The sequence below is a fragment of the Mustela erminea genome, chromosome 10 (genome assembly GCF_009829155.1).
Source record: "Mustela erminea isolate mMusErm1 chromosome 10, mMusErm1.Pri, whole genome shotgun sequence".
NCBI lineage: Eukaryota > Metazoa > Chordata > Mammalia > Carnivora > Mustelidae > Mustela > Mustela erminea.
Window position 1 is genome coordinate 35,229,653 of NC_045623.1, and position 121,896 is coordinate 35,351,548.

The 121,896-nt window shown below is 38.7% G+C and overlaps 2 long non-coding RNA genes across 8 annotated transcripts; one reads left to right on the top strand and one right to left on the bottom strand.

Annotated features, from left to right (window-relative positions):
* Positions 1–54,247: 54,247 nt before the first annotated feature.
* Positions 54,248–120,436, top strand: LOC116567833. Of its 6 annotated transcripts, none has more exons than XR_004276371.1 (6): positions 54,248–54,848; positions 54,928–55,090; positions 75,180–75,395; positions 88,678–88,713; positions 99,559–99,739; positions 118,097–118,624. It is a non-coding gene; the product is annotated as an uncharacterized LOC116567833 (long non-coding RNA). The 6 variants fall into 6 exon arrangements; XR_004276372.1 differs by having other exon boundaries at positions 118,133–118,624; XR_004276370.1 differs by lacking the exon at positions 118,097–118,624 and adding an exon at positions 120,217–120,436 and having other exon boundaries at positions 54,249–54,848.
* On the bottom strand, positions 105,315–120,448 carry LOC116567834. Of its 2 annotated transcripts, XR_004276375.1 has the most exons (4): positions 120,356–120,448; positions 120,038–120,263; positions 106,723–106,788; positions 105,315–106,216 (listed from the first exon to the last, which is right to left on the bottom strand). It is a non-coding gene; the product is annotated as an uncharacterized LOC116567834 (long non-coding RNA). The 2 variants fall into 2 exon arrangements; XR_004276376.1 differs by lacking the exon at positions 106,723–106,788.
* Between the last annotated feature and the right edge of the window lie 1,448 nt (positions 120,449–121,896).

Here is a 121,896-nt window from a genome sequence, read left to right on the forward strand (position 1 = left end):
CTTTGGTTTTACATTTTTACGGAAGAATAAAGGTAAGAAAATGTAGCAATGATGTTGATTTCATACAACGAGAAAAAACGTGTATAAAGTAATGAAATAGCTGTTTAAATAAAGAGCTACAAAAACATAAAGTATAGGTATTTATATGTTCTATATGACCTTCTAATTTTAACTTTAGTTTTGTAAAGATAACTAGAAAGGTTAAATTTTTGAATTGTGGATTGACCCATTAGGGGTAGCTATGTGAGTTTTGATTTTCAAGACTCTCCTTAAATACCATAGTGTAAAAAAAGATTTTCTTGTTAAAGGATGTATATCAAGGAAAGATTGCCACTCTAACTACAGCTGTTCCAAGTCAGATTCCCTGGGAAGAAAATTCTTGAGATTAGCATGCAGAAAGTTTACTTAAGCCAAGCATTCTTGGATTAACACCTGTAGGGGAGTGAAGAATGCAGGATGGGGAAGAGGGAAAATGAAAGCTCTGATGTCAAAACTAGACCTCAGCTGACCCTATAGGAATTCTGGATCTGAAATGGCTGTGAGCCAAGGGGACTGAGCTTTTATACCTTCTTTGACCAGTCGATAAATACAAGCTGAAGTCCCTTTCTTGTGCACTCAGGTCCATTTGCCTTGCAGAAGTTCTAAAGATAGCTCTTTCAGGGTTTTGGTGGGCCTCTTTTCATGAGTGGAACCCTTTAAGAGGGAGGTTAATGGAATGAACCAGAACTCCCACTGTTGCAGCTGGATAGAGGATAGAGCCCATCTCATGGTGGACAGTCCTGACAGTGTGATAACTATGGTCCTACAGTCTGCTTTCCATTTCTACCAAGGCCCTGTAGCACACTAAGAGCTGTGGTGGTTTTTTTTTTTTTTTTTTTTAAGATTTTATTTATTTATTTGACAGAGATCACAATTAGGCAGAGAGGCAGACAGAGAGAGGGAGAAGCAGGGTCCCTGCTGAGCAGAGAGCAGAGAGCCTGATGTGGGGCTCGATCCCAGAACCCTGAGATCATGACCTGAGCTAAAGGCAGAGGCTTAACCCACTGAGACACCCAGGTGCCCCAGAGCTGTGTTTTTTGTTTGTTTGTTTGTTTGTTTTTTGAAAGGTGTCTAATTATCTACTTCTAGTGGTGTGGCTTTGCTTCAGAATCCCAAGATTCTTCATGGTGACCCTCATATTGGAGTTTGTTGTAAATTCTGTATAGTGTCTCCCCCTGCCCCTCCACCAGATACTTGTAAACCCACAAGGTTTGCTGTGTCCTCTGGCCCAAGTGTTAAGACTTCTTGTATCATGACCTGGACCTGCTGTACACCCTTTGGCAGCTCTGGGATATACTCAAAGCTGACAATCTTTCACGTTTCCTGGTATATGGATCAGAACAATAGTGCAAGTATGGAATATGCTTTTTCCAGGCCTTCAAAAATGCCTTCCAGACATTTTGCTTTCTTCTTTGTGGTAGGAGGTAGGAGATGCAATTATTTCTTCTTTATCGTGAGAGAATGTCCTGGCATGCTTCCAGACTACTGGGCCTCCAACATTTTACTGATATTGCAGATCTCTTAATCTCTGTAGGGTTTATCTTTACCTACCTGAGGGTTATGTTTATTACTAAACTTCCAACTTACTGCTGATTACTAAAGCTTCCAACTTACTGCTGATTCTCAATATTCCAGCCCAATTTAGTTATCACTGAAAAGACAGGCCAAATGTGATGTTCTGTGGCCTGCCCAGATGATCCAGGTCCCTTCAGATCACTGTATGACATAGGGTGAGAGAGTTAGCATAACCCTGGGGCAAGACTGTAATTGTTCACTGTTGTGAGAACTGCCTCTCATAGAGATGGAAAAGAATGCATAAGCCAGGTCAATGGCCACATGCCAAGTAACCGAGGTTGTGCTAACCTGGTCTAGCAAAGATACATACATACATACATACATACATACATACATACATGAGACTGCTTGGTTGAGTTTGTGGTGGTCTATTGGTAAGCCTCCAGGATGATCTGATTTTGCAGGAACCAGACTTGCAAATTAAATAGAGATATTGTAAGGACCACCCCCATTAAGTCCTATAGGTCTTTAAACATGGTACCAACTTCTGCCAGTTTCCTCAGGATGTAATATTGTTTTTGGTTTACTATTTTGGCTGATCAGGAAAACAACTTGGGGTTGTACCAACCACCACGGAAGTTTCTTTCAATTAGAGGACTTATTGATGGGTCTGTGACCCAGTAGACCTTCTGTGAATTGGACTTTCTTTTCTTTTTTTAAATTATCTACTCTTCAGACACCCCTACTTTAACAGGTGGCTGTGAATGATGTCTTGGGTCCTTGGTATAAATGTCAACCTGGAGCCTGGCTCCAAAAATCTTCAAAATATTTGATAATACCCCCTACCTGGATCAGGTTCAGAAACTGAGCAAAGGATTGGGACTTTTTATGTGCTATCAACCTCCTGATCACCTGTCTCTGATTTTCTTTTTTTGTTGTTGTTGTTTTGACTGTACAGATTGAGTAGTGCCTTTCTTGGTTGCCCATCTGTCTTGCCCCTAGCAATATTTTGTTCTAATAATTATGTCTATTTTGGGTCTGTGGGTCATCAAACCCTCCAGGCTGCTATTCCAATCTTGCTGCTGTGTCCACCTTACTTTTGATGAGTATCTTTGACCACCTGGCCTCTATTGTTTTGGTGTCTTATCATCCCAGCTGCTATCAGGGGATCTGGATTTATAATTGAATCTCTTACTATCAGCCCTGGTCAACCAAGGACAGCCACTACTGCACTCAGCATCAAGCTGTCTGTCACCATTACTCTTAGCAACGGGGTCAGTGAGTGCATTGGGAGTGGTGTGGGGAAGACTGTGGCATCTCCATTGCACAACATGGTCTTCACTACAACAGCCTTTCATCTTCCATGTGGTGCCCTTCTCAACCCTTTACCTCTTACAGTCTGAGAGCAAACATGAAGCAAAGCAGCTGACTAAAATTTGTTATCCTGCTGACTTCCTTTTGAAAATGATCCTGAGAGGTTAAAAAATACCAATCTTATAGTGTAAATACCTTGAGTCCTTAAGGACAATTGGGCCTGCCAGGTGTTTTTTTTTTTTTCCAAGATTTTATTTGTTTTTTTGAGAGAGCGAGACTGAGTGAGCGAGTGAGAGAGATCAAGCAGGGCAGAGGGGCAAGGCAGAGGGAGAAGCAGACTTTCCGCTGAGCAGGGGCCTGACACAGGGCTCAGTTGCAGGTTCCTGGGATTATGACCTGAACCGAGGGCAGATGCTTAACTGACTGTGCCACTGAGGGTGCCCCATTGCCCAGTGATTTTATATGCTTGGCAAATATGAGGCACCACAGAATGGTTCACTGTGTAAGTAGATGAACAAATGATTAAGTGCCTGCTGTTTACCTGTGGTCTATCACACCTTTAACCACAATGATTGATGAAGAGCTGAAATTCAATTCAGAAATCATAGAGTTATTTGAGAAATCATAGAGTTATCATAGAGTTATTTGATTTTCAATGCTTCCCCAAGTTAGAATGGAAACATGGAAAGAGAACTGAATTTGGACTCAGTAGGCCTGGATACATGCCCAAGACTGTGTTACTTAGACTGTGTTACTCAGAAGCTGTGAGAACAGGGGCAACTGACTTGTTGTGTTCCATGGGTTTTGGTCCCTTTATCTATATATTCGGTATAATAATCTTGTCTTCCTCACAGTTTTCTTATGAGAGTTAAGCTGAAATATTAGTAGCTAAAACATTGACAGCTATAAAACATCATGCAAACATGGGGTATTTTTTACTACTACTACTACTACTACTACTACTACTATTACCATTACCAGTATTAGTAGTTCCTTTGTCAGTCATCAAAAGAAGCAAGAATGTGTCAGGGAACACTAAAATAGATAAAACTGGAAGAAGAAAATGAGCAGGAAATTTGCACAAGTAAGGACAAACTGTGAATCATAAAATATCAGCATGCAAATGTGTATTCCTGGCAGATGGTTTTGGGGCCATATGTTATGTCTTAGACTCTGTACTAGTAATAAACTAAAAGAATGACCAAATTCCTGATTAGTTGGTTAAACGCATAGTTGTAATATTTATCTCTGTGTTAAACTGAAATCCTTCACAGCATTTAAAAAAAAAATAGCTTCTTTATTATTTGCATCTTTGGTTTCTCTCAAGCGTCATATAATGAGGCCTATTGTCAAAAGGGTGTTTATTTGGTGTTGATTTTTATCATTCTCATTTAGTTGTTGAGAGCTGAGGTTCCCATGCCTGTGTTATGGTACATTATTTCTTTAAACCACACGATTAAGGTTATGGATTTGGGTATCTCTGCATGTAAAATGCCTTCCTTGGGGAGGAACTATTTTATATCCTCACACAAAGACCTTATGGCCATGAAATAGAAAGTAACAATAAAAATCATTGTTCCAAAAATACTTTTTTGACCCTGCTGTATAGATGGCTGCCGAATGGTCAGTATTCTAAATGTTTTCTTGTTATCTTGTGGGTGTTCAAATCCAACTCATTTAAAATGTTAGTTGTGTGATAGAGTTGTAAAGAAAACCTTCCATTGTGTGTATACACACACACACACACACACTATATATATATGTATATATTTCTGTATATACATATACATGTATAATTCATTGCCATGTGTCTGGATTACTAAAAGAGAATTTCTAGAGTTACCTTTTCTGTCCTTGCCCATGCTCCCCCATTTTGCTCAGAGATGCAGAAATCAGGTAGGGGGACAGAGCTATTCGGATCGAGTTACACGTTGGCAAGCTCACATCAGTCACAGAAATACATCAGCAACATATCTATTTTCTCATTTTGAATTCCTTTAACCTAAAATGTTCATTGAAAAAGGAACACATCCAGCGGAATTCAGGTTCATCACCTACCATGAACACACACACCAGGAGAGACTCAAAAACAGGAAATAAATGTTCCTATCCTCAGGACCTTAAAAACCTAGTAAGTACCAATAAATAACTGGCAGGGTGATGAGTGCCTCAGAGGGAGTTTCAACTAGCTGTTCTGTTTAAGGATCAGGGAAAACTTAAAGGAGGTAGAGTTTGGGAGAAACCCAGAAGGGTATCCTTAACCTTTTCTTGTGCTTATTTTCCCATTCTCAGAATAATGTTTTGAAACTTAGTAAAAAAGACACAAAAGATTTTAATGGAAACCAATTTTATTGAAACACATTTGTTGAAATATCAAAAAAATTATGAAATCATAGTAAGTATACTTCTTCCTAAAGGGATTAAATAAAAATTTCCAGTTGCAGAACTAGTAACTATTGTAATTTTGAAGGGATTTTGAAGTAGTGATGAGCATAAGTGATAATTCCAAGATATTTGCTGTGACTGTAATGTGATATGGATATATCTGATTTCTACATGGGACAAAGTCACATGTACTCCTAATGTTTCTGTAGTTTGTTCCTTAAATTCATAATAGAAGCAAACTCTACATTTTAGTTAAGAGTTAGTGAAAGTCAAGATGTAGTTTTTCTTTAATCCATAAATTCCCTTAATTTCATCTCTGGCCCCTTTGAGGATCCAGAGTATAGGTTAAGAAATGCTGGCTTAGAAATAGGAGTAAGGCTTACTTGGGTGTCTGGGTGGCTCAATCAGTTAAGCATCTGACTCCTGATTTTAACTCAGATCAAGATCTCCGGTTCCTGGGATCAAGCCCTGGGTGGGGACACAAGGTCAGCAGGAAGTCTGCTTATCTCCCTCTCCGTCTGTCCCTGCCCCTGCTCACACACTCCTGTGTGGGCTCTCTTAAATAAATAAATAAATCTTAAAAAAAAAAAAAAAAAGGAATATGAGTAGGACATTGACAGGGACGTGGATAAAGAGGAGAAAAGTGAGAGAGGACTTTCCAGGTAGAACAACCTGAGCAAAGACCTTGGGGACAGGGCATAAAGGGGGTTTGAAGTGTATGTGGGGTGTGTGCTTAGTATGGAGAAGGATGAGAAAATAATAGATGGACAGGAATAGGAGAGACTGCTGGGGGCTTAAGGCCCAGACTGAGGAGTTGTATCGGTGTGGAGCCATCAGTGACGTTCTAAGCAGAGAACTGATGAAACAAGTCTATCTTTGTTTTAGGAAAGTAATTTGCAGCATAATGGGAGTTGGGTTAAAAATACTGGAAGCAGGAAGCCTTTTAGTAGTTTATCACATTGGATCGGAGAAATATATTGAATGCTTGAATTAATTCAGTAGAAGTGGCAAAAAGAAGACCAAGCAAGGGGTAGGGGCAGATTGAAAGAACTTGGCCATTGGATGAAGAGGGTAGATAATGGAGTGCAGAGAAAAGCTGACTTTTGGTGTTTGCCTTGTCATACAGGGGAAATGAACCCAAGTAGAGGGCACAGCAAGATGGGTCAATTTGTGGCAAAGGAATTAAAAGTTCTTTTTGTGCATATTTGAGGTATTCATAGGCTACTTATGTGGAAATGAATGTTCAGCGGACTGTTGGAGATGTGAGTCTAGAACTTGGAGAAAAGTTCAGGGCTGGAGATGTAGATGTGGTAATCCTAAGAAAAACAGCTGAAATCAGACGATGGAAAGAAATTGCCAAAGGAGACTAAGGGCGCTGAAGACCGAATCTCGTGTGACTTCTCAGGCTGAGCAGAGTATGTTCCAAAACAACTGGTTAGCAGTTTTGCACGCTTAGTCCTTGCCTCTTCAATTCCAGAACATGAAAAATGTACCTGTTAGGTCTCAGACATTCTACTTTCTCCAAGATCAATAATGCATTGGGCTGCTTTCAAGGAATTAATATTTCTGGTAAAAGTCAACATATGGACAAGCAAATATGACGTAGTAGAAGTGCAGTAATAGCAGTATGTACACAATACAGAAATGACAGAGAGAGGAGTGATTAACTATCACCAGGCTGAGGGATAAGGGCAGCTCCTTAAAGGTGACCTCTGATCTGGGTTTTGAGGGATGAATAGGAGTTTCCCAGTCGGGAAAAGCATTTTAAGCAATGGGAATGGAATGTGCAAGAGCTTGGGGTGCTCAAGGAACTACCTTCCTCACATTGTTTCTTATGATCAATCTTCTCCTGTGTCCTACAACAGGATTTGTTGTATGTTCAACATATGTTCAAAGATTTACAAGATTTGAAGTCTTGTCTCTCTGTGATTAGCCCCTCTCTTTCTCTTAAACTTTAAAAAAGAACCCTCAAATTCAGTAATGAAACTTTGCTTTATGCTTAATCAAAATCTTTCAGTTGAAATTTAGCTCTACTTTCTCTCTTTTTTTAAGATTTTATTTATTAATTTTTCAGAAAGAGAGAGAGAGAGAGAAATTGAAAGTACGAGCAGGGAGAGTGGCAGGAAGAGGGAGAAGAAAGCTCTCTGCTGAGCAAGGAGCCCAATGCGGGACTGGAGCCCAGGAAATTGGGATCATGAACTGAGCTGAAGGCAGATGCTTAACCAACTGAGTAGCCCTCAGTTGACAGGCATCCCACTGTTTTTCTTTTTTTTTCTTTTAAATGTAGATGTCAACAATCCTCCTTTGTTAAAAAAAAAAAATGGTCTTTAAGGCATCCATTGGGGGAAAAATTAAAAGTAATGCTATGTTTCATGGAATATAATTTTATCCAAAGTCTTCTGGGCCCCAGCAGGGTTTTTTGTTTTGTTTTGTTTTTTTTGTCCTTTCATAGAAATTAAGGCCATGTCAGAGCCCATGTGTTTAACTGAAGCATGTCAGAACTGCTCATGATATTTCCTAGCTGGTTAAGCTGAGTTTCAAGGTAGAGTCACTAAGTGGTATTTGTTAGATAGATGTTTATTTTTAAAATATGAGAAATCCCATCATAAAATCATAAAACATTGTATTATTTTTGCTACTTTATATCTTTATACTATTGTATCAAGACAAAGTTTTCTCCTCCAACTCTTTCTTGGGCTGAGGTTCTAATCATACTTTGTGGAGCCCTGGCACATACCTATTGATGATGACAAAAGATATTCTTTGGAAAAATAAACAAATCAGAAAGACTCTATATGTGTAACAAGGGAGTTCTGCTTTAATGTGCAATCAACTGTGAGAAAGATTTGTCTTTTACATATTTAATTCTGAGCTTGGACTGGGAATGATTATTTTCCTTCATTTCTCAATGATCCTGGAACTGCAAGAGCCATACACAGCTCTAGTAGAAAGAAAACTGGATGGAATCACTTGACTGAAAGCCCCTGTCCAAGGTCAAGAGGAAAAAGCCAGACACTGTACAGAAAGGGGTCAGGCATAAATGGAAGGTGAAGACAGAGGGACACCAGAGAGGGGGGACTCAGTTACAGAATGAGAGGAGAATCAAGGAGAAAAATGAGGTGTTTTTTTTTTCCTTAAGATTTTTATTTATTTATTTGACAATGGAGATCACAAGTAGGCAAGAGAGGCAGGCAGAGAGAGAGGGGGAAGCAGGTTCCCTGCTGAGCAGAGAGCCCGTGCGACTCAATCCCAGGACCCTGGGATCATGACCCGAGCGGAAGGCAGAGGCTGTAACCCACTGAGCCACCCAGGTGCCCCAAAAATGAGTTTTGAAACAACTTCTAGACTCCATGTACACACCTGTCTATCTTAAAAGATATAAAAATTATGTATATATTACTGCACATCAGGCATTTACTTCTTTAGGAGAGAAGGTTTATACAAATGCCAATTCTTAGAAGGTATAGAGGAGTGGAATAAATAGCTAATATTTAAGAACAAGGACACCATTGCTTCTGTACTATCTTACACATATTACAGGGCTTAGGGAGGAGGAAATAGCCTTCTCCTAGGAACTCTCTTTTCAGGGATGCAGAGCTGGCCTAGAAACTCCTACTGAGTCCCCTTGTCTGAAATGCTAAATGAGTGGTTCCCACGTTACTAGATCCAGCCAAAGTCTAGTCGAGCTTAAAACTGTCTTGTATCTTGAATTGATTGATTAAATAATTAAACACTTAGTCGAGTTACACAGCCTTCTCCATGGATGGAAAAAAACAGAACCTTTCCTTGAGGAGCTCAGGGGTATTCAACATGTAAATGGTATCCACTATCTTTCTACCCACCATAAACATGAAAGAAGAAAAGTCATAACATTTTTAGGAAGTAATGTTTTGCAGTGATTGGCTTTTTACTAGTGGGATGTGTACTAAAAAGCCTCAGATAAGTTTACAAATCCCAGTATGAATCTTCCTAAGGCCTAGACTTGGCTCATATCTGCTCTCTGGTTCCTAGGTTCTCTTAAACAGCCTTTTTTTTTGCCTGTTGGATTTCACACAGGAGGCCTTTGAAATCCAAAGTATAAGCTATTAGGAATCTGATCTTTCTGGGAGACAGTGACAGCTACAAATTTAGTTCAAATCATTTATTCCCCCCTCTCTACACCAATACCACTGGAAGGAACTGTGTTCACCCCCACTTGTTGGCAGGGATAGCAGTGAACATATGCACTTTTTTGACCCTCATTTTCAGGCCCAGGATGGGGCTTCCTACATCCAGTTATTCCTTGCTCTAATCTGCCTTATCCACTGCCAGGGTTTTCTTTTAAGTTAGATCCAATTAGGCAATTCACATGTTCTCCTATGGGGAATGATCTGAAGTCCTTAGCATGGCCTCTGTACCTTCTACAGTCTATCTTTCCAGCTTCATCTCCTTGTCCATTGGCCACTCGGATCCTTGTGGTTTTCTGAGTGCTTTTATGATCTTTTTGTTTGTTCTTGCTGCCCACCCCCCAAACCTGGAACAGGCTTCCCCTCTTAGGCTATTAAACATATCAGGCTGTTTAAGTCTGACTCATCTCTTAGGACCAGATTTAAATATCACAAATATTTTGGAAGAGCCTTCATTATTTCTTTTCTTAGTATGAATAGCTTTTTTTCCTCTGGGGTTTCATAGCATTTTATTTATATCTTCTTATAATATTCAGGTTGAACGCATTAAACCAAATAGTATAAAGGACAGCGATCGCCACAATGAAATTGTTCAATAAATATTAGCAATTAGTTTTACTTATCACATAATGTCTAAGAAAAACATTTCCACATACGTGTAAGTAGTATATAAATAAGTCCTCCACTGGTCCTTAAGCCCTTTAAGAATAAAAAAAAACACAGTAACTTACTCATTTTATTGCTTAGAATCTTAGACCTGTGCCTTGTTACCTAGGAAAGATGTGAAAATATTGTTGAATGTCGACAGAATGAATACTACCAGAATCTAGAAAAAAAAGTATAGACTGGAACAGCTTTTGACCCTGCTATGTGTCAAGGCATTCTGTTGGGTTTTATATACTTTTCCTTATTCGGTCCATACTGATCTCACTTTACACAGGAGGACATTGAGACTTGGGGGATTTAAATAATGTAGCCTAAGTCAACAGTCGGTGAGAAGAGAAGCTGGAATTTGTGGCCACTGTACTGCTGACTCCAGCTCCCAGATTCTTGCTCCTATATTACTCCACACTCAGTGATATCACAGTGTCCCTAAGGGGCTACTAGGTGGATGCCAAAATTGTTCTTAGCTAAGATTACTAAACCAGGGCTTAGAAAGATGATAGGCCATTAAAAAAGAAATTCATCATCCCAACCCAAAGTTAAATTTCTAGATTTTTTTTCAGAGATGTCTCCACTCCCTTCAAAACATGTCTTTGGAATGGACCATAAAATAGTATTTAAATTGTAAAGTCCCATGGGAACAAATCAACCATTTAGATAGTGACATGAATGAGTGTGTTGTCAGAGGACTCTAGATGTGTATAAATCCTCTAATTACCATTTCCAATGCTAACGTATATACTTTAACTAGAGGTATGTAGTAGGCTTCTTTGTTGAAAAAAAAAAAACACCAAAAGGGGGAAAAAAAAACCCCAAAAAACTAGAACCATATGGATGTTGCCTCATTTTCATCTGAGCCCTTCCAGGGACTGTAAACCTTAAAATGAAGTTGGAGCCCAGCACTTTTCCATCTGCCAAGGAAGGTGAGAACAGTAAGTCTTTGTGCAAAGGCTGAATATACATAAGCGAAGTGTAACCCTAAATTGCTCTTTGCTTCCGCGTGCTTTTGCCTCACTTTGCTTTGACTAATTATATAATCCGCAAGTAGGAAAGCAAGTGATTTTTACCTATCTTCCTGATAAAATGGTTTGTAGCAGGGATGCTTTGTTCTAAGGGAGCTTCCAATTTGCCTTGAACGTGGAACTATAAGCAAAGGATGCTTCCTGGGAGAGAACTTTTGAGAAGCCCAGAAGGAGAGGGAGAGTCAAAAGGATTCAGTTATGGTGATGGCTTTGGCTCTGAGCTTGAATTTTGGTCTGCCACTTAGTAGCCCTATAGTTGGTTTGCAGCAAGGTTTGAACAGAGTCTCCAAAGCTCGTTTTTCTCATCTCTAAAATGGGAATAATAACGCCTTCTTTGCCAGGTGGTTGTGAGATTTAGAGATAATGCAACTGATTCATGTGGATGATAACTCTCTTGGTGCATTTTTTCTTTCTTTCTTTCTTTTGTTTTTAAGATTTTAAAAAAATATTTATTTATTTGACCAACAGAGATCACAAGTAGACAGAGAGGCAGGCAGAGAGAGAGAGAGAGAGAGGAGGAGAAAGACAGGATCCCCACTGAGTGAGAGGCAGATGCAGGGCTCGATCCCAGGACCCTGGGATCATGACCTGAGCCGAAGGCAGACGCTTTAACACACTGAGCCACCCAGGTGCCCCAGTGCCTTTTTTCTTGTTTCTTTGCCCTTCTCGTGTCCCTCTGCAGGTTACATTAATGTTCCAAACTCACCCTTATCCGCCCTTCTCTTTTGCCTTTTTTTTTTTTTACCCCCCTTCTCATTCTTTTAGAGAAAAGAAACTGGCAGAGCAAGTCAGACCAAGTGGTTACAGACGGGCTTTGTTTGTTTCTCAAAAATTGCTTCTCTTTCTTTTGCCCTGCCCGACTTTCCTCCTCTGGTCTTTCACTCTGTACATGTCAGTAATAAAATGTATTGTGAGACAGATCAGCAAATGCATCACCTTGACACTTCGGTGAGTGAAGCATAGATTTGAATAATAGACTTAGCTGAAATGTCTTTCTGGGGGTGTCTCATTCTGTTATTCACAAAACAATTGCTGTATCAGAAAACAACTGGTAGACACCTCCCCCAAACTGAGTATAATTCTCATAGATGTGGACTAAGGAAGCTATTTTCCTGAGGGATTCATTAGATTTTGATTAGCCTCCAATACATTTGTTCTGAACACCATAGCGGATTTCCCCCAGGCCAGGCTGGGGTTGCCAGCTGGGACAGAGATGGACATTTAATTTGTTTGTGATTGGGTTGTCAGGGCTGGACATTTGTCATTTGAGATTTCTTCTTCACTCCTTTCCCCCAAATCTACTCCTAACAAGGGAAATCTTAAAACGAAGGCAGATTAAAAATTGATGATATGGAGTGTGTTCTGGGTTGTTTTCAATTTTATTTTACTTAGTGAAAATCATAATTTTGGGGCCAGTGATTAAAATTCCTCACTATGCTACAGGCAAAGCTCACATTGCTCACAAAACACCCCAGCAATCTCATCCCATTTTTTAGGGAAGATTTAATAGCAGTCCTGTTCAGTGAGGCACATACAAGTTCATTACCTTTATAAAACACTCTACAGGAATTTTACTAGTGTCCAAGGCAGTGCAGCTAGTGGTTTCCAGCTACACAGTTCGACAAAAGAACAAAAGACAACCTGTCCTGGGTTAGCCTGGATTTCTAATTTCTTTTTTCTTCCTAGATGATTTCCCAAATTCAGTTATTGAGACTGATTCTTGTAATCATTTGTATTAGTTAGCAACTTGCTGTACTATGGTATTCCACTATCCTTGAGGTGAGAGTTGTTTTAAGAATGTTATTGTCTAGGGACGCCCAGATGGCTCAGTTGGTTAAGTGTCTGCCTTGGCCCAGGTCATGATCCCAAGGGCCTGGGATCGGGTTCAGCATCGAGCTCCCTGCTCAGTGGGGAACCTGCTTCTCCCTCTGCCTCCTGCTCCCCCTGCTTGTTCTTCCTCTTTGGCAAATAAATAAAATGAAATAAAATAAAATAAAATAAAGACTGTTGTTGTCTAAACTGGAATCTAATCCCATGCGCTTGGTTCATGCAACATTTCAGCTGAGATACAGGCATAGGTTCTGACTTTTATGCTGTTGTACCGAAGGTCAGCTGAGGTTGGTGTTACTCAAACTTAATTCTCAAAGACAGACTGGGCAGGAGCAAAGCTGGATGTTCGATGTTCTCTCTGGCCTTCAGCTTGACTCTTTGGTAATCTCATGTCAGATATTTATTTGATGAAGTATTGCAGTTTTGATATCCATATTTTTTAAGGATTATTATTATTACTATTATTATTTTAGTAAGCTCTATGCCTAATGTGGGGCTTAAACTCACAACCCTGAGATCAAGGGTTGCACGTGCTACTGACCGGGTCAGTCAGCCACACCTTAACATCCATATTATTTTCGGAGATTAGACCCTGCCTCAAACCTGTGATTCAGTTTGGAGCAGTTTTTGTAGATGTGGGTTGATAAGGGTTTCCCCAATGTGTTCTGGTCCTAGAAACTTGAAATGGTCACTCTCTCTCCCTCCCTGCTGTCCCAACGTCTATGCTCCTTGGTTCAGAGCTCTGTGTGGAAATGTTCTGAGTTGCAATTCTCTTAATTTTAGCTTTCATATTATGTTGGTCCAGTTAGGACAGAGGTACAATATTAAATAAATACAATTTTAATCTTGTTGGTTTGGAGAAGTTGGCTCTGTGTGGCTATCCATGTAGAACATCAACGGCCAGTATTTGGCTCCATCACTAACCATGTGAGTGCTCACAGGGCCAGTGGATTTGTATTGTGTACTCAAAGGTCTGAAGAAGCTAGTTAGGTTCCAGAATCCTCTTCAAGAGAAGACTTCTGCCAAGTTAACTGTGGCGTGATACATCGTGAGCGAGCATCACAAAGAACACCCAAGGACACACTGAAATGAGCACAAGAGGATGTTATGGTGAGCCCATGTGTGTTTTTGCTTCATAAGCAATTGCCCTCGTGGTGTAGGGGAGGGAACATTTCGCTTACAGAAGGAAGTTTCTAGTCATGGCTTTTCCACTAACGAGGTGCGACCTTGCGTAAATCACTTAATCTTTCTTAAACGTTGGTTAGATGTCTGTCATGGAGCAAATCTTACTCGATTTCAAAGGTTCTTTCTAGCTCTAAAAATTCCTGATTCTCATAAAAGGATGTTTTATTTGATTGTGACATTTCATTTGGCACCTAATTCTGTACAGATGTCTTAACTCAGAGTATTTTGGTTCTTGTAGATTGAATCCATGGGATTTATCATTCTATTAATGTACCTTGGAGTAAAATGTATCCTGGTGTATCTACCTGCTCTCACATTTATAATCTGTATTACATCTTTTTAATGGACATCATGAGAAATGCCAGTGGATCTAAATGAAATATTACTATTGTTGCATTCATTCTTACCAACTCTGTCGGGCTAGATGAATTACATAAAGAACAGCGTGTGCTACTGAAACCGCATTTACCATATACTCAAGTGTCTGCATACAGCATAAACACAAATTGAATATACTTTCAGTTTTCTTTACCAAGAACCAGAAAAGTTCCTAACTTGAAAATAAATTGAAAATCAAATGGATGATTTGACTGTTAAACACAAGGCTGAGGTTACTGTTACAGCACCCATTGTCTTGAGCAGACAGCACAGCTGGGGACTGCTCAGTTCCTTTTGTCCTCTACGTGGCCACTGAGCCCGTGAGAGAGGGCGAGGTAGATGTGAGAGGTACAGGTTATAAGATTCTGAGTAGTGGTGGGAAGGGTGAACTGAGGATCAAGAAGCCTGTGGAGGCTCCTGAAGATAGAAAACCCAGGGATCTTTGATCTCCGGCTCTATATAGCCTTCAGAACATTTTATTTTTTTCCCCTTCTCTCTCCATCTCCCCACCCTCCAGCCCCCATCCCCCAGTTGTCTGGAAAACTTCTCATCTTATTTCTTCTTTGTAAAAAAAAGTGTAGTCTTTTTTGGAAATCTCACTTTAGCATACATGATTCCAGATTTGAATAGTAAATTCACACCAGGGGGAATTCTACCTTGACATCTTTCTGCAGAAAGATGATGAAAGGGCTCAGGAACCAAGGACTGGAGAGGAGAGCATGGCGTGGATCTCCAATGTGGGGAAGTGAAACTTAAGGTCTGCAGTAGCCACTCTCATCCTAAGCTCTCACTTGAAAAATGCTGTAGTGTTGTCAGAATGTTCTGTTTTGCTTTGCTTTTTAACTTTTTAAAAAAGTCACAAAATAATTTATAGAGAATAAAGTACACAACTCTTAAGTGTGCAGCTCTGTGATCACACACACACACACAAACACACACACACACACTCTCTCTCTCTCTCTCCTTGTAATGATTATTAGATAAAGATTTAGAATATCATCAGCACCCAGAGGCTGCCACGGGACTCTTCCCAGCAGATAAATTCCCTGAAGTGTATTTCTCAATCTATCGAAAGCGTGGTTCAGAGAAGGCTTCTATTTGTTTGACAGATGTTGCTAAGAAAAATATACCCCCATAGTTTCCTTTTAAGAATCAAAATTCAAGTCCTAGAAAACTTATTTGGCTAGCATTGTAAGTGTGGGTATTAGTGGCTCCCAATTTCCAGATAGTTCCAAGGGAAACTATTGCCATGATCTACAGGTATCTTTTCACTGAGGGTTATTGCAAGCCACAGTTGAGTTCCAGCGGGCTCATTTACAATCACACTCATCCTCAATAGCCATCTTTGTGGTTTCCTGTGTAATGAGGTGATTTATCACAGTATGTCAGCCAGAGAGAGTTCAGTAGAAATGAATTTGGTTTCTTAAAAAAAAGGTATTTATATCTAAACACTTTTACAATAATCTGACATTGCCCTTTAAAGGTAAGCACATATTATGTGATTTGCATATGAAGAAACCAGGCATTACTCTTACTTGACTGACTGTCAGCTTCAGCAGCTGCACCTGGTGGGCCCCAGGTCTGTCATTGTTTTCATGATAGAGCTCATTTTTCAAGGGTTAATAACATAGACCTTAACATTCACTTTGGGTTGAAACTTGGCAACCACTATGAGTGTACAGCCTAAGGAGCTGATTTTAAACAAAAATGGCTTAAATTGATTTACCCTTTTCAAATTAGAGGATGTCACAATAATGGTGCTTTACATCAGTTCTAATGCTTTAGGTTTATTTAATGTTAAAATCTGTAAGCTATTATTCCCAGCTAGTGATTTGGGGGATGCCAGCCATAGGACAAGTTAAATAGAGATTGGTTTCCATTTCCACGGAGAATTCCAAAAGAACTTTGCAAATTTTGATGATTTTTCTTTTGTAATATCTTTGCTGTTTTAAAATAAGAAATGGTATTGTCCTTACCTTTAATAGAAGAGAAGAGTTGTGGGAGTATGTGCAATTTGAAAAGAAAGGAGGAAATAAAATGTTGGAAATCACATTTAGTTGTAGAGCACCCTGATCTCAGGATGGATTCCTCTTGGTTCAGCAGCTCAGCATCTCTGGGTGCTGCTAGAACTGGGCTGAGCTGCCATGTGTGAAGTCATTCATGATGTTTCGTTTTTCCATTTTAAAAACTCTACATGGGAAAAAAAGAGAAGGCAATATTGGTATTCCTACCATGAAACAACTTTTGCTCTTCTGTTCAAGTATGCATGTCTATTTTATATACATTTGTTGGAAGTATGAACTCTCCCATCCTCCTTAGCCAACACAAGTTAAAACTCCACATTCATTTCTCTCTTTTTAAAATTACGTATATGTCAGTGTATTTGTATATTTAATGTATAGCCACATTCTAAAGAAAAAAATGCTGCTGGGTCATTTTTATACTGAAGCCATCTTCTCGATGAGGGAAGAACTGGACTAATGAGGAGATCGTACTGTCTGTTTGGAACTTTAATCAGTTTTTGACTGAGCGTGATATAGACAGAAACTGGAGAAGAGGTTCTCACCTATATTAACAGTGAGATGGATTTTCATGTGTCAAAAGATGCAACTTCAGGGTGCCTGGATGGCTCAGTGGGTTAAGCCGCTGCCTCTCTGCCTGCCTCTCTGCCTACTTGTGATCTCTCTCTGTCAAATAAATAAATAAAATCTTTTAAAAAAAAAAAGATGCCACTTCATTCTTGTATTGTACAAAGACATGTCTGGGGAATAAGAAAAGGTTTAAAGTGGTTAGTATTACAGAGTGGTCTGTAATAAAGACATGAGGCTGGAGGAATATAGTCTAGGTAGAGCAAAGTTCAGAGGGAACGACATTTCTTGTGGGGCCAGACATTTTTGGATTTGAATTGTCTGACCATTTATTAGGTCATTTGCTCAACCTCAAAATGCTAACCATCCCTGCTGATAGTCAACAAAATGTTAACAGTGGCTGGCTTTCCACGATTTTGGTAAGAGTTAAAAACAATATATGTAAAGCACTTTTAAAAGATTATTTATTTATTTATTTGAGAGAGAAAAAGAGAATGAGAAAGGGGGAGCAGGAGAGGGGTGAGGTCAAAGGGAGAAGGAGACTCCCTGCTGAGCAAGGAGCCCAGTGCAGGGCTTAATACTGGGACTCCAGGATCATGACCTGAGCTGAAGGCAGTCGCTTAATCACCTGAGCCACCCAGAGGCCCCTGCAATGTATGTAAAGTATTTGTCACATAATAGTTCCTCAACAAATGGCGTTCTTATGATGATACAATTGTAAAGATTCAAAATATGAACTTATAAGTCATGGAGAGTTCTGCCAGTTATATTACCTTATTCTGCAAGGTCTTGGGGTACACATATATCTACAATTTCCTGGTGACAACTTCTTCAGAAATCTTCATAATTTCTCTGTGTGACTCTCACACCCAGGAAAAACCACTTAACAGCTATAAAATGGTCAAGGGGAACAATGCTGCCCAAAGAAGTTATCTGTGGTATCTAGATAGATGGCATCTAGCCAACCAATCTCATCTTCTCTTTGAGAAGTTCAAATTCTAGTCATATAGAAAGTAAGGCCAGTAAGTGGTAAAAGCAGAAAGACAACGAGAAGAGAAGGCAATGAGCACTGTGAGCTAGAAAGAAGGGAAGGGAGAAAACATGGAATGGTAATAATAAACAGGTTGCTGCAAAAACAGTAAAACAAAACCTGGGCCACTATAATGGTGGAACACTTGAGCCATGAGCCATAGGCACATCTTCTGGAGGAGAAATGCTATGAGTAGCAGGGTAGTGTTCCTATGAGTAATCCTACTAGAGTGGCTATGTACTTAGAATGACATTTTTGTTCTCCCACAAGCTTGGTTCTGGGTTGCCTTTATAGGACTTTCTGTCTCTCACTTCCCCAGTTATGGTACACCAAAGCCCCTTTAGCTGAGGTAATTTGAGTGTATCATCCATAAAGCCCAATAAATACATTGTTTCATCTATAGATCAGAGTCAGCTTAGAGAAAAGACCCTAGGTATTTTCCCTAGAGTCCAAGTAAAGTCATGGATGTGTGAAGCAGTGTGATATTTGGAGAAATTGTGAAAGATTTAGTGTTCCTAGACCATAAAATGTGAGTCAGGGAGAAGGGAGAGATGAAGCTGGGGAGGTCAGCAGGGGTGAGTTCCTTAAGGCAAAGTAAGAAATGTGAAGGAGCCTGCAAAATATCTTATAGCTGAGGGAGCCATTAAGGAATTTCTGAGAAGGGAAATGATATGATTAGTTGTTGTTGTTTTTTTTTTTTTTTTTTTTTTTAGGCAGAAAAAAAAGTTGTTTTGTGGAAGATCATTTGAAGGTGACAAGACAAACTAAAGGGAGACAGATGGAGAAACTATTAAGTAGACCAGCTTCTGATTACCAGGACTTAAAATAAGGAAACAGCAGTAGGAATGGGGAGGAAGATATGGTATTCAATAAAATTTTCAGTAAGTCAGCAATACCTAGTTAATGTAGAGAAGCAGGCAGTCAAGGATGATTCCTAAATTTCTAGGTTGGGCACCTCAGGGGATTGTGGTGATATCAATGTAGAAAGAGAATACAGGAGGAAGACATGGATTTGGGAGATGATGGTACACGCCATTTTGGATGTGCTGTTTATGATGTCTACATGACGTCTAGGTAGAATATTTTTTTAGAAGGCAGTTATATGTATAATATGAAATTCGGGGGAAGAAGTCAATTCTGGGGTCAGAGAACACATTCCTTTTCTGTGGTATTTGGAATCACAAGGGTCGAAGAGGTTAAGGAAAACAGAGGAGGAAGAGCATTCAGAAGGGGAAGAAACACCATTGTAAGTGTAGGCAGAAGAGGGATAGTTGTGTTAAAAGGAGAGAATGGGTAGTCAGAGTGGAATAAAGAAAGTCAGGAGAGGATGGTAGAATTGCTGTTAAGAGAGGGTAGAGTTCACTAAAGAGGAAGTGATTATCAACATAATTCAGTGTTTCAGTGAACACAGAAAGATGACTCCTGAAACAAGGTCAGTTCCAGAAGGAAGAAGGGGTTAGAAGACATTACAATGGAGCTCTGACTGCAAATGAATGGATACTGCTGTTTTGACAAGTTTAGCTGGAAATATGGTGAGGAGAGGAGAGAGGCTGGGACAGTATCTGAGGGAAATACGGGGACAAGGGGGATATGGAATCGTGGTAGATATTTTTTGCTTTTTTTGTTTCAAATAATGGAAGCAACCTGAGGATGTGTATAGGCAAAAGAAGAGACAGTAGGGAGAGAGGAGTTTAACTTGAGATATAACTGAGGGAGAGTTCAACTGATTAAATGAGGTCCCTGAGGAGGGAGATGAGTCTTAAAGGCAGTTTCATCTCGTTCTCAGAGACTGAGGAAAAGTGGTGGCTGCCTTGGAGTAGACAGCAGGAGGGTGAGATCATGGCTGTGGATTCCATTTTCCCAGCGAGGAGGGAATGCAACGTCCACTGCTGCGAGTGACAGGTGCAGGGCCGAGCCTCCAAGGAGGCCAGAGAAGGTCTGGAATGAGCAGTTCCCTTCAAGAGTAGGAGAAGGAGCTGATTATAAGGCGATAAAACGCTTATCAGAGCCTGAAGGCAGAGAAATTCAGAGACCATGAATGCATAGTGATGCCCTTCTGCAAGGTTATAGGAGGTTTTTTCAGGCAATGCTCAGCTGCTTATAATTAAGGTTCTATCTTAAAACTGCATTCAGGTTTTTCACGCACCGTCATTCAAGTATGCCTGGTCCTCTTTGGGTTCATTCTGAATGCATTGAAATGAGAATTGGGAGGGCTTCACACTGAGTTGGTGACATTTGGGCAGGACACTGTGGAGTCATTCTTAGCCCTATCTCATATTTTGTTTGGTTCTCCAGTTCACGCCATACTCTCTTGGAATGAGAGCGCATGTCTTTGTTTTTTACAGAAAGCAAATTCAAATTCAGGGGGCGGATATGGTAAAGAATTTACTATCACTTCTTGGGTATTGTGTGTTATCCCAGAACCGAAATCATCGCTGCGGCTGTTTCTGCTTGCTTCTGGACAGAAAACAGATTTGAGCATTAGCTCAGGCGCAAATGCTGAAAACTCGTGGATTTACAGTGTTGAACGCTTGGGCCCAACCAACGTGCAGCCTGCGTCATCCTCATTATCCATGTTAACTCCTAAAGACAGAGAAGTAGTTTTGTATAAACTGAAGGCTTATCTGAAGCTTTGCTCCCAGCTCCAACTGAATGCCAGATTTCTTGGAGTATGAAAACACTAGAAGAAATATTTTCTTGGAAAAAAAGTATCACTTTTATTCCTTCTGCTCCTCCGACTTCTGGCTGGACATGTGAAAAAATATCAAAACAGCCACAGCCGAGTTCTGTCGGAGGCAGTAATGGCTCTTTTTACAGCAGGGAATAGAAAGATCTCTGAAGTGAAACCTATTGTCAGGAGACTTGCGCCCTCCCTGGCTGACTTCCAAGGGAGAGTTAGTTTGGATTAGACTTGGGCTGGGTAACATTTAATTTCTGGAGTGGAGATTTAAATCAAATTGTTAACCTCTCCAAGTTTAACCACCCACGGGTGATGATGGCCCTTTAAAAATATTACCTAAAAATGCCCAGTTCTCGTAATGATTATAATAACACAACATGCATTCGTCTCGAATGCCCTGCCTTTGCGCCTTGACCTTAAAACACTACGCAAATTTTTCATGTGCGGCTATTTGGAAATAGGGCTCTTTTCTTGTGTGATTGTGTAATGAAGTAATTACCAACCTAACTTTTGGAAATTTGGTTAGTTTGATTCAAAAGCATTTACCTAATAATTTGCTTCCAGATTTCAATTAGCAGAAGACTTACCTACATTAGCCTTGCAAATGGAGTGGCCAAACCATATTGACCATCAGACGGTAAGAGATTCTCTACGGCACAAAGGCCAAACCAAAACAGACAAGTAGCTTGTCATACACACGTTTATGAGCCAATGGAATGACAGTCCTCATTTGAAAGCAAACAGTACAAATTTGGCCCATACCACTGTGGGTGTGAAAATTGCAAGGTAAAATAAAACAGATGAGACCATTTAAGTTTGAAATGGAAGAACAGATCACTGGCAACAGCTATTTACTTTCACAGCCACTAAAATAGGGTGTTTTGTTGGGAAAACTATCAATACAGGGTGATGGATACCCTGCTTAAAGTGCCAATATGATGCCATTCTGAACTGCAAAACGATTTCATTACAAGTGTATGGGGAACCTTTAAACATGACATTACGATGCGACTATAATGTAAGATAACAATGGAAAAACAATTTCAGAGTAAGTGTAAGGAGACTATAACCATGCAGTTAGAAGGCCACTGGAATGTGAGATTATAATAGCTCAACATTAAAATGGTGAAAAGGATATGGTCAATTGCTTTTTTTTTTTTAAACTGGGAATAACCTAGACAACATTTATACTCATGAATAGTACGGTCACGGGATGTATTTCAGGGAGGAGGAAAACTCGGCCCCAATACAACCAGTTCTCATCTCCATTCAAGAGTGTATCCCCATCTTTTCTCTCTTACCTGGGGTTAAGCTGGAGACAGTTTTTGTCTGACCCTATCATTCTCCTTCGACCACACTGCTCTGAGGCTCTGTTGCATGTTCATAAACATTTCCTTTCTTACTCCCATGTAGTCCCATGACTTGGCTGCGTTAGTCACCTATGGGATATGATTTATGTTCGACTAGGATGGTTTTCTTATTGTCCACCTTCCCTCTCTGGCCTCTGGTTATCATTCGACCTGAGCTGAAATCTCAGCATTGGAAATGCAATTCCTTTGGGTCTCAAAGGAATTTTCATTATCTAGAGCACCGAATGAATGAAAGTTGAAGAAACACAGGTGAATTTATAAAATTTGTAAAAAACAGTAAACATGAACAATCTAAGGAGCATAGACTTTGTCAGTCAGCTAGACCTGAGTTCATATCCCAGCTCTTACACTGAGTTGTGTGTGGACCTGAAGACTGTCTAAGCCTAGATTTCCTCATTTGTAAAGTGGAAGTAACAATGGCACTTAATTCCTAGAGTAATTAGGGAATGAAATAGATATTATATATGAAACATCTTGCATAGTACCTGGCCTGTATGAAGGATTTTTTTAAAAAAAGATTTTATCTGTTTATTTTAGAGAGAGAGGATGTGTGTGTTGTAAGTGCATGCGAAAAAATGGGAGGTGGAGGGGGAGAAGGAAAGGGAGAGAGAGAGAATCTCAAGCAGACTTTGTGTTGAGTACAGAGCCTGACATGGGGCTCGATCTCACAACCCTGAGATGATGACCTGAGCTGAAATCAGGAGTCTGACACTTAACCAACTGAGCCACCCAGGCACCCCGATAGGAGGGATTCTGTGAATATTCTCTTCATGCAGATATAGAGCAGGATAAAAAGACAGGTTGAGATCCTGAAGAGTGAAGCCAAGGAGAGAGAATGGGGCTTAGTGACCGTGTGAGGGAGAGGGTTTCTCCCTAATTTCATTTCCAATTGATCTTTGAGCCCCTCTAGTTCAATTCTGATGGGATAGTCTCTTAGTTTTGGTTATCTAAAGCATGCTTGTGTTTTCGTATCTTTTCCTGATATCCTGCACCTTTAGGTTGTAGGGTTTGTCCCTAATCACCCATCACTTAGTACTGCTCTCTGTAGGATAGTGGAAAATTCTGTCCTTGAGAGATGACTGTGGCCACTGAATGAGCTGTCACTGGGCCTCTTTCCTCTAAGCTTCTACCTTGCTTGGCACTACCTTAAACAAAGGTACCTCATCTTGGATCACGACCTGAGGCTGCCATGTCTTAGCAGCTGAAGTTATACAAAAGTATGTTAACAAGAATTTGCTATGTCTTTGAACCAGTTTTAAATCTGTTCATCAATATTCAACCTAAAGGACCAATTCGTTAATAAGATCAAACATGATTTGTTGAGCATAGAAATAAAACCTTTTCTCCTCAGAGTTTTCTTCTGTTAAGAATCTGGATTTTTAACTGTGGTATTATTTTTGTCTAAAACCCTCATAATGCTAATAAAACATTCTCATGAAGGAGTTACCTGGCTCTAAAAATATGTCCTTGGATTAGTCTTGTTTAATGGCATCATTTAGTGTTCCATTGGCTTATTTCCTTAAAAGTCCTTCTACAGGGATGAGTCATCAAAGGAACAACTCAATGATCCTGAACTCCTTGAGAACAGGGCCCATGATGAACATAAGGTTATGGTCCCAGGCCCTAGCAGTGTTAGACATTGAAGGTGATTAATAAATGATTCTTGGAGTAAATTGTATGTAGACTATAAAACAAACAAAATTATTCAAAGCAATAAATCTGGGATGACCTGGAAAGCAGTGTGACTGCCTTGTACTCCACCTATTCTGAGAAAGTGAAAGACATGTGAAAGACATGAGGGTAAGCATTAGGACATAACATGGAAGTGGGGAAGAAACACATTTCTTATTTGTCTCGTGTATGCGAGATCTTCGCATGCCTTATTACTTATTTCATTTCATTTTTAACACAACTCTTAGATGTAAGCATTGCCATTCGTATTTTATGAAGAATGCAGACTGAGAGGCTGAGAACCTTGTTTGAAGTCACGTACATGGAAGTGCTAGGATTTGAACGTAACTATTTCACTACACATCCTTTGCTATTGCTATTTCCCCTCTGTCCCATTGCTGCTCCTATGTGAATTTAAACACAGTCCAAAGAGGAGAAGGGAAAAGAATGTAAAAGATTGATGGCAAGGTAGTCTGTGGTAAGTATCATCTGAGCAGCATGAAACATACCAGAGGGTTTGAATGAGATCACTTCTGCCTGAGGTTCTGTCCTCATGATGCATTTTTCTCTTTTCTTTTTCATCTGCTTTATTGGGGATGCTGTTTTCCCCAACGGCATACCCTCTTTTTCTATAAGCAATGGTCAACAGTGACTTTGCAACATTCTTGAGCCAGTAATTGTTGCATACTAAAAAACCCTAGCTCCTAGGTCACATGCTATCTCCTAGCTCTCTTCTCATCTTCCTCCCACCTGGATGATCTTCCTTCTCTCTCCACTGAATGTTGAAGTTATCCTTTTCAGGTCCAAATCACATTCACTTTCTGGCAACCCTTCCCCATGGCAATTGGTACTACCTCCTCTCTTTTTCTGATAGCACACTGGTCTTATATCTTGTTGGTACTTGTTCCCTACTGTCTAGCCCAGTGGAGTATCCTGATGGCAGGTCAAGCTGTGTTTTCCTCTAGGATTTAGATGTCTCTGGGCATGTCTGCCATACTAGGAAGGTGGACCTGTTAGTAGTCCACCTTACTGAGGGTTGGAGAAGTCTCTTTGGATGTCAGGGATAAGGTTGGGAAACAGAATCAGAAACACATGCTTCATCCAAAACATATCATCTTTATGGTAAGAGGATGGGTTTCCTTTGTGATTCCAGCTTTCCTCCTGCCCCCATTGGTTGTGTCTGAGTCAGAAGGTCTGAAACTGTTTTCATACAAATTGGCTGTGAGATGTCTGGGGCAAGAAAGCAGTGTTGCTAGAGACTGACATACAGAGTTAACACTTTGTGCACCTGGTATTAGTTGCAGGGCATCACTCAGGAGATGACTGTGGAGATCAGTTGCTCTGATCAGTTCATCACAGGCTTCGGCAGAGAAGCTCATCAAGTCTGTAGGTTTCTGGGGGAAGGGTTAAGCTCTGTGGCAGGGGACCACAATTCCAGTGTGCATGTGACGTACTGTTGATGAGCAAGCTAGTATGTCTCCCAAATGGATGCTGTACTTCCTTTCAAATGTATGTAGAAACCATTATGATAAGTAAATACAAATTTATTGAAAAAAATTACTGAATTCGTAGTAACTTGTGTCAATACATTTTTAAAAATTTTAAAATATATTTTATTTTACTTTTTGTTTTTAAATTTTTTTGAGATAGGGAGTGAAAATGAAGGGATAGGAAGGGGCAGAGGGAGAGGGAGAAAATCTTAAGCAGACTCGGGCTGTGCATGGAGATCGAGGCAGGGTTCCACTCACGACCCTGAGATCGTGACTTGAGCCGAAATCAATAGTTAGAGGCTTAATCAACTGAGCCACCAAGGTGCCCCTATTTTTTCAATTAAGATATAAAATCTATATCTATTTTTGAATAAATATGAGTGAACATAAAGCTTTTCAGTGTTAGATGTTCTCATACTCACCAATGCTGTGAGTGGTGAGGGCTGGAGTTAGTGACACCTGGTGGTGGCAGTTCCCACTCAATGAGTTAGCTCCATGAAGACCGGTACTGGCTCTTCTTTACTATTAAACATATCAACGGTGGTGCCCAGCATTTACTAAGTCAACCCTGACTGAATGGTTAAGTGAATAAATGCATAAACTTTGAGCTGACAAATGTTTACCTTTCAACCACTGAATTCTGATATGGTATACAGAGCTCCAAGCATTGTCTATTTTTAAAAAATTTTAAAAGGTTTTATTTATTTATTTATTCAAGAGAGAGAGGAGCAGAGGGAGAAGGACACGGAAACTCAGGACTGAGCATTTAGCCTGACGTGGGGTTTGATTCCATGACCCTGAGATCATGACCTGAACTGAAATCAGGAATCAGATGCTTAATTGACTGAGTCACCCAAGCACCCCTGCCCACACCATTTAAACAGTACTTTTATTAGACTTTCCTTGATTACTCCACTGAGTATAAAATCAATTTCTGCTTGAACCCTGATTACTATACCCCTCCTCTGTTGCCTTATTTTTTTCCCTATTAACGCAAATGACAAGCTATCTTTAACTTTATTTCCCCTTATTTATAATCTGGCTTTCTTGACCAGAATGTGTTTCCATGGCTTGGCACAGTGCCTGACACACGGTAGTTACTTGATAGTTGAATGATTAGATCCAGGCTTCAAACTTTTAGCTCAAAATTCTTTCTGCACATTACGATGAGAATAACCCTCTAGAATTATAGGCATGAATCAACATAAAGTGGAATTTTAATCCATTTCGATTAGAATATAAATTGCATAGGCTTTTGTGGTGGGTAGCTACTATCTAATAGGTGGTTTCTATGGTAAAATGCACTTTTCTAAAAAATTATTTTTATTGACATATAATGTATAATTGTTTCAGGAGTACAGGTGTGTGAATCATCAGGCTTACACATTTCATAGCACTCACCATAGCACATACCCTTACCCATGTCCATAGCCCAGCCACCCTTTCCATACCACACCACCTGCCAGCAACCTACTGTTTGTTTTGTGAGATTAAGAGTCTCTTATGGTTTGTCTCCCACCCAATCCCATCTTGTTTCATTTTATTCCTTTCCTACCCCAAACCCCTGCCCTGCCTCTCTAATTCCTCATATCAGGGGGATCATATGATAATTGTCTTTCTCTGATTGACTTTTTTCGTTCAGCATAATACCCTCGAGTTCCATCCACGTTGTTGCAAATGACAAGATTTCATTTCTTGTGATGGCTGCAGAGTATTCCATTGTATATATATACCACATCTTCTTTATCTTTTCATCTGTTGATGGACATCTAGGTTCTTTCCATGGTTTGGCTATCTTGGACATTGCTGTTATAAACATTTGGGTATATGTTCCCCTTCGGATCACTACATTTTTATCTTTAGGGTAAATATCCAGTAGTGCAATTGCTGGGTCGTAGGGTAGCTCTATTTTCAACTTTTTGAGGAACTTTTTTTTGCGTTCCCACCAACAGTGTAGGAGGGCTCCCCTGTCTCCACATCTTCATCAACATCTGTCATTTCCTGACTTGTGAATTTTAGCCATTCTGACTAGCGTGAGGTGGTATCTCATTGTGGTTTTGACTTGTATTTCCCCGTAATGTGAGCCAAGCAATGTGGAGCACTTTTTTGTGTGTCTGTTGGCCATCTGGATGTCTTCTTTGCAGAAATGTCTGTTCATGTCTTCTGCCCATTTCATGACTGGATTATTTGTTCTTTGGGTGTTGAGTTTGATAAGTTCTTTCTAGATTTTGGATACTAGTCCTTTATCTAATATGTCATTTGCAAATATCTTCTCCCAATCTGTCAGTTGTCTTTTGGTTTTGTTAACTGTTTCCTTTGATGTGCAAAAGCTTTTGATCTTGATGAAGTCCCAATAGTTCATTTTTGCCCTCACTTCCCTGACTTTGGTGATGTTTCTAGAAAGAAGTTGCTGTGGCTGAGGTTGAAGAGGTTGCTGCCTGTGTTCTCCTCAAGGATTTTAATGGATTTCTCTTTCACATTGAGGTCTTTCATACATTTTGAGTCTATTTTTGTGTGTAGTATAAGGAAATGTTCCAGTTTCATTCTTCTGCATTGGCTGTCCAATTTTCCTAACAGCATTTGTTAAAGAGACTGTCTTTTTTCCATTGGACATCCTTTCCTGATTTGTCAAAGATTAGTTGACCATAGAGTTGAGGATCTATTTTTGGACTCCCTATTCTGTTCCATTGATCTACGTGTCTGTTTTTGTGCCAGTACCATACTGTCTTGATGATGACAGCTTTGTAATAGAGCTTGAAGTCTGGAATTGTGATGCCACCAACTACAGTTTTCATTTTCAACATTCCTCTAACTATTCAGGGTCTTTTCTTGTTCCATATAAATTTTAGGATAATTTGTTCCATTTCTTTGAAAAAAAATTGATGGTATTTTGAAAAGGATTGCATTAAATGTGTAGATTGCTTTAGGTAGCATAGACATTTTCACAATATTTGTTCTTCCAATCCATGAGCATGGAACGGTTTTCCATTTCTTTGTGTATTCCTCAATTTCTCTCATGAGTACTTTATAGTTTTCTGAGTACAGATTCTTTGCCTCTTTGGTTAGGTTTATTCCTAGGTATCTTATGGTTTTGGGTGTAATTGTAAATGGGATCAACTACTTAATTTCTTTTTCTTCTGTCTTGCTGTTGGTGTATAGAAATGCAACTGATTTCTGTGCATTGATTTTATATCCTGACACTTTACTGAATTGCTGTATGAGTTCTAGAGGATTTGGAGTGGAGTCTTTTGGGTTTTCCACATAGAGTATCATATCATCTGCAAAGAGTGAGAGTTTGACTTCTTCTTTGCCAATTCAGATGCCTTTAATTTCTTTTTGTTGTCTGATTGCCAAGGCTAGGACTTCTAGTAGTGTGTTGAATGGCAGTGGTGATAGTGGACATCCCTGCCATGTTCCTGACCTTAGGGAAAAAGCTGTTTTTCCCCATTGAGAATGATATTTGCTGTGTGTTTTCCAAAGATGGCTTTGATGGTATTAAGGTATGTACCCTTTATCCCTACACTGTAAAGAGTTTTGATCAAGAAAGAATGCTGTACTTTGTCAAATGCTATTTCAGCATCTATTGAGAGTATCATATGCTTCTCATTCTTTCCTTTATTAATGTATTTTATCACATTGATTGGTTTGTGGATGTTGAACCAACCTTGCAGCCCAGTAATAAATTCCACTTAGTCATGGTGAATGATCCTTTTAATGTACTGTGGGATCCTATTGGCTAATATTTTGGTGAAAATTTTCACATCTGTGTTCATCAAGAATATTGGTCTGTAATTCTCCTTTTTCATGGGGTCTTTGTCTGGTTTGGGGATCAAGGTAATGCTGGCCCCATAAAATGAGTCTGGAAGTTTTCCTTCCATTTCTATTTTTTGCAACAATTTCAGAAGAATAGGTATTAATTTTTCTTTAGAAGTTTGGTAGAATTCCCCTGGAAGCCTCTTGACCCTGGGCTCTTGTTTGTTGGGAGATTTTTGATGACTGCTTCCATCTTCTTACTGGTTGTGGGTCTGTTCAGGTTTTCTATTTCTTTTGGTTCAGTTTTGGTAGTTTATATGTCTCTAGGAATGCATCCATTTCTTCCAGATTGTCAAATTCCTGGCATATAGTTGCTCATAATATGTTCTTATAATTGTATTTCTACTGTGTAGGTTGTGATGTCTCCTCTTTCATTCATGCTTTCATTAATTCAGGACCTTTCTCTTTTCTTTTTGATAAGTCTGGCTAGGGGATTATCAATCTTACTAATTCTTTCAAAGAACCAGCTCCTAGTCTCATTGATTTGTTCTACTATTCTTTTGGTTTCTAATTCATTGATTTCTGCTCTGATCTTTATGATTTCTCTTCTCCTCCTGGGTTCAGGCTTTCTTTACTGTTCTTTCTCTAGCTCTTTTAGGCGTAGGGTGTTTGTGTACTTTCTTGTTTCTTGAGAAAGGCTTGTATCACTATATACTTTCCTCTCAGAACTACCTTTGCTGTGTCCCTCAGATTTTGAACAGTTGTGTTTTCATTTTCATTGGTTTCCATTAATGTTTTCAATTCTTCTTGAATTTCCTGGTTGACCCATTCATTCTTTAGTAGGATGCTGTTTAGCCTCCATGTATTTGGGTTCTTTCCAACTTTCCTCTTATGATTGAGTTCTAGCTTCAGAGCATTGTGGTCTGAAAATATGCAGGGAATGATGTCAGTCTTTTGGTACTGGTTGAGACCTGATTTGTGACCCAGGATGTGATCTATTCTGGAGAATGTTCCATGTGCACTTGAGAAGAATGTGTATTCTGTTGCTTTGGGATGGAATGTTCTGAATATATCTGTGATGTCCAACTGGTCCAGTGTGTCACTTAAGAACTTTATTTCCTTGTTGATCTGTCCATTTCAGTGAGGGGAGTGCTAAAGTCCCCTACTATTATCGTATTATTGTTGATGTGTGTCTTTGATTTTGTTATTAATTGGTTTGTATACTTGGCTGCTCCCATGTTAGGGGCATAGATATTAAAAATTGTTAGATCTTCTTGTTGGACAGACCCTTTGAGTATGATATAGTGTCGTTCCTCATCTCTTATTATAGTCTTTGGCTTAAAATCTAATTGATCTGATAAAAGGATTGCCACCCCAGCTTTCTTTTGATGTCCATTAGCATGGTAAGTGGTTTTCCACCTCCTCACTTTAAATCTGGAGGTGTCTTTGGGTCTAAAATGAGTTTCTTGTATACAGCATATTGATTTTTTTTTTTAAGTCCATTCTGATACCCTGTGTCTTTTGAATGTGGTATTTAACCCATTTACATTCAGGGTACCTATTGAGAGATATGAATTTAGTGCCATTGTCTTGTCTGTAAGGTGACTGTTACTGTATATTGTTTCTTTTCCTTTCTGGTCTACTACTTTTAGGCTCTCTCTTTGCTTAGAGAACCCTTTTCAGTATTTCCTGTAGGGCTGGTTTGCTGTTTGAAAATACTTTTTATTTTTGTTTGTTCTAGAAGTTTGTTTGTTTGTTTGTTTGTTTTAAATCTCTCCTATTTTCACTGATAGCCTAGCTGGATATAGTATTCTTGGCTGCATATATTTCTCATTTAGTGCTCTGAGTTTATCATGCCAGTCCTTTTTGGCCTGCCAGGTCTCTGTGCTTAAGTCTGCTGCTAATCTAATATTTCTACCTTTGTATGTTACAAACCTCTTGTTCCGAGCTGCTTTCAGGATTTTCTCTTCGTTTATAAAACTTGTTAGCTTTACTACTAGATGATGGGGTGTGGACCTATTTTTATCAATTTTGAGGGGGTTCCTTGTGCCTCCTTGATTTTGATGCCCATTTCCTTTGCCAAATTAGGGAAATTCTATACTATAATTTGTTCCAATATACCTTCTGCCCCCCTCTCTCTTTCTTCTTCTTCTGGGATCCGAATTATTCTAATATTGCTTCATCTTATGCTGTCACTGATCTCTTGAATTCTCCCCTCATGGTCCAGTAGTTGTTTGTCTCTTTTGCTCAGCCTCTTTATTCTCAGTCATTTGGTGTTCTGTATCACTAATTCTCTCTTCTACCTCATTTATCTTAGTAATGAAAGCCATTTTTGATTGTATCTCATTAATAGCTTTTTTGATTTCAGCTTGGTTAGATATTAGTTCTTTTATTTCTCCAGAAAGGGTTTTTATTTCTCCAGAAAGGGATTCCCTAATATCTTCCATGCTTTTTTTGAGCCCAGCTAGCACCTTGATAATCATCATTCTGAACTCTATTTCTGACATATTACCAATGTCCACACCGATTACATCCCTAGCCATCAGTACTGCCTCTCGTTCTTTTTTTTTTTTTTTTTTTTTGTGGTGAGTTTTTCCATCTTGTCATTTTATCCAGACAAGAATATATGAATAAGAGAGTAAAATAATATAAGGGTGGCAAAGACCCCAGAAAAATATATGCTAACCAAATCAGAAGAGACCTGAAACTGGGGGGAGAAGAAAGAGGGGAAAAAGAAATTAAAAAAATATATATCTATATAGATATAGATATAGATATAGATATAGATATAGATATATGACTGTTGGATAGAACAGAGCTGCCCACTTGATACTTTATTTTGGGTGTATTCTGGTCTCTTAGAAGAAACTGCCTCCCAAAATTTTGAAGAAAGAAAAACTTTATATATATATATATATATATATATATATATATATATATATATATATGGGTAAACATAATGAAGGGATGGGATATGACTGTAAAGATGAAAATTTAAAAATATTTTAAAAAAAGAATTGTTAAGATTCGTGGTTGGAAAAAGAAGAAAAAAGAAGAGAGTATGTGATCAGGCTGGAGCTAGATTTAGAGTATATTTTGATCTATTAGAAGAAATTGTATCTCAAAATTTTAAAGAAAAAAACCCTTATATGTATACAAAAAATAAGGTTATATACAACATACGAATAAAATATGACTATAACAATGAAAATTTAAGATTTTTAAAAAAAGGTATTGAAAGATAAAATAGTTAAAAAAACATTAGGCGAGGAAAGAGGAAAAGTTAAAAAAATACAATAAGAAAAAAATAAGATTAAAAAAAATTTTTACTTTGCAAGACTAAAGGATCATGGGGAAAAACCCATGAATTATGTGTTGCTTTCCCTAGGTCTGGAGTTCTGCAGTTTTTTTTGATTGGTGAACTTGGTCTTGGCTGGATGTTCTTGCTGATCTTCTGGGGGAGGTGCCTGTTGCTGTGATTCTCAAATGTTTTTGCTGGAGCTGGAATTACACCACCTTTGCCAGGGGCCAGGCTAAGTAATCTGCTAGGGTTCACTTCTGGAACGTTTCTTTCCTTAATGCTTTCCATACAGCTTTGGAGGACAGGAATGAAAATGGTAGCCTCCCAATCTCTGGCCTGAAGGAGGTGAGAGCTCAGGGCTCCACTCCTCAGTGTGCCCTCAGAGAGAAGCAGTCAATCCTTCCAGTCTCACTGGTTTCTGGCCACACTCCGAGCTCACCCAGCCTGTGACCAAGCATTTCTATCTCTGGAGCACAGCCGCGTTTGGAGTCTCCAAACCCAGCAGATTCCTGCTGCTCACTCCCACACCACTCCTCCCAGAGAAGGAAAGAGGCAGTCTCCTCAGATCTGCCACTTGGGGATCAATGGCCCCGCTGTGCCCTGGATCATGGTTTAAGGTAACCCCAAGCTGAGAGCCCACTCCTCTGCTCTGTCTCTGCAGCCAGCTTCCCCGTCTGATAACCTGGGAGCACTGCCACACTCAGATACCCCCGGTCTTTCTGTGACCCTGTGGGTCCTGAGACCACAGTGTCCCCATGAGGGCTTCCCCTCTCCCCCCAACCCTTAGCCTCTGGAGTCACATCCCTCAGTGTAGCAGAGTTCTAAAAGTTCCAATTTTGAGCTCCACTGCTCCACCACTTGCCCGGAGCCTGTCCCTCCTTCCGAGGTCTATCTTCCCATCACTTCAGATTCACTTCTCTGTACATCTTATCTTCCAGAAAGTGGTCAATTTCTGTTCCTAGAATTGCTGCTCTTCTTTTCTATATTCTGTTGAGTTTGTAGGTGTTCAGAATGGTTTGAGAACTATCTAGCTGAACTTCTGGGACCTAATGCTATTTCAGTCACCTATATCTCTGCCATCTTACTTCCTCTCTGGTAAAATGTACTTTTGATTAATCCATTAGTTTGCATTAGATTGTTGTTTCATGAAGGTAAGGACCAGGTGGACCTTGCCTATGGTTTATGTCTAAGGCTTTGCACACTGCCTAGTACAGCCTAAGTTTTACTTTGTATGAAATACCATGCTGAATACTAGTGACCTGGGGATACATAAGGCATAGTCTCTATACTGAGGGGCCCATGGTCTTACTGAAGAGACTAACATGAACAAAATCACAGGTGATGTAATGGGAAAGTGTTTCAGGATCACAGAGAAAGAAAAAGGCCAGTGAACACTTTAGATAATCTGGGGAGGGAAAAGGGAGCCTTCTAGGATTTTCCTTTTCTGAAACTACTTACTCAGCAGCATTATTTCCAAACTGCAGATTCTAAAGTGAACTTTTGCAACCCAATCCAATTAGAAGCTGCAGAATTCATATAAATACAAAGCTTTTCTGCTTTGTGCTGCTGGTTTGATATTTTCATTCTTTTATCCTTTTACTTTCTTAAGAAAAAAAAAGTGAAAGAAGTAAAGATCATTCTTGAATCTGTATTTTCTCAGTGTTGGCCATGTTCAAACGATGGTAAAATCTTGTTTTTCAAAGAGTACTCTTTTAGAGCATCATGAAATTTATCTGACATTGACTGCAGGGGAAAGAAAAATTACCAGGAAAAAAAAAAAAAAAAGAAAAAAAGCAAAGAAAGAAAAACTTGTTATATTCCCCACCAGAGGGAGACAGTTTTTTTCCTTTTGCCTTTCAAAACCTAAATTCTGATTAACACAGATTTGAAGAGTACAATACAAGGTTTACTAGGGCTGATTAATACCCAGGGGAAAAAAACAAACTTACAATCTAATTTGTTTACTTTTGTCTTTTAATATCAAATTATTTTTGAGATCTAAGTTCTATTCTGCCAGCGTAGTAAATGCTACTTAACATGCATGAAACTTTAAGAGCTACTTGTTATTTCAGTGTCGACGTTCTCTCTAATTATATTAGTATGGATTCAGATAGGATACTGATAATATAACAACATGGAATAATTTAGCATAATTATTTCCTGTAGTAAGTCGTTTACAAATCAACCCTAAACTAATAGAGACAGGGGCGTGGTTGTGGTGGCTGAGGCCAGACTGGTAACAATGTCTCTTTCTTTTGGCAAGACCGTAGATGACGGAAATAAACTGAAACTGAGTCAGTCAGTTTTTCAATCTGCTGCAACTCTTGAAAACTTTTTCAAAAGAAATCGACTTACAGTAGTTGCTAATTTAGGAAAAACAATACATGAGTGGTAGCTCCTATCTAAAGCCTATCTGTGCTTAGGATAATTAAACATTTTATCAAAAATGTAGAAAATGGTACAAGACCTCCTGTACTTTTCAAAAGTCCAATTTCATGCCCAATTTAATAGAGAGAGTGTAAGATCTACACGTCCAATGTAATTACTTGGACATTTCATTCTTCTCTATGGTTCTTTTCAGAAACCCGAGCAGAGCTGACCTTGTGTAAATGTTTTTTAAATGACTCTGAAACATTTTACAAATCCAATTAGTGCACAGTCAGATCTTCTCAGCTCACCTCATTTGACACAGGGTCTGCTGAAGTCGACTTACTGCTTATTGTGACTCTTATTTACTTACTTTCTTTGTCATTTTTAGAAGACATGCAGTGAAGCTGTGGAACAGCTCTCAGAAGCTCACATTTAAATGTGGGATGATATAGAGGCATCAGGTGAAATATTTGTCTGGTTCGGAGCCCGAGTTTCTCATCATAATTCAGTGAAGGTAAGTGGATGCTTTGGAAAAGCACAGAGTGTCACTTACGTTTCACTTGCCTCAGGTATCATTTAATCAGCAAGCACAGTTAATAATTCTGCTTTTCTATTTGTCAAGATCTCAATATTTTTTCAATATGAGGTCTGCTCCAGTGTACTTTACATGACACTTTATAATTAGTGGTACTTGAGAATTTGGCAGTTTTAAAAATTCATACAACATTCTTAGTTACAATTTATAAATGATTTTAAAGTATAATTAACATTCATCTTTACAAGTTATATGCAAACAAATATGCAAATTCAGAAATAAATATGCAAACATATAAAATGTTTTTGAATTAAGTAGTCCTTAACATTTTTAATGAAATCAATATTTTATTCATATTTTGCACACAATTTTGAGTACTTACTGATTTGAGGGGGTCCATGGCATATAGGCTTTTGCATATTTCAACCTCTAACTACCAGCAACAGGAGAAAATGAGAATGAGCTCTTTTTTTTTTTTTTTTTTTTGGTGAAAACTGAAAGGATGATTTTGCAGACAAATCTAATATATGCTGTTGAGTGGGTTACTGATGTAATTAAAATGGTCTTTTTTCTCCTTGAGCTCCTTTTTTTTTAAAGTGGGCCCCACACCCAGCATGGAGCCCAATGTGGGGCTTGAACTCATGACCCTGAGGTCAAGTCCTGAGTGGGAATCAAGAGTTGGTTGCTTAACCAATTGAGCCCCCCAGGCGCCATGCTCCTTGAACTCTTTAAACTTACAAGGAACCTCTTGTTCCTTAGGGGACATAAAATCTGTTTGGATCTCGGGGAAATAAAATTGAAGACATCAATGAAGCACCCATTTAACTTCTTGAGTTGGTGGTTAATGAAGACCAATAAACTGAATTTTTAACCATGGGTTCTTGATGTATTAAAGTCTGAAGGAGAAAATACAAGGGTCAGTATGATACGAACACAGGATTATTGGAAAATGCACCTTCAGCAGAAAAGTCACTAAGCAAGAGTAGGGATTCAATAAGTTTACTTATGATTTTAAAGAAAATCTATTCAAAAGGTTAACTGACTCAAAATCTTTGTTTTCTTGTTCAACAAACAGTCATCTTTCAAGGCTTGGCTTCAGTTGTTGCTCTTCGAGGCAGATTTCTAACTAAGAGGGTCTTCCTTCTCTGAATCCCCACTGCATTAATAAATCCACGGGGCGAAGGTCTTTATACCCTCATTCTGGGCAAAGACTACATTCGGTGCTATTAGGGAATACAAAGAAATAGGAGACTTAATGAGCACCACACAGTTTAGCTCTAAAATGTTCTTCAATTTTTACCGGTATCCATGCTTCATTATTATTTCTTAAGAGACAAATTTCTTGAGGGAAAAAAGCATCATTTACAAGAAATGGTGAGAAGAATTTATTTTGAGTGGTGGCTCTGCTGAATTAGTGGTTGCTCACTGAAATGCTGTGTAAAGAGGGATTCTGAGGGTATGTCCTTAGTAGAACCTATATGGCCATGTTTATTGTCATCCTTGCTCAACTCAATCTTTTTTTACTAGTAGCGTTTCTTTTATCAGAGAATGAGAGCTTTATGACCCATTTAATTTCCCTTTTTTAGCTGCTGGAAACTCAGGGGTAAGTTTTAATATAATTTTCTTTGTCTCTTTATTACTTGATTTTTTTCTTTTATTTTGTGGACTAGTTACTGTACTGCGATTTGTTTTAAACAGCCAGTTGCTTTAAATCTTTTTGAAAGAGATAGATAATTACATATTCTTCTTTCTATAAACTTTATGGTGCCTAGCATAGGTCCAGGGCCCCAAGGAAGCATAGACTATATGCACTTTGATTGCACAGAGAACACCAACCTGATGCTCTCAAGGTCTCATATGGTAAATGCACAATGAAGCATAAATGAGTGAGTGAATGAATGAATGAATTCGGAGGGAATTCAAACCATGCGAAAGATCATGATGGGATGTGATTTGCCAAGGAAAGCATCAGAATGGAGATGAATCTTGGCTAATGCCTTTAAAAAAGGCATAGACTAAAGATTGGAGTAGTAGGAAATAGCTTGGTGGGGAAAAAAGGTTTAGCAGGAATTGAAAATGACAGGAGCCATAATGCAATAAGATTTGACTCTTCTCCATGGGCCTATTTGCTTGGGTAGAATGCAAGACTGTAGAGATCAACACTTAAAAAGAGATTCATTCAGGACACATTTGTGTAGTCATCCAGATGGTATTTCCAGGGTGTTTTCAAGTTGTTTGTTGATGAAGGTGATCCTGCTACCTACATTTATTTTAAATTCAGAAACAAAAGATACAAGATGTGATGATTTGAACTTGCTGATTTAGGGTAAAATAATTCATTCACATGCATCCCAAATTAATCCCTTCATACAATCAGAATAAGAAATTGGAATTCTGATTTGCTGCAGACTGCTCCATAATGTCTGTGGGGACTGGTTTTGTTTAGTTGTTGCTGTACGAGAGTCTTAGGTAAACAACATATAGTTCTATCCTTGTGCATCTGGGTAGGCTTCAACACATTTATTATGCAACTTAAACATGAAAAAGCCAGATCTGCTGCACTTAGCAAAATAACTAAATTTCATTCAGTGTCAAACAAACTCCTACCACCTTCTTGTCAAGTAACCTTGGTCTTTAAAGACCGTCCCTACACAATCAGTCACTTCCATATGCCTTTCATTCTTCCCTTATTCTAGGTTTTTTTTCCTCAACGTTTTGTTTCTCTGGGCTGAATTTCATCTCAGTTGATTGCCCAATTCACTTTTCATTCAGTCATAATTGTTTTTTGAATTGTCTTAAATTCTCAAATGGATTATGACAATTTGAAAATTAACAATGGCGCCTTAATTGCATGGGGCTGTGTGATCCACAAAACCCTCTTGGCTGATGTTTTTCCCCCCACCTGTAATTTTTTTTTTTTTTTAACCAAATGTGAAAAGGTAGAAGCACACACACAAGCAGAAAATACACATGGTTGTGATTTACAAAAATGCTTGGTTTTCCAATATTTGGAAATCAACCACAGATACCTGTAAAACTATTTTAATACAGAAATGAATTTTAAAGAGAATTCAATCAGCCTTTCTTTCTTTCAAACTCAGTTTCTTTCTCTTGTCGAAGTGGGAACATACACAAGCAGGACAACATTTTCTGTGTGTTTATGGAAATGAAAATTCAGAAAAATATCATTATTCTTTAATTATCTGATTGCATCTGGGCTCTCGGTGCAACTTGGCAATCCTTTTGCTTGTCCCAGGTTGGCTTCCTCAAATTCCTTGTGAGGCAGCTGTTCCCAACCTTTCAACTTGTGCGATTCTTCTCATTCTCAGCCTTTAACCTTGCTTCATAATTTACAGAGAATACAGTGGTTTCTGAACAGTCTCCTTAGACTTTCCTTGCTTCTCTACCTGCAGACTCACCTACAGAAGCAAAAAGATTTTGAGGTGTCTCTCTCTCAGTCTTAAAGGCAGAGGGTTTTTACCTTCATACCAATGTTAACCTTGGGGGTTCATTGCCTTCCATCACCTCTGGCCTCTCCTCTCCAGGTCAAGCTCCTTCTTTCCTTCTCCTCTGGCTCCCTCTCTTCAGCCTAAAGGCATGATCACCATCTACTACTACCTTAACCTCCTTAACCTTGTCTTAGCCACACCTGGCCCTCTGTGTCCAGCCAACTCTTTTTCCCACCTGCAACATCCCTCCCCATTCACTGGGCAATTGGGGATGAGGAGAAAAGACCACACCTAATCTCAAGTAATCACCTGGGAGCCCTTGCCCACTCATTCTCCTCTCCTCACTCATCATCCCTGTTTTCTAGTTCCTTGTTTTTAACAGTTAAGGGGCTGTTTCTGGATCCTCAGTGTTTAGTCTTGTATGTTTCCCTAGTTGTAGTTTCCATGTATCTTCTCATTTATCCTGGATCTAACCATACCTGGTGGGCCTAAGTTTGGCCTTTTCTACCAAAAAAGGGGGTTTCAGAGATTCTCCTGAACTTCGAAGCTCTTGGAAAACTGTTTCTACTTCCTTAGATCCCAATCTGTTTTCATCCCATTGAACCAATGGGATGGTTTTGCTAAGATTACTGATGGCTTCTCTATTGCTAGATCCAATGCCCCATTTCCAGTTTTTAATATTTTCTCTCCTTTCCCTTTCTGTCTTCCTTTTCCTTCCTTCCTTCCCTCCTTATTTTCTTTATCTCTCTCTCTCTTTTCTCTCCCTCTTTCTTTCTTTTGTAATCTCTACACCCAATATGGGGCCCAAACTCATGAGCCTAAGGTCAAGAGTTGTGTGTTCTTCTGACTGAGTCAGCCAGGCACCCTAACACTTTCTCAGCTTTTAACACTTTTGACTCTTTTGACTTCTTGATACTTCTTCCATTGGCTTCCAGAACACCAACCAGTATACATATCTTTACTTAATGCCTACTGTTTGATTTTTGAGATATGCAAGGGAGTAATACATGGTGTCTGCCTCCAAGGACATTACAATGTAGAGGAGAAGAAAGACAGGTAGATGGGCAAGTACAAATCAGGAAATAAAGTCTGTGTATGGAAGAATAACTCATTCTTGGGCCCACAGGGCCAAAGAGGACTTCACTTATTTCTGAACTGAGATTTGAGAGATGGCTAGGAGCTACCTAGGTAGGATGGGGCTCAGGATCAGGGTCTCAAGGTCCAAAGGAGCGAGAACATGAATGTTCAGATAACTTCAATATGTTTGGTGCGATTGGAACTGAAAGTTTGGTGAGTGTGTTATAAGAAATAGAGCTGCACAGGGCAAGAGCCAGGTCATAGAAGGCCATGCCAGCCATTTTAAAGAGCTTGGAAATTATGTAAAGATGATGAGAGGCTATTGAAAAATATTACACGGAAGAGTGGCATGATCTGAAGCACATTTTACTTTATTTTTTATTTATTTTTAAAGATTTTATTTATTTATTTGTCAGAGAGAGAGGAGCAGGGGGAGTGGCAGGAAGAGGGAGAAACAGGCTCCCCACTGAGAAAGGAGCCAGATGAGGGGCTTAATCGCAGGACTCTGTGATCATGACCTGAGCTGAAGGCAGAGACCTAACTGACTGAGCCACCCAGGAAAACCCGAGTCACATTTTAGAAGGATCACTCTGGCTCCTGAGTAGATAATGAGTCGAGGGGTGGAGGAGGGATGACAGAAGGCTGGGTAGCAGGCTGTGACGGAAATCTAGCTCAGATGCTCCTGGCCTGATACAGGCAAGCAGTCGCAAGGACAGCAAAAAGTAGAAAGAGGTGACAGATTTTAATGTGGTTAAGGAAAAATAATGGAACAAGCTTGACAACTGATTGAATTATCCTCTGTAATTGTCTTCTGTTCCTTGCTATGTCACCGTGGTGTTTTTACCTATTGACACTATAGCATTTCTCGCTTTTAATTTTATTTTTCCATCATTTACCACATCTTTGTCTAGGACTCTGTCTGATTAGTCTAAATTCCCATTGCACAGCATGATGCCTTGCGGCTAGCAAGTAAAAAACAAATGCTGTTTAAGTAACTCCCCTTCCCTAGTTAATGTTCTCTTAATTTTAGCTTCGCCAGATTATCATCCCACCCTTGTCACCTTCCCGCACATGATAGAACAGGAGATGGATACAGGAGACTGCGTCACCTATTTTAAGTTTTAAAAGTTGCAAATCAAATTTCTCTTCCATTGAAACTCTTTAAAAATGTTTACTTTTAATAATGTGAAGGCAAATACCCTATAGTCCCTTCACTTGCTTACTATTGCTGACGTAAAAACTGCCACAAACACAGAGGCATAAAACTGCACATGTTTATTACCTCTGTAGGTTAGAAGTCCACGTAGGCTTGACTGGTTTTACGCTCAGGGTATTACAAAACTGAAATCAAGACGTCAGCTGAGCTGGGCTTCCATATGGACACTCTGGAAAGTATTCAGTTCCGAGTTCTTTGGCTTGACAGCCAACTTCAGCTCCTTGCAGCTGTAGGACTGAGGACCTGGGTTCCTTGCTAGCTTTCTTCTGGGGTTGCTATGGCTGCTGAAGACCACCTCCTTCCCTGAGGAGGAGGAAAGGCTGAGGAAAGGCTTTCCCTGAGGAAAGGCTGAAGGCCTTTCCACCTTCAAACCAGCAATGCCAGTAGTGGTGAATCAGGTCCTTCTTATTTTTTTTTTTTCTCTCCAGCTTTACTGAGGTATAGCTAACAAATAAAATGGCAAGATATTTACAATGTGATGATTTTATATAGATATAAATATATATTGATATAGTATACATTTTAATATTTGTAATATATTTCAATGGGTTTTTAATCTCTATATTTTTATTGTTAATACATTTTATATGTTTGTATATTTTATGTCTGTATGATTTTACATTTGTATACATAATATATAAAAAATATATATTGTGAAGGGATTCTTCCCACTGGGTTAATGAACACATCTATCACGTCACTTTTTTTTTTTTGTATAAGCATTTAAGTTCTATTCTCTTGGCAAATTTCAATTCTATAATACAGTGTTATCAGCTATAGTCACCATGTTATACACTAGATCCTCAGATGTTTTCATTTTCTAACTGTAAGTTTAGAGACTTTCACCAGCTTCTCCCTTTTTGCCCTATTACTGACCCTCCCCAACCCCTCACAAGTACTTTTCTTACTCTGGGTTTCTAAGAGTAAGACTTTATTTATTATATATATATTAAGTTTCCACATATAAGAGATACTATGCAGTGCTTATCTTCCTCTGTCTGGCTTATTTCACATGGCATAATGCCCTCCAGGTTTATCCATGTTGTCAAAAATGAAAAGATTCCTGTCTTTTTTTTTTCTTCAGAGTCCATTGTATATTTGCACCATATTTTATTCACCTGTCTACCTGTTGATGGACCCTTAGGTTGTTTTCCTACCTAGTTAAGTCTTTTCAGGTTTTGAATTTCTCTGACTTACCCTTCCATTCCTGCTCTCAGCTTCTTAGGACTCATCTGATTATGTTGGGCCCACCTGGGTAATACAGGATAATCTCCTCACTTTAAGTACATCTTAAATACTGGGGGACTTACTGGGGACTAAGGAGAGGAATCTTTTTATTTTATTTTATTTTATTATTATTATTTTTAAAGATTTTATTTATTTATTTGACAGAGATCACAAGTAGGCAGAGAGGCAGGCAGAGAAGGAGAGGAGGAAGCAGGCTCCCTGCTGAGCAGAGAGCCCGATGCGGGGCTCGATTCCAGGACCCTGGGATCATGACCTGAGCCGAAGGCAGAGGCTTCAACCCACTGAGCCACCCAGGCGCCCTGGGTGGTCATTTTAGAAAGTCTGTCTACTACATCATTATTTTTAATTGGAAAAAATTATAAATAGAAACCACTATAATGTCATATGTAAACTAATCGGTAGTGTTAGGCATATCTTTTTCTGGATAAGTGTCCCAACTCTTTTAATATGTATTATTTGTTACCTACTGAGATTATAGATTTACCTTTTTAATCTTTCCACCCTTCCATCTGGAAATACTGTGTTAAAAAGAGGGAAGGATCAGATCTCCAGTAGCCAAGATGCCTGGATAGGAATGTCCTAAACATGAAGAAAATCTGATTTTGTGACCTGGAACATTTCGAGAATATTTTTAGCTATGGGGAAGGGGAAGGGAGGCAGGCAATGTGAGCCTGCTGTAATCATACCAATTACATAATTTTGTTTTCTTTTTTTTGTTTCCTTTTTTCTCTAAGATTTTACCTATTTATTTGAGAGACAGACTGATTGAAAAAGAGAGAGAGAGAGAGAGAGAAAGCATGCACAAAAGCTGAGGGAGAGGGAGAAGTAGGCTTCTTGCTAAGCAAGGAACCCAACCTGAGGCTTGATCTAAGGACCCTGGGATCATGACCCAAGCTGAAGGCAGATGCTTAACTGACTGAGCCACCCAGGTGCCCTTGCATGATTTTGTTTTCATGAGAGATGAAGAATCATGACTTTTTAGATAATCAAAATTCCCTGACAACCCTCATATTCAGATACAACTTTTCATTTATTAAGTAAGCATTAAATGAGCATCTACTTAAATGAGCATCTACCAGGTTCTCGGTCACTCCTCCATGTCTGGTGCATGGAGACATGGAGTGGTATACAAGGCATGCCAGATTCCTGGCTTCTCAGAACTTCTTCTTATTGCCCTATACTTTGGTGAACCAAGGAGAAAAATGGCAAAAATAGGAGAGACAGGGTATGGTCATGTCTTCTCATATGGATCAATGTGCTTAGAGAGCTTCCCACACCAAGCTTCCTTTTTTCTTGAAAAGCAGCCTTGGATTCTGAAGGGCACAAGGAGAGATTCCAAAGAAAAGTTGGTCTTTATCAGTTTGACTCATCCAGGAGAGAGGCCTACAGAGGTAGAGGGGGTTGGAAAATTATTCTGATTAAGCACTAGCAACTTTTCATTTGTCAAAAAGTTTGGCCTAAAGAAAGGGGGAAATCACAAACAAGGAGAAAGGTTCAGGGATGACTTTAAATATTCAGCTGGCGGAGATCCATTTGGTTATACAGCATACTGGAAACGTAGCCGGTGACACGATAAAGAGTTAATAGGTGTAACTGAGGCCCCTGATGAGTTCCCAAACAATATCAAGGTGTGAATTCAAATTGCCAATCTTGAAAAATGGGTTTGACAATCAAATAAAGCAAATTCCTGACTTTGTCTTTCTTTGCTACAGAGCAAAGAACAACAATGCCATTGAGCTCGTTTGAGAATAAAGATGAGGAAATTTCCAGTCATTAGATGCAGCACTAGCAAATGAAAACAATGCTTGAGAGGCCGTTTATTACCAATTCAATTCAGCCTTATTTGTGGATATAAACGTGTAGTGAGTGTTTCTCCATTTCTTCTTCTCCTCCATTTTTTCTTTTCTTTTCTTTCTTTCTTTCTTTTTTTTTTTTTTTTGGAAAAACAAAAGCAAAAAACAAAGAAACCCCCAACACCTACTGTTATAGGGAGTAGAAAACATTAGTAGCTGTGAAGATACTGAGAAAAGGCAGCAGATAAATTTGTATTCATGAAACCAGTAATCTTTGTGATGACTGTAGGAAAGGGCAGACAGAAGTAAAGCATGGTGTGCTTCACCATGATGATTTGGTCCTGGGTCCATATTACTTCTGGATCTGATAAGCACAAACCTGGAGTCCAGTTTTCTTTTTTTTCCTCCAAAGATTTTATTTATTTATTTGTTAGAAAGAGAAAAAGAGAGAGAGAGAGAGGAGAGAGGGGCAGAGAGAGAAGCAGGCTCCCTGCTGAGCAAGGACCGCGATGTGGGACTTGATCCCAGGACCCCAGGATCATGACCTGAGCTGAAGGCAGAGGCTCAACTGACTGAGCCACCCAGGTGTCCTATAGAATCTAGTTTTCATGCAAGAAGAACATCCTGCCACTTGCGCCTTAAGTCATGTGCTGTATGAACTTGGGCAAGTTTCTCATGTTTTTTGAACATTTAATTTAAAAAAAAAGATTTTCACAACTAAAGTAATAAAACCCTTTTCTTAGAATTGTTTCACACATATGAAATCGTGTGTCAAATACCTAGTACATTATTTGGCCCATGGTCTGTGCTTCATAAATGGAAGCTATCATTGCTATTATTATTGCTTTTTTATAGAATAGCATTTCTATGTACTTCTCAAACTCTCCCCCCAAACTTGAAACGCTCTGATGCATATATTATTAACTTCAAAACATAGATTGAGAAATCGGCAAAAATATGCAGAACATTGTTCCTAAGCCACAGAGGTAAGAAAATGCCAGGTGTTGTCTCCTTAATCTGTACTTGCAATGCCCTGAGAAATTCTGAGATGGCTTTATTGCCAAGTCTTGCACTCACATCTGACATTCTGTTGACATCAATGGGGATTTTACTCACGTAAAAGGCCCTGGATCAGGTTCCCAGACAGAAAGCAACGTAAAGGTGCCCAAGAATCAAGATGTGTCAAATAAGTGCCCCCCACCAAAGCAAACACCTCCGGGTACCCATTTGCTGCAATGAACAGAGTGTATTTGACCGTGTGAGTTCCACCGGATGTATAAAAGAGATTTCCAAACTATTTGTTTTCCCATATAAAATGCCAGTGAAAGAGAAAAGAGGGGGCTGGTAGTCTCATGGTTGGATAATTGTATAATATTGTATAATGAGGCTGGACCATCTGATGTTCAAGGTATGTCTGTTACCTGGAGGCAGCACTTTGGCAGGGAAATAGACCCTTCTTTGACCAACCTTCTGAGCACTGGCTTAAACAAAGCCCGTTCTGTGACTCATGAGCCCATTGTGGAGTAAATAGCCATTGTAGACTGCCATGTATATAAGTATAAGCATTTCTGGAGGAAATTTCATTTAGCAAACTGTAAAAAAAAAAACCTATCCTTGGAATATGTCTTGTAAACTAAACTTAAGGCTGTCTGAAATATATTAATTCAATATCTTTTGATTGGTCTTTAAAAAAAAAACTGTTTCAAATCAATGTCCTTTTATTTTTATCTTAGTATTTAATTTCATTTGCATATGACTAAGTCTGTTTCTTTTGGGTACTTTTAATTCGCTAGAGTTTGGCCCCCAACACAGAAAGAAGGGCATTCCCTGAGCTAGGGCTGCCAACTCCGGCAAGCAGTGTTGCAAGTAAATTTGATCTCTGTACTTTTCAAACTTCTCAGATGTGATCACTGACATTTGGCCTGATGAAGGAAACCCTGGGGACTGGAAAAACCCGGAGCTCGCTACTGTACTGACATGCAAAATGTCTTATAATCTGTCTTTATCTTTCATGGCTGCAGTGGTCTGGATAAATTAGACCAAATTGGGCTAAATACTATCCTTGGCTACACTCACGTAGCTGTTTTCAAAAGCTAATAGGAGCTGTGTGTGCACATCCAAGGACAGAATTTGGCCCCTTTTGTCTTTGCACAAACAGTTGCTTTAGTTGAGATGATTATTCCTGAGTGACTGTTTTATAAGCAGTGTTTTTGCCCGGTTTAAATCTCTTTTCACTTTATTCTTCACAGTCGAGACATTTATGAATATGAAAACATGTAACTCAAAATCTTCTGTTTCCAGAAAAATAAAAATCTCCCCAATAAAACCTCTGGGTATTTGCGAACGAACTGAGACAGAGGTAAAGCAAGTCTTAGAAACGGTGGCAAACACAGGAGTAACACTGGGGAGAAGGGATAATTCTCATTAATGATAGCAATCTGATTAAAATGGTTATTGATCCTTGGTCTCTCAAAAGGGCAAGCTGTCATTAAATAATATTTTCAAGGAAAATACAGACCAACAAATATTTATTTATTCGGATGCAAAAAAAACCCCCAAATTAATCTTCAATACACCTTTTTCCTTCTTCCTAAAAATATATTACATAAATCTTAGCTTTTTTTCCCAAAGGCCAAACCTTTTGAAAAAGAAGAGAACCAGTCTAATAGAAAAGTTTTTATTACCGCAAATTGCAACCTTGAGTCATCATTGAATTTCCTTCTAGAAAATCACACATAGAACCAGGCAGGGCCTTAAGGTTTTGGAGGGGACTTCTTGCATAAATCAATATAAGATATAAATACTATGTGAGATATCCTAGAATTTTTTGACTCTTTGAGGCACTTGTAAGGATTTGCTCATTTCTTTTGTGCTTTGAGGAAATCTCTTTTTTTATGGTTTCTTTTTGCCCTTTCTCTGAAGATGATCAATTTAAGAATGTATTTAGTTATACATTAGAACATAACTTTCAAAACTCATGGTTATATACACTATCCATGCATTTACAATGGCAGGTTAAATATTTTCATTTTATGCAGTTAATAGTTAATGTAAAAATAATCCCACTGATTTCTTTCAGTGGTTGATAATTTATCTAAAATAGTAGATTTTTTCTTTTTCTTCTTTTCTTTTTCTTTTTTTTTTACTACCTGCCAATGTGAACAGATTCCAGGTCTTTGAGACCCATCTTATCGCTGCTTGAAACATTTTGAATACCAACTCCAAAAACTCGACATTAATAAAACATTAAAGTTCCAACTTAAGCCCATAAAAGTCAAGAAATCCAGAGTTAAGGTCGACCCAGCTCTCTTAACTCTGTTCTCCTGCATGTATGCATGGGTGATGGGACAGCAGGGCAGGTTGTTGCTTAAATCAGTCTTCCTGCATAATCTGAAAATGTAATTGAATTAGTGTATAAAGTATTTACATACCCTGCAGTGGAGAGCCCCACACACTATATTATCCACATCCCCTCTCAGGGTCCTCATTTTAACTCCTCACTGCAGTGTTCCTGCGAGGCTTCCTCCAACATGCAGAAATTGGACTTGCAAATACAATTTCCCTTCTTTTACGAGGCTTCAAGATGAGTGATGCCCACTCAGCTTTCCTAGTTGCCTTTCAGCTTCTGGCCAGACAGATAGAGTTTAGGTAACATTCTTCCTTTTGGCTAACATCCTCAGGGGTTGCTAGGTATTAGACAATTCCATTCTGTGGTTAAGGGTTATTTTATGTTCTAATTCAACCAAGTGCAAAACAGTTGCCATATTAATATGAACATGAGAATCATTAGATGGAGTTTAGGAATATCTAGTTGTAGAGCAAGTTTAGTTTAGTTTAGTTTTGTTTCGTTTTTTGTTTTTTGGCAGGGGTGGGGGTGGGGAGGTTAAGGTCTTTCCCCACAGGGACCTTGTTTGCCACATAATTGTTACTTAAACTTTCCAAACCTCCTTCTTCTCCTCTGTGAAAAGGGTGTAACCACAGTCTTGATTTGTAGGATTCCATGAGATTGTGAGAATGTGAAGAGATGACATGTATAAAGTGTGTGAGGTATAGTAAGCATTTAGTAATGGTGGCTGTTATTATTATTACTATTATTTTTAAAGATTTACTTATTTATTTGAGAGAGAGGGAGAGAGCAGAGAGGAGGGACAGAGGGAGAGGGAGAGACGCCAAGCAGATTCCCTGCTGAGCTCAGAGCCCTGGGGAAGCAGGATCCCCCAACTCTGAGATCAGGATCTGAGCTGAAACCAAGTCAGACGCTTAACTAACTGAGTCATCGAGGCGCCCCCTGGTGGCTGTTATTATTATCCCTCATTTTGATAGGAAATAATAATACAGTACTTCTATTCATTTCTTTTCATCTCTCATTGAATGTGAGACTGCGGGGGCGGGGTGGAGGGCTCCCAGTAGACTTTGAATGTTCAGAAATGTTACAAAATTTTAACAGTAACCTTAAAATATACTTATCCTCGGTCATAATTTTAAAAAAAATACAATGATACCATTTTTCATCTTTCAGATTGGCAAAGATGAAAACAAATGGTAATATCCTGTGTTGAGTATGGGGAAACAGGCTTTCTTATACGCTGCTACTGGTACAAACTGGTATACCATTTTGGCGGGCTGTCTGGTAATGTATATAAAACATTTAAAACTTGCATCTTGTTTGACTCAGCAATTCTACTACTAGAAATTTATCATTAGGAAATAATCGGATGAATTTTCAAGAATATTCATAAAAGTATTATTGAGAAATTGGAATGAACCTAAATGTTAATATGGGACTGTTAAAATAAATTATGGTGTAATCATACAATGGGATACTACGTAATCATTAAAAATGAATGAATTTTACACATGTAATGGGTTTGATTGAGTAGGCATAAATTGCAGGGCACATATTTGAAATGGCTTCCATTTTTCCCCCCCAAAGCTGTTACCACTGCTGTCTGTAGAACCTCTCTTTTTTTTTTTTCTGAGCAGCAGCTTTGCTTCACCACATCTCAATCTTTTTGCAGAGCTTTTCAATCACCTTTGGTCATTTAAATAGCCTCATTCTGTTTACTGAGACCCAAGGCCAGCTTCCTGGGCCTGTAACCCAGGCAGTTGTACAAGTATGGCTCTCAGAAGGTCCTGAATTTGGTTTAATATGTGGCTATTGCTGCCTTGGCTTTTTTTTTTTTTTTTTTAAGATTTTATTTATTTGTGTGCACATGCACAAGAGAGAGCAAGCACAGAAGAAGCAGACTCTCTGCTGAGCAGAGAGCCCGATGTGGGGCTTGATCCCAGGACCCTGAACCGAAGGCAGATGCTTAACCAACTGAGCCACCCAGGTGCCCCCCCTCTTGGCATTCTTAAGAATTTTATTTTGTGAATTTGGATTTCATAAGTGCAATTTGATAAGACAATGGAGCCTGTGCATGGGCAGAAAAGATAAGTGCAGTCAATGTGTCTGACCTTCTTTCCCATCCCATTGGCATACAATATTCTCAATGGCCCTGGGCACAGAATTCTCAATAGCCCTGAGCACAGAATTCCAGTTAATCCACCACGTGTGGGAGTTTAGTGAGACTCAATCGAGTACCCTTCCCGCTGAGCAGGTGGGAACCCTGACAGCTCCAAGAGGCCATGTGTTCCATCCAAAGCCAGAAAGATGTAATGGCATTCTAAGAAATGTAAATGACCAAGAAACCCTAGCATGTCCTTTCATACTTGTCTTACACCTGTGTATTTGCCCACCACTTGTGCTGAAAATGTTGGCATAGAAATAAAGGAACAGGAGAGAAACACACAATTACATTTTCTTTAAATCTTCTCTCACTCACCAGTAAGCTGAAAGTAGACAGTGTGATAGAAGGTGTACCTATCAGGGAGTGAAATTAAGACTGTTGGGTTACTTTCCATGGTTTTGCCTAAGACTGAAATGTATGTACAGGTATGAGCTGCAAAATACAAGTTTTATAATTCTGATAATCCATACATGAGTTAAAAGCTTTATATTTGCATGTGAAACTGACACAGAAAATTTAAATATAAATGGTCATATCCATGCTAATACTCTGAACTTTTAATTTTTCTTTATTCAGAACATAACACAGTTAAAAAAAAAAAAAAAAGCCCCACCATGATTAGTTGATGAGAAGACTGTAGAAGAATGAAAATACTTTTATATTTTAGTACCATTAATAGCACTTCTTTTTTTTTTTTACTGCTTTTCAAGCACGGATCCCTAATTTTCATTGTGAACTGAGTCCCACAAATCATTTAGTTGGCCCTGATGTTGATGTTGAAAGAAGTGAATGTATTGGAGACAGTTGTTGAGACAGTTGTTGCATTTGCTTATCAGCATTGTTGACAGCACTCTTCTGTCAGTAGTCCACAATTTTCTGGAAGCTTCCACCCTTAGTCCATGTGCCTAGGAGGTTCATTTCACAGCTGGCTCCAAGGGTACATGTGAGACTCAAGCTTGATAAATCAGAATATTTCATTTTCTTAGGTTTATTGATTGATTTGGAGATGGTCATTTGAGACATACTGATCCATGCAAACCCTAAGACTCATGTAAGAAAATAGTAGGAATAGATTCTCCACCTTTTGTAGCTAGAATGTAACCTGAGGACAGGTGAGCCTGGAGCTGCTAATGGACACCATATGGATCCCAAGAATAATCCCAACATGGAGAATGGCAAATATTAGGAAAGTGAGTCCTGGTAATACCATTTTAGTCCCTGGATCAAGCGATGCCTGAAACTAGCTGGAGTTTTTAAGTTATGTGAGAACTTTTGTGCTCAAGATACCTTGCATTAGATTTTGTCTCTTGGAACAGAATTCTGGCATAGCATGCAGAGTATGCATTCATTAATGATTGTGTATAACAGATATCTCTAAAAATATATACCAAATTGGTAACAGTAGATATCCCAGTCAGGGAAGATTACAAAGAGGACTTTCATTTACAATTTTGTCCGGTTCCCTGGTGTTAGAATTTTATAAAGGAGGTATTTATTAGTTTACAACTGGCAAAAGCAAAAAAGATGTTTTAATTTTGGAAAAAAGAGTCAACAATACTTAATGTAATAATTTCCTATATGGACACAAGAGTAGATGTCTTTGAGAGGATCTCACGGAATATTCAGCAACAAGAGCTGGTATGCCTGTGTCAGCTTCTCTGCAGAATAACATGGGCATGCGGAGAAGCCACAGAGTCATAACACAAGACTTTTATCAGCATTTTTACTGTTTGGTGCCATATAGGAAACAGCAAATAGGGGATTAATGAGTTTGACCCTCCTAACTGCCTAGAGGTAAAAAATTTAATCCTCGAGTAGGCAAATTTTTGTCTTACTGTGTTCTAATGCATACATGTGTGACTAGAAGGAGATTTAGGTTCAAAGCAGTATCAAAAGAAGACATTGAAAGGCAGAAAGGAGAAAAGGAGTAAAGCCAAGCAGCTAAGGAAGGTTAGAGCAATCTCCTAAAGAAACTTGCAGAAATATTTCCACTAGCTCAGGGTTCTGCTGGGTGGAATGGCTATATACCACATTGAAGGTATCCATGGTTGTGCTCAGGAGTCTCGCAGACAACTGCAACATGTGGAGGAACTGGGAGCAAGGACCCTGTTTTCCCAGCATTCTGCACAGAGGTCTGCTCAGTCAGGCCCAGCTTGCTGCCCTGGGGACCACTCTCCAGCGCAGGACCCCATCTTCTGCTCGTCATAACAGCCCTCCTCTTCCCTGCCTAGATATTCCTCTCCCCTCCAAACCAGAACACAAACAGGGATCTTCCCCAACCAATTGCATAAGCTAGGAAAATTCGTTCCCAACATTCTCAATGATGATTTCTGTGGTTTCTTTAAGTTTGACATTGCTTTATAATTTGTATGTAAGAAAGCACAACTGTTACCCTTCATTTGTACTCAGGAAAGCAGGTTGTTTCTTGGACACTTGCTTTGTCAGGGTGAGAGTCTGAGGACACTGGCTGAGGTTGAGAGGAAAGGAAGTGACGAGCTGGGCCTCCAGGAAGCAGCCAATGCTACTGTGCCATTTTGCTCATGCTGACCTTTGGGATCAGTTGGGGTTGTCCCAGTGCTGGGAGGGGCAAACACTGTTTAGCTAGTGCTAGATTTGTTTGTTTTTAAAGTAATATGAACATCAGGTAAAATGTTCGAATGGAACAAGAGAGAACCCAGTGAAGAGTCATTCTTCCCATCACCCCACTCCTCCTTTTCTGTCCCCAGAGGTCAGCCTTGCTGGCATGGGCATTCTTCTGGACAGCCTGTGCCCATTGATGCATGCCTGCCTCTTTCTTCACCCTGGCTTTGAACCTGGTAAGTGACTAAACTGCAGTCTGAAGATGACACTCCCTCTGCACTTTAGCATTCTTTCCTCAGGCAAAACAATGAATAAAGAAACACACTCAAGAGCTTGAAAGCCCTTACTCTGGGTACATGATTAACTCCTGTACCTGTTTTTCACACCTTCCCTTGCTTAAAGCCGAGCAGGTGACTGGTACATTCTCTATTTCTGCAGCATGCGATATTTCCAATTCACTGCAAAACAAAGTTCAAGCTGCTAAAAAAGCTAGTTTTTAATTACCTTGAAATGCAAGTTGCAAGGAGGCAGCCTGACAGCTCGCATCAGTGGGATCAGTAAGCTGTGAAGACATGTGGCCAGCTCTGTCTCGTCATTAATATATACAGTGTGATCAGATGCCGTCATAATCATTATTACAGGATCATGAAGATTTGGAGTAAAAGGAAAATCAAGTATCTTTGTTTGAAAGGTCAGCCAAAGAAACAGACTGAGCTCATCAATGTAACAGGGGTACAAAGAGAGATGAGTCTTAAGAGGGGATTCTTATCAAAATCAAGTAAGCAAAAACTTTTAGAGTAATGTGGACAAATGAGATCCAAGTAGGTTACTTTGCACTGAACTAAATTTTGAAATAAATAATAGCAGTGATTTTCCAATGCCTGTCATCAACCCTGGCTAGGAATATCAATTGACTTTCTCAGATAACTCTGTATTTGACTCAGTTTTCATGACTGGGGTTTTATAAATTTAAGCCAACAGGAACATGTAATTATAAAGTTACTGAAGAAACAAGTTTCCTACATAAAGCAACAACACATTTTTCCTTTAAAAGAATGCTGGTACGCGCGTGCGCGGGCGCGCCTGTGTGTGTGTGTGTGTGTGTGTGTGTGTGTGTGTGTGTGTGCTTGTGCACTTTCTGCAGGCTTTGCCCACAGATCATCGCAAAGAGGGCTTTCAAGAGGATCTTTTTCTTGCTGTAGTGTCAGATCTTAAAATAAGATTTAAGGGCTGGGAAGTCTGATTGAGTGAGACTGAGACGTGATTTCTTGTAGCACCGCTCACCAGAGCATGGAGAACAGAAAATACTATTTCTGTATGTTGGAGGTTAGACATTTTGGGACCTGTTTTAATTCAGCCTTTCCTTTCGAAATCAAATATATGCTGTAGCTATCTCGGGATGTGTAGTTGCTTATTATAGTTAATGGATTGTTCATCCTCTTTGTCCTTGGGATCGTCCTATGTAGGTGCGTAAAACTGAGATCATGTTGCCCATAAAAACCAATCAGCCTGGAGCTGGTCCACAGGCGCCCAACACTGACGAGAGCAGATGGGAAAGATAATGTTTAATAAAGGGTTAGAGGCTCAGGTGGTACCAACAAGCTAAGAGAAAGGGATAGCATTATTTCAGGTGAACCTCCGTGACACTTCTTGGACCCGAAGACGGATTCAAATGCTCCCAGGGCCACGGCTTCCAGCTCCTTGCCGCGCCATGGCTGAATCCTGCATCCATTGTCAGCGTTCCCCTCCGGCGACAGCCTTGCCTGCATCCGTGAAGAACTCAGCAAGATAGTCTCTCAGGTTTATGAAGATGTATGAAGTGAGTCATTCGCAAATGAATATACATAGGAGGAAATGACAGAATTCTGCTAAATATGTTTATACTTGAACAACTGATCCCTCTGAGCTTGATTTAGAAAGGGATGTGCAAAAGTTTGTATAAATGACAGTTAAAGAGATAACTGTCACAATGTTTACTGATGAGGTTTCTATTTATCTGAACGTTTAGAAGTTAAGTGAAACACGCAGCGTGGATGATAGGCCGAGCGGGCTTTGAGCCTGAATTTCCTCTCACGACTTGTGGCCAGTGGCCGTGGCGGGAAGGTGGTACCGCCCAGTCAGCAGTTCCTCAGGAGAGGTCGTGCGGTGAGGCCTTCGACACCGTGTGGACGGAAGCCATTAAATCTAGGCTGCAGAGCTGGCTGCAAGGACTGTTTGCGACCTGCCGCTCTGGGTTCTGGCGTTCCTTCAGAAGGGCGGCCATGGGCCTCCGGGAGCGCCTTGGTCTGTGGCCCGGCTGAGGAGAAGCCCCGCTCTGTCCTTTGTTCTGGGCCCTGAGCGGGGCCCTTCGCTGTTCTGCTCCGTTGATGGCACCTGTCGAGGAGGGCGTCTCACTTTCACTTGCTCCTCATGGTCTCAACTCGCACAGCCTGGAGGAAGTTGCCGAACAAACGTAACCTCTGCGGCAGGCCTCGCTCCCCGACCTGCGCTCGCAGCGGGGCTGGCGGCGGCCGCGCACTCACGCACGGTGGAAACGAGCACGGGGAGGTGTGAAACGGCGCCGCGGAGGATCTCAAACCGTTCCTCACGTGACAGAACTGACACTGGTGCGGCCGATGTGGCCTGGGATGGAGAGTTTGGAGTGCAACGTTAGAGCCTGATTTTTCCTGGAGACGAAACGGAGCCCTGGGGTAGGTGGTTTTCAGGCTTTCTCTGTTTGTTAATTTTGGAAATGGACCTTTCACAGCTTTACTTCCCTTTTCTGTTAAGCCTTTGGTTTAGCGTCTACAAGCATCTCTGCATAGGAAATTCGGGATTGTTCTTTTTACCTGGATTTTAGTCAGTGGACCCAGAGGTGAAGCAACAATGCGTATGGCCAGTGAGAACCATGAACCTCTCGTCTGATCTCGGAAGCTAAGCAGGGTCGGGCCTGGTTAGTACTTGGATGGGAGAACCAAGAACCAGCCATTAGCTTTAAAGTATAATCAAGGACCTGACATGGTATCAGGCATAAAAGAGCAGCAGGCAGAGGACCCTGCGTTGTCAGATGTCCACAAACCCTGGGTCTCAGTTATGAGGTCTGGAAAGAAAAAGATCTAGCCTGCTTTCTTCCCTTCCTCCCTTCCTCCCAACTTCCTCCCTCTCTTCCTTCCACTTTTTCTTTTCTTCTTGTATCTTAAGTGGATTTTTTTTTAACAAAGCAAGGAAATACAACTTTTAGAGAAAGACATGTACACAAATTCCCCGAAAGGACAATTTAGATTAACTATTCAAATCTTAATTTAAGATCTCAGAGAGTTTGTCTTTTTTTTTTTTTTTAACATTTTATAGAATTTTATGTGCAACTCTAACCACGGATTAAAATATTTATATATTATTTAATATGCATATCTTTTTAATTTATTAACATATACTGTATTATTTGCCCCAGGGGTACAGGTGTGTGAATCGTCAGGCTTATACATTTCACAGCACTCACCATAACACATACTCTCCCCAATTCTATAACCCAGCCACCGCCTCCGTACCCACCTCCCCTGGCAACCCTCAGTTTGTTTTGTGAGATTAACAGTCTCTTATGGTTTGTTTCCCTCCTGATCCCATCTTGTTTCATTTTTTCCTTCCCTACCCCCAAGCCCCCTCCCTGCCTCTCAAATTCCTCATATCAGGGAGATCATATGATAATTGTCTTTCTCTGATTGACTTATTTTGTTCAGTGTAATACCCTCTAGTTCCATCCATGTCATTGCAAGTGGCAAGATTTCATTTCTTTTAATGGCTGCAGAGTATTCCATTATATATATATATACCACATCTTCTTTATTCATTCATCTGTTGATGGACATCTAGGTTCTTTCCATAGTATGGCTATTGTGGACATTGCTGCTGTAAACATTCGGGTGCACGTGCCCCTTCGGATCACACATTTATATCTTTAGGGTAAATACCCACTAGCGTGATTGCTGGGACGTAGGGTAGCTCTATTTTCAACTCTTTGAGGAACTTCCATGCTGTTTTCCAGAGTGGCTGTACCAGCTTGTATTCCCACCAACAGTGGAGGAGGGTTCCCCTTTCTCTGCATCCTTGCCAGCATCTGTCATTCCCTGACTTGGGAATTTTAGCCATTCTGACTGGTGTGAGGTGGTATCTCATTGTGGTTTTGATTTGTATTTCCCTGATGCAGAGTGATGTGGAGCACTTTTTCATGTGTCTGTTGGCCATCTGGATGTCTTCTTTGCAGAAGAGTCTGTTCATGTCCTCTGCCCTTTTCTTGACTGGATTATTTGTTCTTTGGGTGTCGAGTTTGCTAAGTTGTTTATAGATTTTGGTTACTAGCCCTTTATCTGATATGTCGTTTGCAAATATCTTCTCCCAATCTGTCAGTTGTTTTTTTGGTTTTGTTGACTGTTTCTGTTTCTGTGCAAAAGCTTTTGATCTTGATGAAGTCCCATTAGTTCATTTTTGCCCTTTCTTCCCTTGCCTTTGGCTATATTTCTAGGAAAAAGTTGCTGTGGCTGAGGTCGAAGAGGTTGCTGCCTGTGTTCTCCTCAAGGATTTTGATAGATTCCTTTCTCACATTGAGATCCTTCATCCATTTTGAGTCTGTTTTCATGTGTGGTGTAAGGAAATGGTCCAATTTCATTTTTCTGCATGTGGCTGTCCAATGTTCCCAACACCATTTGTTAAAGAGACTGTCTTTTTTCCATTGGACATTCTTTCCTGCTTTGTCGAAGATCAGTTGACCATAGAGTTGAGGGTCTATTTCTGGGCTCTCTATTCTGTTCCATTGATCTATGTGTCTGTTTTTGTGCCAGTACCATACTGTCTTGATGATGACAGCTTTGTAATAGAGCTTGAAGTCTGGAATTGTGATGCCACCAACTATGGTTTTCTTTTTCAACATTCTTCTGGCTATTTGAGGTCTTTGCTGGTTCCATATAAATTTTAGGATAATTTGTTCCATTTCTTTGAAAAAAATGGATGGTATTTTGATAAGGACTGCATTAAATGTGCAGATTGTTTTAGGTAGCATAGACATTTTCACAATATTTGTTCTTCCAATCCATGAGCATGGAACATTTATCCATTTCTTTGTGTCTTCCTCAGTTTCTCTCATGAGTACTTTATAGTTTTCTGAGTATAGATTCCTTGCCTTTTTGGTTAGGTTTATTCCTAGGTATCTTATGGTTTTGGGTGCAATTGTAAATAGATTGATGCCATAATTTCTCTTTCTTTTTTCTTGCTTTTGGTGTATAGAAATGCAACTGATTTCTGAGCATTGATTTTATATCCTGACACTTCCCTGGATTCCTGTACAAGTTCTAGCAGATTTGCAGTGGAGTCCTTTGGGTTTTCCATATAAAATATCATATCATCTGTAAAGAGTGAGAGTTTGACTTCTTCTTTACTGATTTGGATGTCTTTCATTTCTTTTTACTGTCTGATTGCTGAGGCTAGGGCTTCTAGTACTATGTTGAATAGCAGTGGTGATAATGGACATCCCTGCCATGTTCCTGACCTTAGCAGAAAAGTTCTCAGTTTTTCTCCATTGAGAATGATATTTGCTGAGGGTTTTTCATAGATGGTTTTGATGATATTGAGGTATGTACCCTCTATGCCTACGCTTTGAAGAGTTTTGATGAAGAAAGGATGCTGTACTTTGTCAAATGCTTTTTCAGCATCTATTGAGAGTATCACATGGTTCTTGTTCTTTCTTTTATTAATGTATTGAATCACATTGATTGCTTTGTGGATGTTGAACCAACCTTGCAGCCCTGGAATAAATCCCACTGGGTCGTGGTGAATAATCCCTTTAATGTACTGTTGGATCCTTTTGGCTAATATTTTGGTGAGAATTTTCACATTTCTGTTCATCAAGGATATTGGTCTGTGAATTCTCTTTTTTGATGGGTCTTTGTCTGGTTTTGGGATCAAGGTAATGCTGACCTCATAAAATGAGTCTGCAAGTTTTCCTTTCATTTTTATTTTTTTGGAATAATTTCAGGAGAATAGGAATTAATTCTTCTTTAAATGTTTGGTAGAATTTTCCTGGGAAGCCTCTTCTTGGCCCTGCACTCTTGTTTGTTTGGAGATTTTTGATGACTGCTTCCATCTCCTTACTGGTTATGGGTCTGTTCAGATTTTCTATTTCTTTCTGGTTCAGTTTTGGTAGTTTATATATCTCTAGGAATGCATCCATTTCTTCCAGATTGTCAAATTTGCTGGCTTATGGTTATTCATAATATGTTGTTATAATTGTATTTCTTTGATGTTGGTTGTGATCTCTCTTCTTTCATTCGTGATTTTATTAATTTGAGTCCTTTCTCTTTTCTTTTTGATAAGTCTGGCTGGGGTTTATCCATCTTATTAATTCTTTCAAAGAACTAGCTGCTAGTTTCGTTGATTTGTCCTACTGTTCTTTGGTTTCTATTTCGTTGATTTCTGCTCTGATCTTTATGATTTCTCTTCTCCTCCTGGTTTCAGGCCTTCTTTGCTGTTCTTTCTCCAGCTCCTTTAGGTGAAGGGTTAGATTGTGTACTTGGGAACTTTTTTTTTTTTTTTTTTTTTGAGAAAGGCTTGTATTGCTATATACTTTCCTCTCAGGACTGCCTTTGCTGCGTCCCAAAGATTTTGAACAGTTGTGTTTTCATTTTCACTGGTTTCCATGAATGTTTTCAATTCTTCTTGAATTTCTTGGTTGACCCATTCATTCTTTAGAAGGATGCTGTTTAGCCTCCATGTATTTGGGTTCTTTCCAGCTTTCCTCTAGCTTCAGAGCATTGTGGTCTGAAAATATGCAGGGAATGATGTCAGTCTTTTGGTACTGGTTGAGACCTGATTTGTGACCCAGGATGTGATCTATTCTGGAGAATGTTCCATGTGCACTTGAGAAGAATGTGTATTCTGTTGCTTTGGGATGGAATGTTCTGAATATATCTGTGATGTCCAATTGGTCCAGTGTGTCATTTAAGGCCTTTATTTCCTTGTTGATCTTTTGCTTGGATGATCTGTCCATTTCAGTGAGGGGAGTGTTAAAGTACCCTACTATTATTGTATTATTGTTGATGTGTGTCTTTGATTTTGTTATTAATTGGTTTAAATACTTGGCTGCTCCCATGTTAGGGGCATAGGTATTAAAAATTGTTAGATCTTCTTGTTGGACAGACCCTTTGAGTATGATATAGTGTCCTTCCTCATCTCTTATTATAGTCTTTGGCTTAAAATCGAATTGATCTGATAGAAGGATTGCCACCCCAGCTTTCTTTTGGTGTCCATTAGCATGGTAAATGGTTTTCCACCTCCTCACTTTAAATCTGGAGGTGACTTTGGGTCTAAATTGAGTTTCTTGTAGACAGCATATTGATTTTTTCTTTTAGTCCATTCTGATACCCTGTGTCTTTTGAATATGGTATTTAACCCATTTACATTCAGGGTACTTATTGAGAGATATTAATTTAGTGCCGTTGTATTGCTTGTAAGCTGACTGTTAGTGTATATTGTCTCTTTTCCTTTCTGGTCTACTACTTTTAGGCTCTCTCTTTGCTTAGAGAACCTTTTTCAATATTTCCTGTAGGGTTGGTTTGGTGTTTGCAAATTCTTTTAGTTTTTTTGTTTGTTTGTTTTTTGTTTTTTTGTCCTAGAAGATTTTTATCTCTCCTTCTGTTTTCAATGATAGCTTAGCTAGATATAGTAATCTTGACTGCATGTTTTTTCTCATTTAGTGCTCTGAATATATCATGCTAGTCCTTTCTGGCCTGCCAGGTTTCTGTGGATATGTCTGCTGCCAATCTAATATTTTTATCATTGTATGTTATAGACTTTTTGTCCCGGGCTTCTTTCAGGATTTTCTCTTTATCACTAAGACTTGTAAGTTTTACTATTACATGACAGGGTGTGGACCTATTCTTATTGATTTTGAGGGGGATTCTCTGCACCTCCTGGATTTTGATGCTTGTTCCCTTTTGACATATAAGGGAAATTCTCTATTATAATTTGCTCCAATATACCTTCTGCCCCCCTCTCTCTTTCTTCTTCTTTCGGAATCCCAATTATTCTAATATTGTTTCATCTTATGGTATCACTTATCTCTTGAATTCTCCCCTTGTAGTCCAGTAGTTAGTTGTCTCTCTTTTGCTTAGCTTCTTTATTCTCCATCATTTGGTCTTCTATGTCACTAATTCTCTCTTCTGCCTCATTTATCCTAGCAGTAAGAGCCTCCATTTTTTTATTGCACCTCATTAATAGCTTTTTAAATTTTAACTAGGTTAGATTTTTCATTCTTTTATTTCTCCAGAAAGGTTCTTATTTCTCCAGACAGCGTTTCTCTAATATCTTCCATGCCTTTTTTGAGCCCAGCTAGCATCTTGAGAATTGTCATTCTTAACTCTAGGTCTCACATATTACCAACGTCCATATTGATTAGATCCCTAACCTTTGGTATTGCCTCTTGTTCTTTCTTTTGTGGTGAGTTTTTCTGCCTTATCATTTTATCCAGATAAGAATATATGAATGAGAGAATAAAATATTAAGGATGGCAAAGACCCCAGAAAAATGTATACTAACCAAATCAGAAGAGACTCCAAATTGGGGGGAGAAGAAAAGGGGTTAAAAGAAATTAAAAAAAAATTTTTAAAAAGTATATATATTAGCCTGGGGAATAGAACAGAGCCACCCACTTGATTTTGGGTGTATTTTGGTCTCTTAGATGAAGCAACCTCCCAAAATTTTAAAGAAAGAAAAACATATATATACAAAAATAAGGGTAAACATGATAAAGGAATAGAATATAACTATAAAGATAAAAATTTTAAAAAATTCTAAAAAAGGAATTGATAAGGTAAGTTGGTTGGAAAAAGAAAAAGAAAGTGGAGAGAATTTTCTCAGGCTGGAGACTAGAACAAAGCCCTGTGTTAGATTTAGGGTATATTTTGATCTATTAGAAGAAATTGTATCCCAAAATTTTTTAGAAGTACAAACCCTATATGTATCCAAAAAATAAAGTTAGATACAATGAAGGATATAGTATGACTATAATAATGAAGGTTTAAAAAAATTTTTTTTAGAAAGGTATTGTTAAGAAAAACTAGTTAAAAAACATTAAAGGTGGAAAGAGGAAAAGTTAGGAAAATTAGAATAAGAAAAAACTAACATTAAAAAAAATTAATTAACTTTGCAAGACTGAAGAATCATGGGATAAAAGCCATGAATTCCATGCTTTGCTTTCATCTCTTCTGGAATTCTGCTGTTCTTGATAGTGAGTTTGGTCTTGGCGGGATGTTCTTGCTGATCTTCTGGAAGAGGGGCCTTTTGTAGTGATTCTCAAATGTCTTTGCCCAAGGCAGAATTGTGCCGCCCTTGCCAGGGGCTGGGCTAAGTAATCTGCTCTCAGGAACTTTTGTTTCCTGAATGCTTTCCGTAGAGCTCTGGAGGATGGTAATGAAAATGATGGCCTCCCAGTCTCTGGCCCGGAGGAGCCAAGAGCTCAGGGCCCCATTCCTCAGTGTGACCTCAGACAAAAGCTATCAATCACTCCCATCTCCCTGGTTTCCAGCCGTGCTCTGAGCTCACCTGGCCTGTGACCTAGTGTCTCTGTCTCTGGCAAACAGCCCTGTTTAGAGTCTCCAAACCCAGGAGATTCCTGCTGCTCTGCTCTTCTGGCAGAGGAAGGTGGATCTCCCTGGATCTGCCACTTGTGGGGTCCCTGCTCCAAGAGCAGTGGTCCAGCTGTGCAACAGATCACAGTTTAAGGTCACCTCAAGCTGAGAGCTCACTCCTCTGCTCTGTCTCTGTAGTCAGCTTCCTGCTGTGATACCTGTGAGCTGTGCCACATTCAGATACCCCCAGTCCTTCTGTGACCCCATGGGACCTGAGACCACACTTTCCCTGTGGGGACCCCTGAGGGCTCCATCCCCGCTTAGCCTCTGGAGTGATGTCCCTAAATGGAGAAGACTTCTAAAAGTTCAGATTTTGTGCTCAGCTGCTCTGCAGCTTGCCAGGAGCTGGCCTCTCTCTCCGCGGTCTATCTTCCTGTCACTTCAGATTCACTTCTCCGCACATCCTACCTTTCAGAAAGTGATCTGTTTTCTGTTTCTAGAATTGCTTCTCTTCTCTTCGATCTCCTGTTGGGTTTGTAGGTGTTTGGAATGGTTTGATAACTATCTAGCTGAACTCCTGTGACCCGATGTTTCTGCTACTCCTCCGCCATCTTGACTCTCTCCCTGATATCAAGAGTTTGTCTTAATTAGGTAGGCAAATATCTCACGAAAACACCTCATAGCTTGTGATCTTTGAATAGAGATGCACAAAGAAGGCCAAGCTTTAGGCTTCTCAGACCCAGATAAAATACAATAACCTTGACTAATCTTACAGCAACAAATATTTTTGCTGTTATAGAGTAATGTTTATCCAATATAGGACATTTGTGTACCATCTTCACAGTGTCTGCCATGACCCAGGACCAACAGTGCTGATATTAGTATTTTTTCTTATGGGCAATTCGGCATGAGGTGTCCAGATCTTAGGACATGGAGGCCAGCCCCTAGTGAAGACATGGATCCACCTTTCATTCTGGTCTGGGGTCTGCTCCTCTTAACTCACTTCATTCAAGGTAGGCTTAGGGAAGTTACTGTCTTAGGGATCATGAATCTGCACCTGGAAATTGTCACATAGCTATTACATCTGAAGCAATGATTCTTCTGCAAGTTCACTGGCAAAAATTCCTTTCATGTACTTTACCGGTTGTGGAGTAGCTTTTCTGATTCAGACCTCCATGGTGGAGCTAAGAACTCCAGAAGAAGTTTCTATCATGGTGCCTGAATACTGGACTGTACATCTCTACAGACTAATACTAGATGCCACATAGTTCGTGGAGTCCTCATTACAACCCGAGGTAATTTTTTAAGTTGTCATCCTCCTTGTTTTCTGTGATTGAACCAAGTGGTATTGCCCAGTCAAATTTCCCAGCCCTTAGAGCAATAGGCTTTACAAATAGGCCCTGGGTATGAGGACTATAGCCTGATGACCCCCTCTGAAATGGAAAGCAATTCTTTTCTCACATAGTTCAGCTGCCAATGGCCCAGTGTAGGAATTTCTTCTACAGCACCTGACCTTCCTTTGCAGCCTCTGGTTGGACATTCTCAGTGTTGGAGCATTTACCAGTTCTTCAACTCATCCTTTCTGTTTTAGCAGCTTTCATTACTAGAAAGTTTTTCTGTAGAAAACTCAAATCTGCCTCCTTGTCCCTTCAAACTTTTGCCTCACTTCTTCTCTCTGGAGCTACAAAATATAGGTCAATTCCCTCATAAGTTAGAATTTCAAAATATTAAAGAGTTTCTTGTTCTCCCTAGATCTTCACCTTTCCAAGTAAAACTTAACATCATTCATTCTTGAAAAAAAATGTTTATTATGTAGATACAAATGCTGGGTTAGACAGTGGGTGACAGAAAGGTCATTCAGATAATTCTTTCTCATGGACTTTGTTTATGGAACTGGCAACACACCGACCAACTTCTTCTAGATGAACATTACTGTCCTTTGTTTCCACATTAAGAGCCCCTTGAGGGAGACCATGGCTTCTCATGAATATCCTTGGAGCCTCCTATTAGACACATAAAAAGATGCACAAGAAATGCTTTCTGGACTTCCTCCCTTTCTCTAAAATCAAGGCCCCTTATACCTGATCATAGTATCATTCCCTTGGTTTGATCAATACTGAGCACACTAGAGATGATATTGTTTGACCTGATCCTGACATTATGTGTGGGCTCACAAGACGTCTGCCCACACAGACTGCTATAAGATTTGGTCTCACATGTCATCTCATTTAAACAGCCTAACAATCTCTAGAGGTAGATAGTGTTATGCCTATTTTTTACATGAGAAAACTGATGGAGATAAGGGAGTTAAATTGACTTAAGCCATGGGTGTTCTTTAATTCCGTATTCAGGACTTTTTTGAATACAGACCCTAGTTTCTGGTTTTCTACCATTTTCTGAATTTGCACCTGAGTTCTATATCCCAGTGTAGAACTATTATTTTTCTTTTTCTTTGTTTCTCTCTTTTTTTAAAAGTAATATGTTATGTATTATTTGCCCCAGGGGTACAGGTCTGTGAATCATCAGTCTTATACAATTCACAGCACTCACCACAGCACACACCCTCCCTGATGTCCATCACCCACCAACCCCATCCCTCCCCCACCCTCCCCAACAACCCTCAGTTTTTTTCCTGAGATTAGGAGTCTCTTATGTTTTGTCTCCCTCCCTGGTCCCATCTTGTTTCAATTATCCTTATGAATTATATCTTATTAGTTCTGGCCTATACTTCTTGAGACCTTCTGGAGTCTTAATATGTTTATTTTATCATCTTTCCTATTCTTTTCAGTTTATGTACTTGTTACCAATGTGCTGGGTTTATTCTTTTATATAATTTATTGATGAGAAATATTATTGGTCCAAAGGCAAGAAGAAACCTTCTACCCAGATGACATTGAGCCATCAGTGCTGTTTTGGGTATACGCCTTCAACTCTTCAATCAGGTAGCCCACAGTTTTCCATCTTTGTAAGCTTTATCACGTGTTTCTCTCATGATATTTTCCATTTCCTCCCTGCCGCCACACACCTTTATGTACTATATGTTTTAAAATATGGGGGAGAAGGTGTGTTTAAGAGAAAATGAAAGCCTTGATGCAAACTAATACATTTTCCAGAAGGAAACACTCATTTCAATGTATACATGCAAAACTTTAAAACCTGATTAAAAAATGTATGAAGAAGCTCTATCATGTGGAGGATGTTACTTAGGAGCTGAATTACAGGATTTGCTTGTCTCTCTTTTTCTCTTGCCTTGGGCAATCTAGTCTAATTACAAAACTTGCCTTTCATTCTGTTTAGTGTTTTTCAGCTATGCATGAGAAAAGTTAATCAAAAAATAAAATGAAAAACTGTGATGGCTGATCGAAGTCCCATGCATCGATTTCTGTGCTTTTGCCTACCCCATCCATAGGGATGAACTCTAAAGTGTTACTTTAAAGTATCATCAGATATACTGTGCCTGCTGGTCTTTGCTTCTCTTAAAGAAAGAGAAAAGATTTCTTTAATTTCAGAAGTTTGAAAAATTAGAAGTGGAAAGAAGATCAGAGATTTTTCTATCTTTATTTATCCTTTACCTGTAATTGTTGGAAGGTTTTGTAATCATAGAAGACACTAGACCAATAACCTTAGCAAAGGTTAATCTGCTCTTTAGAGCAGATAAAAGAATGCCACCTACCAGGCAGGTCCTCTTATCCTCTAGTATGCTCTGTAGGAGAGGAAAATAAGTCTCTTTCCCTCTACCCATCTTAGGTTCATTGGTTGAACCTTGCAAATGAGACTCACAAAAGACAGATTAACAAGAAAAAGAAAAAAAAACCCTAAAGAGTTTATTAACAATTTCATCTTATGTACATATGGGAATACTTAGTAATGAGTAACTTGAAGGAGTGGTTAGAACCTGGGCATATATAACATCTTAACAAAAGAGCAATACATTTTTTGAGAAGGCACAAGACTAAGGAAAAGCACTTTGAATGTCTAGGGTAGTAAATTATTATAAGGTTAATATATGGGGGAATTAATGACAGATAAGTTAGTTAGTGGAGTTTGTTATATAGAATCCTCTGGTGTCCTCTCTGGGCTGGTAAGGGTCTAGAGTTGTCTTCAGTAATGTCTGTCTTTCCTGGTAAAAGTGAACCCTTCTATGAATCCATATCCTGCTTTTAAGCAAATGGAGGGCAGCGAAGTTTTCTTATATCTATTTCTTCTTAGTTGCCTTCAGCTCAAAGTAAACCTATGCCAAAGAGGCACATTTTGGGTTGGCATATTCTGCTCCCCATGACTGTGTGGCCCATCCTCTTTCTGGCTTCCTCATCTAGAATGTAGCCCTGAAAGTCAATCACTAGAATCAATCCTGGCTGTGGCTTTGTGTGGGTTTATGTCAAGGGCTGAGATGTCATCTGAGATCATTTCAAATCACCTCTGTGACAACATTAATGCAACCAAAAACAACGTGACCAAGTTAGGTCTTTAACTAAGTTATTTAACCCTGATAACATCACAGAACTGTTTCTTTGTTGTTTGGGAGATGAAAGAAAAGGTATTGGAAAAGGGTGGGAGATTGGTGAAGAATTTGGAGAGCTCTGATATTGTTTTGAAGGGTTGGTGGCAGCAGTAGTAGGTTGATGGTGGACAAAAATAACAGGTTATCAATGCTAGTCTGTGGCATTCTGTCAGATTAAAGGAGATTTCTGGATGGTGTGTGTCCATTGGTCCTGTGGCCTAAACAACCCTGTGTTTCTCCATTGTTTGAAGTGAGTGGTGTTGAGAAGCAACATATGCTTCTTCCCTTCCATGCAGAGCAATGAAATTTGGAAATATGTGCTAATAGAGAAAACATAGTTTTCTATGGCAATTTATCTCCAAGAAAAGACAACTTCCTGGGATAGTACTAATGGTCGCTAAAACCTCACTGAGAAAAATAATTCAATCACCTAAATTTGGGCTTAGCTCAAAGCTGGCTCAGTAGAGTGGCAAGGGACCATCAGTCTGCTTTGGAGTGAGGTGTGCTTGGGAATCATGTGGATGGAGCCTCCCTTTAGTGATACTGGGTAAGATAAAAGAAGCCTGGGGACTTTCAGAGTAATATATACCATTCACATAACACAGCATTGTGGAAGTCTTATGAAGTTGTTTTTTTTTTTTTTAAATGCTCTTTAAACTTGCTTTCCTAACAAGCATAACAGCTTAAATAAAATGGAAAATATGTTAGAGTCCATTGAACAAATCTGTGACTGCTTTATCAATAACAACAATATGACTGAAGTCCTGTGCGCTTTTTTTTTTCTTCTTGGGTAAATCTTGAAGACCAGGGACTTCAAGGCATTAAACATATGACCTCCTGTTTTAACTTCCTGGCTGACACAGACTTGGTATTCCAAATTTTGGCCAGCAGCTGACTCAACATTTGGGAAGCCAATTGACCAAAAGTTCTACCTTTGACTATTTCAAGGTCATATATAGGACAGACAAAATAGTTAGAAATGTTTAAGAGAACCACCAATAACATGGAGTGAGAGGTAGAGTCTAGATTGTTTTGTACACCAAAAAGAGACATTTTTCTTAATTGAGGTATAATTGACATACCACATTATGTTAGTCTCAGGTGCATGACATAATAATTAAATATTTGTATAATTTTCAAAATGATCACCACAATAGGTCTAGTTAATATCTGCCACCATACATATTATAGAATTTTTTCTTATGGTGAGAACTTTTTTTTTTTTTTTAAGATTTTATTTATTTGTCAGAAAGAGAGCAAGCGGGAGAGTCAGCACAAGCAGAGGGAGTGGCAGGCAGAGGAAGAAGCAGGCTCCCCGCTGAGCAGGGAGCCCTTTGCAGGACTCTATCCCAGGACCCCATGATCACACCCTGAGCCCAAGGAAGATGCATAACTGACTGAGCCACCCAGGCATTCTGTGATGCTAACTTTTAAGATTTACTTTCTTAGCAACTTTCAAATGTGCAATACAATATTATTAACCATGTTCACTACACTATACATTATATCCCTAAGATGTACTTATTTTACAACTGGCAGTTTGTACCTTTTGACTCCCTTCACCCATTTTGCCCACCTTCTGCCCTCCACCACTGCCTCTGGTAACCACCAATCTGTTCTCTGTACCTATAAGATCAATTTTGGGTTTTGTTGTTGTTGTTTTTGTTATTGCTTTCTTAGATTCCACATATAAGGGAGACCCTATAGCTTTTGTCTTTCTTTGACTTCTCTTACTTAGCATAATGCCCTCAAGGTCCATCTGGGTTGAAAAGGCAAGATTTCATTCTTTTTTGTGTCTAAATAATATTTCACTGTAGACAATTGACCTTTGGGCAATGCAGGGGTTAGGGGCACTGATCCCACCCCTACCTCATACAGTAAAAATCTATGTGTAGTTTTTGATTCCCTAAAAACTGAGCTATTAATAGTCTACTATTGGCTGGAAGCCTTACTTATGTAAGCTGTTGATTAACCATATTTTTGTATGTTAAATTATTATATACTATATTATTACAATAAAGTGAGCTAAAGAAAAGAAAATGTTATTAAGAATCATAAGGAAGAAAAAATACATTTACAGTACTGTACTGTATTTATTGAAAAAAATCTGTATAAGTGGACCCAATCAGTTCAAACCTATGTTGTTCAACTACATATACACTGCAATTTCTTTACCCATTCATCCACCAATGAACACTTAGGTTGTTTCTATGTTTTGGCTATTATAAATAATGCTGTAGTGAACATGAGGGAGCATATATCTTTCCTGGTTAGTGTTTTTATTTTCTTTGGATAAATACCCAGAAGTGGAATTGCTGGATCATATGGTGGCTCTATTTTTAATTTTTTGAGGAACTTCCATGCTGTTTTAAAGAGGCATAATTTATAACTGAGATCCAGTGAGCTGTCCAGGACTCCACTGAGGTCTCTTGCTTTATTACCGTGAAAGTTTTGGCCACACAAATAGAGGATAATGCTAAATTGCAAAATCAGCAATGTGATATCATGAAAAGATCACTGATTCTGGAATCAGGAGACCTCAGTCTTCGTGCTGTGTGATAATCATTAATCAGAATCTTTCTTTGTGAGCATTACTGTATCACTATATGTAGGCATCTTTGGATAGACTTTCTCTAGCCTGTGTAATCCTGCAGCCTCCAAGATATTATCCCATGTCCAACTGAAGAAACAATTTTGAGGAGATTAAGTGACCCTCCTAAGGTCACTAAACAAGTAAATAGCAGAGTTAAAATTCAAGGTCAAGACTGTCTCCCGAGGCTCTGTCTCTCCTGAATGTTCCATATTCTTTTCTGTAGCCTTGTCTTCCTTCTGCCATTCCTCCTTCTTGGAGTACCCTTCTCGTTCACCTCAGTCTGTATGACTTTGGGTTATTCTTCAAGCCTGACTCCAGTCTAACATTTTTAGGAAGACTTCTAGGAACACTCCCATCCACTGGTCTCTCCACATTGTAATGTCACAACCCTGCTTAGTGCTGCTCCCTTCTGGAAGCTAGCTTACACCTCTAGTATGTTCTCTGTAGCCTTTGTCACTTCCTATTTATTGTGAATGTTATTTTAGATGTGATACCTTTCCCTCTCTCTTCTCTTTCATTTATAAATTTGGAAAATATTTGGGGGAAAAGCATTAAAATACAGAAAAATATCATATATCTTCCTACCCCAAACTAAGATAGTTTGCCATTTAAAATTCCTGGCTTCAAATATTTTTCTTTAAATAAAGAAATAGCATCTTAGCAATCAAACTGAGGTTCACATCACACATTTTCCAATCCCATTCACCTCCTCCTTCACCAGAAGTAACCACTAATCTGAATTTAGTACCTAACCTCTCAATCTCTTGTTTTTTAATTTTTGGTTACACACTGTTTATTTGTAATAATACATAATGTGATTTTGTAATCTCTTTTGGTAAGGAACATAATGTAATTATTGCATATATCTTTTGAAAATTTGCTTTTTCACTCAATATATTTTAAAAAATAGCCATATTTATATATTTAAATCTAATTTATTCATTTAAATTGTAGTATTCCATGGGGTTATGGACATTGTCAAGGATGTGTGATACGGTGAGTGCTATGAAGGGTGTAAACCTGGCGATTCACAGACCTGTACCCCTGGGGCTAATAATACATTATATGTTTATTAAAAAAATTTAAAAAATTTAAAAAACAATTTAAAAAATTGTAGTATTCCACTTCATGAACATAAATGTCTATTTCTCTAATCCTCTGTTAATGAACATTAAGGTTCTTATAGGAAGCTATTTCAGTGTATTGGTTTCTCCTTTACTACTTGCTACTAAATTCTCTGATTGAGGGACTATAGATAATGCCTCTTTGAACTTAGCACTGTCATTGCAATTCAGTAAATGAATGCCGTATGTGTTGATGAAAATATCTGAACAAGTCTTCAACTTTGAGAAGGTTAACATGATTGAAAGCAGGTAGAGAGTGGTCTCAAAGAAGTTAGTTGAAAAAACATTTTTTCCTTGTAGTTATGGAGATGGCAAAGTAGGGTAATAAAAAGCTACTTGAAATAATACTGAGGGGCATGTGGGTGGCTCAGTCAGTTAAGCGTCTGACTTTTGGTTTCTGCTTGGGTCGGGATCTCATGGGTCATGAGGTAGAGTCCCATATCAGGCTCCGTGCTCAGTGTGTGGGGGTGTCTGCTTGAGGGTTCTCTCCCTTTGCCCTTCTCTCCACTCAATGGTGCTCTCTCTCTCTCTCAAATTAAAAAAGAAAAAAATAGAAATAATAGCGAGATGAGAAGGGGTAAGTTAGTAAATTTTTGGGGGGGATCCTAATGAAATTTGTAAAAGAGTAGCAACAGAAAATATATCAAATAATTGATGAAGCTACAAGCAAAAATGCTTAGAAATATGCTTAAGTATGTCAGGGCTGATTTATGACTGGACAGCAAAAGTTCTGTATCTACTTCTAAGTAGGCCATCTCTATGATCCACCTTGGAGAAATCTAATTACCCTTGATCATTTGACCTTCAGTGTGTCAACATAAACATTTCTCAACCTGGCTTCATGGAGATATGGCAGCTGTGCTTAACAGATAACATTTTTCTTTAGAAGTATTAAAGGCCATGGTCTATTTCTTTAGTTTTGCATCTTCCCTTCTGACCTATTGCGCTTTTGTTACTTTCTTTTTTATTTTTAAAGATTTTATTTATGTATTTGACAGACAGAGATTACAAATAGACAGAGAGAGAGAAAGAAGCAGGCTCCCTGCTGAGCAGAGAGCCCGATGTGGAACTCGATCCTAGTACCCTGGGATCTTGACCTGAGCCGAAAGCAGAGGCTTTAACCCACTGAGCCACCCAGGCGCCCCCTTTTGTTACTTTCTGATTGTTGTCCAGATGGATCAGATCCAATAATGGGGAGAAAGGTGTGAAGTGAGGAGGTAGGGGTTATTGTAAGGAAGAAATGAGTTTAAACTTGTGAAACCTTAGGATAATATCTGTCACAGGCTTAGAGCTCAATACCTGTTAATTACTACTCCTCTCTTTTCTATTCTTAGAGCAGATATAAAATAGTTATTTTATAGGCTCTCTTCTAAGTCTCTTCTAAGTCTTCTAAGAGCTCTTCATGTTTCTTTAGCCCAAGATTATAATTTGTTCTGAGAATTCTGGTGGGTGAAGAGCAAGGGTCTCCACAGTGAGAAGAAGTGAACTTCACATACTCTCCATCCCTCAGGGTTATCAAATGATCAAGCAAGGACAGCAGGCTTGGCTTTGATAATTAGAATGAAGCTGTATTAAGCTGATTATCTCCTATGTAGTTTCTCATGTTGACTGTAATCTGATAGCTATAGAACCACTCTCCCTTACTTGCCCATCACTCAGCACTCTATGATTCAACATTTATTTGATGACTATAAAGCACTTATGAGGTGCCTGAGATGATTCTAGGTACTTGAAATACATGGATGAACAAACAGGAAAGAATTCCTGCCCTCCCATGGCTTACATTCTAGCTTGGAAGGACAGGAAATGAACAAAAAATATGATAAGTAAATTGTATAGGACATGGGAAGGTGGTAAGTGCTGTGGAAAAAGAAAAGGTAGATCCAGATAAGGGAGATCAGGGGGGCCTGATCAGGAGGGCCAAGGTTCATTGAAAAGGTGAGAAGAGAGCAAAGACTTAAAGGAGGTGAGGAAATTGGCTGTGCAGATGAGTGTAGGCATACGAGCTCTCACCAAGTCTGGGACTGTCTGGATTAGGTTTGGGCAATAACATCAAGAATACTTCTTTTTAGAAGTCTATTAGCCATCTGCATATAACAATCTGGAGTTCAGGAAAGAGGTCTTGGTTAAAGATACAAATGTGGAGTTTTGGGCATAGAGGTAAGAGTTTAAAACCAAGGGATTGGAGAAGATCACCAAAGGAGTGAGCGCATGCAGAAGAGATGACCAACAACTCAGGGGTGGGAGCACTCCAGCATTAGGGGTTTAGGGTGCAGAAAAGAAATCAGTCAAGAAAAATGAGGAGTGACCAGTGAGGTAGGGAGAGAGGTAGGTGAGTCACAGATGCCCAACAGAGAAAGTGTTTTAATGAGGGAGTGATCAGATATACCAAATGATGACGATGAGTCAAGTCAGATGAGGAATAGCAGTTGACTGACTCATGGATCTAACTCTGTGAAAGTCATCTGGTAACACTGATGAGAGCAGTCGTGGGGTGTGTGGAAGGGAAGGGTTAAGAGAGAATGGCAGGAGATGAGTTGCAGATAGCAAGTAGACTAATAGTCAAGACTAGTCTCCTAAATGGAATCTGAGCACTCTCTCTTCTGGTACTCCTTCATTGGCTCGTTAAAGTGCCCAAAATACCAAAATCAGAATTTCCTTACTTCCCTTTAGGAGAGCCCCTGTATTCAACCACTGAAAATGTAAATGTCTTGAAATTGGTATCTCAATTACTAACATTGTGGTATGGATTTGTCTGTTTGCTCTGATTCCTGGGGTGACAATGATATTGTAGAATTTCAAAGCCATAAGTGATTTTAGGTATGACATAGCCCAGCCCCTATTAACAGAGGTCTATATAGTGACTTGCTCAAGGTCACATACTTGACGGATGACAGAGCTGACACGAGGATCCAGGATTTCTGTTCTAGTGCCTTATCCATCACATATTTTATCTTGAATTTGATCCAACATGTGCGTAGGACACGTGAAGACATTATGTAAATGTCCGTTATGTGAAATAATGAATGAATGAACAAATAGAAGATCAAAGACAAGGCAAAGTTGTAACAGTATGGGAAAACCAGTCACGGGTTCATCAGGTTGATGGTAGGAGATCTGCTTCCAGGTTCAAGAGAAAAAAAGCCATAACGGCTAAGGGAGCCAGAAGTGAGATCTGCTCACTGCAGCATAAGTGCTTTATACCTTGAAAGCATCAGAGATGTTTAAAATTATTTAAAAGTAAGTGCAAACTGTTAATGAGGGTTAATGGAAGGGACTGAAGATAGAGCAGCCCTTTAGTAACAAGAATTGGGATGATGGCATTTTTTAAAATCCTTGCTGACAACATAAGAAAACTACTGACTTGGAGGCAGCAAGTTTACAACTGCCTGAAAATAACCAGATGCAAGAGGTTTTCAACTTGCTGGAACTCTTATTATATGCTTGAGTGACTCCTGGAACAAAAGAAAGCTGCACATGATTGTTTAGGAAAGTGTAAGATAAACAAAGCGTATGTTTTCTAACATCTACTGACTGTAATCTGATAGCCGTGTTATATCGGTCTCTGCTCATTTTAAGGATCTGTGATGAAGACGACTTCAGTGGTTCTTAAGTTCAGTACATAAATAAATGATGTTAAGACTCTACTTTAACTTATGCCCCTCAATTTTTCATACGTATTTGCTGCTTTTCTTTCCGAAAGGAAAATGTACATTACTTGTTCTGGAAACATTCCATCCTTTTTTATGCTTTTCCTTTCTCTTTTGAAAGATCCCCCTCACACTGCATAAATAGAAATGTCCCTGAGATTCATTTGATTTCATGGATGGCAGAGTACTCATTTCAAATATCTTTGGGAGAACCAGATAAAATAGCCACACTATACTGCATTACCTGATTTAGTGCCGGGGACCGTTAGAGGCCCAGATGGCTATGGGAAATTGTAATGGGAAACTCAAGTTGGTTTTCACTTTAAGTTCAGCACTTTGAATCCAGTGGAGTTGAGGGTAGTCAAAAGTTATTACTATCTGATTTGACTGTTCACTGTTCCAAGTGAAATAAGCCAGTGGTGGCTCTGTTTTGCCAGTAGGAAGGAAAACGCTCCCATCACCTTGGTATTAAATGGCCGTTCTCGAGCAAGCAGTGTCGGCAGAGAACTGGCTGGGAAAGGTGACTTGTCCTTTCTCTCTCACAGCCATCACTTTGTCAGGGTGAGGGCGTCCCGGTGAAACAGTTGGGGAAATCTTACACCTCTGTTTATCAGGCTGGATCTATTCTTGGGAGAAAAAGAAGTCATCCGTTTCCAAAGCTGTCAATCTGGTACCCCAACCACCACTAAAAGCCACTTCGATTTATTTCTTCAGTTCTTTACACTTTGTGGCGAGTTTATTGTAAAGATGTATTAACCAGTAAGATGCCTTTAAGATAAATTGTGTTCAACTTTGGAAGGAGATAACAACTTTGGCAAAGTTGCCCGCGGTAGTTCAAGTAGGAGAAAAAAGTAGAAGTGCTTGACCCTGCTGGAAGATCACTATGTTTATCTCAACAGTCCGCTCTCTTTGTATCAGCAGGTGGTTTGCTTCGCTTATTCCCTCTTCTCACTGGCTCCCTTCCCTTCGTATTTAACATTCTTTCTGCTCATTCACTCTTGCATCTATTTATTGATTGATTGATTTGTTTGTTTCTATTATATTATATTTGGCTAGTCAATTCCTGTTCCCCTGATTTTTGGCACCTACAAGGAGGAAGTAGACATTCACGTAATAATACTGGATCTTGCCCTCTGTATGTGGTCATAGCCAGAGCAGGCTAGCATTCCCAGAAGAGGGACATAACTCCTGATCTTCTAGTGAGGATTAGGTGATTTCCCTTGGTTTCCAGCTGTTTACATAGAGTTCCAAGGGAAACCAAAGAGGGACAGTTTCCCTTGGCAGCCAACCCTAGGCTTGAGGCAGGGGGATGGAAATGACATTTAGTTCCTTTTTCTCTGCAGACACAGACTCACTCATGGGAAGTCTTAATATATAAGTTTAAATGAGCCTTTAACCGTATTCCAGGCACTGACAGTATTCAGAGGTCTGACTAAGCCATGTCTCCAGCCTAGAGAATTACGAATATAGGACATCCTGGATGGGAATCCCTGGGAAGGTATGACTTGTCCTTAAGAGCTCTGGATAATGTAGTCGATAACCGATTTCTCTTTTTGCCAGGTGGAACAACATAAAATCAGAAGAAAAAAAAAATTCTTACGTGCTCTGGCAAGCAATTTTGAGTCTGCTGCTTTAAAAATGATGGTAAAATTAAAAGATGAGAGAAATACATCCAAGTGACTTTAACAGTCGAATGCTGAGCAGTAATTACACATCAAGTCTGGAATCACCAAACTGAAACATAGGCTTGTCTCTTCTTTTTATGTGTAGTCTGAGGTTTGTTGAAATTCTAAAGCCTTTTGTAAATTATTGGGAAATGACAACATGTGAAAAAGCAGAGGAAAACTTAAAATGGGTCTATTTTAGGTTTTTCTTTATTTAGATTTTCTGTAGGTTCTTAGGGAACTCCTGAAGCATTTAGTTTATATTATTATTTCTTCCTATGTCACTAGATATGCTTACTAAGCTTAGAAAATGTCCAAGGGTTACATGACATGGTCATGACATTGAAGTCCTTTTACTACTTTATCTCGTTAGACTCTAAAGCGCCATCTGGTAGACATTAGTTTCTCTAATGCCCCTTGAGCGAGTCTCAACCCTAGGATGTTATCCACTAGCAGAGATCCTTTTCCTACCTTTGCTTCATGGAAGGATATCTTCTGATCCTTTAGTCTTCATTCAATACTTGTTTTCTCCAGAGAATACTTAATGAATGAGTGAATAAACTGGGTACCATTTTGTAAATAAATCTCAGCCCAGAATTATGACTAGGTGCCAAGAAACCTCTTTCTCTCCTAAATTTATTCTATGTTTTTCCCTGAAATTTGGCTCTTTTTTCTTTTCTTCTTTCATTTTTTCAATTCATGATATTAAGTTTTGACCTATTATTGCAATTGGAATGAGAATGCAAAGCACGTGGAAATAAAAGTATTCAACATCTTTTATTCATTAATGCAATGTTTTCTGCTTCGTATTTTAAAAACTTCAGTGAATAAATGTAAAGTCTATCTAAAAGACAATCAAGAAATCAAAGACCATTTAAATGAGGCTGCCATGATTTAAGAATGAAAAAAAAAATGCTCAGTTTTAATCGTGAGGAAGAGGAATAGGAAAATTTCAGAAAACTCCCTTGGTTTGGTGGAAAGAGCATGAGCTTTAGAAGGTAGTGGAGGAAGGTGAATCATATCTGAATATCTATAATATTCAAGGCACTGTATTAGGTAGTGCCTCTACCTGATATCAACCCTCTGATGGAGATACAATTAATCCTATTCTATAGAAGCAAAACTGAGTCTCATAGACTCAGTACTTTACCTAAGTTTGTACAGCCAATAAAGAGCAGGACTGAGATTTTTTTTAAAGATTTTATTCATTTATTTTATGAGGTAGAGGGAGAGAGAGAGAGAGAGAGTGAGAGAGACTTCGAGCCAGTAGAGGGACAGAGGGAGAGAGAGAGAATCTCAAGCAGATTCTGTGCTCAACACGGAGCCCCACACAGGGTTTGATCTCATGACCCTAAGATCATGACGAGCTGAAACCAAGAGTGTGATGCTTAACTGACTGAGCCACCCAGGCACCCCACAGTAGGATGGAGATTTAAACATAAATATGGTCCCCAAACCCATGTTCATTGTAGTATATCATAGTCATAACTGTATCAGAATATCTATAAGAGTGAGGTAGGCACAGGTTTGACTCCAACGTTCAGATTTACTAACTTACACCTGATAGGTTTCTGTATATTGATACCAAATGAAGAACAGTTTTAATGTTATGTATTTAATATTACATATATTTTACCAGAGGGAACTCCAGCATATGTCACAATTAGAAATTCTGCCAGCATATGCCACAATTAGAAAATTGAAGAAATTAGATATTAGAGTAATTCTCCATAGTCTCAGCAACAGCTAAAGGCAAAAAATATCATATGAAGTTCTACCCTCTATGATCACTCTGCCTAGAGTTAGGTTTTTGTTGTAGAGGAAGCCTGTGGTCTTTACCACTCAAAGTTGTAATGTGTTATGTAAGTGATCTGCAGACATATCAGTAACCTCTCTTAGAGAAGAATCTTTTTCTCACGAATGGCTGTGGACTCAAATGAGGATATACCAATGAATATACATAGGAACCACATTTTATTAAGGTTATGGAATGGTATAAATTAAACCTGATACAAACTTTGGAAGAAATTGAATTGAGGTTACAACACTACATCAGGGACACTACATCATCTCTGTTTGGGCTTGGCTAACGTTTGCTCACTTCCTGACTTTGTATTTAATCTGAGAAATCCTTGAGGGGAGTGTTCTTAGCCAAGGGTCCCATTCTGTGGAACTCTTCTCTGTGAAGTTTAAGAACATCTTAAAAATTCTACCACTTGTGCTGTTCTGGATACTTCAGCTAACTGGTTAAGATACTTACAACCAGTTAACTCAGCTAACTGGTTAAGATTCTGTGGAATTCTTCTCTGTGAAGTTTAAGAACATCTTAAAAATTCTAGCACTTGTGCTGTTCTGGATACTTCAGCTAACTAAGAGAAATCTTCTCTTAGTCAAAAAATGTCAGTCCGTTTGGGAGGTCCATTTTTTGGTTTGGGATTTTAATCAGTTTTGTGTAAAAACATATGGGCTGTCATGGGCCTGGTTCTGAGATGTTTTGGAGGGGTGATGAGGAATATATTCTTTTCTGTTTTCATGTTGATCTTCAGTTTCACTGTCTGCAAATTGAAGGATTTAGCCTACATAAATGGTTCTTGACTTTTTTGGAGCCAGAGCCACCTTTTAGAAGCTGATGGGATCTATGGATACTCTTCTCAAAAAAATGTCCATAGCTGCAATTCCAAGGGGCTGACTTACTATTTAAAGGACTCCCAGGAATCCAAGGACCCCTGGTTGGAGATTCTATGGACTAAATTATCTCTTGGGTCTCTTCTCATCCAGATATTATATTATTCATATTTTCTCTGATGATTTAGATGATTGTTACAATGTTAGTAAAAATGGGATATGAACTATTTAGGTAGACATAATTTTTATAGCTATAAATGACAAAATGTCATCTGATAATTTCCTTTTTTTAAAATAGGCTGTGTTTTTGCCTGACTTTTTTTTTTTTTAAAGGATTTTACTTATTAATTTGACAGAGAGAGACACAATGAGAGAGGGAACACAAGGAGGGGGTGTGGGAGAGGGAGAAGCAGGCTTTCCGCCAAGAAGGGAGCCTGATGCAGGGCTTGATCCCAGGACCCTGAGATCATGACCTGAGCCAAAGACAGACGCTTACCGACTAAGTCACCCAGGTTCCCCCATCCTTTCCCCATCCCCCAGCAGAATTTCTGAACCATTTCTGCTCTTTAGAATCACCTGGGAGAGCTTCTAAAAATTCCAGTGCCTGGCCACACCCCAAGTCACTTAAATCAGAGTTTCTGGAGGTAGATTCCAGACATCAGTTTATTAAAGCTCCTCAGTTGGTTTCATTGTGCAGCCGGGTTGCTAGTCAGTGCTCTGGCAGGATTAAAACATCTTCAGAGGTTCCAGATAATAGGAAGATCAACCACCAGCTGAAGATGAAAGGGCATTCCTTTCTATCCCTGCTCGCAAATGTCTGGTATTGAATACTATATTTCCAGCTCAAAATACGGGTTTAAAAACTCTTGTGTGTCATCACACCTCCCAGTGTGTTCCGATCTTGTCTAAGCTGGGCAAGTGTTACAAATACTGAGTGGCCTTCCTGGTCCCATATATAGAGGTGGGAAGGATTATCTTAGGACCTGCTCTGCTCTGCCACAAGCACACATCAGTAGAGATTTGTTTTCAGCAGAAGAACAATTACCATTGTCATATTCTGAACTGTGTGCAAATTGTTTTATTATAAACTCACTGTTGGCCCCTATTTAACTGGGAAATCATTTGTTCTAAATTTATCTACTCTCTCTGCATGGCATTGACATTTGCCGGCAATGCCAGACTTGCTTCACTTATAAGAAAAAAGATTCCATGGAGAACAGGCAGTGCTCTCATCTAACTGATTAATAATCTCTAGAGGATCTTTGGAACTGACATGTTAGACGTTGCCACTCTCCTGCTAATTTTGACTTTCACTGAACTCAGAAACACAAACAATGGTTTTCATGAAATGGAGCAGTAAAAGCTTTCTTCATCAGACCAGGTCTCCAAAGAAAGGATGCTTACTGCCAAGGCTTAAAGATGAGAAATGAGATGTGTTGTGAAAAGTTGTTTGTTTTCAAGAGTTTACAAGTCAATTTGGGTTACTTCATCAGCCAAATTATTATCTCTGTATGATGCAACCATTACATGTTTTCAGCTTGAAAAAAAGTCCATCTTTGCTTTCCATGGCATCTGTAGTATGTTGAAACCATTCTTCAATTTAATGCAGACAAAGACTTTCTAAAGTCATGTGATCTGTTTGAGTAATAGGAGTCCATTAAGAATGAACGGAGACATCTGGTATTACCAGGATTTCTCCCTTTGTGGGTTTCACAATTTTCCTACCAAGCTCTGGTGTTTTAAGATGACGTTTTGCACATTGGATTTAACTACCTGAGAGCCTATGATACAGAATGCCAGTAGCCAGTTGATAGCCTGGAAGGACCTTACTTAGTCATGACTATCTGCTTACTACTTCTTTTTTATAAAGACAAACTCTTTCAAGAGGATGTCTTGATTTACAGACATCCTTTTGTTATTTTCTTAGAAATGCTATTCAAATCTAGAACTAAGGGAAAAGTCAGATATGAATCTTCAGAGTCATTAAGCAACACAATCTGAGTGTAAATTTCATGGCACCAGTGAGGGCTCCAGATCTTGATAGTGACTGTTGCTAATCTAAATATTGCCACAGAGGAAAGGACACTCATTAATAATTATTGTTCTAGACACATGGAAGCACCAGGAAAACCTTTGCGTTAGCCATGTTATGTTTGACTGCAAACAACAATGGCATACGTATGTTTACGTAATTATTTCCTACACTTATTTTATTTGGAAACTGGCTAAAATTTATGTTGCTCATGCTTGATAAAGAAAAGAAATAAACAATGAAACAAAAGGCAAACTGGTTTAACATGGACTTGCCAAAAGGCTTTTGGTATCGTTCACTAGAAAACAAAACTCTGGTTATTATTTGGGCTTTGCTTATAGCTCAGCAGGTAGTAGGCTGTCAATAATAAACATAGACAGAATAAAATGAATGAATGAAAGTGTCTGTAATGTATATTTGAACATAAGAACCACATTTTGAATAGAAGATCATATGTGCTTTCTTTTCTTTAAAAATCTATAAAATTTATATCAAACCTCACAATTTTTATTACAAGTTTTCATGATTAAATTATTGCCCCATCTACTCAGGCTGCTTTTAATATTGCCTTTGTTCATGTAACCATGGCAACAGCTTTGGTATCTATACTTCAGGTTCTGATCTCTCATTCCACAATGGGTCACTTTGCTCTGCATCATTCGTAACAGAAATAATCTGAGGGCACAGGCAGTCTTGGAATGGGATTACATTTTTCATGTCCTTTCTGTTAAGGGTTGAGTTGTGTCCTCCCAATATCCTTACATTGAATCTTAACTCCTAGGACTTTAGTATGTGACTGTTTTTGGAGTTAGGGTCATTAAAGAGGTAATTATATTAAAATCAGAGCCCTACGAGGATAGGCCCTGATCCAGTATGACTAATATCCTTATAAGAAAAGGAAATTCAGACACAGATGTGCACAGATGAAGACCATGTGAAGACACAGGTTGAAGATGGCCATCTACAAGTTAAGGAGAGAGACCTCAGAAGAAACCAGCTGCAACATCTTGATTTCAGACTTAGGTCTTTAGAGCTGTGAGAAGATAAATCTCTGTTCTTTAAGTCACCCAATCTGTGTTACTTTGTTACATGGCAACCTTAGCAAACTAATACAACTACCTTCTTTTCTAAATTTTTACTCTTCCTTCCCAAATATCACTAGCCCTTGAAAGTTTGAAATATATTCTGAGCTTCGTGTTTATGCAAACTTTCAGGTTTGTTTGCTTTCCCTGCATCTCCTAGATCACCAATAAATCTGACCATATGATTTTTCCCAGATTATCTCCTTCTCTGATACTAACAGTCACATATTTCGTAGTTTTTGCAACATATCAAATAGGAGATCTTTTCGGAAGTTCCCATAAATCAGAAAGGGTTTGTTTATCATAGAGCTAGGTCATCTGAAGAGGAAGGTTTTCCATCTATGACATGTAGCTGTATCATTTAAAATGGAGCTTGGGGAGAAAATACCAATAGATTCAGATTCATTTAGACTATGAATGTACATAGGTTGCACATTCTTATTTTTCTGTCTTATAAGCTTGCCCATTCTAACATTCTATAGCAATGAAAAAAATACAAAGACACTAAAACAGATGATTAAAACTTGGTATTTGGCCTGGGATGCGTGTCCACTGAGATTCAAGTTTGGGCTGGGGGGGAATCAAGGTCATCCTGGTAGGGCAGGCAATCATCCAAATGCTGTGAAGAACTAAGGAAGCCCAGGGAGGCCTTTGTTTTCCAAATCTTTCCTCAGCTCTCAAGCCAGGGTTAGACAGGCTATTGTCAGAGAATTTATGTTTCAGGTCAGGAAGACTTTCAGTCATTTAAAAATTCTTCAGAAATCCAATATATGATCAGAGGAGCCAAGCAGTATTTGGCTTTATGGTGGTAATGCAATGAAAGTGACTTTATTTAGGGTTATCATTAGTCTGACAAATTGGAAAAACAAATGAAACAATCCTTTCCTTTGGACGATGTCGGAGGCTACTTGAGATCATTCCCTAATTAGGGATTAAAAGCGGTAGCTCTCTGGGGATTTGGATGTTAAGCCTGGACTTCATGTGCCACAAAGTTTAAAGGTCAAGTATGATGATGGGCATGTCATGCTCTGTGCATTGAGTAATTTCTAAAGGCTTCCTATGAGGGCAGTATGCAAACGGCTCTGTATAATCATGCTTAATGAGAAATCGTATTTTAATGTATAATCATGAAATGGTTACTTAGTCTTAGAAGTCTGAAATTTGTCATGTTCCTATAGGAAGCAGGCACATGTGTGCATATATTCCTTGTCATTCCATTAACCACAAATCTCTGTTAATAGGCACTTCTGATATATTGATAACGAAAGGATGACTAATGTTTCTAATGATGACCCAAAGGCATGACAAAATTCTTAAATGCTTTTTGAATCTTCAAAGAGAATAAATTATATTTCTCATGACCCAAATTTATTTTTATCATATTCTAATTCCCTGGAAAGTAGTAATTTGTATATAGTTTGATACACATATTCAACATGGTAAATGCAAAAGTAGGGGCTCTGGAATCAAACAACTTGATGTATGTCATGGCTCTTCATTTGCTAGCCCAGTGATTTCAGAAGAGTTCTGTAACATCACTCACCCTTGGTCTTTGCATCTGAAAAATGGGCATTTCAATATCTACCTTGCAGGACATTGTGAGAACTAAATGATACAAAATGTAGTGGAACCTGCTTGCCACAGATAGGGGTCAGAAAATGTTTAATTCCTGTCTTCCTTGTCTAACACATTAGTCAAAACACCCCATTTGCTGACCATATCAGATAAGGAATTTGCTCTCCTTCTAAACAGATTAGGGGCATGGAAAAAAGCTTGTGATAAGAATAGTAGGAGAATGTGTCCATTGGAGGTGGGGCTGTCTTTTACCTAGGCTTGTTTTCAGGGCTCTGGCTGCTGTGGCTTTAATTTGCAGGCTTATTTTCTTTAGGATAATGAATTTTTATTTAAATTTGGTGAATTTCCTTTGAGCTCCTTTTAAGTCATCTGAACACAGGAAACACTTTTTCATGCTTTTAGAGTTTTTCTGATTGACTTTGTTCTCCAAAAAGGGCTGATTTTAATATTCTAAGTGATAAAAAGTGCCTTTGACACGATTGAAGCAATTTAATTAGTAAATCCGGAAATTATAAAGGATTGGAAATCACACCCTCCATGCTTTTAATAAAACAGAGTAGTGAAACTTCTGATAGGTACATACCACATGTCGAAAGAATTCTGCACCACACACATTGAAAGAAACGAAGAAATTGAGATAACTTGGGGAGCAACCTACTAAGGGAATTACATGAGTAGGCCATTATGTGATCAGTATACATCATGGGTCAAAACTTTTGTGGTTTCATAATTTAGACAAAGTACATGTTAAGCATTGAATAATACAAAATCATTAAAGCCACACGTTGAAATTCAACATATCAGGTAGGAAAAGGGGGCTAGCCTAATTGTGAGACAGTCTAATTTTTTAATTAGTTGACCTCAGAGTATCTTAATCCTGGAAAAAGTAATATGCAAAGGATCATTTAATACTATAGCTAATAGGACTTTTAGTATCAGGTTGTCCATCTCATGATGATGGCGTATGAATTATTTTTAGTCAGCTTACTATGAGTACTTTCCTATAGTATGTCATCACTAAACAGGGAACATGGCTATAACTGCTAGGCATAAACATAATAACACGTTCAACTGTAAAACTATCTACAGTATATAAATACTGATGCTGTACTCAAAAGCACCATCATTTTTTATTGCCTTGGTAATGGAGTGTTCCAGAGAGACATGTATATGGATGATTAGTGATTGGTGGATTCTGTTCCGGTATTTTCAAATATTAAAGAGCAAACTTCATCACTAGTGGTTGGAGGAATCAAAGAGTAGCTGATTCTTCCTAAGAAAACAAATTAGAGGGTCAAACTCTGATAATGTTTCATTATAAATTGTAGGTAATGATAGGAATATCAACAAGTAGGCACTTCAACAAGGGCACTTCAAATACAGTAGGTAAAAACATAGGCTGATAACAATAATACTAATAATATTAGGGCATCCTATGAAGAATTATAATGTAGTTTTTACTCATAATAGCATTTTATAAATAATGGGAAAATTGGGTAATTAGAACTTTTTTCAATGTTATTTTAATGATATTTTAATTCAAGATGATAGGGTACTCTAATTGATAGCAAAGTTTTTGAAATGTGAGATTAGTCAATGGCAGGGTAAGTTTAAGAGACACTTGGAGATTTGGAGAGCTAAAACTTCAACCAGAGGAAGTGAAGCATGTGCATGGGTAGAGAATCAGAAGAGAATCATACTAATGAGTCTAAGACATAGTAGGTTTTGACCTAATTTTTATTCACAATGATGTTTCCATATTTTTGCTTTTGCACTGAACCAGTTTTTGCAAAATGTGAGTATCTGGGGATGGAGGACATTTCAGAGAAACTCTGAAATGGGTGGATCTGTTCTAAGAGTTGAGTAAGGCTTGTGAGTCATGGTGCAACTCCCTGAAACTTGGTGAGGTCAAGCTGACCTTTGGGACATGCCGGCTGTATATCTTCTTTATCTCTGTTATACACTGATAAAAGCTGGTCATGACTTGTTCATTTGAAGGGTCATTTTTGGTATCATCTGAGCAGAAAATTTCTTTGGACCTTCATTTTTGTTCAGAGATGCCACATTCTCTAGCCAATTTCTCATAACGTATGGAAATTGTGATTCCCGATAAATTATTACTAATATTAGAAGAAGGTAGCTTTTGACCCACTACCAATGTTTCAAGCTTTGGCAACTCTATGGTAATTCCTAAAATCTCAGTTGTAGTCAAGATACATATGCCAACTACTTTGAATATTCTTTGTAGATAATTAAGTTTTCCAATATTGGCAAAATAAAATGTATCATTTCCCCAAATTTCAAAGAGTACACTGAGTTTGGGGCACTGTTTAGAATAAAGTAGAGGTATTTCATACATGTGAATATAAGGTCATTGTAGAAACTGCCTCTAAATCACTGTACAATTTTTGGGTACCTCACCTTGAGAATAGTTACAGTCTATGCAGATCACTGCTGGCATCTTTGCTGTGGGAACTAAATTCCCTTTAACATGTAGTTATATTTCCATTAGTAAAGAATTGGGATGGCACATATGGTTTGCCTAGAGCTGGTTGTTTCATTACTTCCTTCCTTCCCTTCTTTCTTTCTTTCTTTTTTTTTTTCAATGAGCCTTAAAGCCCTAATTTGCTTCAGCTGCTGTAAATTGGTTTCTGGTAATTTTCACATCTTCGTCTTGCATTGACATCATAAATATAAGGGCACATATTAAATCCTTAGTTATATTTGTGGGAACCCATGACCTGCCAGGACTAAAGTCTGTGTTAAGGATATCTCTAGGCATATTTCTCCTCGCATTATGCAAAGAAGTCAAGAAGGTCTAAGTAGGAATAAACATTGTCCAATCAGGAAGAGATTAGTTTCAGAGAAATAATTAGACTCTGTCTTATACACTACCATGTGATGATGAAACAAACAATGCACCATGAAATGTCTTTATGTTATTTTCTAGAGTCCTGAGGGTACTAAAATGACATGAAGGTAAAGAGAAGAGAGTAACTTCTTTGTTACTAGGGGGCAGAGTTGACTGTCAGTAAACCTGTGAATTAAGGTAGTATTTATTTTTTGGCATCCTCTTACTTCTTCTTTTAGTGCCCCATTTCTCTTTCAGAGTGTTCTCTTCTTTGCTTACAGCTACAATCAATTAAGTTCCACCAGGAGTAGCTGGGAGCGGTTTATATTGCCTTTTTGGAGGGCTTTTTTCTTGCAATTTAGTGAGAGAGTTTTGATGACAAAAAGTTCAAAATAGAAAAAAGAATGAATTTCTAATGGTGGAATTTCAAACTTCACACTTGACACTTAGATACATTCTGATTACTGCCTACTCCAAATGGGCTCTGCTTGGGTAAAGCTGCCCATGGGAGTGCAGCACACATGCTTTGGAATTGGCATGCCTAAAGAGGGGACTGAAGAGTTTGTTTCTTCCATGCTGATCATGGCAGATCTTAGATAGGGCCATCAGGTAACTTATCATGCAATTAATGAAAGCCTGGCTATCTTGGCCCACCTGGAAAGGGCTTTGAGGGCCATTGTAGACCCAGAGCCTCTTTGAGTCTGCTGAGGTAGGTTGGGCCCGCATGACAACTTGACTTCTCCCTCTGCCTATTTGTGCTTGCCATCTTTCTTCTCCAGGTGTTGCTACTGTGGGAACTCTGTAATCAACATCCTGCTTGTGAAACTCTATCCCAGAATGTGCTTCCTGTTAGTTTAGCTCCCTGTTAGTTTAGTTCCTGGAGAACTAAACTATCTATGGACAAGAAACTGATTTGCCTCCTCAGAAATCCTGTAGAGTTTTCCCAGTGGTGGTGGTGATGGCCTTAAAAGGGGACACAGCATGAGACAAAGGGAGGTGCTCAGGGCAGGCTTTCAATGGCTCAGAAAGAGCCCTCAGGAGAAAGAAGTGGGGGTGATATGTAGCCCCTCTAGAAAATCCCCATGCCCTGGAACCACCCTGCCTAGGTTAAAAAAAAAACTGGCTCTATCACTTATAAGTCTGGTTACCGGGCCAGTTACCTCAATTTCCTTATTAGTACAATGGAGATCAATAATAAAAATGATGATCGTATGAGACGTAGACGACTTAAGATATATATATAAAAGGCTGATAATGGTTCCTTGTATATAGTAAGGGATAAGTAAAAGTGTTGATAATTAAACTTATTTTTCTGTAAGTGTTTGCACTGGGAAGAATTTCACAGGAGAGAAATTTCTATTTTTTTATTTTCATATTTTTTAAAATTTAAAAAATACTTCACTTATTTATTTGAGAGGGAGAGAGAGAGAGACAGAGAGAGAGAAAGAGAGAGAGAGAGCACAGGAGCAGGGGGAGGGAGAAGCAGGCTCCCCACTGAGCAGAGAGCCCAACAGGGGGCTTGATCCCAGGACCTGAGCCAAAGGCAGATGCTTAATTGACTGACCTACCCATGTGCCCAGGAAAGCAATTTCTAGGGGGTAGATGATTTTCCAAGTCTCTTACAAATGTTACCATTGTTATTTAAATCAGTAAACTTTAAAACATCTTATGAAGATAGTGTTGATAGCTTTGATGTTTTCCTCAAATGCTACCTCTACCTCTCAGTTACTGGTAGTGGTTTTAGGTTGAGTTAGACGGTCACCTGTGTTAGAAAAAGGAAAATTGATGAATGAAAATAGTATATTTTACTTCTAGTTCACTTAACTCATTTCAAAGGATTTAGGAGACTTGTGAATATACATTATTTTCTTTTTTAAAGCTGAAACCTATATTTTAACCAGACTTCCTTAGTTTTTACCCAGTGTCCTTTTTGTGTTCTAGGATCTCATCCAGGACACCATATTACATTTAGTCATTATGTCTCAAGCTCTTCTTGGCTGTGACATTTTCTCAGACTTGTCTTGTTTTCGGTGACTTTGATAGTTTTGAGGAGTACTGTCAGGTATTGTGTAGACTGTCTCTCAGTTGAGATTTGTCTTATGGTTTTCTTATAATTTGATTGGGGTTATGGGTTTTTGGAAAGAAGATTACAAAGGTTAAGTACCAGTCTCAACTCACGATCTTTCAGAGCATCATCTCAAAGATGTGTACTATTAACATAAATCATCATTATTGATGTTGACCTTGATCACCTGGCTGAGGTAGTGTTTATCAGCTCTTTCCATTGAAATGTTATTCTTTTGCCCACTTTCCAAACTCTATTCTTTGGCAGGAAGTTACTATGTATAACCCATACTTGAGAACGGCAGAGTTACGCTTCATCTTCCTATGGGTAGAATATCTACATAAATTATTTGGAAATTTTCTGCCTAGGAGATTTGTCTCTTCTCATTTATTTAGTCATTTATTTTTATCAATACGGATTCATGGGTATCTATTTTACCTTTTGGATTATAATCCAAATGTACTTCATTTATTTTGTTGCCTAAATCTTCTTTATTTTTTGAATATTTATTTGTTTGTTTGTTTGTTTGGAGATTGTGTGAGGTAGGGAGGAGCAAGAGGGAGAAGGAGAGAGAGAAACTTCAGTAACCTCTGTGCTCAGCACAGAGCCTGACCCAGGGTTCCTTCCCATCACCTTGAGATCATGACCTGAGCTGAAACCAACAGTCCGATGCTTAACTCACTGAGCCATCCAGCTGTCCTTATTTATCTATTTGAGAGAGAGAGAGAGAGAGAGAGAGGAGCTTGCATGAGCAGGGGCGGGGAAGGGCAGAGGGAGAGAGAGAATCCCAAGCAGACTCCTCACTGACTGAGAAGAGTCCGGTGTGGGCTCAAACTTACAACCTTGAGATCATACCTGAGCCAAAATCAAGAGTCCAAATTGTAACTGACAGAGCCACCCAGGTGTCCGTGTTTTTGTTTTGTTTTTGGTTTTTTTTTGCATTTTAAGACAAAGTTGTTTAAGTGGAACTGAGATGATTCATTTTCTCTATGGCCTGTGTGTCTCAAAGAACCTAGATAGAGAAGGTAATGCATATCAGCAAGTTTCTATTTAATCTCTAGACAACTAGCATTTTTAAATAAAGAAGATAGCTTCTTTTAATTGATAATATTTCTTACTGAATTAGAATTACTCACAGAATTATTTGTTTTCTCTCTTATACAGCTCCAAGGTGTTGCCTCTTTGACTTCAATTGTATTTGTAAGTAGCTTCCTTTGTATGCAGACATTTTTATTGTTTGGAAGAATTCAGTAGCTTAGGCCTCAGTAAATATTAGGGTAATAATTATGAAGTAGTATGATTGAGTTGGTATCACCCAGGGGTGACTTAAAGTTCAATGTTAAGAGGGATGCTTATGCATTTGATTATGCTTAGTACAATTAACTATGTTAAGCGGCTACTTTAGAAAGTGTATTATGAGGACTTCATTCTAGTCACAGTGGTGCAACAATTCTGACAGTCTCGAACGTTTGCGTATTCATAATAAAGAAAATATGCGTATTTTTAAATGACTCAAGTAGTCACATGACCATTTTATCAATATCAATTTTTACTGCACACCCACAAGATATGTAGAATGCCTTTCAAAGCTGGTCTTTATGAAAATATTTTGAACATGGCAGACAAATATCCAAGGGTACTTAAAATGAAAGACATATTCATGGGCTTTTATTTATTTATTTAAAGATTTTGTTTATTTATCTGACAGAGAGAGGGAGTGAGGAAACACAAGCAGAGGGAGCAGAGGGAGAGGGAGAAGCAGACTTGCCCACTGAGCAGGAAGCCCGATGAGGGGCTGGATCTCAGGGCCCTGGGCTCATGACCTGAGCCGAAGGCAGATGCTTAATGACTGAGCCACTTAGGCACCCCTATTCACAGGTATTTAAAATTAAATACAAAGGTCTGCTTCTATGAAGAGATCAAGCCAAACTCAGTTTGGGCACTTTAGATAAGTACAGCTCGCTGACATTATTTGGAAATTAACCGTAATTCTGCATAGTGAACTTCTTTTGGTTTTGCAGATATTATATTAGTTACAGGATTTCGGTGCCCCCAAACATCAGTGATAATGCTAATCACATTTACGTCTTTTTTTTTTTTTTAAGATTTTATTTATTTATTTGACAGATAGAGATCACAAGTAGGCAGAGAGAAGGCAGAGAGAGAGAGAGGAAGGGAAACATGCCTCTCGCTGAGCAGAGAGCCGGATGTGGGGCTCGATCCCAGGACCCTGGGATCATGACCTGAGCTTAAGGCAGAGGCTTTAACCCACTAAGCCACCAGGCGCCCCACATTTCCGTCTTTTGAGTGTCTAAGATATGCTAGGCACTCCTGGGGAACTTTGCAAATAAAATCTCTATGATAATTCTGCCAAATTAGCATCATTGCTATTTCCTTCTCACAACTGAAGGCAGTTGTCACTCAGAGAGCAAGTGCCTGGCCTTATTTCTTTTCTGTCAACACACCAAACTGGCTTCAACTCAGGCCCCCTGGGCTGGTCTCTTTGCTTTGATTAACCTGCTCCATCCCAGCCTTTGCCCTGTGTCATTCAGATCTGCTTGTTGAGGTCCTCCCTGACTACCCAAAAGTGCTATCCCATTGCAGCCTCCCTCCACTCACTCTGTACAGATTTAATGTTATTTAAAATTATTTTCTTCCTTTATTTGATTATTTTCTTCTTGTTTCCCCCCACTGCAGTCCAGAGTAGGTGTATCATACATATTTGTTGGCTGAATTAACAGATAAATCCTATAGACCTAGTGAAGGCTAGAGCTGGGATTTGAATCCAAGTCTGTTTGGCTTCAGGGTCCATGTGCTTTCGGCTCTATTACTTTGTTTTCCAGCTGGGTCTAGTCTTTAATATCTGAATAAATATCAAATATCCAGGCCTGATCCATGATATTTGATCAAAAACACATTTAAGTTTTGGCAAATAATAGATTTTACTAAAAATAAAAGCCGATTGCTTCAAAGATTCCATAATATTATGCTTCTCTCTGCCGGTGAGGAAGTGACCCTAGTTAACAGGCAACTGTCATAATAATGCTAAATAGTTGTTGTATTTTTATAGACTTACCATACATTTCACAGACTCTGAGCACTTCAGAAAGTGATTCTTTGTTGATTAATTTGAAGTGTTGTAGCGATATAAAAGTAGAAAAAAAACCACTACTTTGTATTAAAAAAAAAAAATCTTTCACCATCCAGAGTTTTTCCAAGTTTGGATTATCCTTCCCAATAGTTAGATGGAATTACTGAGGTTTCACTGAATCTCTAAACTCTTTTTCTCACCAACAGATGTGTACAAATGTCTCTTTTTGGGGGGTATGTAAACCATCATGATTTCAGGAAATGAGGCCATGGTTGAGACATTTGAAGGAAAACAAAGTGTTGCAGAACAGCTGACTGCATAACTAAGAAATCAATCATGGCCCAGGCTGCTTTATTGGCATAATTGGCAATGATTTATAGAATGATGGCAGGGGTCCAAATGGGCATGTGTATCCTTAATACCATTATAGCATTCTGGCATGGATCTTCGTCAACACGACATAATTGGACTGGGGAAGAAGTTTTAGAGACACCTATTTAAATTAGCTAATAACCAACAAGAAAATATTACCCAGGAATTTATTTTGTCGAATAGTGGGAACACTTATGAGGTGATTTAATGAAGTTCTCAAACAAAATTGTGCCTGTAACAAATAAAGCAGAAAATATCTCTCAAGTGTTTGTGTAATATCTAGTGTTTTACATCTATCTGGTGTGATAATGCTTTATTAGCCAATATTGTCGTATGAAAAAAGTTCTATACAGAAAATAATTATGTCCATTGAGCTCTGAGGACATGGGAAAGAACTTAGAGGCAGTGAGTGTGCCATTGGCCAACTGATAGATTTGGTTCATTTCAAAGGAGTAATGTAAGGTTTATTTACTGTGCTGCATCTTGTAACTTACTTGTTAAATTTATTCAGGAAAGATGGCTTTAGTGATTTTTCTGGAAACTAACTAGTGGGTTGTGAGAGATAATTAACAAAACTTCCTGTTTCTTCTCTTGGAACAGATGGATATTTTTGAAATGCAGCAGAACACTGAGCTCAGTTTGAGGGCATGCATAGTTGAGTTGCTTCTATTTGTATAATGAGGTGCTACTTGCCTGTATTCCAGAGGTCTACAGCCTTTTATCTGCAGAGTCATACAACTGGTTTCCACGGAACTAAGCAGCTAAATGTAGCAGCCAATATTGGCGTCAGAACCAGACTTTTAAGGACACTGCCCCAAAGCAGTGCTTTTTTTTCCTCCTCTTGTTTTTTTTCTACCTGATAAAACACATCTCGTCTACCTTATTATCCTAGCTATATGGGTGCCAGCATTTGAAAATGGCCTAGTTCTCTGGGTGGAACTTCCTGAAAGGGCAGATACGAAGCAAAGGTTCATTGCTTAAGTGTCAGGGTTTGGAATCTAGAATCAGTAAAATTGTTAAAAGACAGGGCAAGAGAGAGGGGCGGGGGAAGGACAGCCCATGCACAAAAATTTCCCTGTTGACTGAATATTCAGATGAGAACTGCTCCTAGTGGTTTTGGCAAATGTGGATCATTATAGCAGAAAGCAGGGGCTTTTAATGGCATGTTCGTATTTCTGATATATTTCTTAGACCCAAATGACCAGTGTAGGTGTAAATTCTATTGATAACTCTTGAGAGAACATTGCATGTTTATCTATTTGCTCTTTATGAGGGGAGAATTTACCGTGAAGCTAATAAAGCTTGGCCTTTTATATGCAAGGACCCCTCCCAAATTCTTCCAACGAGGAAAGATAAAAATTTGTATGTAATTTTGTACTCAGTTTTCTTAAAGAGTCCCTTCCCTCCCCCAAAATGAATAAGGTTCACATCCATACAACCTAGATAAGCTCCTGTTTGGAAGAAGGAGGTAGAAAGGACTTTCTGGTTTTTAGAAGATAAACGATGTCTCAGTAGTTTCTGTGGGAGAAGGAACAGGGTTTGACTTAGCCCACTGTCTTTATAAACTTGATTGCAAATGAAAAACCCAGACAAAAGGATGGAGAAATGTAGAGGGAGCTATGAGACTACCATGAAATTTGATAGCTATTCAATTTTTTACTGTCTTTGAGCAAGAGAGATAAATAATGGGGGCTTACCAAAGCTGCTTTTGGTTGTAAATTTGGATGGTGAGCTCCTTGAGGGCAAGTTGAAATAAATGTTCAATTTGCATTTGAAGAGGTTGCTGAGCAGTGGTCTCCAACATCAATATTTAAAAGAAGCCATAGTGGCTCATTTAGATAGCTTGGGTCCTTAATTAACTAAAAGAGAAGAGCTTAAATTGCTTCAAGCCAAGTGATATATTTCCTGACTCGTGCACTATAATAAAGTTTAAGAATACACATTTTGGGTAAAATGCACATATAGTCCATTTTCTTCCTTACTCAAAAAAATGTGGATAGCATATTTATTATTTAAAGTCCATATACTTACTGTGATATTAAGCTCTAATATAACTTTTCAGTTTTATCTTCTACCACCCAGCATTCCTCCTATCCATGTTCCTTTCTCACCAGAACACACAGCACCTCCAAATATTCTGCTCTGTTGAGGTTGAATGCTTTCACTTCCTACCTGCCAAATACAGTATCTTACATACAGTAATCCTGTAATAAAAGTCTGTTACATTATTACTTCATCTATAGAAAAAAAAACAGCACTTGCTCCAGGCGAGCATGGAAGGATTTGCTGCTATACTGAGCATAATTTTGTATGCTTGTTTCAGGAAGAAGTCCATATTCTTTGATACACAATACCGGAAATAGTTTTGAACCTAGTCTTTGCTTCCTTCTCCAGTTTCATCTCTTACCATCTTTGTTAGTTGTTCATGACTTATCCTGCTTCCTGGCCTTCACCCATATTGCTCAGAACACCTGGAATGTTTATTTTACCCCATCTATTTTGACTTCCTTCCCTTGATTAATTTGTTCTGGTCCTTTAAGGATCACTCAGCTCAGGGGTCACCTCCTCGGTCACCACCTCTCACCCAGACTCCCCCCACCCCCCCCACCTCCCCACACATCCCACCCCCCACCTCCCCACACATGCCACCCCCCACCCCCCCACCCCCACACCCCGCCCTCTGCCTCCATAGGGTTCACTGTTCCTTTTATATGCTTTTATGTCCTCTTATGGTTACTCTACAATAGCAATGATCACATTTTTGAGGGGGAGGAAATTTGCTGTTTATTTAATTGTATTTCCTCATTAGACATTTCTTCATTAGACTATTTCCTCAATAGTCCCTGAAGAGCATGATGTCTTATTTACTGTGGTATCCCTGGACAAAATATAGTGCTCAGCCCTAATATTTATAGAATAAATATATTCCAGTTATCTATAGACAACTAGTTATGCGAGTTATGGATATAGAGGAATGCATTTTGCTTACATATCCTTGAGTTCATTAGAAGAAGCTTGCTAAAGTGGAGAAGTGTTACTATATAGCACTTATACTGCCAAAAGTATAAGTTAGATGTCAAGAAAATTCTCATACAAAGTGTAGGCACATATCCCTTCTATCTCTCCTGAGGAAGAAAAAAGCTGTATCCTGCTGTTACAACTCTTATAGTAATACGTTAATATCACAGTGGGTAACATGTCTTAAAAGAATCAGAAATTGGTCCAAGGACACAGGGAAAATTGCTACTGAAAATCATTTAAGTTTTTGTACAGAGAGGCTTTTACGATATCACCTAAATGAAAAAAAAAATGTTTTTAAAGCTATATATCAAGAGCTACATTCTACATGAAAATGAAAAATAACAACAGAAGAAGAAGAATAGCACTCTGTTCATTTTATTTTATTTTTTTTTTAAAGAAAAGAAAACCTGGGTGTATTTTGCCCTTTGAATCCTGTTTTCTTGTAATAAAATACTTAAATACTTAAACTTGTGTTCTGGTGTTACTGAAGCTGTACAACATATTCTTATATTTTAAAACAGCGTTGCGGAGAAATTGGTGCAGTTGCTGTGTTTCAGCTGTGTCACCCAAGGTCACTTCAAGCATTCTAGCAAGATGGCAGACTGAACACAAACTGTCTGGAAAGAAAACTAAAAAAAGGAAACAACCAAAAGAAAAAGAGGGATGTCATTGATAGATGAATTATTTCGACAAATTTCTGAAAGATAGGAGAATAGAAGCATGTTGATGACTTGTTTCTCTTCTTAAATTGAGAAAATGGTAACCCAGGATAGTGGAGCAGGGACACTGCAATGGAAAGAACTGACCTGCCTGGAGAAACTCTAAAGGAACTTTAGTTCAGAGTTAGCAAATACAGCTCATCCATCCAGATATTTCACCCTCACTCATGGGTGTGCTTGAAAGACAGAACAGAGGGAAGGAAATTATCAAAACAATAGAAGAAAAATATCCACAGCTGAATAGAAAGACACAAGCCTTTGTTCTTCAAAAATCCCAACCGATGTTGAGATGAATAATTGCAAAAAGACCTACACATCTAAACAGCACCATGACACTTCAGATATCAGGAATAACCAGCATGTCTGAGAAGCTTCCAGAGAGAAAAACCTAGGTCAGAAAGAAAGGAACAAGAATCAGGCTGACAGGTGGCAATCCTAAGTATATGGGATCTTGAAGACACTAGAGCAATACAAAACCTGCAAAGTTCTAGGGAAAAAATTAGAACCAATGAAAATATGAAGAGGAAAACAGACTTTTTCAAACACCTAAGGACTTGGAACATTTACTTACAGGCACTCTTGTTTAGAAAATTATTGTGTATTCGGGAAAAACGAGGGTAAATATCCAAGAAAGGGAAAAATGATCATAAAAGAAACTGTGGAACTAAACCAAGAGTCCAGAGAAAAGACATTGCAGTGACAGTTGAGCTGAAAGCTTCTGAATTCCCCTTGGAACATGACTCCAGGAGGAAAGGAATAGATCTTAAAGATTAGATGAATGGGTTAAAACATGATGTCATGAATGACAGGGTGAAACAGGCATGTTTCTTCTTTTTTAAGAAAACGACAAAGAGAATTAGAAAAAGGGAAACAAAAACAAAAAAACTGTACAGGAAAATCACAATCCAAATAGGAAGCAAACCAAGGTGTATATGAGTTTCATTTCTATAGAAATACAAAAAAAAATAATACATGTGACTTGCATGTTAGAAATATTTTCCCTTGAGTTGCCTGGACATATTATATTGGGTCCTGTATCACATAGGGTTTGGTTACAAGTAATAGAAATCTCTGAATATCAGAGGCTTAAGGAAGATAGATTTATTTTTCTCTTGCATGAAAGAAGGAACGTTAGAGCTGATATGATGGCTTCAAGATGATGGAGGAGCCCAGGATCTTTCTATCTTGTTGCTCTGTCAGCCTCCACCTATGGCTTCCAAATAAAGGTAATTGTTAGAAAAACCCACATAATGAACTATTAAAAGAGGATGCTCTGGAAGTAGAGCTAGGATGGAGCAGGTCAGAGCAACAATTGTTTTTTCTATACACTGGTTTAGTGTATATATGTATTTTTTACCATGTACAAGTATTATTTTGATTAAAAACAATACAAAGAATAAAAAAAGTAAAGGGAAAGATTCATTTTATATTCCTTTAGTTCTAATGCCACTTTCTCAAAGAAACCATGCTGATTGCCTTTCTGAAATGTCACAATCACTCTTCTTATCCCTTAAGAAACTCTCTAGTTCATTATCTTGTTTTTACTTTTCTTCATTAGCAGTTGTCAGTATCTGCAATCTTGAAATTTTATTTGTTTATGTCTAAATTGACACCTCCTCTAACATAACGTGAGTTCTATAAAGAAAGGGGTATTTTAAAAATTGTTCTTTTCTGTGTCTCCCATCCCCACAATAGTTCTTGGACTATAGTAGGCATTTCATACAGATTCATTGAATAAAGAAACACTGAAATAAATATTTAGAAGTCACAAGGATCAGAGGGAGATAAATAAGAAGTTTGGACAGGAGCTTATTTATTTATTTATTTATTTGACAGAGCACTAGTGGAAGGGGGCACAGAGGGAGAAGCAGACTCCCTACTGAGCAGGGAGCCAGATGTGGGGTTTGATCCCAGGGATCATGACCTGAGCTAAAAGGCAGAGGCTTAACCAACTGAGCCACCCAGGTGCCCCTGGACAGGAGCTTTATCTGTAAGAAACCTATAGTTCAGAGTGGTATTAAAAAAAATATAAGAAATGCTTTAGATCTAAGTTTCACAAGATAGTATTCTAGTTTACTGAGATATTTTTGCAAAATGGTCTCTATGATTGAAACAAATTTGGGGAATGATACATGCTATATATACCCTAGAAGATTTATAATGGTACATTGGCATAGAAAAAGTTCAGATGAGAATTACAATAAATAAACAAATTTGCTTAACTCAACATTGACACGAACTCCTTTATGTCATAATAATTTTACTAGCATCTTGTAGAGCTAGACCTCCATGGAGCATATTTTCAGAAATGCTGCTAAATGTGTTACTTAAAGATCACATAGGGCTCACTGTATGTAAGTTTTAAGGAATTCAGAGAAATAGAAACAATATAGATTCCAATGTGGTGGGACAGTGATCATGGGGTTCTTGTCATAACATGTGAAAAAAAATAAGAAGTGTGAATTTGCCCTTATATTTCTCTCTCTGGACAGATGATTGTGCTTGGAGAGAAGAATGTTGGGATGGAACCGCATGGTTGGGTATAGAAAACGGCTTGTCATCTTCACATGCACTGAGGGCCAGGCTGTTAGCTACTTACTAAACTTGGAAGAGAAGTTCAAGATAGTGAACTTGCACAAATACATCCTTTCATTGTTAAATCACTCTACTTGAAGCACATGAAGTACGACTGAGACTTTATAAAAAGACATGAGAAATTCTAAAGCAATCAGAAATATTTAACGATTCTGATATACTTTGTACTCCTCCAAAACATTCACAAAGGTCTCCCAATCCTATGTTTATTTCTAAAGATTGTCAAATGAAGTTAATGTGTTTTTAAATTATATGTCTCTTTAATTTTAATTTTCTTAGCATATGGTGGGGGTTTTTTGGTAACAATGGAAATAGGTAGTTACCTTCTAAACTTTGCCACAGCCTTATCATTATGTTATACTAATCATAATTCCCAATCATTTTGGTCATGTTTTTTGTGAGTATCTATTTTATGGATCATAATTATAGTATTAAGTGCTTATTAAGTATGCTTAAGGATTCTTTTCATTACTTCTAACTTCTGGGGTAAATTAATATTAGTTTTTCCACTTCACTGTTTAGGAAACAAAAATCTTTAACTATTCCAGTTAAATTTGGTCTATTTAAAAAATCCACAAAGGCTTTATCCAATAACATCACATCTATTCTTTTTTTTTTTTTTATCACACCTATTCTTAGAGACTCTCATATTTAAATTTTATTGACCAATTTGAAGAGTGGTTAGAGAACAGCACAGATATACAAGGGTTTCTTATTTTTTTCCTACAGTCGGGCCCCCACATATGGAACTCAAGTGGTTGACTCATTTAAGAGTCAGTGATACTACTTTGCTGGGCTTTTACATCAAAAAATTATGTACATGGAAAAGCCATTTGAATCTTCAGTTAGGGCTCATTCTGGACTGGTTTTGAATCAAATCCCCGACTTGGGTTTTGCCAGGAAATTTCTCAATCTGACCAACGCATACATATCGAGCCTTTTGAAATTCCCATTTTTATTGGCCCAAACTGGTTGATTCTCAGCAATTTAATATGTTCAACCTAGTAGAGGTAGTAGAGCCCAAGAACAATCTTAGCTCCCTCTGTCCCTAGGGCAAACTAATCTTACAAGCCACCTCTAGCTGCTACCCAGTTAGGTAGCATATTTAACTGTTTTAGCAAGAAAGAAGTGGTAGGACTTGCTCTGGTGTTAATTGAGTTAATTTTCCAAATCTGGCCCAAACTAAGAAAACACTATTCTTTTGGTGGATGAGTGAAAACGGAAACCTAATGGTATGACCAACTATCAGATGCTTGATGAATATCACTTTTGCCTGTTGTGCTGAAAAATCCCACGTCAAACAACTTAAAGAACTTTAAAGAAAAACTTTTCATGGTCTATCTTGTCTTTCTCTGGGCTAAAAAATATTTTAAAATCTGATTTGATTGATGAGTTACATTGTGTTCGAATGTCTAGAGTATAGCAGAAATACTGCTGTGCGAATTCCTCTGGACTCACCTGGGTTGTTGATATGTCTGCACAGGGGCTTGGCACTAGGTGATATGAAATATGAATGTCCTGTCATGCTATTTTAGCTAACCTCAAGTAGAAAACCATCTGAAACATCAATATTTTGGGTCAGACTTTCCTAACTTTTGGTCGCAGAAGTGAATGTTTCAAGGTTCCTCAATAAATTATTATATACCTTTGACTCCATGAAGACTTGCCCTCTACAGAACAAATCGGTTGTGTGGGGTGAAGACTGGAGAACAATGTTCCTTGTTGTTGAACAAGAGAATGGCATGATCAGATCTCAGTGGGAGCAATAAGAATAATAGATTGAGCAGTGTTGCCAATTGTATTTTACAAAGATAGAAGCAACATTATATTCCCACCCAAACCTCTACATCCACGCCATGCCCCCATCAAGAGATAGAATACAGGGGCACCTGGGTAGCTCAGTGGGTTAAGCCACTGCCTTCCGCTCAGGCCATGATCTCAGGGTCCTGGGATGGAGCCCCACATCCGGCTCTCTGCTCAGCGGGAGCATGCTTCCCTTCCTCTCTCTCTCTCTCTGCCTGCCTCTCTACTTGTGATCTCTCTGTCAAATAAATAAAAAAAAATCTTAAAAAAAAAAAAAAAAGAGGTAGAGTACACATTTCCCTTCCCTAGTTTCCCATCCCCAGCCTTTGAAACTGGGTGGGTCTCTGCAACTGCCTGGACCAATAGAGTTTGGTGAAAATGACAAAATGGCACTCTGTGACTTCTAAGGTTAGGATACAAAAATGATATGCCCTTTCCCCATAGGACTCTCGCTTTTGGAATCCGGATATGATGGCATAAGGGAGTGTCCAAGAAACCCATGGAGAGGCCCACAAAGGAGAACTGAGAATCATTGCCCAGGGTCCTGGTCTAGCTCTGGCCAATAGCGAGCACAACTGGCTAGAATGTGAGTGGACTGTTGTGAAAGTGGATCTTCCTGCCCCAGGTGAGCTATTACAGCTGCTGCGACACAGAGACACGAAGAGCTGTCTTCACTGGGGTCCCGGCCAAACTCGAGATTCATAAGCAAAATAATGAGTTACTATTGCTTAAAGCACTATGTTTTAGAGTGGTTTGTTACATGCAATAACCCAAACAGCTAATTTTAGTCGGCCTTAATTGAGGCACAGACAGTACCCAAGGAGCAAACTGTGCCTCCTCCTCAATATATTCCCCCCCTCAGCTTTCTTCCCCTGGTCTAAATCATCCCAGTTCCCTCTGCCTTTCCTTGTATCACCTACTTCTTCTTCATTGTTTTGATTACTCTTCCCTAAATCCCCTCTCAGGTTTTAAGACCCCAAGCTAGACACATTATGTTAATAAAGGCTTGATTAAAGCTGAGAGTAATTAGAGGATTAAGTGTAATTCCTACATTCTATTATCTTATTTATAGAACTTGATGGCAGGCTCTAAATTTTAACAGCAAGTGCTGAATTTAGGACTTAACCTGACACTGCGTTCCTTCCAACTTCAACAGACTTTAACATTTTCTGTTTAAATTAAATATTGCCAGCACCCAGAAAGTTATACGGGAGACCACAACAAACGCCCACCTAGTCTCTCTTGTATCAACTTTTCACCTTCACCATTTTTGCTATAGATTAAAAAGATAATAAAATGCAGATACAACTGACCAGCCCTCTCTGATTCTGTTCCCTCCCCCAGAAAAAAAATACTACTGTCCTCAGGGGGTTGTTCATCATTTCCATAACTGTTTCATACAATTATGATACATGTTTATATACATAAATAGTATATAATGTTGCTTTCTTTTAAACATTTATTATAGGTGAAATTTTTACATATCCTTCTGCATCTTATTTTTTGGATATGTTTATTTTAGCTCCTATGTGGTATTTTATTGTGTGACTATAGCCATAATTAATCAGATCCTCTGTTGATAAACACGTAGGTAGAATCATTTTTTTTTTTAAAGATTTTATTTATTTATTTGACAGACAGAGATCACAAGTAGGCAGAGAGGCAGGCAGAGAGAGAGGAGGAAGCAGGCTCCCTGTTGAGCAGAGAGCCCGATGCGGGACTCGATCCCAGGACCCTGAGATCACGACCTGAGCCGAAGGCAGCGGCTTAACCCACTGAGCCACCCAGGCGCCCTCATTTTTTTTTTTTTTAAAGATTTTATTTATTTATTTGACAGATAGAGATCACAAGTAGGCAGAGAGCAGGCAGAGAGAGAGAGAGGAAGGGAAACATGCTCCTCGTTGAGCAGAGAGCCGGATGTGGGGCTCGATCCCAGGACCCTGGGATCATGACCTGAGCTGAAGGCAGAGCCTTTAACCCACTGAGCCACCTAGGCGCCCGGTAGAATCATATTTTTATTGTCACAGGTCATGCTGTAATGCACATTCTTGTACATGTCTTCTTCTGTACATGTGAAGAAGTTTCCTTAGGGCTATACCTAGAGGATGAATTGAGAGTATTAAGGATACACACGACACTGGATTTAGAACATATTGACAAATTTTTTCTTTGAATGTGTTTCTGCCAATTCAATTTCCATCAGAATTGTTGAAAATTCCTGTTCCTTCAAATTCTTACCAAAATGTGGGATTATAAGACTTTCTGATTTTTGGCCATCAAGTGAATATGAAATGCAATTTAATGAGTTTTTCATTTCTTTGTTTACTAATGTTGTAGAGTTCTTTTGTACATTAATACTCTTTTTCTATTTCTCTAATTGATTTCTGTCCTTTTCCTATTCATTTGTAAGATTTACATACAAATCTTGCAGATTAACTTTTTGTTAACTATGTGTGTTGCAGATACTTTCTGTCAGCTTCATATATTGCATTTTAACTTTGTTCAGTGTCTGTTATTGAACTGAAATTTTAAAAACTTAATGTCAACTTTATTTATCTTTTCCTTTATGGTTTGCACTTTTTTCTGTCATTACTAAATGGATCTGTTCCTTCCTGGAAATCGTTAAGTATCTTCTCTATTTTTTTCCCAAATGCTTAACCATTTACTTTTTACATTTGGATCTTTCATTTTTTTCCACCCTAATTTATTTTTGATGTGATGTGAAGTAGGAGCCGATCTTTTTTTTACCTGGATAATTCATTGGTTTTGACCATGTTTTCTTTTTTTAAGATTTTATTTATTTATTTAGTTGTCAGAGCGTGTGCGCAAGCGGGTAGTCTGGCAGGCAGAGGCATAGAGAGAAGCAGGCTCCCTGCCGAGCATGGAGGCCGATGCGGAGCTCGATCCCAGGACCTGGCACCCAAAGGCAGTGGCTTAACTGACTGAGCCACCCAGGCGTCCCTTGACCATGTTTTCTGAATATTTAGTCCATCTTCGCTGCTCTGTAACACCATCTCAGACATAAACAACATTTCTATGTAAGTGTTTGTTGACTCTGGTATCTTTTTTCTGCTTTCCTGTTCTGTCTAGGCTTGTATCAAAGTCACTGTCTTAATTAACATAAGTTTATTGTAATATATGATAGAATAAGTATTTCCACTTTATTTTTCAGGTTTATGTTAGTGATTCTTATTTTTTTTCTTTTCTCTGTGAATTTTAGGATCAGCTTGTCATGCTCTTCCAAAACACTCTCTGGGATTTTGATGGAATTCATTTGTAGTAAAATTAACATCTTCGTAATTCTGAGTCTCTCCATTCATGACTGTACTGTATTATATCTCCAATTATTTAGGTCTTTTTGTTGTTGTTGTTCCCTTATAAGGTTTAATAATTTTATCCATAAACAGAGTTGATTTTCATTATTCATGGATTTCATATTTGTGAATTTGTCTCCTCCCTAAAATTTATTTGTGACCCCTGGTCAATACTCACTGTACTTTCATGGTCGTTCACAAGCATGTGCAGGGTAGCAAAAAATTTGAGTTGACCAAGATACACCCATGTTCCCAGCCAAGTTCTGGCAAAGTGATGTTTTGCTTTCTTGTTTTAATTCTCATATTATAAACATCAGTATTCTTTCTGCAGTTTCATACTTTTGTGCCCTTTTTTGGTGATTTTACTGTTTAAAATGCCTCCCCTACCTTAAACATAGTACTGAAGTATTATCTAGTGTTCTTAAGTACAAGAGGGCTAGGGTGCGCCTTTTGGAGAAAATACATGTGGCATATAAGCTTTGTTCAGACATGAGTCATAGTGCTGTTGGCTGTGAGTTTAGAGTTAATGAATCAACAATATATATTTAAATGAGGTCTTTTAAAACAGAAACACACATGAAACAAGGTTATATATTGATCAGTCAGTCAAAATGTGACCAGAAACTTTCAGGAACCCTACCTTGTATTTTCCCTAGGAGCAATGGTTCACTATTTGCTACTTGAGTGTTTGTGGCAATTTTATAGAACATAATTACTATAAATAATGAGAATCAACAACATCATAAACATTTTTTATTATATTTATTTCAAGATACCTTGTGTTTTATGTAATTGTAAACAGTATCTGTTTTTACATTATATTTTCTGGTTTGTTTTTACTGGTGTTGACGGTATTGATTTTGACATGCTAATCTTGTATCCCAGCTTTGTCATTGTACTACTAACTGTGGGGGTCTTGGTGAGTTTATTAGTTTGCTGGGGCTGCCCTCACGAAGTACCACAAACTGGGTGGTTCAGAACAACAGAAATTTATTGTCTCACTGTTCTGGAGGCTAAACATCTGAAATCAAACTCTTGGCAGGTTTCTGATCCCCCTCAAAAACTGTAAGGGACTCCTTCCTTTCCTCTTCCTAGCTCCTTTTGGTTGCTGGGAGTCTTTGGCATTCCTTGGTTTGTAGCCACATGACTCCAATCTCTGACTTTGTTGCCACCTGGCATTCTTTCTTGTGTGTGTCTATGTCCAAATTCACCTCTTCTTAAAAGGGCATCAGTCACATTGGATTAGGGCCCACCCTACCGAGGTCATCTTAAATTGATTATAGCTGCAAAGATCTGGTTTTCAATAAGGTCATATCCACAGGTTTTAGGAGTTAGGGCTTCACCATATCTTCTGGGGAATGCAATTCAACCTATAACAGAAAGTTATTTTATCTTTCTGTACATCAGTTTTCTTTGGAAATAGTAACTGTGTTATTCTCAATTTAATTGCATTAGATTAGTTAATATTATTAGTTAATAATATATGGAAAATACCTAGACCTGTGCCTGGCCCACAGTAAGAATACAGTATGTATTAGCTAATTAGGGTCACTTGGGTGGCTCAGTCAGTTAAGTGTCTGCCTTTGGCTCAGGTCATCATCTCAGGGTCTTTTGATCCAGCCCTGGATCAGGCTCTCTGCTCAGCAGGGAGTCTGCTTTTTTCCCCTGCCCTTCCCCCTTGACCTCCCCCTGCTTGTGCACTCTCTCTCAAATAAATACATAAAATCTTAAAAAAAAAAAAAAATACGTGTCAACTAGTTAAATTACTTTCATCTAATCACTTTTTTGAACACTGTTCCCAGTTTCAATAGTTTGTATGTAGATTATTTTGAATATACTCTATAGATAATCCTGTTGTATGGAGATGGCAATTTTGTTTTTTCTGGTTTTTATACATTTTGTTTTACTCTCTTACCTTATTATTGTAAGATGTCAATGATAATATTGTATAAAAGCCGTGATAATAGGATAGTGGACATCTTGTTTTGTTTGTGATTTAAATGGGAGTTATTCTATAATTTTATAGAATTTATTAAATATGATGATTGCTATAGATTTACAATGATGTCATTTCTCAGGTTAAGAAAGTTTATTTCCAGTTATAACTTTTAAAGGGGTTTTTGTTTTTAAAGATTTTATTCATTTATTTGAGAGATAAAGAGCATGTACTCAAGCACAAACAGGCAGTGGGGTGGGGGGTGAGGCGGGGGAGGGCAGAGGGAGAGGAAGAAGCAGACTCCCCGCTGAGCAGGGAGCCTGATGTGGAGCTCAATCCCAGGACTCTGAGATTATGACCTGAGCTGAAGGCAGAGGCTTAACCAACTGTGCAAGACAGGAGCCCCTAAAGGGTTTCAAAAATAAATTTTGAATGAGTATTAAATACTTTTAAAAAATGCATTTCTTAAGAAAATTATGGTGTTTTTCTCCCTTCAATATCAAGTCCCAAATTCTAGGAACCAGCAGCAAATGAAAGTTTGGGCTATGGGTTAGGAGGTGAGTGAAAACTAGCTGAAATCAGACTGGATTGAGAACAAAGGAAGAAACACAAATTAAATTTGAATGAATGTCTTGTTTTGCAGGTGCAAAGTGTTTGGATGTGGAGGACTAGCTTAGAGTTGGTAATAATAATTAATCATAATAATAATAATAGCCACATAATAAGTAATAATTCACATTAACATTCCCGGGCGCCTGGGTGGCTCAGTGGGTTAAGCCGCTGCCTTCAGCTCAGGTCATGATCTCAGGGTCCTGGGATCGAGTCCCGCATCGGGGAGCCTGCTTCCTCCTCTCTCTCTCTCTGCCTGCCTCTCTGCCTACTTGTGATCTCTCTGTGTCAAATGAATAAATAAAATCTTTAAAAAAAAAAAAAAAAAAAAAAAAAACATTCCTTACCAAATCCTTCCAACACAATGGAAATAAAAGGACATACGTTTCCTTTTGTAGTTTACATAGTACATTTATTTTGTGAGCTCATTCTAAAGAAGCACAAGAATTTAAAAAATCTGAAATAATGAAAAAAATGCTTATATTACTTGGACACAGGAGACAATATAATTCCAATTTCATGCTTAGTCACAAAATCATCCTAAATAACTTGTTGAAATTCAGCCTGTAGTGTGGTATAAATTCTGTCGTGGCCAACTCATCCCCAGTGGCTCAGGCTCTATGTGAGTCACGGGGAGGTTAATCATTCCCTCCCACCCCACCCTTGTTCTTTCCTCCTAATCAAATAATTTTTATTGTTATTTGAAAGTTCGTTGCCCTGTGATAGATCATCTTTTCAGTATACGGACAAGGTAAAAACGTGGCTCAGGTCCATATAAAACATTCTGAAACCTATTTGTGATGACCGTTTGGACAGGCTTTGTAGCTGATGTATCTCTTCAGATGACAACTGGGTCCTGGCCTGAACTTCTGTACTCTTCTTCTGTTTATACCATCAATGAGTAATCTCTTGTTGTTTACACCTCAGGGGCTGATTGCCTCCTGACTTCAAATCCTCAGAGTGAAAAAAGCAGAGGGGAAGCAAGGAGCTCATGGTAATCTGGAGTCATTTCAGAGTTTCTGTGAAGTGAGAAAAACTCAGCGTTGTTTACTTCTTTACTTGTGAGCTATTAGTCCTAGTTGTCGGCACCAGAGTTGTCCATGATCCAAGGCTGTAAGTGCAAAAATCAAAAGGCAATTCAGGCATCTTTCTGGTTGGGTCTGGGACCTGCTTCAATAAGTTCCAGTGGAAAAAGGAATATTTCTCTCTGCTTACAACTTGTTCTTCGGGTTCCTAAAATGACCTACAAAAAAGTAAACGCTCTGTTAAGAGTTACAAATTATACTGAAATTGTCTTTCCATTTTCTCCCTTGCCCCTTCCTTCTTTCCTTCTTTCACTTTTCCTCTTTCCCACCAACACACACCTCGCAGGTGTCCATCCTGTATGTCAGAGATGGGTAATATGTACAAAGTACCTAGCACAGTTTCTAGTTTACAACAAGTACTCAGTCAGTGGCCACTAGCCCTAATGAGAACATGGCAAATTGGGACCCCTGGGTGGCTCAGTTGGTTAAGCAGCTGCCTTCGGCTCAGGTCATGATCCCAGCGTCCTGGGATTGAGTCCCACATCGGGCTCCTTGCTCGGCGGGGCGCCTGCTTCTCCCTCTGCCTCTGCCTGCCATTCTGTCTGCCTATGCTCGCTCTCTCCACCCCGCCTCTCTGATAAATAAATAAAATCTTTAAAAAAAAAAAGAAGAGAACATGGCAAATTTTGGTGTGATTCATTATCACATGCAGTGAGCACCTTACCAAGGAGAGGCTTCCTCATGATGCCTTTTTCTGGTTAGAAGTTGATGTTTGTGATAGCACCGTTCACTGGTCAGAAAAAGGACAACGACAAAATTATGCAAAATCCAATTTCTAGTGGTTTCCCAAAGGAGGGTGAAACAAAATCTCTCTGCAAGTCTTGATCTGAACATTGGGCTAATGAGGACATGTGGCCATAGATGATTGGAAGATTGTAAAAGGTTAGTGGGTGACTCTTTAAAAATATATAAAGACTTTTTTCACCCCAGTTTGGAGGACTGCTTTTTCTAAGTTCGCACACAAATTCCTTTTTATAGCGGGTAGGCTGCCTTTCTCAGCTGCACACTGTCATTCCTAAACAATCCTAGAGCTAAAAATTTTAAGTGCTGTCACCCCAAATTGCTAGACAGAACTTACTCTTTAATTTGTCTGTCACTCTGTCTGTCACTCCCCTTGCACTTTGTGGCAAGGCATTGGTTCAACTGTCATCACTTGAGTTCCTTTCCAGTAAAAAGAGAGGGCCTGTTTTACTCCTGTGATGACCAGAGTGGTCACCTATGGCTGCCCAGGGCTATTTTGACCTTCAACTTTGGTGGGGCGGGGGAGTCCTGCTGACAAAGTACAAGTAACAAATCTTTATTCTTTTTACATGACTGATCCCTCACCTCAAAACTGTCAATTAGTTGTAAAGACTCAAAAATTGAGAAGCAACGATGGGGATAGATTTAGAAACTGGTCACCCCAACATTTAATTATGGTTGTACTTTAAGCAAATGACTCATCATAGCGCTGAGCTCAGCAGTGCTTCAGAGAGGCAGGTAAGAAGTGCATTTGGCTTCCCTAATGGAGGATGTAAGGAACTTACAGACCAGTGGGTGGGAAAGACCATTAAATAGTGAATTACTCTTCTTGACTTTCACTGATTTGGTATATCTACCCTGGGGGGAAACACTTGGAGGGGAATAATTTACTGTGTTCGCCTGCCTTTTTCTCACTCTCTGAGCATGGGATTTCTGGAGGCAGAACCTGCTAAAGGATGCTATCGGGCTCCAAGGAGAAGGAGAGACTGTGTCACAGTCGAGCCTGAGAGATAGGGTCCCAAGAATAGTCAAAAAATGAACTTTCGTTTAATCTCTACCTCCTGATCCAAATCCTTTCTGATTGCTGCAAGAAGTTTTTGGGTGAGTGTAGTGGTAAAGAAAAAGCATCTCCTACAGTCCAATGTTATGACATTATCTCTTCCTGCTCCCAAATGGGGATCCTTGACCCCTGTCAATTGGAGGTACATCTTCCTCTCATCTGCATCTGCCCTGGCACTAGGCCACAAAGCATGTTTGGGGTGTGTGTGTGGTTTCTTACAAAGACTTTAATAACACAGGGTTTTGTTCTGTGGACTCTGTATACAGGGTTCTTCTACCTGTGATTTTTGGCTTTAGACTCTAGGGGAAGGGATGGGGTGCAGGTTGAGGATGATCTTGGTGCTCTTCTCTGTGCTGTTCAAAGACCACACTCTTCTCTAAGTCCCCTCCCTAAGGTTGGCACTTAGTTTGACCTCTGTGCCTCCTTGATCCTCTGTCCACACTGTCCTGTTCTCTACTGAGCTCACATTCTACATCCTGGAGGATGAGGGGAGATAAGGCTGATCTGCAGTTCCACTCCTCATCAAACAGAGCCCCAAATGGGTTTGATTTTGCAGTGAATGCACATCTTGGGCCTTTGTTCTGGGACCTCTGCGAAAGTAGTGACAGCCATCTTTTTTTTAGTGTTATAAATGAACGACTTGATTTTTAAAATGAGGGGTGCCTGGTGGCTCAGTGGGTTAAAGCCTCTGCCTTCGGCTTGGGTCGTGATCCCAAGGTCCTGGGATCGAGCCCTGTATCAGGCTCTTTGCTCAGCAGGGAGCCTGCTTCCTCCTCTCTCTCTGCCTGCCTCTCTGCCTACTTATGATCTCCGTCTGTCAAATAAATAAATAAACAAAATCTTAAGAAAAAATGAAATTATTCAAGGAAAGAATATGAGGAGAGGTTGGAGGACATAAAACATTTTAAATACTTCACCTACTGATGATTTCATTTTTTTTTTTTTTTTAAACATGTCAAGTTTTGGAAATGTGAACAGGCTAACTTTTTCTGGATCTTTAAAGGAAGGATCAATAGTTGGAGAATATATACCTACCTCTGCAAAAGTTATTTTTCGGATAACTCTCTAGGAGGTGGCACTATTAATTTTATGTTAGTCTTCTTGTGTAGAATGTTCTAAAATAATGTGATTCCCGTAGCTCAGTTTACATTTGTCCCTTAATCTCCCACCCCTCTTGCCATGTGAGGAGCTAATATTTTTCTGACTGGCTTCCTTTCTCTCCTTCTCCTCAAATTTCAGTCAAAGTCCATTTTGGGAACTTGTGCTTATAGTTTAGAAAACTTTATTGATGAGAGGCTTTGCTCTAATTTATAATTAAGGAGCCAAAATTCTATGTCCAAGATGCTTTTTTAAGTGCCAACAAAGTGTTTTAATTTACATACTAAAGTCTTTGTTTTTTTCTTAAACCTTTTGGACTTGCTTGATACATTTATCAAGTATGATTCCAAAAGTTCTTACTTTTGGAAGAACTGGGCAATGTGCAGTGTGTGCTTAATAGATAACGTTAATAAACTCACACTCAATCATAACACTAAAAGCCACTTACATCTGGATTTACTGGCAATAAAAAGAGACATTACAGAACTTTGGGAATTTGATCAAGGCGCCAAATACTAGTCTTAGATTACAAAATTGTAGAATCTAACTACTTGGAAAAACAAAGCAATCAAGGACAGACTTTTGGTAAAAGCTTTGCACTGTAGATTAATAATTAATGTGTTAAATGTACTTTGTAATAAACTCTATCATCATGGATTACTTTTGATAGCTGAATTGGCAATGATACCCCAGTGTGGCTTCATTGACTCAGGCTTTCAATTTTACTTGCTAGATTTATCAGGTTAAATGACAATGAACCTATTATAGGCCTATTTTAACTTGTTTAGAAATCATAATTAATTTAAAAATATTGATGGAGACTGCAAAAATTATACAAAAATTGGCAAAGTAACAAATAACAGGGAAGGTCTTTAAAAGAGAAAGTGGCATAATCTAATTTTAAGGTAAATAAGTAGCATTCAGAAGGGAAAAGCATTTCAAAGGAGATAATTAATGTTTTTCATTCAAGAGAGTGTTGAAGGTAGTGCTATCTGATTATTATATGTGGATAATAAAGATGAAATATTCAGTAAGTTAGTCTAAAAATAGTCAAATGTTTCAGAAACAAAGCAAGTAAATCATATCTTATAATTTGTATGTAATTTAATTTATATATATATGAATTATGTTACACCAACTCTGAGGTCAGAAATTAGAAGTAGCCATAAGAATTAAATGTTTGGAAGACTGAGAAAAATATCCATTGTGATGTGTTTAAATCCAGAACTCTCAGCATTTTTTTCAGAAATTGAATATAAATCCCATCAGAATCCTTTGGAACACACGGAGAATGGCAAACCAAACAGACCATCTCTTAGAAAAGTGAATTTTATTTCCTCAATCTTTGCCTTAACCTTAAGGAAATTGCATTTATTTCTATTTTCATAGGGTACTCCATTTTCAGAAGAGGGATATTCAAGGGTCATGCTGAGTTAAGGTACAGGGTTACTGCAAAAATCTGTAATTCATCACTTGTTTTGAGAGTCCCTTTTTCCCTACCCCCAAGAACAATAATCTCACTATCACTTAGAACTATACTTGTTGCGAAGGATTTTTGTTTTTCCATTGTATGATGTTGTTTATTATTTTAAAACTCAGGCAAAGCAATACTGTATTTTTATTATGGTATTAATAATACTATATATTTATTATGGGTATATGTAAATAATTATCTGAGAAAAAAAAATTGCCACAGACAACAGTGGGGACTTCCATAGAAGAAATAGAGATTGAAGTCTTTATTTGAAGATCAAAGGGGACTGAAGCCACAGAGCATCCTCACACACACTATTATATTTTAGACTGGAAAGATTTGTTAAGTCTTTCCTCTATGTTCATCTCAACTAATAGCTGAGAACATACTATATTTCAGCTACTTGGAATACATCAGTGAACAAAGTCCATGACCTCACAACTGACACCCTTGTGGGGAGTACAGACTAAAAATAACAGACGTAAAAACCAAGTAGATTAAATAGGATGTTAGAAGATGATAATTAGTATAGAGAAAGAAAAAGAAAAGTTTGGAAGGAGGTGAGGGATTACCCATGGGGATATTTGGGTGAAGAGCTTTCCAAGATGAGAGATCAGTCAAGGCCAGATCCTTCAGGGTGGTGTGCCTGTCCCCTCGAGGAATTGCAAGGTCACTCATGTGGTTAGAGAAGAATGAGGAAGAGATTAAGGAAGTCAGACAGACAATACAAACCATGGTGAAGACTTTGGTTCTTCCTTGAAGGGAAACATGGAGCTATGACAAGAGTTTGAGCAGAGGAGTGACACAATCTCACTTGAGTTTGAAAATCTCCCCACAACTATTGTGTTGAGGTAGAGTATAGAGGACAAGGTTCTCAGGGAGGCCAGTCAGGAGCTCAGGCACTAATCTAGGGGAGGGCTGAGGTGGCTCAGACCCAGGAAGGTGCAGTGGAAATAGTGAGAAAAGGACACAGTTTGAACATATTTTGAAGGAACAACGGACAGGATTTCTTGAGATTGGATGAGGGCAAAAGAGAAGAGGAAGGTAAGGTAAGGGTAAAAGTGAAGAGAAACTCCAATATTCTTTGACCTAAACATCCGTAAGGAGGGAGTTGCCATCAATGGAAATAAAGGGAAGACTGAGCTTCCCAGACATCCCCTAATATTGTCTTTAAGAATATCTAGGTCAACAGCCAAGTAGGAAATGAGATGTGAGAATCTTGAGTTTGGAAGATGAGTCTGGAGTGGATATATGTGTCTGTGCTTGGGAATCATCAACGGGATGATGGTGTTTAAGATCCTGAGGTGGATGAGACTGCCAAAGCAGTGAGAATAGGGAGAGATGAGAAGATCAGGGACCCTGTCTCTCTTCATGCTGCAAGCATGAAACACACACTTAGTGAGATAACTATGTAATTGCAATAATGAGCAAGTGCTATGAAGGAAAACTTCATGGGGCTCTCGGGTGTAAGATGGTCAGGGTGAACCTCCCACAGAATGCAGCCCTTTCAAGGAGACTAGAAGGAGAAGTAGGAAAGAGTCAGCCTGAAAAAGCAAGAGAGGTTGAATGAAGAAAACCAGGGCAGAGCAGTTGCATGAGCAAGCGACCGGCTTGTGGGGGCCATGGGGGCCGGTGCACCTAGAACAGAGCCGGGGGGTGGGGGTGGGGGGGACGGGCAAATGTGGCAAGGACTTTGTATGCCAGGGGGTAGGTGACATGAAATGTGGTTGAAGGGGAAGGTTGGGACAGGACTGAGCAAGGGGCTGCAGGCCACATGAGGATTTTGAACTGCTGAGCAAATACTAAGAAGAAAAAGACTATAAAGCAATGAATTAAAATCTTTTAGCAGAAAAGAGCTGAATAATGAAGAGGACAGTGTAACATAAGTTTCTGCTTAAAATGTGTGTTAAACACGAGGGAGAAAGCAGGATGAATGAATGGCAAAGTGACAAAACAGGCTTTTCAGGTACAATGACTGAAACCAAAACAAGGTGGGATTGTGAGTAATATTTAATTTTACAGCCATTTCATTTAAAAAAACTGAAAACCTCACTAAAAACTAGACAGGAATAATAGAAAGCAGGTATGGTGTGGCTGGAGATGTGACCCCCAGATTGAGAGTTGTAAAAGCCTTTTTTTAAATTGGAAAGTAGAATGACACCGGGCGTGTAAAATAATGAATGATACGGAAACAACCAGGTGGCTGGCCCCGTTTGTCCTCTGTTGTAATGTTAGAACAGGTCATGGTTAACGAGTGGTGACAAGCTGTTTTCCATCTACCCTGAGAATCCAAAAAGAAAAAAAAAAGAGCCTCTACCAAGGATTGAGAAGAGGTTGGAGCAAGAATGTTTTGACATGACAATATGTGATAATAAATTTTGTGGGCTTGCCTTTCCTGAAAGTCTTTAGGATCCAGACGGACTGCAGGTTGACAATGTTTAAAATAAGTTAAATACGGTGAATCTTAGGGTGCTTTGCTACTTGGACTTATTTGTTATAACTGCCCCTAACTAGGAAATCATTCCAGGAGGTGGGAATAAGGAGACTTAGTAGTTAGCACAGAGGGTTAGCAGGAGGAGTTTTGTAGGAAGAGTTACTGGGGCAGTGAGGGGTACCTGCAAAAGCACCGGTGTATCATTCAGGGAGTTCTGTGGGTTCTCCCACAAAATATGCAGTTAAATTTGCCAATTTGGTAGGCAGAGTCTCATCTGCTTGGGAAGGTATACAAAAGCAGAAGGACACAATTCTTCTAGCCCCGTGTTTTCGTGACTGCAATGGATAGCTAGTCCTGAATCAGAGGGAAGATCTTAAAAACCTTAAAAAGCGAGTAAGATTACTTGACAACCAAATACTAAACAACCTTACAGAAATGTCTTAAAGAACAATCTCATTAGCTCCTTCCTTCCTCCTTCCCCCCCTCCCTTCTTCCCTTCCTCCCTTTGTTCAAAAATGGTAATGGAGTTCCTTCTTTGTGCCAGGAGCAGCACTAAGCTTTTGACTGCTCCTTATCCTTAGGGAGTTTCCTCTAGTGGGGAAGACAAATAGTAAACAAGGAAATGAACAAATCTGATGCGTCCTATGAAAGTAACACACCAGGCAGGGAGGGAACAGTAACGATCAAGCTGGGGCAGGGAAGTCATGTGAGATCAGGGGTTTAGGGAAGTTTTCTCTGGGAGTTTACATTCGAACTAACACCTGAGGATGAGAAGCTGATAGTCTGAGCCTTTAGATCATCCATCCCCATTCACATGCCCTGTGCTAGGTCAAGTGACTTGGATATAATTTTGTTCTTTTAAAAAATCTTACATGGTGAAGCTTTTATGTCAGTTTATGACAACTTTTAGAAATCCTCACAGTCCTGTTACTGAAGTTATAGCTTCCATTTATTTGCAGGCATAATTCTTGATCAACATCTATTTTTCAGCCATCTTAATGCAATGGAAGCCTGGTACTGTAACACTAAGAGTTGCTGGTACAGGCTCAATAGGAAAAGAATTGTTTGTTAAATAAAATGTTCACCAACAGTTTGCACGTTTAACTGTAGGGGGAGTGAATATTCCTAATAGGAAAAAGTCCACTGCAAAAAATGAATCTAATGGTTACTAGGGATTTGGAAATATCATCAAAATATAAATATTGCTATATTACCAAGATTGCATATTACTCTGTATTATTAAATTATAAAAAACTCAACTTTTACTGCAAACAGGTTTTGAATGCTCAACGTTCTCATGCCATTTAACTAGAACACATTTCTCTAGATACAAATGGATATATTAACTTCCATAAAAGTGTTATCTTTTTACAGTATATTTAATTCAGATCCAGTTTCTATTTCCACTAAAATAATTGCTTATAATACACACATTCGATTTTATATGACTAATTAGAACAGTGTATGGGAAAAAATAGGTTTGCAGGTAATATTGAAATTAAATATGTTAATCTGTACCTCTGTGTGCACATTTTATATGAGCTTTAATTTGCCAAATAAATTATAGTTCTGTGTTTATAAGGTGCCCTTGAAAGAGTGTCCTATTTTTGAGCACTAATACCATGGGGAAACAAATATACAAAGCTTTTAGCTATAGGCTACACTTGCATAAATTAAGGCAAGAGCTGTTGGTTGGTAAGTAGAGCTATGGTATCCTTAGCTTTTTAAACATTCTGAATTGTTAACACAATTTTTTTTAGTATGGTTACTAATATTAAGATAATAAATAATATTTAGTTTCAATATCGCACCCTTCAGCCAGGGCATAAATTCATTTTGAATGCTGTGTTGAATTAATGTATAATAAACATACCGCAGTTTGCTATCAGGAATTCTCAATGAAATGCAGGAAGTCAGTTCTTTGCTTATGCATTAGCACTGGCAGTCTTGCTCTGTTTAATTTTAGCTATTTATAAAATTGCTCTACTGACAGTCCTCTTTATTTTAATGTGATTGTTTTAAGGTTAACCAGAAATGGTACAGTGTGTTTTCTGAAGTAGGTTATAGTGCTGATGTAGGAATACGGGTCCTTCACAAAAATCCCTTTCACAATTAGCCACCTGCAACCAGGACACCCAGCTGCCTAATTGGGTGAATTGTGGGGTTTCCCGTGGGGCAGGCAGGGGCTTGCGAAGATGCTTTTGAGTATCTCAGAAGGGAGCTGGAGCACGGAGGACTTGGGAATACAGTGTTGCTGATAGAATTAGATTCTGATAGCAGTGGCAGCAATTGACAACTGCTTCTGAGACAAATGACAGCTGTATTTAAAATGTTATTTATTATTATCGAAAAGGTTGGCTCCTTTTTATGACATTTAAATAACTTCTAGGACTTTCTCTTTAAAAGTGGCTCCGGGGCTTCAATCTTGATGGGAGTCCAGTGTATTCCCCAATTGGACCCAGGTTTGCAACCCAAGGGAATAGTAAGGAAGTCTTCAAAAAGGATAAAAGCTTATATTACTCTGTATCTGTCAGCTCAGATTACCATGACAAAATACTCTAGATTGATTGCCTTAAACAACAGAAATTTGTTTTCTCACAGTTGTGTAGGCTGAAAGTCCAAGATCAGGGTGCCAGCATGGGGTGGTTCTGGTACCAGCTCTCTTTCGGGTTTGTAGCTGGCCGCCATCTTGCTGTGTCTTCACTAGCAGGGAGAATGAATGAGCTCTGGTATTTCTTCTTATAAGGATGTTAATGCTCTTGGACCAGGGCTCTTCTCTTATGGCCTCATTTAACCTTAATTACTTCCACAAAGGCCCCATCTGCAAATACAGTCACATTGGGGTTTAGGGTTTCAGCATATGAATTTTGGCGAGACACAATTCAGCCCATAACATATTCTAAATTATTTAATATAGGATTTTTAAAAATAGGGGTTTTAAAATAGGGAATCAAAATGGGGGGTTTTTTGGTGCCAAAGAACCCCTTGGCAGTTTGGTAAGCCTATGGACTCCCTCTCAGAATAAAGTGTTTAAATGCATAAAGTAAGTTACATAGGGTTACAAAGGAGACCAATTATATGGAAAGGCAGTTAGCAAAATATTAAGATGTGATTTAGAAATATGTTTCGTTTTTATTAACACATTAGTTAACATGCTCTAGTAGTTTGTCTAATAACTACCATAATTTTGATGTAGTGTTGGATAAAATGATATTTTGAAATATTTGTAGTAACTATAATTTGAAAATGTTTGTGATTTTTATAGGTGACAAAATCACAGTCCTGGTAATAACATCATGAGCGGTTCCTAACATCCATAATGGAAGGAAATGTAACATTTTAATCAGAGATAATGTGATAAAAGTAAAATTTTTGTTTTTGTACAAATTTAAATACTTTCTTACTTTTATGTATGGACAACAAGTTAAGAACTCCTGGACAGTTCACTTTTTGAGACGTGTTGGCAATTTTAAAAATCTGTTTTTATATTACTAATGCTTATAATCATAAAAAAGTCAGCTATTATTATACTTAATAATAGAATTATTCATAGTTTTTGTTACAGTGTAATGTGGTTTTAAAAGAATATTTTAAAATTTAGGGTTTTCAGCTGGGACTAAAATTGGTGTAAGAAAAGGTTAAAATGGTAAAATTATTTTAATAACTCACTCCATTTATAAAGGAATTTTTACAGTATGAGGATCCATTTTTAAATTCACTTGCCAAATACAGGCATACTTCCTTTTTGTAAGTGACTGATTTAGGAAAGCCATATATTTTGTGGGCATTGCTAAAATTCCCATCAAAGAAAAATAAATCTGGGTTCACTCTCTATGAAATAGTGCATCTATGATTTTATCTCACGGTAGTTTCTCAGCTTGGTCCTTTCAGAAAAGGAAAATATGTAACCAAAAAAGCAAAACTATTTTCCTTACTGAAGACAAAAGACTGCTTCCCCAAAAAGCCCATATAAGAGGAGGCAATATCTTCAGGAAGCATGATTGGAATGTTGAGAAGTCCTACTTGAGTAGAAGCCCTGGACAAAATTAAGCTCTGGATACAGAATTTGGGGTACTTTAAGAAATTTTGAAATAGCCAGCCCACCTTACGGGGCAGAAGTTTGATAACATAAATCACTTAAGAAATGCTTCAATCTGGGCCTAATGAGTCTGGGCATACCCAGGCTGCTGTTTCCTTTAGTAAGTACCAATTACCAAGATGGGATACATTACAAGAAAAGGAGCCAGGTATATTTCAAGTCAAGTCTGAGGATATCAGGTCTTTTCAGTGAAATGCGCATTTAGTATTTATGACTTCCTGTTCTGTGTTCTATTCCCAGGATCCACAAAAAATATTTAGCTTCCTTATTTGTGTCTGTCTTTTTAGATATTTCATCATCTTACAGAAAACCTTGTAGTTGTCATAATAATAGTTTGTATGTTGCCCAAAACTTGCTTAAGAAATGTATCTTTATTATATTTGCTGGCCAGATGATGAAATCTAGATGCCAGAGGTTTAGCGGTTTGTCCAAGACCACAGCACTGGGATACTGCAATATTTGGACTAGAGCCCAAGTTTTTATGTCTGACTCCCATGTTCTTTACATAGACGATGTGGCCTTATTTTAAACCTCTTTAAGGAATGGACAGTGTAACACAGGAAATCACATTTTTAAAAAAATCCAATAGACCTACTTATTAATACTTGGTCAATAAATATAAATATAAATACTTGGTCAATAATGGCTACAGTGTGACAAGGTAATATTCTAGGCACGGACATTACGATGGGACCAAAACAGACATGGTCTGTAATTGAAGCTTACACACAAGTGAGATGAGATGAAATATAAAATTATAGTAATGACGATGCACTCCATGTAGGAGGGGCTGGGTTTGCTTTAGTGGACGTCAGTATCTGAGCATATTGAGTTGTGTCCTTCATGGTGTTATTTGCACTGCATATACACGTAGCATTGTCACTCAGAATATGGGAATAGGTGTCTTTCTGCCTGTGTTGAATCCTTGTTCCTTCATGTACTTACTCATGTGATCTTGGCCAAGCTTATTACCCTCCATGTCCCTCAGCTTCTTCATCTATAAAGTGTGATAACCACAGTACCTACCTCAAAGAATTATTGTGGAGAGATAAAGCACAGAATAGTCCCTGATACATAGAAGTGCTTCATAAATGATAGCGGTTATGATTTGTGTTGTTTTTTCTTCCCTTAGTGTATGACGAGTATTCCCTTGAACTTGCTCTTACAGCTTGCTGTGGGTTGATGCCTACAATTAATACATGCTAATCCTGATGCCATCACCACTGATGTGGTCCAGGCCCTGATGTCTTGACTTTGAAGAAGAGTGTCTTTGCAAGTCTTGTATCAATGGGATCTGGTACATTTCATAAACCTCTGCCTAAGGCCTGTGTTAAGACTCAGCTTTTCACCTTTAGTCTTAAAGGAGGCAGAGATGGGCCTCACATCTTTGTTGAAATTCTGCAATATGCAATTTGAAGTTGGATTGACCTTCAAGCTGACGAAGTAAAATAAACAGTTTTATAAATGAAAATGGCTAATCTGAAATAGATCACAGCTAAGAACTTCATTTTTTATTCATTCTCTTCATACAAGGTTGATATCATACAAGTGAAGATCTAATATTGTGCTTCATTGTGGGTCTCACTGAAGATGCAGTTAGAGGAAATTAAGGACACAACAGACTGGCAGAAACCGGAGAATGTGTCTGTAGTCCCTTATACCAAAGAGTTATTGTATTTAAGTGTAGCTGCACTTAATAAAAAAAAAGTAATTACTAAAATTTTACTGTTAGATTCTTTTTCTTTTGAACTGTTCTGGGTTCCTAGAAATCAACTTAAACTGACATTTTTAACTTTTTCTTCTTTTTAATGTTGCAGAGTATCATAAAGTTTAGGAAATCTGCCTGAAGGTGTAGACGATTAGGTCCTTCAAACTCACATCTTTTAAAGAGCACTTTGTAGCAATTGAAAATCTATTATTGAGAGGCCAAATATTTACCAGAGAAAATATAATAAAAGAAATTTTAATAGTGGGGAACATAAATCACAGCATCTGAACATCTCCTCATACTTGCCGACAGCTAGACCCTAGTGGCTTTGCACCGAAGAGAAGCTCCAAAATTGGTCTAAGAACTTGCTCTTGAGACTCACTGAGCAGTCTGGGCAACGACCCCGCTCGTTCTGGTTTTGAAAGTTAAGTTCAGGAAAGGCAGTGGACCTGGCTGCCTTAGCGGGGACAGGCTGAGGGTAATCAATAAGCACCATGCTTACGGCTAGCTAGAACCGTGGAACCGTGCAGTCCTATTCTGTATGTTAACACCAAGATCGATGGCCTAGAAGAGGTGTCCCCTGCACCTTTCCAGAGCAACCTCCAACTTGCTGCAGATCCTCACACATTCACATACACATGTACCTAAAGCTGAGCTTATGGAAGGGCATTTTCATTTGAACCTTTTAAAGGTCTGAGACCCTGTCTCACTCACGTGTTGTCCTCTTGGTTCTTGATTTTTTTTTTTTTAAGAGATTTTGTTTATTTATTTGACAGAGCGAGACAGCAAGAGAGGGAACACAAGCAGGGGGAGTGGAAGAGGGAGAAGCAGGTTTCCCTCTGGTCAAGGAGCCTGATGCAGGGCTCAATCCCAGGACACTGTGAATATGACCTGAGCCCAACGCAGACACTTAACAACTGAGCCACCCAGGCATGCCTGGTTCTTCATTTTTGGCTCCAGAAACTTACAACCCCGACTGCCCTGGGAAAAATTGTTTATCTCTTTATACTATTTTTCTTCCCTGTATCTTAGAAATGTAACTCTTCTTGATTTACCCAAGTGGTGCTTCTGTCTAATCATTCTATTAAGCTGACCACATCCGCACTTTTAATATGATGGTTCTGTGACTTTACATATAAAACTTACTAAATAAAGGTTTATTGAATTTAATTATACATCGTTTAAGGTAAAGTATGTTCAAAGGATGCACCTGTCTAAATCTAGCAGTGTTACAAGTATATCTAACTAAATTAACCCCCCAAATTGTGTAACAATTGAAAAAAAAAAGGGGGGGAAATTCTAGAAATTGTATCAAATATAGAGACGGATCCAGTTACTGACTTAAATTCTTATCTAAAGTCCTACCTTCTTATATAGTCTTGGTATTCTTGGAACACTGGGTTCCTGTGATGTGTTGTTTTTTCCTTTCACGTTTTGTGTTAATGTTCCAAGAGGGAGACAACCAAAATATCATCGTTGATTTAAATCTCTCCGGAGACACCCAATACCACTGATCGTCTCTTTCCTCTGATTCTCCTCTGCAGAAATTCGGTGTCCAGATGTTTCAGAATCCAGATGGCCTATGAATCCTCTATCACCCAGAAAGGAGGAAAATATGCATGAAAGTGGAACACTGAAAAGAAAAAAAAATAATTTAGTGTTGGCAATGTAATGGTGACATACAGGGCTCAAGGAGAAACTTCCTTTCTGAAAGCAGCAACTTAATAAAATGCATGTTGTAGGCTCTATCAGGAAGCCAGATTTTCATTCCTGCCTCTTCTTTCCATCACCATTAAGAGGCTTGCAGAGAGCCACACTGTTTAAAGGGCAGACAGCATGGAAGAACTATCATGTACAATTTAAAGTAGCAGCTAAAATTGGAATGGTCACAAGAAAGCCTGTTTCTTTGCAATTAAATTGACAAGCTGTCTATGATTACCCTAGGGAACTTGGCAGCTGAGTGATAAAAAGACTGCAGAGTGTTGAAAGGTCTAACGCAACATACTAGGTGGACAAAGACCACATCTGCTTAATATACTGATTGGGAGAGTTCTGGAATGTACTTGGCTAAATTAGCCGAGGAGGGATACTAATGATACTTTTTCCTCTCAAAGATCCTCTGCTCAGACTCATTTTAGAAATTACCCACAAATATTTGGAAGCATGCATTATAAATAGAGTAGTAAAATACCTGATGTTATTTAACATGAACCTATCCTTACAAATCACCAGAAGAGCTGAGCAGAAGTTTAGAAAGAAATAATAATAAAAAACTATTCCATCAAATATTTATGAAATTTATGTATATATACTTCATATAAAAATTGGGTTCCCAGAAGAAGATTTATAGTGATATCAACACTCAAAGAGCTGAATGACCCTGGATGATTTAATGGAATATATTAGGTGAGGATTACATGGTATTTTCATTGTTGGGTGTCCCTTGAGTTGGGAAAGCTGAAAATTAGGTTATAAAGGGGAAAAGAGTAACCAGATTTTCTGTAATAGCAACTTGTGAAACACCCGTTTCAGCAATATCTTCTTAATTTTAGTTAGTGCATTCCTTAAAAGGGAAAATAAAAAGGTATATGTTTCTTCTGATAAATTTCCTCGGTATTAATAACACTCTATACTAAAGAAGTAAATGATGACCATATCTACTTGCCTATCTGTTTTTTCTGAAGACTGAGGACCATTTATTTCAGCAAACTTGGAAGATAGATTGTGAGTATTTCCAAAGTAGGATTACCCTAACAGGGTTTCTGAAGCAGAAGCATATTATATCCTACCTTGGCATTCACTTCAAAAACCAGAGAATTCCCAATTAGCTAGCTAATGTTGGCTGGTCTTTGAGACTGTGTGATATTTCCACAAAATTATTCAAAGCTCAGTCACTCAAATGTGCAGTGACTTCAACATTAGAAAAAGATCCTTAACATCACTAATTATTAGAAAAATGCAAATCAAAGCCACAGTGAGTATACTTCATGTCTGCTGGAATGAGGAGCAAAAAGATAGGAAATAGCAAGTACTGGAGAGGATGTGCAGAAAAGGGAAACTGTGAGCACTGTTGGTGGGGTCGTAATTGATGCAGCTGCTATGGAAAACAGTATGGAGATTCCTCAAAAAAATTAAGACTAGAAAGACCATATGACCCAGCTATTTGACTTCTAAGTATTTATCTGAAGATTATGAAAACACTGATTTGAAAAGGTTTATGCACC